At 41.2% G+C, this 117,963-nt stretch overlaps 1 protein-coding gene, 1 non-coding gene and 1 pseudogene across 2 annotated transcripts; 1 reads left to right on the top strand and 2 right to left on the bottom strand.

Annotated features, from left to right (window-relative positions):
- Positions 1 to 10,390: 10,390 nt before the first annotated feature.
- LOC129397338 (POTE ankyrin domain family member E) lies at positions 10,391 to 69,024 on the bottom strand. The gene is made up of 15 exons (XM_055109398.3): positions 60,278 to 69,024; positions 55,500 to 55,614; positions 55,167 to 55,340; positions 52,312 to 52,418; positions 50,862 to 50,999; positions 48,349 to 48,419; positions 42,454 to 42,524; positions 41,025 to 41,069; positions 39,822 to 39,988; positions 33,825 to 33,895; positions 28,464 to 28,534; positions 26,714 to 26,758; positions 26,183 to 26,367; positions 17,449 to 17,569; positions 10,391 to 15,941 (listed from the first exon to the last, which is right to left on the bottom strand). Exons 1-15 carry the CDS (start codon positions 60,907 to 60,909, stop codon positions 14,613 to 14,615), a joined length of 3,342 nt encoding a protein of 1,113 aa, XP_054965373.1. The 5' UTR covers positions 60,910 to 69,024; the 3' UTR covers positions 10,391 to 14,612.
- Positions 49,527 to 49,633, bottom strand: LOC129397364 (U6 spliceosomal RNA). Its single transcript, XR_008624660.1, has one exon. It is a non-coding gene; the product is annotated as a U6 spliceosomal RNA (small nuclear RNA).
- A 30,924-nt stretch (positions 69,025 to 99,948) lies between the features above and the next one.
- On the top strand, positions 99,949 to 101,305 carry LOC129397337 (serine/threonine-protein kinase Nek2-like; annotated as a pseudogene).
- Positions 101,306 to 117,963: the final 16,658 nt, after the last annotated feature.

Here is a 117,963-nt window from a genome sequence, read left to right as displayed (position 1 = left end):
CAGTTATTGCACTGAGGCTTGTGCACGCCGGGCAAGGCCAAGCTGGCTCAAAGAGCAACCAGCCACCTCTGCAAGGGTGTGCCAGGAGCAGGTGCACCAGTCACCAACTAGTGGCCGGACATGGTACATTAGTTCTTCTACCCTGAAGGTGGGCCACAGTGCCATCTGCTTTTCCTAAGGCCTCTGCTCCATCAGCAATTAGGTGGCAGCCAAGGCAGGACAGGCTCACTCTGAGCAGCGTGTTAGTACCTGGGGCCTGTGCATGCAAGGGAGGTGAAGTTGGCTCAAAGAGCAACCAGCCACCTCTGCAAGGTCTGGCCGCGGCCACAGAAGGCTGAGTCCCCTGGATGGTAATCCTGGCTGCTTTCTGCACTTGAACATAAAGTCCTCCTCAAGATGGCCTGTTTTCTGCCTCTGGTCAACCAAGAGGCCTGCAGTGCTATACGACTCGAGGCTTGGACTGGAGCCCCAAAGGCAGCGCACAGCCTGCTCCTGAGCCTGCTGCTCGTTTCCTCTCTGTGGCTCCATATGTAGCAGAGAGGTTGCACTGAGGCTTGTTCACGCCGGGCAAGGCCAAGCTGGCTCAAGGAGCAACCAGTCACCTCTGCGAGGGTGTGCCAGGAGCCGCTGCACCAGCCACCAACCTCACTTGCTGCCGCACATGGCACATCAGTACTTCTACCCTAAAGGTAGGGCCACAGGGCCATCTGCTTTTCCTAAGGCCTCTGCTCCATCAGCCATCAGGAGGCAGCCACTCATGCTGTTAGAAACTGGCCATCCCAGCTTCCTTGAGTAGCTGAGGTTGCTGGCTGGTCCACCTGCTCCTGGCACACCCTTGCAGAGGTGGCTGGTTGCTCTTTGAGCCAGCTTGGCCTTCTCTGGCATGCATAGGTCCCAGCTACTGACATGCTGCTCCGAGTGAGCTTGTCCTGCCTTGGCACAAATTCTGAGTGTGGCCAGGGTCACAGAAGGCTGAATCCCCTGGATGGTAATCCTGGCTGCTTTCTGCACTTGAACATGAAGTCCTCCTCGAGACAGCCTGTTGTGTGCCTCCTGGTAACCAAGAAGCCCGCAGTGTCATACGACCCCTGAGGCATGGACTGGAGTCCCAAAGGCAGCACACACCCTGCTGCTGAGCCTGCTGCTCATTCCCTCTCTGTGGCTCCATTTGTAGCAGAGTAGTTGCACTGAGGCTTGTGCATGCTGGGCAAGGCCAAGCTGGCTCAAACAGCAACCAGCCACCTCTGCAAGGGTGTGCCAGGAGCAGCCAGACCAGCCACCAACCTCACTCGCTGCCGGACATGGTACATCGGTTCTTCTACCCTAAAAGTAGGGCCAAGAGGCAGACCACAGGCCGTCTTGAGGAGGACTTTATGTTCAAGTGCAGAAAGCAGCCAGGATTACCACCCAGGGGACTCGCCCTTCTGTGCTCCGCAGTGCCATACAAGCTCTGAGGCATGGACTGGTGACATCTGCTTTATAGAAAAATTAACTTAAGATCCATTAAAGAGTTAAATGTGCCATCTGATTTTCCTCAGGCCTCTGCTCCATCAGCCCCCAGGTGGCAGCCACTCAGGCTGTTGTAACCTGGCCATCCCTGCTTCCTTCAGTGGGTGAGGTTGGTGGCTGTTCCAATTGGTTCAGGCGCACCCTTGCAGAGGTGGCTGGTTGCTCTTTGAGCCAGCTTGGCCTTGCCTGGCATGCACAGGCCCCAGGTACTAACACGCTGCTCCGAGTGAGCTTCTCCTGCCTTGACACAAATTCTAAGTCTGGACAGGGCCACAGAAGGCCAAGTCCCCTGGGTGGTAATCATGGCTGCTTTCTGCACTTGAACATAAAGTCCTCCTCAAGATGGCCTGTGGTCTGCCTCTAGGCAACCAAGAAGCCCACAGTGCTATATAACCCGAGGCATGGACTGGAGCCCCAAAGGCAGCGCACACCCTGCTCCTAAGTCTGCCGCTCATTTCCTCTCTGTGGCTCCATTTGTAGCACAGTTGTTACACTGAGGTTTCTGCATGCCGGGGAAGGCCAAGCTGGCTCAAAGAGGAACCAGCCATCTCTGCAAGGGTGTGCAGGAGCAGGTGTACCACACACCCGCTAGCGGCCGGACATGGTATATCAGTTCTTCTATCCTAAAGGTGGGCCACAGTGCCATCTGCTTTTCCTAAGGCCTCTGCTCCATCAGCAATTAGGTGGCAGCCAAGGCAAGACAAGCTCACTCGGAGCAACGTGTTACTACCTGGGGCCTGTGCATGCCAGGGAGGCCAAGCTGGCTCAAAGAGCAACCAGCCACCTCTGCAAGCTCTGGCCAGGGCTACAGAAGCCCGAGTCCCCTGTATGGTAATCCTGGCTGCTTTCTGCACTTGAACATAAAGTCCTCCTCAAGATGGCCTGTGATCTGCCTCTAGGCAAGCAAGAAGCCCGCAGTGCTATATTACCCGAGGCATGGAGTGCAGCCCGAAAGGCAGTGCACATGCTGATCCTGAGCCTGCTGCTCCTTTCCTGTGGCTCCATTTGCAGCACAGTTGTTGCACTGAGGCTTGTGCATGCCGGGCAAGGCCAAGCTGGCTCAAAGAGCAACCAGTCACCTCTGCGAGGGTGTGCCAGGAGCCGCTGCACCGGCCACCAACCTCACTTGCTGCTGCACATGGCACATCAGTACTTCTACCCTAAAGGTAAAGCCACAGTGCCATCTGCTTTTCCTAAGGCCTCTGCTCCATCGGCCATCAGGAGGCAGCCACTCACGCTGTAGGAAACTGGCCATCCCAGCTTCCTTGAGTAGCTGAGGTTGCTGGCTGGTCCACCTGCTCTTGGCACCCCCTTGCAGAGGTGGCTGGTTGCTCTTTGAGTCAGCTTGGCCCTGCCTGGCATGCATAGGCCCCAGCTACTGACACGCTGCTCCGAGTGAGCTTGTCCTGCATTGGCACAAATTCTGAGTCTGGCCAGGGTCACAGAAGGCTAAGTCCCCTGGATGGTAATCCTGGCTGCTTTCTGCACTTGAACATAAAGTCCTCCTCAAGACGGCCTGTGGTCTGCCTCTTGGCAACCAAGAAGCCTGCAATGCCATACGAGCCCTGAGGCATGGACTGGAGCCCCAAAGACAGCGCACACCCTGCTGCTGAGCCTGCTGCTCATTTCCTCTCTGTGGCTCCGTTTGTAGCACAGTAGTTGCACTGAGGCTTGTGCATGCTGGGCAAGGCCAAGCTGGCTCAAACAGCAACCAGCCACGTCTGCAAGGGTGTGCCAGGAGCAACCAGACCAGCCACCAACCTCACTTGCTGCCGAACATGGTACATTGGTTCTTCTACCCTAAAGGTAGGGCCAAGAGGCAGACCACAGGCCGTCTTGAGGAGGACTTTATGTTCAAGTGCAGAAAGCAGCCAGGATTGCCACCCAGGGGACTCGGCCTTCTATGGTCTGCAGTGCCATACGAGCTCTGAGACATGGACTGTTGACATCTGCTTTATAGAAAAATTAACTTAAGATCAATTAAAGAGTTAAATGTGCCATCTGATTTTCCTCAGGCCTCTGCTCCATCAGCCCTCAGGTGGCAGCTACTCAGGGTCTCATAACCTGGCCATCCCTGCTTCCTTCTGTGGGTGAGGTTGGTGGCTAGGCCACCTGGTCCAGGCGCACCCTTGCAGAGGTGGCTGGTTGCTCTTTGAGCCAGCCTGGCCTTGCCTGGCATGCACAAGCCTCAGTGCAACAACTGTGCTACAAATGGAGCCACAGAGAGGAAAGGAGCAGCAGGCTCAGGATCAGCATGTGCACTGCCTTTGGGGCTGCACTCCATGTCTCGGGTAATATAGCACTGCGGGCTTCTTGCTTGCCTAGAGGCCGACCACAGGCCATCTTGAGGAGGACTTTATGTTCAAGTGCAGAAAGCAGCCAGGATTACCACCCAGGGGACTCCCCCTTCTGTGCTCCGCAGTGCCATACAAGCTCTGAGGCATGGACTGGTGACATCTGCTTTATAGAAAAATTAACCTAAGATCCATTAAAGAGTTAAATGTGCCATCTGATTTTCCTCAGGCCTCTGCTCCATCAGCCCCCAGGTGGCAGCCACTCAGGCTGTTGTAACCTGGCCATCCCTGCTTCCTTCAGTGGGTGAGGTTGGTGGCTGGTCCAATTGGTCCAGGCGCACCCTTGCAGAGATGGCTGGTTGCTCTTTGAGCCAGCTTGGCCTTGCCTGGCATGCACAGGCCCCAGGTACTAACACGCTGCTCCGAGTGAGCTTCTCCTGCCTTGACACAAATTCTAAGTCTGGACAGGGCCACAGAAGGCCAAGTCCCCTGGGTGGTAATCATGGCTGCTTTCTGCACTTGAACATAAAGTCCTCCTCAAGACGGCCTGTGGTCTGCCTCTAGGCAAGCAAGAAGCCCGCAGTGCTATACGACCCGAGGCATGGACTGGAGCCCCAAAGGCAGCACACACTCTGCTCCTGAGCCTGCTGCTCGTTTCCTCTCTGTGGCTCCATTTGTAGCACAGTTGTTGCACTGAGGCTTGTGCATGCTGGGCAAGGCCAAGCTGGCTCAAAGAGCAACCAGCCATCTCTGCAAGGGTGTGCCAGGAGCAGGTGTACCACACACCCACTAGCGGCCGGACATGGTATATCAGTTCTTCTACCCTAAAGTTGGGCCACAGTGCCATCTGCTTTTCCTAAGGCCTCTGCTCCATCAGCAATTAGGTGGCAGCCAAGGCAGGACAAGCTCACTTGGAGCAGCGTCTTACTACCTGGGGCCTGTGCATGCCAGGGAGGCCAAGCTGGCTCAAAGAGCAACCAGCCACCTCTGCAAGGTCTAGCCAGGGCCACAGAAGGCCGAGTCCCCTGGATGGTAATCCTGGCTGCTTTCTGCACTTGAACATAAAGTCCTCCTCAAGATGGCCTGTGGTCTGCCTCTAGGCAAGCAAGAGGCCCGCAGTGCTATATGACCCGAGGCATGGAGTGCAGCCCCAAAGGCAGTGCACATGCTGCTCCTGAGCCTGCTGCTCCTTTCCTCTCTGTGGCTCCATTTGTAACACAGTTGTTGCACTGAGGCTTGTGCATGCCAGGCAAGGCCAAGCTGGCTCAAAGAGCAACCAGTCACCTCTGCGAGGGTGTGCCAGGAGCCGCTGCACCAGCCACCAACCTCACTTGCTGCCACACATGGCACATCAGTACTTCTACCCTAAAGGTAGGCCACAAGGCCATCTGCTTTTCCTAAGGCCTCTGCTCCATCAGCCATCAGGAGACAGCCACTCAGGCTGTTGGAACCTGGCCATCCCGGCTTCCTTCAGTGGGTGAGGTTGGTGGCTGGTCCAACTGGTCCAGGCGCACCCTTGTAGAGGTGGCTGGTTCCGCTTTGAGCCAGCTTGGCCTTGCCTGGCATGCACAGGCCCCAGGTACTAACACGCTGCACCGAGTGAGCTTGTCCTGCCTTGGCACAAATTCTAACTCTGGCCAGGGCCACAGAAGGCCGAGTCCCCTGAGTGGTAATCCCGGCTGCTTTCTGCACTTCAACATGAAGTCCTCCTCAAGATGGCCTGTGGTCTGCCTCTTGGCAACCAAGAAGCCTGCAGTGCCATATGACCCGAGGCATGGACTGGAGCCCCAAATGCAGCGCACACCCTGCTCCTAAGTCTGCCGCTCATTTCCTCTCTGTGGCTCAATTTGTAGCACAGTTGTTGCACTGAGACTTGTGCATGCTGGGCAAGGCCAAGCTGGCTCAAACAGCAACCAGCCACCTCTGCAAGTGTGTGCCAGCAGCAGCCAGACCAGCCACCAACCTCACTCGCTGCGGGACATGGTACATTGGTTCTTCTACCCTAAAGGTAGGGCCAAGAGGCAGACCACAGGCCGTCTTGAGGAGGACTTTATGTTCAAGTGCAGAAAGCAGCCAGGATTGCCACCAAGGGGACTCAGCCTTCTGTGGTCTGCACTGCCATACAAGCTCTGAGACATGGACTGGTGACATCTGCTTTATAGAAAAATTAACCTAAGATCTATTAAAGAGTTAAATGTACCATCTGATTTTACTCAGGCCTCTGCTCCATCAGCCCTCAGGTGGCAGCCACTCAGGCTGTGGGAACCTGGCCATCCCTGCTTCCTTCAGTCGGTGAGGTTGGTGGCCTGTCCAACTGGTCCAGGCGCACCCTTGTAGAGGTGGCTGGTTGCTCTTTGAGCCAGCTTGGCCTTCCCTGGCATGCACAGGCCCCAGGTACTAACACACTGCTCTGAGTGAGCTTCTCCTGCCTTGACACAAATTCTAAGTCTCGCCAGGGCCACAAAAGGCCGAGTCCCCTGCGTAGTAATCATGGCTGCTTTCTGCACTTGAACATAAAGTCCTCCGCAAGATGGCCTGTGGTCTGCCTCTTGGCAACCAAGAAGCCCACAGTGCCATACAACCCGAGGCATGGACTGGAGCCCCAAAGGCAGCGCACACACTGCTCCTGAGCCTGCTGCTCGTTTCCTCTCTGTGGCTCCATTTGTAGCACAGTTGTTGCACTGAGGCTTGTGCATGCCGGGGAAGGCCAAGCTGGCTCAAAGAGCAACCAGCCACCTCTGCAAGGGTGTGCCAGGAGCAGTTGTACCACTCACCCACTAGCAGACGGACATGGTACATCAGTTCTTCTACCCTAAAGGTGGGCCACAGTGCCATCTGCTTTTCCTAACATCTCTGCTCCATCAGCAATTAGGTGGCAGCCAAGGCAGGACAAGCTCACTCAGAGCAGCGTGTTACTACCTGGGGCCTGTGCATGCCAGGGAGGCCAAGCTGGCTCAAAGAGCAACCAGCCACCTCTGCAAGGTCTGGCCAGGGCTACAGAAGGCCGAGTCCCCTGGATGGTAACCCTGGCTGCTTTCTCAACTTGAACATAAAGTCCTCCTCCAGACAGCCTGTGGTCCACCTCTAGGCAACCAAGAAGCCCAAGTGCTATATGACCCAAGGCATGGACTGGAGCCCCAAAGGCAGCACACACCCTGCTCCTGAACCTGCTGCTCCTTTCTTCTCTGTGGCTCCATTTGCAGCACAGTTGTTGCACTGAGACTTGTGCATGCCGGGCAAGGCCAAGCTGGCTCAAAGAGCAACCAGCCACCGCTGCAAGGGTGTGCCAGGAGCAGTTGTACCACTCACCCACTAGCGGCCGGACATGGTACATTAGTTCTTCTACCCTGAAGGTGGGCCACAGTGCCATCTGCTTTTCCTAAGTTCTCTGCTCCATCACCAATTAGGTGGCAGCCAAGGCAGGACAGGCTCACTCAGAGCAGTGTGTTAGTACCTGGGGCCTGCGCATGCAAGGGAGGCGAAGCTGGCTCAAAGAGCAACCAGCCACCTCTGCAAGGTCTGGGCAGGGCCACAGAAGGCCGAGTCCCCTGGATGGTAATCCTGGCTGCTTTCTGCACTTGAACATAAAGTCCTCCTCAAGATGGCCTGTTTTCTGCCTCTAGTCAACCAAGAGGCCCACAGTGCTATACGACTCGAGGCTTGGACTGGAGCCCCAAAGGCAGCACACAGCCTGCTCCTGAACCTGCTGCTCATTTCCTCTCTGTGGCTCCATATGTAGCAGAGAGGTTGCACTGAGGCTTGTTCACGCCGGGCCAGGCCAAGCTGGCTCAAAGAGCAACCAGTCACCTCTGCGAGGGTGTGCCAGGAGCCGCTGCACCAGCCACCAACCTCCCTTGCTGCCACACATGGCACATCAGTACTTCTACCCTAAAGGCACGGCCACAGGGCCATCTGCTTTTCCTAAGGCCTCTGCTCCATCAGCCATCAGGAGGCAGCCACTCACGATGTTAGAAACTGGCCATCCCAGCTTCCTTGAGTAGCTCAGGTTGCTGGCTGGTCCACCTGCTCCTGGCACACCCTTGCAGAGGTGGCTGGTTGCTCTTTGAGCCAGCTTGGCCTTCTCTGGCATGCATAGGTCCCAGCTACTGACATGCTGCTCCGAGTGAGCTTGTCCTGCCTTGGCACAAATTCTGAGTGTGGCCAGGGTCACAGAAGGCTGAGTCCCCTGGATGGTAATCCTGGCTGCTTTCTGCACTTGAACATGAAGTCCTCCTCGAGACGGCCTGTTGTGTGCCTCCTGGAAACCAAGAAGCCCGCAGTGTCATACGAGCCCTGAGGCATGGACTGGAGTCCCAAAGGCAGCACACACCCTGCTGCTGAGCCTGCTGCTCATTTCCTCTCTGTGGCTCCGTTTGTAGCACAGTAGTTGCACTGAGGCTTGTGCATGCTGGGCAAGGCCAAGCTGGCTCAAACAGCAACCAGCCACCTCTGCAAGGGTGTGTCAGGAGGAACCGGACCAGCCACCAACCTCACTTGCTGCCGAACATGGTACATTGGTTCTTCTACTCTAAAGGTAGGGCCAAGAGGCAGACCACAGGCCGTCTTGAGGAGGACTTTATGTTCAAGTGCAGAAAGCAGCCAGAATTGCCACCCAGGGGACTCGGCCTTCTGTGGTCTGCAGTGCCATACGAGCTCTGAGGCATGGACTGGTGACATCTGCTTTATAGAAAAATTAAGATCCATTAAACAGTTAAACGTGCCATCTGATTTTCCTCAGGCCTCTGCTCCATCAGCCCTCAGGAGGCAGCTACTCAGGCTCTCGTAACCTGGCCATCCCTGCTTCCTTCTGTGGGTGAGGTTGGTGGCTAGGCCACCTGGTCCAGGCGCACCCTTGCAGAGGTGGCTGGTTGCTCTCTGAGCCAGCCTGGCCTTGCCTGGCATGCACAGGCCCCAGGTACCAACACGCTGCTCCGAGTGAGCTTGCCCTGCCTTGACACAAATTCTAAGTCTGGCCACGGCCACAGAAGGCCAAGTCCCCTGGGTGGTAATCCTGGCTGTTTTCTGCACTTGAACATAAAGTCCTCCTCAAGATGGCCTGTGGTCTGCCTCTTGGCAACCAAGAAGCTCACAGTGCCATACCATCCCTGAGGCACGGACTGGAGCCCTAAAGGCAGTGCACAACCTGGTCTTGAGCCTGCTGCTCATTTCCTCTATGTGGCTCCATTTATATCATAGTTATTCACTGATGCTTGTGCATGCCGGGCAAGGCCAAGCTGGCTCAAAGAGCAACCAGCCACATCTGTAAGGGTCCACTTGGAGCAGATGGACCAGCCACCAACCTCACCCACTCAAGGAAGTAGGGAATGCGTGTTTTTACCATGCATTTCAATACAAGTACATTTCCCCTGAGGTTGGTGGCCTACATTTTCTTCTAGGTTTTTTGCTTTTAGGTCTTATGTTTAATTCTTTTATCCTTCTTAAGTTAATTTTTGTATAAAGTGTAAGGAAGTGGCCCAGTTTCAGTTTGCTGCATGTGGCTAGACAGTTTTCCTAACACCATTTATTAAATAGGCAATCCTTTCCCCAGTGCTTACCTTTGTCAGTTTTGTCAAAGATCTGGTCGTTTTACATGTGTGGTGCCATTTCTGTAGCCTCTGTTCTATTCCATTGGTCTATATACCTGGTTTGGTACCAGTACCATGCTGTTTCTGTTACTGTGACCTTGTAGAATAGTTTCAAGTCAGGTACTGTGATGCCTCCAGCTTTGTTCTTTTTGCTTAGGATTGTCTTGGCTATGTCTTTTTGGTTCCATATGAAATTTCAAGTAGTTTTTCTAATTTTGTGAAGAAAGTCAATGGTAGCTTGATGGGGATAGCACTGAATCTGTAAATCACTTTGGGTGGTATGGCACTCAGGCACAGAAATGTCCTTGTGTTAGGCAATACCATTCAGGACATAGGCATGGGCAGAGACTTCATCACTACAACACCAAAAGCAATGGCAACAAAAGCCAAAATTGACAAATGGGATCTAATTAAGCTAAAGTGTGTCTGCAGAGCAAAAGAAACTATCATCAGAGTGAACAGGCAACCCACAGAATGGGAGAAAATTTTTGCAATCTATCCATCTGACAAAGGGCTAATATGCAGAATCTACAAAGAACTTAAACAAATTTACAAGAAAAAAAAACAACCCCATCAAAAAATGGGCAAAACATATGAACAGACACTTCCCAAATAAGACATTTATGCAGCTAAAGAACATGTGAAGCAAACCACATCATCACCGGTCATTAGAGAAATGGAAATCAAAACCACAATGAGATACAATCTCACACCACTTAGAATGGCCAACATTAAAAGATAAGGAAACAACAGATGTTGGAGAGAACGTGGAGAAACAGGAATGCTTTTACACTCTTGGTGGTAGTATAAATTAGTTCATCCATTGTGGAAGACAGTGTGACAATTCCTCAAGGATCTACAACTAGAAATACATTTAAACTAGCAATCCCATTACTGGGTATATTCTGAAAAAATAATAAATCATTCTAATATAAAGACACATGCACACGTATGTTTAATGCGGCACAGTTCACAACAGCAAACACTTGGAACCAACCCAAATGCCCATCAATGATAGACTGGATAATGTGGCATATATACACTATGGAATGCTATGCACCCATAAAAAAGGATGAGTTCATGTCCTTTGCAGGGACATGGATGAAGCTGGAAATCATCATTCTCAGCAAACTAACACAAGAACAGAAAACCAAACACCTCATGTTCTCACTCGTAGGTGGGAACTGAACAATAACACATGGACACAGGAAGGAGAACATAACACACTGTTGTGGGGTGGGGGAGGAGGGAGAGATAGCATTAGGAGATATACCTAATGTTAAATGACGAGTTAATGTGTGCAGCACACCAACATGGCACATGTATACATATGTAACAATCCTGCACGTTGTGCACATGTACCCTAAAACTTAAAGTATAATAATAAAATTTAAAAGTTAAAAAAAAGTTTTTAAAAATTTCCAACTGGATTTTTTTTTTTGGTTTTTTGTTTTTTGTGGGTTTTTTTTTGGGTTTTTTTTGTTTTTTGTTTTTTGTTTTGTTTTTTGTTTTTGTTTTTTTTGCAGCCACAGGGGTTTTAGCCAATTCAGATGACTTGCTCCCCACAATTTGGAACATTCCTTTGGATTTGACGAAGTCAGGAAGAGATGGGAGAAAAATGAAACAACAATAAAACTCCAAACATAAACAAAAAGAGTTAGGCAAAACAAACAAACACACAATTCATATGATTAACTGAGTGTTCTAATGGTAAGGAGGAATTAAAAGCAGCTGGTGGGTAATCTTAAATTTTAGTCATTAAGGAAAAATTTTAAGACAAAACTCTAATTCAGCTACTTACCTGGAAATAAGGCTCAGACTGGGTGATCATTCTCTGCCATCTTAGAAGCTGGAAAAACTTACACTCACCTTCCCTGTCAGAAGCAAGCTGAAACTCAGGAAAGGAGGTGCCTGATCTCCTTTGTCATGGAAGCAGGAAAACTTGCCTTCCTTGATGGAAATGAGTAAAATGTTCAAAAAAGGAGTTGTACAGCAAAATCAACCTTACATCTCAACCAAATTTTGGGAGATCAGGGACTCTCTGAAGGGGAGAAGCTCCACAACCTCAGCAAATTATCCTATTGCTTTGGGCAATAAAAATAGCCCAGGTTGGTATCAAGCAATAATGAGATTTATCAAAGGTCAGGACCACCTTTGTAATGTCCTTCTCTTTTTTTATCTTTATTGGTATAGTCTGTTTTGTCAGAAACTGGGAGTGCAACACCTTTTTTCTGTTTTCCATTTGCTTGAAATATTTTTCTCCATTCCTTTATTTTGAGCCAATGTATGGCACTGCACATGAGATGGGTTGCTTGAAGATGGCATATTACAGTGGGTCTTGGTTCTTTACCCAGCTTGCCCCGTGTCTTTCAATGGGAGCATTTAGCCCATTTACATTTAAGGTTAGTAATGGTATGTGTGGATTTGATCCTGTCGTCATGCTGTCAGCTGGTTATTTTGCAGACTTACATATGTGGTTGGTTTTTAGCATCATTGGACTGTGTACTTCAGTGTGTTTTTGTAGTGGCAGGTGATGATCTTTTCTTTCCATATTTAGTGCTTCCTTCAGGAGCTCTCGTAAGGTAGATCTGGTGATACCAAATTCCCTCAGCATTTGCTTGTCTGAAAAGGATCTTATTTCTCCTTCACTTATGATGCTTAATTTTGCTGGACATGAAATTCTAGGCTGAAATTTCTTTTCTTTAATGGCAGTTGATGTGGGTTGGGGTGTGTGCTGCACTCCCGTGTGCTCTCAGGGCAAGTAAAGCAAAACCCACCCGTGTAAACACACACAGCAAAGTGATTTAGGATGTTTCCAAATAAAGGGCTGCCGTACGGAGAGGCAATGTGCAGGCTGCTGCGTGGCTGTAGGGGCCACCTTGCTGCAGCTCTCCACTGATATGGTACAGTCCACTAGCATGGAAGCTATGGTGTGGGCATCTAAGAGTGCCCCATAAGCAGGTGTGGCCAGGCTGGGGCCATGGGAGAGGCGAGCAGACTAAGGAGTGCTGAGATCAGACCAGCCCCATCTCAAGTGCAAGACTGCCCAGCCTCCAGAGATCAGGTCTCAGAGGAGAACTCTCTCAAAAGTGAACCCCCAGCACAGCACAGCTGCTCTACACAAACGTGGCTAGACTTCTTTTTTTAAGCAAGTCTCCTTTTTTTAAAAAGGGAACTCTCGGACCTGATCTCTGCTGGGCAATCTTGCACATGAGATGTGGCTGGTATGACCTCAGCATTCCTAAAGTGCTGGGATAAAGTGTCTCACAAGGGCAAGTGGACCCTAGAGAGATAGCCATCCCTGACCTCTGGGCTCCACATCACCTGACTTGCTGCTCCACCACTTTGCTTGTTTCCTGGGTGCTCCATCCCAGAGACATGTGAGTTAGCAATCACTTAGTGTAATCAGCCCAGGATGGAGGGTCTGTGCTGTGGGCCCAAGCCAGGGTTCCCTGTCTGGTGGTGAGTAGTGGAGGGTGTGTGGTACCCGTGGGAGATGGACTGGCTTGTTCTTTGGGTCAACTGCAGCTTATTGGAGGTGTTGATAGGGCACTTAGGGTCTTTGCTCCGTTGCATCTTCTGAGGGTAGCAAGGGCAGTTCCACTGCAGAGGCAGTGGCAGAAAGGATTTCATTTGCTCCTGGAAGCTCTGTCCCAGGAACTGCAGAGTTGCTACTGGCTTGATAGCTCCAGTGGTGGGCTGGCTAGAGACCCAGGCCAGGAGGATCTGCCCATCAAGTAGAGAGTCTGGCCACTTTTCTGTAGGGCTGCTGTAGTCCAGAGAACAGCAGTCAAGGTAGCCAGAGAACCGGGTTGAAAGACTTCACCCGCTGACTAGAAATGTGGTCAGGGACTGACGTAAACAAGAGTCTGGCCACGTTTTTGTAGCGTGGCTGTGCTGTGCTGAGGTACCTCTTCCACCCCTTGTCAGCTTGGGCTCTCCAAAGCCTGCAGGCCAGAATGGCTAGTCACCGAAAGAGCAAAGGTGGGGGCCTGCCCCTCTCCGGGAGCTCTGTCCCAGGAACATTTCACATTTCCATTGGCCAAGGAATGCTGGTTGGGGTAGCTGGAGGCCCCAGTTGGGAGGTCCTGTCCAGTGAGGTGGAACAGGATGAGGGGCCTGCTTACAGAAGCAGTCTGGCCATGATTTGGTAAAGCAGCTATGCTGTGCTGTGGGATCTCTTCTGTCCCTCGTCGGTTTGTACTCTCCAAAGCCCGCAGGCTGGAATGACTAAGTTGCCTGAACGGGAAAGATGGCGGCCTGCCCCGTCTTTTCTCTCAGAGTTTTATCTTGTTTCATGGAGCTTAATTTTTAGCCTGTTGATTTTACTGTCTACATTAGACTTGTTGAGAAAGAATCTGTTCTCTTTTAGGTGAGATAAATGAGAATTCATTGTCTTCCGTAAATAAACCTGTTCATGTCTTGTTCTCTGGAAAGAAGTCTCTTTCAGCTATCTGACTTTGGTCACAATCATGTAGAGCAGTAGCCAGTCTACAATGACGTAATTGAATTTCCATTTCCAGTGTTTCCTCGTTATGTCTTACATTGTCCAGTTCAGAACTGAGCATTTTATTCTCAGTTGTCAACATGCTAAGCTGTCCACTGTACTGAAATACTGTGCTTCCTCAATTTTTTTTAAGGTGTGCACTTTTATCCAACTCTCCTCAAGTCAGAGTACAGGTAAGCCCTGGCTGCCTCCAGCCACTCTCAGGGAGACCGAAAGCCTTCATACACCCCAAGTTGGGGTACAAAAGAGGGGGGCCACGAAGGCTGATCATTCAAAATAAAACAAAATTAAAAAGTATTAAGGCGAAGATTCAAAATATTTTGCATTATGTAATTTGCACAAAAGCAATGCTATCACCACCCCTGTGTGAAATAGGGAGAAGACTGGGTCATTCTCCTTAGAGAGAAGTGGGGTGGCTTTTAGCAGGGCAAGGGGCTTCGTGAAACAATGCGTCTCACAATATTTGGAATGACTATTGAAAAGAAGAACAATGTACAATCAAAGTCCTCGGCCACATTGCAGAACTTTGGAGGAAGCTCCCTCCAACCGACTGCTGTCACCTTCACCATTCCGGTTTTTAAATCCTGAGTCAAGCCAATAAAAAACAAAACAAAAAATGAAACAAGGAAACAAATAAAGCCATGCCAATCTCATGTTGTTTTCTGAGAAGTTTGGTTTTGTCAAGAAAGGGTGTAACGCAACTAAGTCAGAGTCCACCTAGAAGCATTTGCGGTGGACAATGGAGGGGCCTGACTCATCATACTCCTGCTTGCTGATCCACATCTGCTGGAAGGTGGACAGCGAGGCCAGGATGGAGCCACCGACCCACACGGAGTACTTGCGCTTGGGAGGAGCAATGATCTTGATCTTCATCATGCTAGGCGCCAGGGCAGCGATCTCCTTCTGCATTCTGTGGGCCATGCCAGGGTACATGGTGGTGCCGCCAGACAGCACTGTGTTGGTGTACAGGTCTTTGCGGATGTCCACATCAGACTTCATGATGGAGTTGAAGGTAGTTTCATGGATGCCACAGGATTCCATGCCCAGGAAGCAAGGCTGGAAGAGCGCCTCGGGGCAGCGGAACCGCTCGTTGCCGATGGTGATGACCTGGCCATCGGGCAGCTCGTAGCTCTTCTCTAGGGAGGAGCTGGAGGCCGCCGTGGCCATCTCCTGCTCGAAGTCCAGGGCAACATAGCACAGCTTCTCTTTGATGTCACGCACGATTTCCCGCTCGGCCATGGTGGTAAACCTATAGCCACGCTCGGTGAGGATCTTCATGAGGTAGTCAGTCAGTTCCCGCCCAGCCAGGTCTAGGCGCAGGGTGGCATGGGGGAGGGCATTCCCCTCATAGATGGGCACAGTGTGGGTGACCCCGTCACCAGAGTCCATCACGATGCCAGTAGTACGGCCAGAGGTGTACAGGGACAGCACGGCCTGGATGGCCACGTACATGGCTGGGGTGTTGAAGGTCTCAAACATGATCTGGGTCATCTTCTCGCGGTTGGCCTTGGGGTTCAGGGGGGCCTCGGTCAGCAGGATGGGGTGCTCCTCGGGAGCCACACGCAGCTCGTTGTAGAAGGTGTGGTGCCAGATCTTCTCCATGTCATCCCAGTTGGTGATGATGCCGTGTTCCATGGGGTACTTCAGGGTCAGGATGCCTCTCTTGCTCTGGGCCTCCTTGCCCACATAGGACTCCTTCTGATGCATGCCCCCCATCATGCCCTGGTGCCTGGGGTGCCCCACGATGGAAGGGAAGACAGCCCGGGGGGCATCGTCGCCTGCAAAGCCGGCCTTGCACATGCCAGAGCCGTTGTCAATGACGAGCACGGCGGTATCATCATCCATGGTGAGCTCATTCAATTGTAGAGCCTTTAAAAGATTATCATTCTTTTTTTTCACACTTTCAACTTCCTCCAAATATTTCTTTTCTCTTAGCTGGCTCTGATGTTTCATTGTGTCTAGCTCCAGTCTTAGCATGGCAATTTCTTCCTGCAACGTACTATTTTCATGCAAGAGGTCTTTTTCTTTCTTACAACTAAGAGAAAGCTAAGTAAACAAAGAGAACTTTTAGTTAGCACTCAATAGATTGACATATCATGATTTCTTCTGAAATTAAAAAATAACATGTATCTGTATAATGAAAGAATCCCCATAGTGGATATTTAACTGGAAAAAAATTGGACAAAACTTCAAACCTAATAAGAGTGTAAATTCCTCCAGTGATTTATTTTTCATCATCTTTAAATAAATATTTAAACTTTTAGGAATCTGCTCCTAAATTCCTAAAAGTTTAAATATTTATTTAAAGACGATGAAAAATAAACCACTAGAGGATTTTTAAGAATCTCAGAATTTAAAAAGCCTTTTTCTGAGTTACAAAAAAACCCAGAGGCATAAAATATAAGATTAATAATTTGACTATATTTTTAAGATTAGGTTTACACTCTGATATCTAACCTATCAACCACACCATCCTAAGAGCCTTAGCTATGCATATATTTGGACAGAAGCAATTTCTCAAAGTTCTTTAAGTTTCTTTTACTGAAGAACGTTTTACCGATATTCTACATTTCTAATATTTCTATACTCAGTTATAAGAATTACATTTATTTATAACTGTCAAATCTAAGCACTGTACCCTTCCACACTGTACACATCTGTATCTAGGCATTGCACTTCTACATACAATACTGAACTCATTTAAGATCGCGATTCTTAAAAGGAGAGGTCAAAAAACATACACAGATGCAGGATTTTCCCCAGGTCTGCTGATGCTACTTCTAGTGATCCTCCACAAAACCACAGTTACTTCTGTGGTGTAAATATATAAATACAAAAGAAACCTTTTGTTTCAAAATATGAATGGTAAATAAGATACAACTTATAGAGATTTTCTTAGAAATCATGAGATTATTTGCCATTGCGGTAACTTTTATTTCCTCTTTATAATGTTTGAAACAGTAGTAATGGTGAAATAGGGGAAATATACTGAACTATTTCTCCAGAAACAAAATACTTATCAATAAATTATTACTAAATGTGTATCATGGCATGTCATTGTTTTCAAACCTCTTTACATTGAAATGAGAAACTACTTGGAGCAAACTGTTCCTCTCTGCAAAAGTAAAGATAATGGTATCCACAACGTGGCCTCTGACCCAGCTATACATTTCCTACTTTCTTATCAGTGAAAATAATCAATTGACTTCTCTATTAACATTTTTTAAAAAACTAATGTCCAAAAACAAGAAAATCTGTTTTCAGTAGCAAAACTTATTTCTGATGTGGAAAGATCATCAATTCTTATGAAAAACATCAAATACTTCTCCTTTGGATTGAGGCCATTGTGCAGGTCACTACTCAACTGTTGCAGGCAAATGAAGGTGAATTAAGAACATGGCTTTATCCTATACGTATGTATATAGATATATGACAAAGGATATATAGAATATATACACACATATATGACTTAAAAATCCTTTATATTTCCAAAATACAGTTCTTTAAAATATACACACATATAAAAACATTTGAAAATAACTAAAGAAAATACCTCAGAATTCATTTTTTCAACCACTTCTATCTGCTTTTCTTCATGAATCAGAATCTCATCGTGTAATATTCCAGTGTTCTGTTCTTCACAAAATTGCTTCTGAGTATCATTTTGTTCGTCACTAGAAGAAATTTTAATTTTCATGAAATACTGGAGCTGTCCCTAAAATGATGTACAGGGCAAGATGGCGCCATCAGATGTCATTCACACAATGCATATCTGCACATTATTCCAAGACAAGGCAAAGGGGTCTCACATCTGTTAACCAGGTGTCCCCAACCATGCTGGCACCAGGGACTGGTTTTGTTGAAGATAATTTTTCCAGGAACCTGAGGTGGGGGATGGTTCCAGGATGATTCAAGTATATTACATTCATTGTGCACTTTATTTCTATTATTATTAATATATAATGAAATAATTATATCTCACCAAAATGCAGAATCAGTGGGAGCCCTGAGCTTGTTTTCCTGCAACTAGATGGTCCCATTTGGGGGTGACGGAAGATGGTGACAGATCAGAAAGGCATTCGATTCTCATAAGGAGTGAACAACCTATATCCCCCTGCAAGAGCAGCTTACAACAGGGTTCAGGTCACACTCAGGACAATCTAATGCCACCGCTGATCTGACAGGAGGAGGAGCTCGGGCGGTAATGTGAGCGACAGAGAGTGACTGTAAACAGATGAAGCTTCACTTGCTCACCTGCCTCTAACCTCCTGCTGTGTGGCCCAGGTCCTAACAGGCCAGGGACTGCTAATGGTCTGTGTCCTATAACCCATACTTTTTATGTTTATTTTTTGGAAACACTTTCTACTTATATTCTTGATTCCTATGTATTTTGTAAACAACTTAGAAATTCCTTTTAGAACAAGACAGGGTCTAATATTATGTTTTTAACATAGGACTTTGAAATAATTTTATCTGTGTATGAGAGAGAGATGTGAAAAAAACTCATCGTTAAGCACTTTCCATTTTACTTTTATTTCATGCATATTAAGAATAAAACTGGGAAGTCCTAGGCAGAGCAATTGGGCAAGAGAAATAAAGGGCATCCAAATTGGAAAAGAGGAAGTCAAACTATCTCTTCACCAATGATATTATCCTATACCTAGAAAACCCTAAAGACTCCTACAAAACACTCCTAGATTTGATACATGAATTCAGTAAAGTCTCGGAGGTTACAAAATAAATGAATACCAATCAGTAGCACCACTATACACCAACTACAACCAAGCTGAGAGTTCATATCAACAATCCAATCCCTTTTACAGTGGCTGCAAAAAAGTGTGAAGTACCTAGGAATATACTTAATGAAAAAAGTGAGTGATCTATATAAAGATAACTGGAAAACACCACCAAAGAAAATAACAGATGACACAAACAAATGAAAATACATCCTATGTTCATGGACTGAAAGAACTGATATACTGAAAATGACCATAGTGCCCAAAGCAGTCCACACATTCTATACAATACCTACCAAAGTACCAATGTCATTCTTCACAGAATTATTTTAAAATGCTGACATTCATGTAGAACCACAAAAGAGCCTGAACAGCAACAGAAATACCAAGCAAAAGGAACAAATATGTTGGCATCACATTACCTGACTTCAAATGATACTCTAAGGCCACAATAACAGAAACAGCGTGGTACTCGTATAAAAACAGATACATAGATCAACAGAACAGAACAGACAACTCAGAAATAAAGCCACTACAACCAAGTGAACTCTGAGCAAGGATACAAAAACATACACTGGAGGAAGTACAGGTTATTCAATAAATGGTGCTGGGAAAAAAAGATAGCCACATGTTGAAGAATGAAACTGGATCTCTATCTCTCACCATATACAAAAATTAATTCAAGATGGATGAAAGGCCTAAACCTAAGACCTGAAAACACTGGCCTAAGCAAAGGATTTATGAGGAAGACCCTAAAAGCAAATCCAACAAAAATGAAAATAAATAAATCAGACCTGATTAAACTAAAAAGCTTCAGCACAGCAAAAGAAATAATCATCAGAGTAAAACAACAACTTATACAATGGGAAAATTTTGAAAATTATGACGCTAACAAAGGACTAATATCTATAACCTACAAGAAAAACAAATCAACAGGAAAAACGCAAATAATTCCATTGGAAAGTGGCCAAATTACATGAATAGACATTTCTCAAAAGAAGATGTACAAACGGTAAACAAGCATATAAAAACATGCTAAATATCTCTAATCATCAGGGAAATGTACAATAAAACCACAGTGAGATATCACCTCACTGCAGCCAGAATGGCCACTATTAGAAATCAAAAAAACAACAAATGTTGGCGTAGATGCGGTGAAAAGACAACAGTGATACACTGCTGGTGGGAATGCAAATTCATACAAATCTATGGAAAACAGTATGGAGAGTTCTCAAAGAACTAAAAGTAGATCCTACCATTTTATCCAGCATTCTCATTTCCAGATATCTAGACAAAATAAAAGAAATCATACTCTCAAAAGGACACCCGCACACATATGTTTACTGCAGCACAATTCGCAATATGCAAAGATATGGAATCAACCAGTGTCCATCAACTGATGAGTGGAATAAAGAAAATGGACGTATATACATATATATATCTCACATCACATATATGTATCATATATATGTATGTGTGTATATACACTCACACATATACATATGTACATAGCTGAGACTGGGTAATTCACACACATACATACCTGAGACTAGGTAATTCATAAAGGAAAGAGGATTAATTGATTCACAGTTACGCATGGCTGGGGAGGCCTCAGGAAACTTAACAACCATGGTAGAAGGGGAAGGGGAAGCAGGCACCTTCTTCGTAAGGCGGCAGGAGAGAGAGAAGAGAGAAGTGAAGCGCAAAGAGCCCCTTATGAAACCGTCAGCTCTTGTGAGGACTCACTCACTATCACAAGAACAGCATGGAGGAAACCGACCCTATGAGCCAATCACCTCCCAGCTGGTCTTTCCTCAACACCTGGGAATTACAATTTGACATGAGATTTGCATAGAAACACAAAGCCAAACTATTGGGGGGGGGATCCTTATTTTTAAAATATCTAAATGTCATTATTTATAATTCAAAATAGCAATTTTTATTACTTATGATTTTGTTTGAAAATAAAATGATCTCGTAAATTTTCTTCACTTTTAACCTATTCAGTCAAAATATAGAAAAAGCTAGATTTGCCAGCAGAAAATTGTAACAACTTTTTAATGAGATAAAAATGTGTAACAATATCACTATTATTGTACAGAGAAAAAAGTGAACAAGAAAAGAAATTTAAAAAGACAGAATATGACTATCATATACATACATGAACTGACAAAGAGACTAAAATCTCCTACTGGAGATTATGTTAGGACTTGAGCAAAAGCTTCTAAAAATACCAAAAACAAAAACAAAACAATTATTTTTAAGAAATAAATTATACAGAGAACTCTTCTGGTTAAGATGATGTATCAAAAAAAAAAATCTTCCTGAGAGCTATTATTAACCAAGTCATCATAACCAAAACTTTAAATCCACAATTCTGGAATATTAAAAAGTTTCTTTTTGAACATAGCTAATGGAAGGCAACTTTTGAACAGAAAATTGCTGGTTAAAGTTGACTCAAACTTAGGAAAGAATTGACCTGTAGCCATGGTAACAAGAAGCCAGCCAGAGCCAGTTCAAAATCTAGTCAATCGATCAATGACCACTGGCCTTGCTCACCAACCAATATCAGTGTGAGCAGCTTGCTTCTGAAAGACAGCCAAGCAGCAACAGCTGCTCCATCAGAATAGACAGTGCCTGACCAGTATAGTCTTACTATCGGAAGCAAAAAATTCCAACTGTCTTTTTATTTCAAATACCGAAGGTCCATAATCCCTTGGAAAGAATTTGTGAGTCCATTACATTTACCACCCTAAAAAAAATAAAATACTAGTGGCTGGATGTGGTGGCTTACACCTGTAATCCACCCAGCACTTTCTGAGGATGAGGTGGGTGGACTGCCTGAGGTCAGGAGTTCAAGACCAGCCTGACAAACAGGATGAAACCCCGTCTCTACTAAAAATACAAAAATTAGCCGGGTGTCATGGCACGCACCTGTAATCCCAGCTCCTCAGGGGGCTGAGGCAGGAGAATCGCCTGAACCCAGGAGGCAGAGGTTGCAGTGAGCCGAGGTCACACCACTGCACTGCAGCCTGGGTGACAGAGTGAGACTCTGTCTCTAAATAAATAAGATACCAGTAAAGTTTGTAATTTCTCTAACTCATTTTACCATAATTGCAATTATCATGATTACCAGTAAAAGAATAGTGAATAACCACAATATTGGGCTTTTCTCCCTAAGTGAAAAAATATTAATATAAAGAATGTAGCTTATTATAAAAAGCTGAAAGAATTTTTAAAATACATATAATTACCAGGCAAAATTGTTAAAATGAACCTTGTCAAACATTTTTTAAGTGAGAATCAATCAAACAATATACCCGGGATAAACTCCATTCATTCATTTAATACCTATTTATTAGGTAGCTACGTCTGATAGGCTAGGCCTTTTTCTAGGAAGTGAGGATATGGTAATGAACAATAAAAACCCTATTCATGAGAGTGAGATAAACACACAATAACAACAGACAGATACGGCAAAATACACAGTACGTTAGAGGAGAAAAACTAAAGCAGGAAAATGAAATCTTTATGTGTTTGATGGGAAGGGTGGTGGGAAAGTTGGGATGGCCAGAAAAGTCCCTGCTGAGAAAGAGGATTTTTCTTTAATACAAAGAAACTTTTATTTGTACATCAAAGACTCTAAAAAATGATGATGTTAACAGAGTTGATGTCAAGACACAAATAGGTTTGAAGTTAGAGATGATAAATCACTTTGTTTCATTGAACCTTCCCTAAATTACGTGAGAGAGCATCCCTGGTATGTTCCCAATTGAATCTCAAGCCTGACGCATCCTGATGATACAATCCTAATTCCTTTCTGTTAGTCCTCATTATCTCTCTTTTTTTTCATTTTCTTCATTTTCTCTGGGCTACGAATTGTGCTGGTACATGGTTCTTCCTCAGGAAGTGGTTATTCCTTAATGGGTTTCTTTTTACCCTTTTTCTTCTTCTTAGAAAGGGGATTTTAAGTAAAGAGCTGAAGTAATGGAAACAGTAAGCTAGAAGAATATCTGGGGAAAAAGCATTCCAGACACAGGGAACTGCTAAGTGCAGAGGTGTGCCTGGAGTCTTTAAGCACTAGGGATAGGTCAGGAATAGCAACAAGTTCAGTGTGGCTGAAACACAGCAATAGAGATAAGAAACAGAAGTTTCAGCAGGAGAGGTAACATGCCAGATGGTTTACTGCCTTTCAGTTATTAGGAGGAACTCTGCCACATACTCAGAGTGAAATGGGAGGCAATCAGAAGGGCTGGGGCAGAGGAATGACAACATTTGACTTATGTTTTAAATACATCCACTGAGATAAGAATTGATGAAAGGGGAAGTTTTTAAAAACCAGGACTATCAATTCCCAGTCTATGACACTCATCTAAACTGCAGATGACGGTGGCTCAGATGTACAAGATAGACTGGCCTCTGGATATATTCTTCAGATAGACCTGACAAGATTTACTGAGAGATTTAGATGTGAAGTGTCAGGACAGAGAGAAAGATCAGTCAAGAATGACACTGAGGTTTTTGGCAGAGCAACTGGAAGAGTTGCTGTTAACCAAAGTAGGAAAGACTACATGAGGTGTAGATTTCAGGAAGGACATCAGTAGCCCAATTTTGGATCTGACAAGTGTGTGATACCCAACAGCTAATCAAACAGAGATGTCAAGTAGGTGGGATGATATAGAGATCTGGAATTAAGGAAAGAGATCTAAGTTGGAGACATACGTTTGGAAATCACTAGCATATACACAGTAGAAAAAGTCACGAGGGGCCAGGCACGGTGGCTCACGCCTGTAATCCCAACATGTCACGAGGCCAAGGCGGGCAGATCACCTGATGTCAGGAGTTTCAGACCAGCCTGGCCAACACGGGGAAAGCTGTCTCTACTAAAAATACAAAAATTAGCCAGGCATGGTGTCGCACACCTGTAATCCCAGCTACTCAGGAGGCTGAGGCAAGAGAAGTGCTGGAACTCATGAGGCAGAGGTTGCAATGAGCCAAGATCATGCCACTGAACTCCAGCCTGGGGGACAAAGCGAGACTCAGTCTTAAAAAAAAAAAAAAAAAAAAAAAAAAAAAAAACCTATGAGAAAGAAGATTGAGGACTGAGCCATGAGAAACAACAATGTCCAAAAGGAGAAAGATGAGGAGCAGCAAGCAAAACAGACCATGATAAATGGACTAGAAAGGCAGGAGGAAAAGCCTGAGGGAGTGAGGTCCTGAAAGCCAAGTGAAGATGCCATTAGGGAGGAGATGCCCTCCATTGGCTCAAATATTGCTGACAGATGAAATGAGGTGTAAGAAAAATGCCTAGATTTAGTACAGAAAAAAATTAGTGATAATCTTGAGGAAAAACAACTCTGGAGGAGTGCTGAAATTGAAGACTTACTGGCATTGAGATCAAGAGTGAATGGAAAGAAAATTTGAGTTCATGAGTGTAGACAGTTCTTTAAGGACAACATACTTAACACTCATGACTGAGAATGATGTAATTTTCATCCACAGTCATGGAAAAGTGATAGACAAGAAATAGTAGCTTCCAAATTTTACATACCAGGTGGAGTTTTCAAATTTTATGTAACAATTATATATTCTAAAGGTTATAAAAATTATACACATATGGCATTTAGAAATGTCAGACCAAGGTTTTAAAGGCCCTTTGAACATTTCTAGATTACATAAGCTGATTATCATTTTGTTCATGCTTATACATAAAGACCAAGAAATACTAAAACTCTCAAGGAGAATATTTCTTGCTGATAAAAATCAGCCAATTCTAGGACAGTTGACACTCATCAAATATACGAAGTAATTGATCACAGTAAAATACTGAGTTCTATTAACAGGAATAAAGTGGGAGAAATGCAGAAAATAATCTTATTTTATAAATGTAGTTTTCAAAATCATATGAGGTCACTGGAAAAATATGGTGAGGTGAATACTGAAATATATCCTTTTCTCAAAGGGAGGATAATGTCACACATGCAGGGCACTTTTACAAATAAAAGTCACTGCATTAGCAGCACCTTCCTTTTAGCACAAGGGTCAGCAAATAAGCACCTGTGGGCCAAATCCAGCCCACTGCCCGTTTTTGTAAGTCAAGTATCTTGGAACACAGACATGCTTATTCACTTTACAGTCCATAGTGTCAGTTAGCTGGGTGTGATGTTGCACAGCTGTGGTCTCAGCTGGTAGAGAGGCTGATGTGGGAGGATCACTAGAGCCCAGAAAGTCGAGGCTGCAGTGAGCCATGATCACACAACTGCACTCCAGCCTGGGAAACAGAGTGAGACCCTGTCTCAAGAAAATAAATATATGCAGTCCAAAAAGCCTAAAATATTTACTAACTAGCTCTTTGCAGAAAAAGCTGGCCAACTCCTGGTTTAGTAGATCAAAGATTCTTTGATATATTTTAATAAAAGTTTTACCAAATATACTGAAATGTTTATATTAAATATAGATCCCCATGTACAATCCCTTGGCAATATTCAGATTGAGGGTCCAATATTTCAGCACTCAGGCACTGACAACAAAAATTTAGTAACTAGCAATCTTGTTGCTAACAAGGTACAGTGTCAATGTAGCATGTAGCTTCCATTTGCAACACAGCAGATACTACAAGAATTTTAACAAGAATTCTTAAGATGTGTCATCAAACTAAATGTTTTAAATACATTTTAATTGTGAAATAATCAGTATACCCTAGATCTAACCTCATTTTTTAAAAATGGTTGCATAATACATTATTTTGGGGATATGGAAATTGAGCTATTTCCTATTGATAAGGAATTAGACTAGCTCCAAATTTTTTACATAATAATACTATAATAAATGTCCTTATACATAAGTATACATATAACATATCTATACAAATATCCTTTACATGTATTACATATGCTTACTCTGTTATATATGTGTGTGTGAATATGCTACTCAATTAATGTTCAAAATGTATTTACCAACAGCATATGAAATGTCTTTTTCAATGAAACCATTTCTCCTGCAGCAACACGGATGGAGCTGGAGGCCATTATCCTAAGCAAACTAATGCAGGAACAGAAAATCAAATGCCACATATTCTTACTCATTAGTGGGAACTAAACATGAGAACTCATGGACACAAAGAGGAGAATAACAGACACTGGGGCCTACTTGAGGGTGGAGCGTGGCAGGAGGGAGACGACCAAAAAACTACCTTTCGAGTATTTTGTTTATTATGTGGCTGGTGAAATAATCTGTACCCCAAACCTCCATGATACAGTTTACCTATATAATAAACCTGCACATGTACCCCGAAGCTAAAATAAAAGTTCACTGAAAAGAGAAGAAAATGCCTTTTCCCTCATATTTGCCAATACTGGTTATTTTTCAAATAAATTAATGACTGGAAAAAAACGGTAACTGATTGTTTGCTGATTTTCATTTTTCTGATTAACAGGCAAGGCTGAATATCCTAATAAAAGTATAAAATTTGTTCATCATGAATATTAGCCCAAATTAGGATTAGTTTGACAGCACAAAGTTACCTCCTGTTCAATGTTGCCATAGGCTTACCTGTGATACTCTTCATTCTCAGTGTCAGGAAATTGCTGGCTTTCAGGTGTTCTGCTCTTCCTTGGAGGAATTAATCCATCATCACCATTGCCAGCAGTGGCACCATTAGTCAGGTTTTCTGGGAATCCGACATGAGTACTTCCCTGCTTCTTCATTTCTTCTTTGATAGCCATAAAATTTTCTAGCTGGAAAATACACAGAATAAGAAATTATCTACTTTAGGCACATTATCTATTGATAATCAGACTAAAACCAAGAAAGATAAAATAATTGGTCTAAAGCTCCTAAAGTGGCATTACCTAGCATTTTATGGCACCATTCGGGATTATTCCATAATAATGAAATAATAGCTCTAGGGTTTGCACCTCTTTAAAATTCAATGTACAGAATTCTGAGTTAACTATTAAATTTTTCACTGATGATTTATGCTACTTACATGATAGATCATGTACGCCTACATTTACTACACTTTGTTAAACAACATAATGTAAAAATCTAATTCAACACAAACATTTGAATATAAAGGTATACCTCTCTATCACCATCCTTATTTACTTCTGGTTCTTGAGATCTTTTCTGCAGATGTAAAAACAGAAGGTTAATTTGCTTGTTGTATTTCTGTGACATTTCCTCTTTTGGAGTGCATGTTTTTAAAATAATTTTATTCTTAAGTAATCAAGTATGGACAATAAAAATTAGAAAGTAATTAAAATTAAACTGTTAAAAGAAATAAATAATAATTAAAATTAAGAATTAACTTTTTAATCTATGTTTAGCTACTGCCACATCACTGGCTTCTAACATGTGAAAAATAATTCACCTTAGACAAAGGGAGAAGAAAAACATGAACCAGCAAACTTAACTTTCTCACTATTTGTTTGGACTAAATTTAATTTGTTATGTGTTAAATCTACCAAAAATGAATCAGCAGATGATTTGTAGTGTTCCAAAATCTTCCTCACTTGAAAAGAGTTTACCTCATGAAACCCTAACTAGTGAGCACCTACAGTGCACTGAAGTGCTTTTTTAAAAGATTCCTAACTGGATTGTAGGCACCCTTTAAACTATTAGGAGCCGAAATCAACACCAAACAGAAAGAAATGCAAATTCTCACATTTTAATTGAAATTATATACTGTCATATGATAGTGTTATGTATCCAGATTATCTGCTTAAGTCCAGTTCTAATATATTCAAATGTGTACTAATGATAGCAGATAAAATTTTTTAATCTGTACTGATTTTCTGCAACTGAAATAAATTAGAATGTTATTGTGTTTGTGCACTAACACACCAAAGGTCCCATTCTGCAAGATATGGTTCTTGTAATAGGCAGTTAGGTTGCTTTTATGACCTGGTTCCCTCCCTGAACAGAAACACTGAGGTCAACGAGAGACCACAAGGCAGGATATGTCCTTAACCTTGGTATCAGTGACTGACAATATAAAACTGTGGATTTTCAATCACAGGCCATGATTACTCTTTAACCATGAATCCAGCTCAGGGAATCAGTGTTACATTGTTCATAATTCCTATTGCTTAATAATATGATTCAATCATTGATGTTACTTTCTTTATCATGTTAGGGTGTTGTAAAAATAAAAGAACAAACAAAGTTCTGAAATTTGTTTTTGCCTCTATTCCAAAAGGAGAGATTAGCTATAAGCTAATCAAGAAGGCAGATAAGAATATTTTAAAATAAGAGTATTTTAAATTTTATAGTGGGTTATGTTGAAGTTAAATATCAAATATTAAATTAGAATCTATTGATTCTTCTGTTAATAAGGTTGCTGATTTTATTACAATAAATTTTAAGAATCTATTGAAATATATATATATATATATATATATATATATATATATATTTTCAGATGGAGTCTCGCTCTGTCACCCAGGCTGGAGTGTAGTGGTGGATGTCGGCTCACTGCAAGCTCCCTCTCCTGGGTTCATGCCATTCTCCTGCCTCAGCCTCCCGAGTAGCTGGGACTACAGGCACCCGCCACCACGCCCAGCTAAGTTTTTGTATTTTTACTAGAGACGGGGTTTCACTATGTTAGCCAGGATGGTCTCGATCTCCAGACCTCGTGATCCACCTGCCTCAGCCTCTCAAAGTGCTGGGATTACAGGCGTGAGCCACCTTGCCTGGCCAAAAGATTCTTAAAAAAAAATCTACTGATTCTCAAAGCCTAGTCTGAAAGGTAATTTCATTTGGACTATCTAATATTATTAAGGCAAAAAAAACACAACATTAAACAAAAGTTTAAATTTAAAAGTTTCCATGCCTCTGGCTGGCCATTTTCACTGTCTTTAAGCCTTTGTGACTCTTCCTCTGATGTCAGCTTTAAGTCTTGTTCTGTTGAAAAATCCATATATTCAGTTAAAATCAACCACTTAGAACAGTTAAAAACTATTGCCTTTTAAAAACAGATTTGAGACATTTCATTTCATAAATTGAGTGTTTCATCTTTTGTGAAATTGTCATTTAAGAAATAATTCTCAAAAACTTCAAAAACCCACTTGGGGAGATACCAGATGTCACCAGATTGAAGACAAACAAACATGTCAAAAATTCCCTCACAAATTCATCCACCCAACATCCATGAACAAAACCACCAGAAACACAGCTTTAAAATACAGTAGAAACATATAAGGTGACACAGTGTACTGTTCTCCACTTCCTAATAGTACCTTATAAATGATTTCCAAAATCACTGCTGACACCTTTACTAGTGTACAACATCTTCCTAATATCTAAAATGTTTCCCTCCACTATTCTGACAAATTTATTTTCTTTTTTTCTTTTTTCTTTTTTTTTTTTTTTATGAGCCAGGGTCTTCCTCTGTCACCAGGCTGGAATGCAGTGGCGTGATCAGCTCACTGCAACCTCCGCCTCCCTGGTTCAAGTGATTCTCCTGCTTCAGTCTCCTGAGTAACTGTGATTACAGGCAACCACCACCACACCCAGCTGATTTTTGTATTTTTAGTAGAGATGGGGTTTCACCATTGGACAGGATGGTCTCGATCTCCTGACCTCGTGATCCCCTCTGAAAGTGCTGGGATTACAGGTGTGAGCCACCACACCTGGCCTTATTTTCATCTTTTGAAACAATGCTATGTGAAGTCTTCCTTGATTCTGCATGTCTTTCCCCAAATAAACAGGTACCTCCTTCCTTGAGGCTGCCTTAGTACTTTACTGATTTTTCTACTGCATCTTTACCACCTAAACTGTACATTATTCCTCCACATGTCTGTCCCCTCTGCTCCAAGACTGCAGGGGAGAGTCCTGCACATCATCTTTGTAAAAACAGTCTTTGTTTTACTCAGAAATATTTTATTGAGTCCTGCTAAATACATGCTAGGCATTAGGGTTTAAAAACAATTAAAATGAAGCATGTCAGGGATGGCTTTTCTAGAACACATGCCCAAGCAGAGACTTAAATATTGAGACTAGCCAGATTAAAAGTGGTAGAGGGCAGGAAAGGGTGACAGCATGCCACGCAGCAGCAAGAGCGGGAGCGAGGCCTGAAAGAGTGAAAGTATTTGCCTACAATAGAAGGATGAGTGAGTAGGGCATTGCCAGCAGCTCAGTAATGCCAGAGACAGGGCACACAGGGAAAAGGGCTAAAGATGGAGAGTGGGGCAGAAGTCAGATTATGAAAGCCTTATGTGTAATTTTAAGATGCTTGGACATTAATGTTCAAAAGTGGTCCCGGGTCCTATCTGCATTTAGATATAGATCATTTCAATGTCAAAACCAATATTCCTAGTGAACAATTATTCATTAAGACAAGGTGACAGATAGCTCATGTGGACACAGCTGAGATGATACAATGTAGCAAATCCTAAACAATTCTCATGAACACTTGGAAAGTCAGTTCTATAATAAAGTCATACAAATTATAATAAATCAGTAAATATTTGGTTTGGGAAGATGCTTTGTAAAGTTATAGTGCATATGAATACAATTAACAGTCGTGAATTCAGAGCTGTGAAAATAAATCAAAGAAACCACATTGTGTTTGAGTCAGCAATCTTTAGATTTCTATCCAGTCTTCCCATCCAGTCCATAAATTCTAAGTATAATCCTGGTACTCACTCTCAAGTTTACGTTAAATACTATCCCATACAAAAAAACACTCTTTCTCTTACTTCTTTTCATTATGTCCTGCTAAAAAATTCTGATTGGCTGCAGGCGACAAGAGGGAAAAACACAAAGCACATTTGGCAGAAAATGATTATTTAGAAGTCAGAACTATGACATGAAGTCAAGCAGGGCACTCTAGGACCGAATTTGCTGTGCTGCCTTCATACGCTCCTTCCTTTTTCTTTTCTGGCAGCTGTGACTCACACAGGTCATGGAGAGTATCATTCCCTAAGAGGAACAACTCTGATATTCATCTTTATCTATTAAGTTCATCTGTCCCAATTCTGTGTTCTGTGGATGCTGACTTTCTGTCACGGACGGTGATGCACATGGACATTTATTACTGACTTTCAGATTCTTGGATCTTTGACAAGTCTTATTAGTGAGAGTCAAACTAGTAGGATGTGAGTTATAAATGCTGATTATCCAATTACCTACTCAAAATATCCTACACGAATATTCCATTAAACATGCATAGAAAAAAATTAGTCATTCCTGCTGACCTGCTGCTCTTTGCTCTTCTGTATTCACCAGAAAATTTCCTACTCCTCCCTCATGTCCAGGTTAAATACTAGTGTACAATCTGGAAACCTGTACATCATCTGAGATTTCTCTCTGTCCCGCAAGCCTTTCTCATTCAATTATCACTAAATCATATTGACTATACCTCTCTTCTGCCTCTGTTTTATATTCCCACTGCCACTGGGAACACAAACACTTACAAAATGACTTCTATTTAAAAGAAAACTGCCAACTATTAATGTTATTTCTTACAGGAAAAAAAATTAAGCAAAACAAGTGAAAAAGGCATAACAAAGGCCAACATAGTAAAATGAGTAACTGAGATTTCTAACATTATTTATTTCACCATGGATGGGTGAAAACCTTATAATACATTGATGCTACTCCAAGGATGTGTGACATGGAAACTATAGCTGACTACTGCAAAAGCTTCCTTTGTCTCCTGGTTTCTTTGCATGATTATCTCCCATCAATCCCAGGAAACTATAGGCCACAGGCCAAATCCAATCTGCATTATGGTTTTGTAAATAAAGTTTTATAGGAGCTCAGTCATGCCTGTTTGCTTACATATAATCATGGTGGCTTTCACACTACAACAGCAGACAACAGCACGGTTAAGTAGATATGACAGAGACCACATAGTCTAAAATATTTCCCACCTGGTCCTTTAAAGAAAAAGCCTGCTAACCCATTTTACACCATAACCAGAATGCCTTAATACTCAAATTTAATCTTGTGACTCCCCTGCTCAAATTTCTCCAATGAGCCCCTCCAGCACACATTGTTGGCTCCCTATCAATAGCCATTCCTCATTCTTTCTGGCAGAAAAAACATAAGTCTATTGGGATATTTAATATCCCAATCCCCCTCCTCAGCCTCAGAAACAGAAATGTTTATTCTAAGCTAATCAGGTATTCACCTTCCCAGTGCCTGGTTTGGGAATGAGCATGTGGTGTGACCCAGCCAATGAAATGTTACAGGAAGCCCCTTGCATGCTTCTAAGTTTTCTCCCTGTTTAAAAGACACACGTGAAGAAAAGCAGCCCTTGCGATGTTGTGTTGTGAGAACAAGATGTTTGGAGCTGCTGCGGATTAGCCAACCACGAAAGGAGATGTGAATAAAACACTGTCAACAGCACAGCTGAAAGAGGGACAGGTGGGATCCTAGGATATCAATGAACAAAAAAACAACTCTGGTTCCTACTGTTTTAGCCACTGCTCATCTAGTATTTGCAGTCCAAAGCATTCTACCTGGTAAATTCCCATGGCCCACAGGATAAGAGCTACTCATTTCTATAGTATTAAAAAGTCTATCATAAACTTGCCTTAGCTAAGTATTCACCTCACTCCCAACCTCTGGTGTCTCACACTTTTGGTAATAGCAAAAGTGAACTGCTCAGAAACCCTGCCATGTTCACTCAAGCATCTTGTCTTCTGCACTTGCTGCTCTTCCTCCCAAACGGGCAATCTCATTAGATGTTCCTTCTGGCAAACACACAATCTCACTCCATGTTCCTTCTGCCAAATGTCATTCTTCTGCTTCTTTCCCTGAAAAATTCTTCTCACTCTGCATGCTTACATTAAATCCTGCCTCCTTTCTTTCTAAAGCTTTCACTCCTCATCACATATGTCTGGCACATAATCAATATCACATATAATAAATCATAATTATAAGATTCCAGTGGGCATCTAGCACACAGTAAGCACTGAATAAAGCAGCAAAATAATAAAAATGACAATGATAATAATAACAAGCTCCTGTCTGTGTTTTTGTGTTCTGTAGCCTTAGAAAAACTGCTTAGTATTTAAAAGACATTTGACAGTTATTTGTTAAGTGGACAAGTGAAAACATAAATAAAAATGTTTTCTTTGTAAATTCTGTTGAAAAACCACAGAAATGAAATACAAACACTTCTGTTGTGAGCACCTTAAAGATTAAAACTACATCTATTCCATCTTTGTCTCCTGCAACTTATAAAACCTAACTTACAGAAGCTCTTTGATAAATAGGTAGCTAAATTAAAGGTGTCCTCATACAGTTTGGATTGTACCATGTATTAGGTGTCCACATCCAGGTAGCATACTAGCATTTTTGTTACTGTGAAACATTTTTATATTTTTATTATAATCTGCGACCCTTGCATTGGGCAAATTGTACATTATGACAATCTTTTGGCAAATGGTAGCAGAGCACCTTCTTCTAACAAAATTACTGTTATCATGACAATTAACCAGCCGGTGCAAGAACACCTCTTGTTCCAACAAAGTAAATGCATCTCTTTCAACTTCAAAATAGGAGGAATGAAGTCAGTAATAGTGAGACCTTGTTGGCACAAGCATATGTAACATGACCTGTGCTTCACTGTTCTTTTGTGAACAAACATTCCTTACTTTTACTTTTTAAATCTATGGTAGGACCTCCCAGAGCAGGGCTCCACAACTCCCAGGCCACAGACTGGTACCAATCCATGGTCTGTTAGGAACCACGCCACACAGGAGGAGGTACGCAAGCCAGGGAAGCTTCATCTGTATTTACAGCCACTCCTTATGGCTCATATTACAGCCTCTACTCTGCCTCCAGTCAGATCAGTGATAGCATTAGATACTCATTGGAGCATGAACCCTGTTGTGAACTGCCCATCTGAGGGATCTAGGTTGTGTGCTTCCTATGAGAATCTAATGCCTGATGATCTGTCATTGTCTCACTTTGCCCCCAGAAGGGACCATCTAGTTGCAGAAAAATAAGCTCAGAGCTTCCACTGATTCTACATTATGGTAAGTTGTATAATTATTTTATTATATATTACAATGTAATAATAATATAAAGTAGCACAATAAGTGTAATGTGACTGAACAATCCTGAAACCATCCCCACCTTCCCCCAGCCCATGGAAAGATTGTCTTCCACAAAACCGGTCCCTGGTGCCAAAAAGATTGTGGACAACTGACCTAAAGTAATTCACTATCACAAGTCTTACCTGGGTTGCTGTTTTCAGAAGAGTATTTTGGCATCTGTTTTTCTTTGTAGTCAGAAAGTAATTCACAAATTCTATGTATAAAAATATAACAAATAAAATTACTATTTTAAAATACTGATCTGGAAACTTACCAAATGTAAAATTCTTAGAGTATTTCAAACAATATCAGAATATCAGAACTTAACAGTATTATCCCATCCACTTATGCGTACGTTCTACAAACTTCTCATGAAGCTTCTAATTAAAGAAGAAAAAAAAGTAAGATGAAATACTCATAAATTGAGGGCACTGTGACCCAGTAAATTAACTTGCATTAGCCTGACATAATAGAAAGTGTCCCAACTCTAAATAAGTCCTAGCTCCATAATGAACAGCTATTTGCTCTTGAACAAGCTGCTTCTCTTAGGTTCAATGTCTTCTTCTACAAAGTGAGGACTATGCTGCCTTATTTTACTAGGTTGTTATAATGATTTAACAAGATAACATTTTTTTAAATGCTCAAAGAAATAGTAAAACAATGGAATAATTTGTTCCTAAACTTTATGACTGAAATTATCTTGGAATCCCAAATAAAACCCAGTGCGAATTTTGTTCATAGGTTCTAATATGCAAATGTTGTAGTTTTCAGGAAATGTTATTAAGTCCTAATTTTGCTTCTTAGTTATCCTACTCTTTATGGCTTATAATTCAGGGCATCTCAACTATGTCATAGTTTGTAACTAAATTTTTTCATAAATATCTCGTTAAAGTAGATAATGTGATTGTCCACTATTACGGAGTTGATCAATCACGCCAAGGGCAGAAAAACCAACGGATGTTAAGACCTGACTTGGACCAACGATCCTTCTCTACAGACTCAAACTCTCAGCCAGATGTTTGTTACGATGATGCTTTATATACATGTTCATCTCCAGCTGACATGGGAGATGAAAACCCTACTTTTATTTTTGTTTAGGTTCCACGAAGAAGTTGTAAGTTGGCATTCTCTAATTTTTAACATACATACTAACAATATATTTTGTACACAACACCCCACACGTTATTTGGCTCTGGTGTCATCTCACAGACCACCTTACATGACTATTTTTATTGCGCAAATCACAATTTCAATGTTTTTGTGGCACCCATTCTGCTTTGATTCACACCATTTCCTTAAAGCTACTCAGCAAACAGTCAAATGACCTTCCAGTGACTGCGCAAAATATAGAATGCTTCAAAAATTTGTGTGGCCGCCTTATGCAAGGGCCAGCTCCTTGGGAGGCTGAGGCAGGAGAAATGCATGAACCCACATTGCAATGAACTGAGATCGCGCCACTGCACTCCAGCCTGGGCGATACAGCGAGACTCCATCTCAAAAAAATAAAATAAAATAGTAAAGTTTGCAATTCCTCTGACTCAGTTTACCATAATTACAATTATGATTACTATTAAAGAATAAATAGTGAATAACCACAATATTGGGCTTTTCTCCCTAAATAAAAAAATTAATATAAAGAATGTAGCTTATTACAAAGAGCCAAAACGATTTTAAAAATGCAGACAATTACCAGGCAAAACTGTTAGAAAGAACCATGTCAAACTTTTTTTTTTTTTGAGACGGAGTCTTGCTCTGTCACCCAGGCTGGAGTGCAGTGGCACGATCTCGGCTCACTGCAAGCTCCGCCTCCCGGGTTCATGCCATTCTCCTGCCTCAGCCTCCATAGCAGCTGGGACTACAGGCGCATGCTGCCACACCCGGTTAATTTTTTTGTATTTTTAGTAGAGACGGGGTTTCACTGTTCTCCATCTCCTGACCTCGTGATCCGCCTGCCTCGGCCTCCCAAAGTGCTGTGATTACAGGTGTGAGACACCATGCCCGACCGACGTCAAACATTTTTAAAGTGAGAATCAATCAAACAATATACACAGGATAAACTCCATTCACTTATTTAATAAGTATTTATTAGGTAGCTACATCCAATATGCTAAGCCTTTTTCTAAGCAGTGAAGATATGGTAGTGAAAAATAAAAACCCTATTCATGACAGTGAGAAAAACACACAATAACAACAGACAGATAAGGCAAAATATACGGTATGTTAGAGGAGAAAAACTAAAGCAGGAAAATGAAATGTTTATGTGTTTGAGGGGGAGGGTGGTGGGAAAGTTGAGATGGCCAGAAGAGTCTCTGCTGAGAAAGGTTTTTCTAATACAAAAAACCTTTTAATTGTATATCAAAGACTCTAAGAAACGATGACATAAGGTTAACAGCGTTGATGTCAAGATACAAATAGGTTTGAAGTTAGAGATGATAAATCACTTTGTTTCATTGAACCTTGCCTTGATTACCTTAGAGAGCATTCCTTGTATGCTCCCAATTGCATCTTAAGCATGATGCGTCTGGGTAGTACACGGTTCTTCCTCAGAAAGTGGATGTTCCTTAACGTGTTTCTTTTTACCCTTTGTCTTCTTCTTCTTAGAAAGGCGGTTTTAAATAAAGAACTGAAGGAATGGAAAGAGTTAAGCTAGGAGGATATCTGGGGGAAAAGCATCCCAGACACAGGGAACTGCCAAGCACAGAGGTGTGTCTGGAGTCTTTAAGCACTAGGGGTAGATACGGGATGGCAAGAATTCAGTGTGGCTGAAGCAGAGCAAGGGAGATAACTTTGACCCATACTCAGAGTGAAAAGGAGGCAATCAGAAGTGCTGGGGCAGAGGAATGACACAATTTGACTTATGTTTTAAATTCATCCACTGAGTTAAGAATTGATGAAAAGGGAAGTTTTTAAAAGCCAGGATGATCAATTCCCAGTCTATGACACTCATCTAGACTGCAGATGACAGTGGCTCAGATGTACAAGATATGACTGGCTTCTGGACATATTCTTCAGGTAGACCTGACAAGATTTACTGAAAGATTAGATATGAGGTGTCAGAGGGACAGATGAGTCAAGAATGACACTGACATTTTTGGCACAGCAATTGGAAGAGTTGCCCTTAACCAAAGTAGGAAAGACTACATGAGGTGTAGATTTCAGGAAGGACATCAGTAGCCCAATTTTGGATCTGACAAGTGTGTGATACCCAATAACTAACCAAATAGAGACGTCAAGTAGGCAGGCTGATATAGAAATCTGGAATTAAGGAGAGAGATCTGAGCTGGAGACATACATCTGGAAATCACTAGTATATACACAATAGAAAAAGTCACGAGGGGCCGGGTGCAGTGGCTCACACCTGTAATCCCAACACTTTGTGAGGCCAAGGCAGACAGATCACCTGAGGTCAGGAGTTTGAGACCAGGCTGGCCAACATGGGGAAATGCTGTTTCTACTAAAAATACAAAAATTAGCCAGGCATGGTGGCACACACCTGTAATGCCAGCTACTCAGGAGGCTGAGGCAGGAGAATCACTTAAACCCAAGAGGCAGAAGTTGTAGTGAGCTGAGATCACACCACTGAACTCCAGCCTGGGGGACAGAGTCAAACTCCATCTCAAAAAAAGAAAAAGAAAAAGTCAGGAGAAAGAAGATTGAGGACTGAGCCCTGGGAAACAACAATGTCCAAAAGGAGAAAGATGAGGAGGAGCAAGCAAAACAGACCATGATGAATGGACTAGAAATGCAGGAGGAAAAGCTTGAGGGAGTGAGGTCCTGAAAGCCAACTGAAGACGCCATTAGGGAGGAGACGCCCTCCACTGGCTCAAATATTGCTGACAGATTAAATAAAATGAGGTGTAAGAAAAAATGCATAATTTACAGAAAAAAAATTGTGATAATCTTGAGGAAAAACAATGTTGGAGGACTGCTGAAATTGAAGACGCCGGTGTGAGATTAAGAGTGAATGAAAAGAAAATTTGAGTTCGTGAGTGTGGACAGTTCTTTTAAGGACATCATGCTTAGGAGTCATGACTGAGAATGTTGTAATTTTCTTCCACAGTCATGGAAAAGTAATAGACAAATAGTTTCAAGTTTTATATAACAGGTGTAGTTTTCAAATTTTATATAACAATTATATATTTTAAAGGTTATAAAAATTATACACATGTGGCATTAAAAATGCCAGACTGAGGTGTTAAATTCTTAAAACTATAGAACTAAAAGTCGCCTTGAACATTTCTAGATTACACATAAGCTGATTATCATTTTATTCATGCTTATACATAAAGACCAAGAAATACTAAAAGTTTCAAGGAGAGTATTTCTTGCTTGATAAAATCAGCCAATTCTAGGAAAACTGATACTCATCAAATATACAAAGTAATTGATCACAGCAAAATACTGGGTTCTATTAACAGGAATAAAGTGGGAGAAATGCAGAAAATAATCTTATTTTATAAATGAAATTTTTAAAATTATATGAAGTCACTGTGGAAAAATATGGTGAGGTGAATACTGAAATATATCCTTTTTTCAAAGGAAGGATAATTTCACACATGCAGGGCACTTTTACAAATAAGAGTCACTTCACTTGCAGCACCTTCCTTTTAGCACAAGGGTCAGCAAATTAGCACCTGGGGCCAAATCCAGCCCACTGCCTGTTTTTGTAAGTCAAGTATTTTGGAACACAGCCATGCTTATTCACTTTACAGTCCATAGTGTCAGTTAGCTGGGTGTGATGTTGCACACCTGTGGTCCCAACTAGTAGAGAGGCTGAGGTGGGAGGATCACTAGAGCTCAGAAAGTCAAGACTGCAGTGAGCCATGATCACACAACTGCACTCCAGCCTGGGAAACAGAGTGAGACCCTGTCTCAAAAAAATTAATTTATATAGTCCACAAAGCCTAAAATATTTACTAACTGGCTCTTTGCAGAAAAAGCTGGCCAACTCCTGGTTTAGCAGATGAAAGTTCCTTTGATATATTTTAATAAAAGTTTTACCCAATATACTGAAACGTTTATATTAAATACAGATCCCCATGTACAATCCCTTGGCAATATTCAGATTGAGGGTCCAATATTTCAGCACTCAGTCACTGACAATAAAAATTTAATAACTAGCAATCTTGTTGCTAACAAGGTACAGCGTCAATGTAGCATGTAGCTTCCATTTGCAACACAGGAAATATTACAAGAATTTTAACAAGAACTCTTAAGATGTCATCACTAATGCTTTAAATACACTTTAATTGTGAAATAATCAGTATACTCTAGATCTAACCTCACTTGTAAAAAATGGTTGCATACTACATTAATTTCTGGGTATGAAAATTGAGCTATTTCCTATTGGTAATGATTTACTTTTGATAATGATAATTTCCTATTGATAAGGATCCATCTTTTTGATATAATAATGCCGTAATAAATGTCCCTATACATAAGTATATATGTAACAAATCTACACAAATATCCTTTACATATATTATATATCCTTATTGTTATACATGTGTTTGTGAATATGCTACTAAATTAATGTTCAAAATGTATTTACCACCAGTGTATGAAATGTCTTTTACAATGAAACCATTTCTTTTGCAGCAACACAGATGGAGCTGGAGGCCATTATCCTAAGCAAACTAATGCAGGAACAGAAAACCAAATGCCACATGTTCTTACTCATTAGTGGGAACTAAATAATGAGAACTCATGGACACAAAGAGGAGACTAACAGGCACCAGGGTCTACTTGAAGGTGGAGCGTCGCAGGGGGGAGATGACCAAAAAACTAACTTTTGGTGTTTTGCTTATTATGTGGCTGATGAAATAATCTGCAGTCCAAATCTCCATGATACACTTTACCTATATAATAACCCTGCACATGTACCCCTGAAACTAAAAGAAAAGTTCACTAAAAAGAAAATGCCTTTTCCCTCACATTTGCCAATACTGGTTATTTTTCAAATAAATTAATGACTAGAAAAATGGTAACTCATTGTTCGCTGATTTTCATTTTTCTGATTAACGGGCAAGGCTGAATATCCTAGTAAAACTATAAAATTTGTTCATCATGAATATTAGCCCAAATTAGGGTTAGTTTGACAGCACATAGTTATCTCCTGTTCAATGTTGCCATAGGCTTACCTGTGATACTCTTCACTTTCGTTGTCAGGAAATTGCTGATTTTCAGGTGTTCTGCTCTTCCTTTGAGGAATTAATCCATCATCACCATTGCCAGCAGTGACACCATTAGTCAGGTTTTCTAGTAATCCCACATTATTACTTTCATGCTTCTTCATTTCTTCTTCAACCTTGAGTGGGATATTAAGGATAGTTATCACTTTATTGAATAAAAAGAACCTTTTTAATTGATTCTATCAATTGACTCAGTTTGTCATTATTTTAGTCATTAAAAATATTTCACACTTAAATTTGATCATATATATAGAAATATTATCATATAACTTTAAGATGTAATTATCATATCATTAATATATCACAGAAATTTTTGTAAAGTCTGCTTCATTTCTGTTTCAATGAATGAAACAGAATTTTCCAAAATTCAAAAAGGGCCCTCCTTCGTTTTGTGCTTTTATTCTCAATCACTCTTCAGAATCTTATGTATGTATTTACCCCATTTGACTCATGGGAACACACAAATAAAAAGACAAAGATGCAAAATGTGTCTTCTGTCTTTACCACCTAGATTTTACATTAAACAGTCAGATTCAGAGGATGACACACTGTGTGGCTTCAGGAATAGAAAGGAAGTTTGCCCTTTTCTGCGCTAAGATATTCTTCTCCCCCACTGCCTTTGAGCATTCTTTTTTCATTTGGTTGCTGGGATATCAAAAACATGATGGTGCTCACTGAAAATGGGAGCCAAAGTTTGCCACAACACAAGAAGCAGAGTGAAACTGCTGACGTGCAAGCATGGAATTCCAGAAAATGAGATGCTCCCCAAATTTCACATTGAATAGCCATACAATTTTCTAGCTGGAAGATACACAGAATAAGAAGCTATCTTCTTTAGCCACATTATCTATTGATAATCAGACTAAAACCAAGAAAGATAAAATGATTGGTCCAAAGCTCCTAAAGTGGCATTACCTAGCATTTTATAGCACCATTCAGGATTGTTCCATAATAATCAAAGAATATCTCTAGGGTTTGTATCTCTTGAAAACTCAATGTACAGAATTCTTTCTGAGTTAAATATTAACTTTTTCACTGATGATTTATGCTACTTACATGATAGGATCATGTATGCCTACACTTACTACATTTTGTTAAACAACATAATGTAAAAATCTAATTCAACAGAAACATTTGAATATGAAGGTATACCTCTCTATCACCATCCTTATTTATTTCTGGTTCTTGAGACATTTTCTGCAGAGGCAAAAACAAAAGGTTAATTTGCTTGTTGTGTTTCTGTGATGTCTCCTCTTTTGGAGTGCATGTTTTAAAAAAATTTTATTCTTAACTAATCAAGTATGGACGATGAAAAATTAGAAAATAATTAAAATTAAAATTTAACTGTTAAATAAATAATTAAAATTAACAATTAACTTTTTAATCTATGTTTAGCTACTGCCACATTACTGGCTTCTGACTAACATGTGAAAAATAATTCACCTTAGCCCAAGGAAGAAAAAAAACGTGAACCAGCAAACTTAACTTGGTCACCATTTGTTTGGACTAAACTTAATTTGTTATGTGTTAAATCTACCAAAAATGAATCAGCAGATGATTTATAGTGTTCCAAAACCTTCCTCACTTGAAAAGAGTTTACCTCATGAAACCCTAACTAGTGAGCCCCTACAGTGCACTGAAGTGCTTTTCTAAAAGATTCCTAACTGGATTGTAGGCACCATTTAAATTATTAGGAGCTGAAATCAACACCAAACAGAAAGAGATGCAAATTCTCAAATTTTAATTGAGATTATATACTGTCATATGATAGTGTTATGTATCCAGATTATCTGCTTAAGTCCAGTTCTAATATATTCTAATGTGTACTAATTACAGTGGATAAAGATTGTTTAATAATATGTACTAATTTTCTGCAACTGAAATAAATTAGAATGTTATTGTGTTTGTGCACTAACACCAAAAGGTTCCATTCTGCAAGATATGATTCTTGTAATAGGCAGCTGTGTTGCTTTTACGACCTGGTTCCCTCCCTGAACAGAAACGCTGAGGTCAACGAGAGACCATAAGGCAGAATATATTTTTAACCTTGGTATCAGTGACTGACAATATAAAACTGCAGATTTTCAATCACTGGCCATGATTACTCCTTAACCATGAATCCAGCTCAGGGACCATCAGAGTTACATTGTTCATAATTCTATTGCTTAATAACATAATCCAATAATTAATGTACCTTCTTCATCATGTTCGGGTGTTGTAAAAATAAAAGAACAAAGTTCTGAAATTTGTTTTTGCCTCTATTCCAAAAGGAAAGATTAGCTATAAGCTAATCAAAAAGGCAGATGAGAGTATTTTAAATAAAAATATTATAAGAGTATTTTAAATTTTATAGTGGTTATGTTTTTTAAGTTAAATATCAAATGTTAAATTAGAATCCATTCTTCTGTTGAGATTACTGAATTTATTAAAATAAATTTTAACAATCTATTTAAAAATTCTTTAAAAAATCTATTGATTCTCAAAACCTAGTCTGAAAGGTAATTTCATTTGGACTATCTAATATTATTAAAGCAAAGAAAACAACATTAAATCAAAAATTTAAATTTAAAATTTTCCATGCCTCTGGCTGGCTATTTTCACTGCCTTTGAACCTTTGTGACTCTTCCTCTGATGTCAGCTTTAAGTCTTGTTCTGTTGAGAAATCCATATATTCAGTTAAAATGAACCACTTAGAACAGTTAAAAACTATTGCCTTTATAAAAATAGATTTAAGACAACATTTTATTTCATAAATTGAGTGTTTAGTTTTTCATGAAATAGTTATTTAGGAAATAATTCTCCCAAACTTCAACAAACCACTTGGGGAGACACCTGATGTCATTCACTCACAAATTCATCCACCCAACATAAATGAACAAAACCACCAGAAACACAACTTTAAAATAGAGTAGAAGCATATAAGGTAACACAGTATGTTGTTCTCCACTTCCTAATAGTGAAGCAGTAAATGTAAAGAAAAGGAAATTTAGTTTTAAAGAGAAACAAGTTTTCCTGCACTTAGCTACTCTGACTCTAAGGATAGTAACAAGCAGGGCCCAGGAAAGGTCGTGGTGACCCTGCCTGAGAAGCCAGAGCCCACAGGTATGGGCTCCAGACATCCCAGAGCAAGGTTAAGAAAACAAAATCCTTTACTGTCTCCCCTTCCCCTCAGCATTCATTCAGAGCTGTTTTTACAAATGCATATTATTTGCAAGTTCCTGTTGTCCTTCAATGCAGCTGCAAGGTCATAAGCTATGCTGAGGTTGCAAAACTGTCACTATATGATTAACTGCCTTTGTTCTGCTTCTGTAAGCTTGCCTACATAAGCCAAGCCCTGTCTTTGTTCAGGGCTCAGCTTTCGGATGCAAATCCGCTGAGCTGGTGTGAACCAAAATGAAATCCTCCTGTTTCACCCACTTGGTCTCTCCTGCCTCCTGTTTTCTGCAACAATAGTACCTTACAAATGATTTCAAAAATTACTACTGACACCTTTATTAGTGTACAATGTCTTCCCAATATCTAAAATGTTTCCCTCCACTATTCTGACATATTTATTTTCATTTTCTTTCTTTCTTTTTTTTTTTTTTTTTTGAGCCAGGGTCTTGCTCTGTCACCAGGCTGGAGTGCAGTGGTGCAATCTCAGCTCACTGCAACCTCTGACACTCCCTGGTTCAAGTGATCCTCCTGTCTCAGTCTCCGGAGAAGCTGGGATTACAGGCATGTACCATCATGCCCAGCTAATTTTCGTGTTTTTAGTAGAGACGGGGTTTCACCATTGGCCATGATGGTCCTGATATTTTGACCTTGTGATCTGCCTGCTTCAGCCTCCCAAAATGCTGGGATTAGAGGTGTGAGCCACCACACTTGTCCTTATTTTTATCTTTTAAAACAATGCTATGAGAACGTCTTCCTTGATTCTGCATGTCTTTCCCCAGATAAACAGGTACCTCCTTCTTTGAGGCTGCCTTAGTACTTCACTGATTTTTCTACTGCATCTTTACCACCTGAACTGTACATTATTCCTCCACATGACTGTCCCGTCTGCTCCAAGACTGCAGAGGACAGTCTTGCGCATCATCTTACTCACATTTTACTCAGAAATTTCTTATTGAGTCCTGCTAAATACATGCTAGGCATTAGGGTTTAAAAAGAATTAAAATAAAGCATGTCAGGGATGACTTTTCTAGAAAACATGCCCAAGCAGAGACTTAAATATTGAGACTAGCCAGATTAAAAGGGGTAGAGGGCAGGAAAGGGTGACGGCATGCCACGCAGCAGCAAGAGCAGGAGCGAGGCCTGAAAGAGTGAAAGTATTTGCCTACAATAGAAGGATGAGTGAGTAGGGCATTGCCAGCAACTCAGTAATGCCAGAGAAAGGGCACACAGGGAAAAGGCCTAAAGATGGAGAGTGGGGCAGAAGTCAGATTATGAAAGCCTTATGTGTAATTTTAAGATGCCTGGACATTAATGTTCAAGAGTGGTCCCTGATCCTATCTGCATTTAGATATAGATCACTTTAAATGCCAAAACCAATATTCCTAGTGAACCATTATTCATTAAGACAAGGTGACAGATAGCTCATGTGGACACAGCTGAGATGATACTATGTAGCAAATTCTCAGTAATTCTCATGAACACTTGGAAAGTCAATTCTATAAGAAGTCAGAGAAATTATAATAAATCACTTAATACTTGGTTTGGGAAGGTGCTTTCTAAAGTTATAGTGCCTATGAATTTAACTAATAATTGTGAATTTAGAGCTGTGACAATAAAGCAAAGAAACCACATTGTGTTTGAGTCAGCAATCTTTAGATTTCTATCCAGTCTTCCTACCCAGTCCGTAAATTCTAACTATAATCCTGGTACTCACTCTGAAGTTTATGTTAAATACTAGCCTATACAAAAAACACTCTTTCTCTTTTTTCATTTTGTTATTTATATATTGCTTTGTTTAAAGAAAGAACACAAAAATGCCCTGCTAAAGGGATTCTGTTTGGTTGCAGGCTGCAAGCGGGGAAAAAATCAAAGTGTATTTTGCCGAAAATGATTATTTAGAAGTCAGAACTATGACATGAAGTCAAGCAGGGCACTCTAGGACTGAATTTGCTGTGCTGCCTTCATATGCTCCTTGCTCGCTCTTTTCTGGCAGCTGTGACTCACACAGGTCATGGAGAGTATCATTCCCTAAAAGGAACAACTCCGATATTCATCTTTATCCATTAAGTTCATCTGTCCCATTCTATGTCTGTGGATGCTAACTTCTGATCATTGATGGTGATACACATGGACATTTATCATCAACTTCCAGATTCTTGGATCTTTGACAAGTCTTATTAGTGAGAGTCAAACTAGTAGGATGTGAGTTATAAATGCTGGTTATCCAATTACCTACTCAAAATATCCTACATGAATTTTCCATTAAACGTGCATAGAAAAACATTAGTCATTCCTGCTGACCTGCTGCTCTTTGCTCTTCGGTATTCACCAGAAAATTTCCTCCTTCGTCCTCACATCCAGGTTAAATACTACTGTACAACCTGGAAACCTGTAAATTATCTGACATTTCTCTCTGTCCCCCAAGCCTTTCTCATTCAATTATCACTAAATCATATTGACGATACCTCTCTTCTGCCTCTGCTTTATATTCCCACGGCCACTGGGAACACAAACATTTACAAAATGGCTTTTATTTTTAAAAAAGCCTGCCAACTATTAATGTTATTTCTTACATGAAAAAAAATTAAGCAAAACAAATGAAAAAAGCATAACACCAAAAAAACAAAGGCCAACATATTAAAACAAGTAGTTGAGATTCCTAACTTTATGTATTTCACTAAGGACGGGTGAAAACCTTGTAATACATTCATGCTACTCCAAGGATGTATGACAAGGAAACTATAGCTGACTACTGCAAAAACTTCCTTTGTCTCCTGGTTTCTTTACATGGTAAAGAACCTTCCATCAATCCCAGCAAACTATAGGCAACAGGCCAAATCCAATCTGCATTATGGTTTTGTAAATAAAGTTTTATAGGAGCTCAGTCATGCCTGTTTGCTTACATACAATCATGGTGGCTTTCACACTATAACAGCAGACAACAGCAGGGTTAAGTAGATATGACAGAGACCACATAGTCTAAAATATTTCCCACCTGGCCATTTACAGAAAAAGCTTGCTAACCCGTTTTACACCATAACCAGAATGCCTTAATACTCAAATTTAATCTTGTGACTCCCCTGCTCAAATTTCTCCAATGAGCCCCTCCAGCACACATTGTTGGCTCCCTATCAATAGCCATTCCTTATTCTTTCTTGAAGAAGAAATCCAAGTCTATTGGGATATTTATGATCCCAATCCCCCTCCTCAGCCTCAGAAACAGAAATGTTTATTCTAAGCTAATCAGGTATTTACCTTCCCAGTGCCTGGTTTGGGAATAAGCATGTGGTGTGACCCAGCCAGTGAAATGTTACAGGAAGCCCCTTGCATGCTTCTAAGTTTTCTCCCTGTTTAAAAGACACATGTGAAGAAAAGCAGCCCTTGCGATGTTGTGTTGTGAGAACAAGATGTTTGGAGCTGCTGCGGATTAGCCAACCATGAAAGGAGACGTGAATAAAACACTGTCAACAGCACAGCTGAAAGAGGGAAAAGTGGGATCCTAGGATATCAATGAACAACCAAAACAACTCTAGTTCCTACTGTTTTAGCCACTGCTCATCTAGTATTTGCAGTCCAAAGCATTCTACCCAGTAAATTTCCCATGGCACACAGGATAAGACCTACTCATCTCTATAGTATTAAAAAGTCTATCATAAACTTGCCTTAGCTAAGTATTCACCTCATTCCCAACCTCTCGTATCACACACTTTTGGTACTAGCAAAAGTGAACTGCTCAGAAACCCTGCCATGTTCACTCAAGCATCTTGTCTTTTGCACTTGCTGCTCTTCCTCCCCAACAGGCAATCTCATTAGATGTTCCTTCTGGCAAACACACGACCTCGCTGCATGTTCCTTCTGCCAAACATTCTTCTTCTGCTTCTTTACCTAGAAAAATTCTTCTCTCTCTGCATGCTTACCTTAAATCACACCTACTTTTTTCCAAAACTTTCATTCCTCATATGTCTGGCACATAATCAATATATAATAAATCATAATTATAAGCTTCCAGTGGGCATCTAGCACACAGTAAGCACTGAATAAAGTAGTAAAATAATGAAAATGACAATGATAACAAAAAGCTCCTGTCTGTATTTTTAATTGTTTGTGGTCTATAGCATTAGAAAAATGGTTACTATCTAAAAGACATTTGATAGTTATATGTTAAGTGGACAAGTGAAAACATAAATAGAAATGTTTTCTTTGTAAATTCTGTTGAAAAAGCACAGAAATGAAATGGAGACAGCTCTATTATGAGCACCTTAAAGATCAAAACTACCTCTATTCCATCTTTGTCTCCTGCAACTTATAAAACCTAACTTACAAAAGCTCTTTGATAAATAGATGGCTAAATTAAAGGTGTCCTCATACAGTTTGGACTATATAATGTATTAGGTGTCCACAACCAGGTAGCATACTAGCATTTTTGTTAGTGTGAAACGTTTTTCTGCTTTTATTATAATCTGCTGAGCCTAGAGTTGGGCAATTTGTATATTTATTATGACAATCTTTTGGCAAATGGTAGCAGAGCATCTTGTCCTAACAAAATTACTGTTATGATGACAATTAACCAGCAGGTAGAAGAACACATCTTGTTCCAACAAAGTAAATATATCTCTTTCCAACTTCAAATGAGGAGGAATGAAGTCAATAATAGTGAGACCTTATTGGGACAAGCATATGTAACATGACTTGTGCTTCAGTGTTCTTTTGTGATCAAAAATTCCTTACTTTTACTTTTTTATCTATGGTAGGACCACGCAGAGCAGGGGTCCTCAACTCCCAGGCCACACACTCATACCAGTCCATGGACTATTATGAACCACACCACACAGGAGGAGGTGAGCAGCAGGCAAGCCAGGGAAGCTTCATCTGTATTTACAGCCACTCCCTATGGCTCATATTACCGCCTGTACTCTGCCTCCAGTCAGATCAGTGATAGCATTAGATACTCATTGGAGCATGAACCCTGTTGTGAACTGCCCATCTGAGGGATCTAGGTTGTGTGCTTCGTATGAGAATCTAATGCCTGATGATCTGTCACTGTCTCACTCTGCCCCCAGATGAGACCATCCAGTTGCAGAAAAATAAGTTCAGAGCTTCCACGTATTCTACATTACGGTAAGTTGTGTAATTATTTCATTATATATTACAATGTGATAATAATATAAAGTAGCACAATAAATGTAACATGATTGAATAATCCTGAAACCATTCCCACCTTCCCCCAGCCCATGGAAAAATTGTCTTCCACAAAACCGGTCCCTGGTGTCAAAAAGGTTGGGGACAACTGACTAAAGTAATTCACTATCACAAGTCTTACCTGGATTGCTGTTTTCAGAAGAGATTTTTAGCATCTGTTTTTCTTTGTAGTCAGAAAGTAACTGGCAAATTCTATGTATAAAAATGTAATAAACCAAATTACTATTTTAATACTGATATAAAAAAATACTTACCAAATGTAGAATTATTAAGAGTATTTCAAACAATATCAGAATATCAGAACTTAATAGTATTATCCCATCCACTTATGAGTACATTCTACAAACTTCTCTTTAAGCTTCTAATTAAAGAAGAAAAAAATGTAAGGTGAAATACTCATAAATCGAGGGCACTGTGACCCAGTAAATTAGCTAGCATTAGCATGACATACTAGAAAGTGTCCCAACTCTGCATAAGTCCTAGCTCCATAATGAACAGCTATTTGTTCTTGGACAACTTGCTTCTCTTAGGCTCAATGTCTTCTTCAACAAAGTGAGGACTTTGCTGCCTTATTTCACTAGGTTGTTATAAAGATTTAACGAGATAACATTTTTTAAATGCTCAGAGAAATAGTAAAGCAATGGAATAATCTGTTCCTAAACTTTATGACTGAAATTATCTTAGAATCCCAAATAAAACCCAATGCGTATTTTGTTCATAGGTTCTAATATGCAAACGTTGTAGTTTTCAGAAAATGTTATTAAGTCCTAATTTTGCTTCTCAGTTGTCCTACTCTTTATGGCTTATAATTCAGGGCATCTCAACTATGTCATAGTTTATAACTAAATTTATTCATAAATATCTCATTAAAGTAGATAATGTGATTGTCCACTATTACGGAGTTGATCAATCATGCCAAGGGCAGAAAAACCAATGGATGTTAAGACCTGACTTGGACCAACGATCCTTCTCTACAGACTCAAACTCTCAGCCAGTAGATGTCTGTTAGGATAATGCTTTATATTGATGTTCAATTCCAGCTGACATGGGAGACCAAAAGTCTACTTTTATTTTTTTTTAGTTTCCACGGAGAAGTAGCAAGCTGACATTCTGTCATTTTCGACATACATACTAACAATATATTTTGCACCGAACATGTTATTCAGGTCTAAGTCATCTCATAGACCATCTTACATGACTATTTTTGCAGCACAAATCACAATTTCAATATTTTGGTGGCACCCATTTTGCTTTGATTCACACTATTTCCTTAGAGCTAGTCAGCAAATAGTCAAATGACCTTCCAGTGACTGCTTCAAAGATTTGTGCTGCCTACTTATGCAGAAGCCATGCTAACTTTCCCCGTATTGTTCCAATTTTAGGATATGTGCCGCCGAAGCAAGCACAAAGCCCTACTTTTACACATGATTAGTGATGAGTCATGGACAAGGCTTGGCTCTGTTAAGTCCAACTAACCTACTTGAGATTCTGAGAATTCTCTTCAATGGCTTCCTGTGAGCTAGAATTTGAAAATATTTTAAAATCTTGAGCTAGAGATGGAAGTAGCTTGGACAATTTTCATTATCATGTAAATCCGATCACTCAAGGGGCCAACGACAGCTGGGAGCCACTGCTCAGGGCAAGGTTCATATGGGACTTTCTACTGCCCAACGTTCTATACAGGCTATAAAGGTGCCTCACAGTACAGATCTGGTAGCAAAGAGGAAACAAACACTGATCTCTTTCTGCCACATTATTTGAACCCCTCTCACCCTTTAGAACAAGCCCACCTAACATCTGCCAGAGAAAAGACCAACAGCCTCAAAGGATCTCTTACCATGAAGGTCTCAGCTAATTCCTGGCTAAGATGTGGGTTCCACATTAGGTTCTGAATATGTGGGGAAGGGTCAATTTGCTCACTTTGTGTGCGGATAAAGTCAGGATGCCCAGCGGCCAGAGCAGGGGGCTGGTGCTCTGGGAACAATGGCTGAGCATATAAGCATAAGTATGGGAATTAAAAAACATCAAAGTCACTGTATGAATCGCCATGAAGACTTGAGGGATCTGAATCTACTAATTCATCTTAAGGCAGCAGGACCAGTTTGAGTGGCCACAAAGCAGCTACAGAATCAACGGAAACAACAGAATGATTGCAATGTCTTTTTTTCTCCTCCTTCTGACTTGATAAAAGGGACTGTCTTCCTTGGATTTAGTGAACCCCTTCGGTTCTTGAAAAATTCAAGGAGTATGTAGGACATAGTCCCCAGAAGACAGTACAAGACTTTCCGCTAAACTGGACATTTCAAGACCCAAATAACTAATCAGAAAAATTAAAGATGTGACACTATTTTTTATCCCATGCATAGGTGTTACACTTGGATCAAATGAACAATGCTGGGATCTCTAAGGATAAAGATCTTAAAAGTCCTGAGATAAAGAATCCCGCACCCATTGGTACTTCTAACTTGTCTTGCTTTTTGTCTGATTTCTGGCTGATGCAGGGGACTAACTCACTGCCACGCGAAAACTACCTGAACCAAACTATGACATCTCACCTGATATGTAAGATGCAACTGTTATAATTATTTTAAACCTCAATTCAGCATTAACTAGCCTTTTAATGTAAGCACTTACACATGATGATGACTAGAAACAGCATACTCTCTGGCCGTCTGTCCAGATAGATCTTGAGAAGATACATCAATATTTTGCTCAAGTAGAAGGCTGACTATACTTGCTGATCCACAACATACAGCAAGTATGAGAGCAGTTCTAAAATGACAGAGATAGGAACTGTAATAAAGTTATTTTTAAAGCTAATTTGATACACTTTACCAATGTAACATCTTGCCTGTCTGTGCAGAATCAAACATTTACATGCACTAAAAGACATAAGCATCTTGAGTGCTCAAGTGTTCATCTTTGTAAAATACCACAAAGGTTAAAAGGAAGGGACAAAAAAAAACCCTCTTATCTCAGTGGGGTATTGCATAGCAGAAGCTACTAATTTAACATCCTTTGATGGGCAAGAAACAATGTTAGGGCCACTTATCTGAAGTGGACAAAGATTTAAGTGAAGAGTTCGTCACAGCTTCCCTAGACTGATATGCTGTAATACAAAATCAGCTAGGGGGTAAGAGAAATAAGAGCTCTCTGCATGCTGAAAGCAGTAATAATAACAATGGTAAGAATAGTAGTCATAGGAGTTTCAGTTAATGGTGCCAATAACCATGTGTTAGGCACTGAATTAAATCCTACATTTATCTTTCTTACTTATGCACAGCCAACTTTGAAGGATATATTCTCCTACTTTTCATATATGACAACACATTTGGTGGTAAATAACATCCCCAAGGTCACACACCTAGCAAGTAAGAAAGTTAGGAATTAACCCAGTCTTGTGTGAATCCAAAGCCTAGCTCTTTTCTCTTTATCACCCACCTACATCTTGCCTTCATTAAAGGAAAAGTGTATCCACTTAAAACTATCTTCACTCCCTCTCTCCATACCAATTAAAACTAAAAACACCAAAATACACTGGAAATAAAAAAGGAAAAAAGCTGTTGAACCCACAGTATGTGGGAACAGCAATTAATTGTCATGTAGGGATAAGCTAACATTAATATTCTTCAAAGAAAGCAACTTAAAGCAGAGTCATAGAAAAGACAAAAGGATTTTCAACCCCTATTTATGTTTAATACAGCATATTTAGTGGAAAAGCATGAAGACACAGAGGTTAAAAACTATTAGAAAGGGTTAAGAAGTTCAATACTGAGTCATAAAGTAAACTAAAAGTTAAAGTTCAAACTTCATAAAATTAATATGAAATGCCTTTAGCTAACATAAGATCATATAACCAAAAATGTCACATAACAAATAACATCAGTCAATATAATGAGAAGACGAATCCTACTAAAACTGTTCTTTATGTTGCCCAGTCCAAGTAATTGTTTTTCTGCCTAACTGATTTGTGTTGATACTGATCACTACATCCCAGTAAGTATACATTAATCTTTTAATTTAATATTTATGACTTGAGTGACTGCTATCCATCTAGAACACAGATTAAAAGAAAGAACTATACCTTCCATATCTATCCAGCGCATTTAAATTCGCTTTTTTCTTGATTAAAAATTTCACCACTTGCTGTTTTTGCTCATGTACACCAAGTAGCAGGGGTGTGAGGCCATGCTGTAAAACAATATAAAGCAAAAACCTATGTAATTCAAAAAAGTACATATTCCTCAACCCAAGTGGAAACTTTATATAAGATCTTATGGACTTACACGCATAGAAAGTAAATAAAATGCAGTCGCTTCCTTCTCACCCTTCTGTGCTTTCCCACATGCTGCTCCTTCCCTTGGAAACACCCCTTCTCTGCCTCACCACAGTAACTCTAATCATCTCAAAAACTCACTTGAAACATTTACTGCTTCCAAGGCTCTTTGCTTCTAACTCAGCATTTGGCATGGTGTTATTGGATGGTAATATTTTTCCCATCTAAACAAAGAGCTCCTTGAGGGCAGGGGCTGTATCTTTTGTCTCTATATCCTCAACCCTAAGATAAATTGTGTATAAAGCAAGAATCTGCATGTAAAGTATTTCTTTAGTTTCATGTTTTACCAAAAGTTCAACCTCCAACATACAACAAAAATTGCTATTAAAACTCATACTGCCCATTTGAAAAAATTTTCCAACATTTATTTAAAATCTATTTGTATTTAATTTTCCCAGATTAACTAAATCATCAGTTCATAGGACTACTGAAACTAAATTAACAGAATTCCTATCTGTATTCTTAATAACTCCATGGTTTTTAGTGTTTAAAACTGCCATTCTGATTATGCCAAAGCTCTACATACTAAAGAGACACACTGGATAGTCCATAATACAGCATCAATTGACAAAAACCGGTTTAGAATTTGCTACAATTCTAATTGAGAAAACTCTGCTCTAACGACTTACTGACCTAAGCACTTGAATGACTGAACAAAGAGACACAAAATCCTGAGAGGGCCACTCACAGCAAATTTCTAAAGACCTTCTGAATGGCAGTGAATAACTGATGGTAGGAAGGAAAAGGTATTATTTTGTAAGCTGATACATACTACCAATAATATTCATTTTAATGTCTCAGTCACAGAGATAAAAGTCAGACTAGGCCAGGAATGGTGGCTCACACCTGTAATCCTAGCATTTTGGGAGGCTGAGGTGGGTGAATCGCTTGAGCCCAGGAGTTCAAGATCAGCCTGAGAAACATAGCAAAAACCTCATCTCTACTGAAAAATAAAAAAACAAAAAACTGAGGTTGGAGGACCATCTGAGCTTGGGGAGGTCGAGGCTGCAGGGAGCTGTGATCACACCACTGCACTCCAGCCTGGGAAACAGAGTGAGACCCCATCTCAAAAAAAAAAAAAAAAAAAAAAGTCAGATTAATGTTATTGGAAAGGAAAGATTTAAAGAAATAAGCACATATCCAACTCCAACTCTTGTAGAGATACCTTAAGTTTCTGAGACATAAGAATTTACATATTACATTTATGTATTCAGTGGTTCTTAAGCAGGAGTGTTTCCAGATTTTGAGAAAACTGTTGTTGTTGTTGTTGTTAGAGACAGGGTCTCATTATGTTGACCAGGCTAGACTCAAACTCCTGAGCTCAAGCAATCCTCCCACCTCAGCCTCCCTAGCAGCTGGGACTACAGCCACGTACCACCATGCCTGGCTTCAACGAAACATTTTCATATATACATATTCAGGCTTTATTAGACTTACTGTATCAAAATATTCAGAAAAAGCCTAGACTTGTTGATTATTTAAAAATTTTCCTCAGGTTACTGGGATGCACAATTCTAGCTGAAAGCTAGTACAACAGACAATTACTTCAGTCTCATTTCTCACCCATATGACCAATTCCCTTTCTCATTTGAAGATTTGGCCAAAAAGAGTAAGGAGTAGGAGAGAGACCCATTTGCTGAAAATACCACATGATTTTCCCCGGTAAGAGAACAGGGTCTAGTAAACTCAAAATCCAACTTGATCTTGTTACTTATTTATCTTCCACCTTCCCATCCAGACACTCTAGACTTGAAAGCAGAGCTGAGACTCTAATTGGCCATTTCTACCAGAATAGGATACTAAGTCAGTTAATTACTTGATATTCCCTCTGCTCAAGGGTTTCCCCTTACATTACCACCTATTCACTGCCAATCTGGTTCCTCAGAGGCCTCCTAAAATTGATCTCTATTCAGTTTACAACCCACTAACTCCCTCTCCCAAACTGAAAACTGTCATTCTCTAAAATTGAAGAGAACCTTGTCTCACCATACAAAGGTAACAAATCAATCAACAACAACAACACACACACACACACAACCTCTTCATGGTCTTTTCCCTCTATTACCTAATTTCCAAATTGGCCTTGATATTTCTGATTGCTCTCTTTTTCGCTTTCCACTTCTGCCACATGAGCAATCAGAAATATCTTAAGCGTTGCCACTGACAGGCGCATCACCTCGTATCTATTACTGTTTTTTAGGAACTTGCCAAAGGAGCAGGATCTCTATTCACTGAAACACGTTTAAGTTTTCTTGGAGTTTTCATGTAAAACCTATTTCGGAGCAAATTTTGCCATTTTACATTCATTAGGGGGAAAAAATCCTAGGAGGGAAAAATTTAAAAATAGTATTATCTTTTACAAATTCAGTGTTTTCAAAAAAAAGTATTTACCACGAGTGCATTGAAAAAAAAAACTGTACCCTCTAATGCTTCTTTGAAAGTAACAATATTTAAAATGAAGTCTTAGATAATTAGGTCATTTCAAAATATTTTCATTCAGGTTATGCTTGAGCTTCCAAATATGGAAGACTGGCCCTTACACAGGTCAGTGTTAAAAATGAATGCTTTTCAGTATTTTGAAGATAAAATTGGTAGATCTATACCTTGTTTTTTGATTCGATATCAGCACCGTATAAGAGCAGTGCTTTGGCCATTAATTTATCTTCATTGTAGATAGCGTAGTGTAGAGTGGTATTTCCATACTCATCTGGAATATTTGGATCAGTGCCATGTTCCAGCAACATTAACGCACATTCATCTTCCTGGCATTGTACGGCCTGTCAGTATTAGACCAAAAACAAATTACAAATCCTAGGAATTCAAAATAACATTCCACAGCTTTCACCACCTAGTTATATTTAAAGGAGAAAACTCATTTTTATGCTATGTATTGAAATCAAACCCACCTCACACTGATATAGTTGGCTACTGCGTACCTTTATCAGAGCTGTCCTCTTTTTGTTGTCAAGGACATTAAGTTGACATCGTCTGTCCAGCAGGAGTTTTACTACTTCTGAATTCCCATTGGCAGAGGCCAGATGTAGAGCAGTCCTATGAGAGTAAGAAGACTTTTTAGGAAATTGTAGTGCACTAGCTACAGCCATAGCAATGACTCATGTAATTGCAAACACTGAATAGCCTGCTATTACTCTGCCTTCAAAACAAACATTTAACTTTCCCATGAAAAAAGCACACTATTTATTATCTCTCATTGCTCGCTGTATTAATGAAAGGGCAGCCTATATGAATACAAAGAGCATAGCCCTTGGATGACATTCAACGTGGGCTGGAATCCTACTTGAAGCTCTGTCACTTCCTGGCTGTTGCTTAGCCTTTTGGCGTCTCAGTTTCCTCATCAATAAAATAGGAATGAAAATAGTAGCTTTCTCACAGGAAACCACTCTAATGCTTAAATGAGACTCTGCACAAAAGATATAGAATAGTTCCTAACACAAATAACAGCTCAATAATTGTTAGATATTATAATTTTTACTGATACCACTAAAGACAACATTTGAATTAACTGAGATGATACAATTATACCTACACTTTGAGGTGTGTTTTAAATATTACAGCTAACATTGTATTTTAGTGATTCTAAGATGATCATTGTCTCCATGTTGTCTCCACTGAAATACCACTTACAATTCATGATTTACTATAATTGGCGGCATTTAAATAATTCTCTTATTGAGGCATAAAATAATGGGGCATCACACAATCCCTGGTGCCTTACATGAAGTAGAATATGTTACAACAGGTCCGGGGCGGTTCCAGTCAGATGACCAGCATTTAGATAAATTTTAGTTCTTAAAAGAACTATGGAATAAGAAAGCTGAGGCGAAAACAAAAATAAATTTCTAAAATAAACCAATTCTTACTTTGGTTTTCAATAAACTTTAAGCCAAAGAAAACTTGGAATTCAAATGAATAGCATGGGCTCATTTTTTTCAATACTTAGATTTATACAATATATCTACATCAGGTATTTCCAATCATTCATATTAGGATTTAAGACTGTTATAAATTTTCTCTTTTTAAAACAGAATTATGAAACGATTTGTGGAGCTTTTTTCAACTTTTACATTCAGGGGTACATGTGCCAGATGTGCAGGTTTGTTACATAGGTAAACGTGCGCCAAAGGGGTTGGTTGTACAGATTATTACCCAGGTGTTAAGCCCAGTACCCATTCATTCTATTTCCTGCTTCTTTCCCTCCTCTCACCCTCCACCCTCTGATAGGCCCCAGTGTGTGTTGCTTCCCTCTAGGTATCTGTGTGTTCTCACCATTTAGCTCCCACCTATAAGTAAGAACATGCAGTATTTGGTTTTCTCTTCCTATGTTAGTGTGCTAAGGATAATGGCTTTCAACACCATCCATGTCCCTGCAAAGGACATGCTCTCGTTCCTTCTTTTATGGCTGCATAGTATTCCATGCTGTTTATGTACCACATTTTAGTTCTTAAAACAACTAAAACAGTCTTTATCCAAGACCTCTAAATTTTCAAAAGGGCAGTTAAGGGTTGTCTTTTACTATTTTCTACCTTCAGAAATGCTTCTGTTTGAAAGGAGGGAGGAAAAGCTCCAATTGAGATTAAGTCCTAATGCCACAATTTTAAATCTCTCAGCTTGCTCACGCCCAGCAGATAAACATGAAGTTTTCAAAGATGGAAGGATCTTGAGAGATAGTAGAATACGCCTGCCACATAATAGGTGTCTGGCTTATGTCTGATGACTAAATGGATTGAAAGAATGGATGAACACAGCTTGGGAGTTCAATATTTTTAAAGAAAACTCCTATAGAGTAGTGCAATACATTTCCAATAGTAATAATCATTTATATTTGCTATTTTAATTTTCATAAATATATAACAACTAAAATGATTAATTCATACTTTTTACATGTTTATATATAGTGAAAAGATAATTATGTAATAAAATGTATATACAATAAAATCTACAGGAACAGGTAAACACAATCCCTCTACTTCTGAAGAGGGTAAAAGTTCACGGAAGATAGCCAACAACAGACAGAAAAATAAATAATAGAATGTGAGAAATTATTTGCATCTATGCAAGAAGCATATTCCTTCTCTTCCCAAGGATTATTGCATTACTAATGAACCTTAACTAAAACTTCAGATGTTCATTGCAGAAATCACAGGTAAGAGAAAGGGAAAAACTTCACTTACAAATCCCCAGAAACAAGTTTGATTATATTTTCTACATATTTTCAGCTAACACGAGCAGATTCTGTTCATGTATATGTGTAACCAACTGATTTTTTTCTCACTTGTTATAGCAAAGTACATCTTTGCATGTCGACATATCTCTGTATCTACTGACAACCTCAATTGTTACATATTATTCCATCCTATGGATGCACTGAAATTTGTCCATGAAATCTTTACGTGGGTTCTTCTAAATACACTGCTATTTTAATCAATACTAAGAAAAACAGACCTCTATTTGGTAAAGATATTTCAGTATAATGGAATTGATGAGTAAAAAGCATAACATTTTTTAAATGTGCTTCTTACCACTAAAGTGTCTGTTTGAAAAGCTGTAGCAATTTAAACTTTAAACAACTACATAAGTACCACTGTTCTTCATCCTCACAAACTTTGTGGATAGAAAACAGTATTTCATTCCTTTTTTTTTTTTTTCTTTTTTTTTTTGAGACGGAGTCTCACTCTATCACCCAGGCTGGAATGTAGTGGCACGATCTCGGCTCACTGCAACCTCCACCTCCCTGGTTCAAGCAATTCTCTTGCTTCAGCCTCCTGAGTAGCTGGGATTACAGGTGTGCGCCACCATGCCCAGCTAATTTTTTGTATTTTTAGTAGAGATGGGATTTCACCACACTGGCCAGGCTGGTCTCAAACTCCTGACTTCATGATCCACCTGCCTCAGCCTCCTAAAGTGCTGGGGTAACAGGCGTAAGCCACTGTACCCGGCCTTTCATTCCTCTTCTAACTTAAATAGAAAACAGTATTTCATTCCTCTTCTAACTTAAATTCCTTCTTCTACCAGGAACGCTATCTTTTCCTATGTGCATAGGTCACTGGTAGATATGCAAAAAAAGTACTTTGCCCAATTTTAAAATGAGCTTATTTTATTATGTCTGCAAATACAGGCCAGGCACAGTGGCTCACGCCTGTAACCCCAGCACTTGGGGAGGCCAAGGTGGGTGGATCATGAGGACAGGAGTTCAAGACCTACCTGGCCAAGATGGTGAAACCCCATCTCTACTAAAAATACAAAGCAATTAGCCAGGCGTGGTGGCAGGCGCCTGTAATCCCAGCTACTCAGTAGGCTGAAGCAGAGAATTGCTTGAACCTAGGAGGCAGAGGTTGCAGTGAGCCGAGATCGCACCACTGCACTCCAGCTGGGACAGCAGAGTCAGACTCCATCAAAAAAAAAGTATATATATAAATATATATCTGCATATATAAATAGGCATTTGTATGTTTCTCTTCTGGTATGTTTCTCTTTTTGTATATTTAAAATTTTTAATCTATACTCTTATTTTTGTGACATAAAAATCTAGCTAGTTTTCTCCAAACATGAATTGTGAACAATCCATCTTTTTCAAATAATAAAAAACACCACCATTATCAAGCGCTAAATTCTTACATATATTTGGGTATTTCTAAATTTCCTATTCTGTTGTATTCATTGATGTCTTTTCAGCTGTTAGTAAACAATTTGTGGAAATAAATAACATGCACATTTTGATATCTGGAAAAGCAGCCTTTTTCCATTCTGTTACAAAAAATTAATTTATCACAATAATAAAAGACAACATGTGTAATTTAAAAACGCTAAAACTTTGCTATTTTTATTTGGCTTAGGTAAAAGTGATAAATAGAAAAAGCTCCCATCTTTTTTTTTTTTTTTTGAAACGGAGTCTCGCTCTGTCGCCCAGGCTGGAGTGCAGTGGCACTATCTTGGCTCACTGCAAGCTCCACCTCCCGGGTTCACGCCATTCTCCTGCCTCAGCCTCCTGAGTAGCTGGGACTACAGGCGTCTACCACTGCGCCCAGCTAATTTTTTCTATATTTTTTAGTAGAGACGGGGTTTCACCGTGTTAGCCAGGATGGTCTCAATCTCCTGACCTCGTGATCCGCCCGCCTCCCAAAGTGCTGGCATTACAGGCGTGAGCCACCGCGCCCAGCCAAAAAGCTCACATCTTAAGAAAATTCAATCTTCCTATTCAAGCACAGGAACCATCTTCCCATTTCAGTTTCCTTCTAAGGTTCCTCAGTAAAGAACATATTTACATACTGTACATTGATATAAAATCCATACTGGATTTTATTTGAAGAATATTTAGCCCTGAAGTTGATGTGTTATGGGGCTTCGTTCTTAGTTCTCAATATACACTTTTCTGTAATGTATAGAACATTGTTTTAAAATCTGTAGATTAAAAATAATCTGCTGCATTGACTTAATTAATTTTGCAAGTTAAATCACTTTAAAACAGTCTATTAGTGTTCTATGAGGGAAATTATGATTGGAAATCAGCTAAAGTTTTGTTTTTGTGTTGCTGTTCATAAAGGGCCCTGTACCCTGACCTCTCTGAGGTTTCCACATCCAGGGTGGTGTGAGGCCTGCGGAGGCGAGAAAGCCAGGTCCCCCTCCTCCCCCGCCAGGAGGGTATGTCCCCATCATCCCCCCACGTCCCACCTCCTCCCAGCCCAGGCCTGGTTACCTCTTTTGCTTGTCCTTCTTGTTCACGTCAGTGTCCCTGAGCATGACGATCAGATCCTTTCTGGGGACTTTACCCCACCAGGCAGCTCTGTGGAGCTTGTCCAGATCTTCTCCATGGACGTGGTACCTGGGCTCCATGAAGGCGCTGTCATCATAGTCTCCCCAAGCGCCCACCTTGCTCTTGCCGCTCCCCCTGCAGCAGGGGAAGCAGTGGCAGCACCACTTGCCCATCTTGTTCCTGAGTGTCTTCATAGCAGAGTCGTCGTGGTCTCCAGAAGCGCCCACGTTGCTCTTGCCGCTCCCCCTGCAGCAGGGGAAGCAGTGGTGGCACCACTTGCCCATCTGGCTCCTGAGTGTCTTCATAGCAGAGTCGTCGTGGTCTCCAGAAGCGCCCACGTTGCTCTTGCCGCTCCCCCTGCAGCAGGGGAAGCAGTGGCGGCACCACTTGCCCATCTTGCTTCTGAGTGTCTTCATAGCAGAGTCGTCGTGGTCTCCAGAAGTGCCCACGTTGCTCTTGCCGCTCTCCCTGCAGCAGGGGAAGCAATGGCAGCACCACTTGCCCATCTTGCTCCTGAGACCAAATGGCTTCTTCACAGAAGAGGCAGCCGGCATGGAATCAACCTCAGCCACCATCTGCTTTTAACAGCCAGAAGCCAGTAGTAGCCAACAGATCGCGTCTACCAACCAGTTTCACCAACTAGCAGGTAACTCTGGGTTTCCAATCTGTTTGAAGAGAAAAGTCAATCCCAGCCAAAACCTGCCAACCCCAGCAGGGGATTCCAGCCCAGCCCACCCCACCCAGGGAAAACCCACACCCACCCGAGGAAAGCCCACGCCCCCCCTGGGCGACCCCACGCCCACCCCAGAAAGGGCCAACCCCCGCCCCCAAGAAAACACCCAGCCCACCCAAGGGAATGCCAAACCCAGCAGAGAAAAGGTCAAGCCCAGCAAAGGAACACGAGAGAGAAAACGTCAATCCAAGGAGGAAACGTCAATCCAAGCGACCAACGCCAAGCCAAGCCAAGAACGCAAAACCAAGCCAAGCCGCTACAGGCCAGCCAAGCCGTTAACGCGCGTGCAGCATGCGCGTGCAAGCCGTTACAGGCCGGCCAAACCGTTATGCGCGTGCGGCGTGCGCGTGCAAGCCGTTACAAGCCAGCCAAGCTGCTGCCGCGCGTGCGGCGTGCGCGTGCGCGTGCGGCGTGCGCGTGCGGCGTGCGCGTGCGGCGTGCGCGTGCGGCGTGCGCATCTCAGGTGGCGTCAGTGCACGTGGCACAGACACTGGCCGATGCATGCAACCCGCCTGCTTAAGTCTTGGCGCCACGAATGTCACTGACAGCCTTGAGTTCCGGCAAACTTCGTGGGAGTCAGCTGAGCTTTCAAGCCACTGAGAAGCCTCTGGTGAAAAAAAAAAAAAGCCTCTTAAAGGAGGACTGGGGCTAAGCGTCTGGAACTTGAGGATGCTGACAGCCTCCTCTGAAGAAAGCCCCCAGGACACTCCTGGCGGTGCTGTTGTGCATGGCAGCAGCTGCAGCTGGGAGCTCGGGCTGATGGAGCTGGCTGCAAATGGCCTCAAAATCGCGGAGCACAAGACGCCCACCGAGCCCAGGGCCTGCCTGAGGTGCCTTCGACACCTGCTCCTCTTTGCTCCGCACCCAGAACACGAGGCCATCAGCAAGGGGGCATTTGGGGCCACAGGATTGCAGCCAGCTCCTGCCCCGGTGCAGTGTATACAGTGTATACTGCACAGGTGTTGGGTGCACCAAAATCTCCTGAATCACCTCTAAAGAACTTACTCATACAATCAAACACCACCTTTTCCCCAAAACCCTAGGAAATAAAATGAAGAACTTTTTGTTTACACATACCACATATTTTTTAACTTTTTTCACAGGTTCATTGAGATATAATTTATATATTATTTAATTCACTCATTTAAAGTATAAAATTCAGTTTTTTTAAGTGTATTAACTAGTTAAACAATCACCACGATTTTAGAACATTTTTATGCTCCTTAAAAGAAACTTTGCACCCATTAGCAATCTTTCCCTATTTTCCCCATTCTTCCTTTAAACCCCTCCCAGCCCTAGGCAATCATCCATCTACTTCCTAAGAATTTGCCTATTCTGGAAGGATTTGCCTATTCTGGACATTTCATGTAAGCGGAATCATAATAATATAGTTACGTGTGACTTACTACTTTCATTTATCATGTTTTCAATGTTCATCCTTTTTGGAGCATGTATTGTTTTTCTTTTTCATTGCCAAGTAATATTTTATTTTATGGACAGACCACATTTTATTAATCCACTCCAAAATTCATGGACATTTCTGTTGTTTCCTACTTTTTGTTGCTATAAATACTTTTATGTGTAAGGCATTTGTTTTCATTTATTTTTGGTGTATACATAGGAGTGAATTTACTGAGTCATGTGGTAATTCTGTATTTAACCTTTGAAGAACGGCTTCATTTTCCTGCATGTGGCTTGCCAATTATGCCAGCACCATATGTTGAATAGGGTGTCCTTTCCCATTTTCTTGTTTGCTTTGTCAAAGATTAGGTAGTCTGATGCCTCCAGGTTTGTTCTTTTTGCTAAAGATTGCTTTGGTTTTTCAGCATCTTTTGTGGTTCCATTCAGATTTTAGGACTAATTTTTCTATTTCTGTGAAGAATGACATTGGAATTTGATAGCGGTTGCATTTAATCTGTAGAATGCTTTGAGTAGCATTGAAATTTTGACAATATTAATTTTTTCAATTGATAAATATAGGACTTTTTCTATTTGTCACTTTCAATTTTTTTCATCAATGTGCTATAATTTTCAGTATACAAATCATTCACATCCTTCATTAAAATTACTCCTTGCTCTTTGATTTACTTATATATTTATTTTGTTGCTATTATAAATGGAATTACCTTATTTTTCAGATAATAGTTTGTCATTAGTGTATAGAAACCAATGTTAATTTTGTAACTCTCAACTTTATTGAATATAGTGTTTATCAGCTGTAATGGGTTTTTTGTGGAGTCTAAAACACAGACAATCTCACCCCTTCCCTTCCTATTTAGATGCCTTTCCTTTCTTTGCCTTGTATAATTACTCTGGCAAGTCAGTTACATATAACGCTCTCAGCATTTGTAATTTGACATCAAATCCATCTGTTGTAATATACTGATTGTTACTTTTCAACTCGAAAACATGGACATTTATCACTACTCTCCCTTTCTCTTGGTCTAGTTGTTATTTAAAAAAAAACCTATCAATGCAAACCAGGATATTTTTCTACAAAACAATTTCAAACACACTAAAAGGTTTTAATCTAACAATTTTTAAACTTTGTCAATGACTTTGAACTGTGGTCTCTCGGAACAAATCCAACACCTTTAGTAGAAAAATTATGTTAATTCCTACATTATCACTGGGTCTAGCCAAGAGTTGACCAAAGGTGATATTAACAGATATGCTTATTTATTACCTTGTTCTCAAAGTTCTAGCATAAGTCTTGAAAAATCTAGTAAAAATTTGTAAAGACTATAATTGCACAAACTCCCTCATGAGTCACACAGTTAATCCAGAATATTATTTCTAAGTTATTGTAAAGCCAACAAGTAAATATGATGTAGTGTATAAAAATAATCCTAACTTCATTGTATATTCTGTAAGTGACATATGCAATTGATACTATTCACTAAATATCTCATAATTATATTTATTTACATAGAAAAAAAGGAATCAAAAACATATCTATTATCTAACGTTTAAATGATTAAAAATACTTGAGAGCATTGCTACATAAATGCTACGTAAATGCTGACGAAAGTAAAAATGTCATTCCCTACATTTGCTAAATACATTGTGACACATTATAAGCATTTTTAAAATATATCACTAATGGTTGGGTCAAGTCAGCAAAAATGATTCTAAGTATTTAATTGTGGAAAAATTTAGTACAGGGGATAGTATTCATGTGATGGAAGGATTTTAAATGGAACCCAGAGATTAGCAGCAGCAGTAAGTTTTAATTGCATACCAGGTGCAGAGTCTAGGATACAAGACAGAACTGCAGATAAAATCTGACTCCTTCCAGCATAGCTAGGAGACATGGCTAACTCCACCTGTCCGGAGACCTTACCTAGAAATCTAACGGCTCCAAACCAGGTAAACAAAACTATTTTCCAAAGTCAAAGCATCAATTTATGACATTAAAGCACTTCTAAAACTTAACCTCTGACTTAAATTAGACCAAATGGATAAATTTTGAAGATATTTTTATTTTACCACTGATTTTAACACCATCTTTATTTCCCAAAGATTACTGAAGTCACATGAAATAAAAGGCATTAGAGCTTCTATTTTTCCTACAAAATATTTAAGAGCTTTCATTTTCTTTTAAGCTGAGCCATTATATATACATCACATACACAACACTTCTAGACAAGAAAAGATCTAGCAGTTGTTCAGTTTTTCTTTCCCACTTTATGAACCATAACACAACTTCCACAGACTATCTATGACATGATTAAATTTATCTGACCAGACCTGTATTTCCCTCTTTCGTAATTAGTCATTCTACTTTAGGACAACAATTTGCCATATAAGATCCTCTCTCATATAACATTTCTTTCCTTCATAACATTTCTTACAATAAATACATCTTCATATCCACAATTTTCTTTAGATCTCTCTCCCCTACTAATTTCTGATGCCCATCCAAACCAAAAAGATCAGACAACGCAAGGCAAAACAGAGGAGAGCCTTAGATTTTTGAGAGGGACCTGTCTGCTTAAAGTTCTTGGGGTTCCATGAGGAAAACAGAGGTTTCTTCCTAAAATGGGGTTTGTGGAACCTTCTGTTTTTCCTTAAGGAGTCCCAGGTTGTCAGAAATTACCTTAGATCCTCTCATGTGGGCATCAAGAGTGGCAACAAGAGAGACTGGGGTAATAATTCAGACAACTGAGCAGAAAAAGAAAAACTTACTACTGTCCCCACTGTAATGATGGATAAACTGAGGCACCATGCAGTTCAAAAATTCATGTTCACATAATTAGGATCCACAGCTCACTCTCTTACATAATTTTGCCAACTCTATGCCCAGTCACTGATGCACCTGTATGGTAGCTCATGGCCCCCTTGGAACTTAGAACCTGGGTTTCATTCCTGCTCTACGGCTATATAATTTAACAATTTTCCTTTGAATTTGTTGGACTCTAACCCTGTATATCTCAAGTTTTATTAGTATTACTGAATCTTAAAGGGAGCTGGGACGTCTTTAGTCTTTAGAAATATTAAACCTATAAACAAGGACTATATGAGGTTAAACAGTATTCAAATTTCTATATGCTTTAAAACATGGACACAATGTATTGAGAAACACACCTACAAATTCACCCCATCAACTCTGGACAAAAATTTATATATTATCTCTTCAATATAACCTATCTAGTGGTATTTATACATATTCTTCCATGTATCAACGGTATATTACATGCTTATAACCTTAAAAATAACAAGTGTTCAAATTATAGGCCTTACACATTTCTATGGGCTTGAAAAATGATACAATATAGATTGTCTTTAAAGCAGTCAAGAAAATGCATAAACTTCTAGAGGAATCAGTAAAATAAAAATAAAAAGTTCACACCAAAAGTAGTAATACTAGGAATAAAAGAGGGCTCAACACTGCAGGTTCTTAGATACAAAAGTTAATAAAGCCTTGTTTTTGGTTGTGAATCTTTGCCTTAAAATACACACAGCCGACCGAGGTGGGTGGATCACCTGAGGTCAGGTGTTCTAGGCCAGCCTGGCCAACATGGTGAAACCCCATCTCTACTAAAAATACAAAAATTAGCCGGGCATGGTGGTAGGCACCTATAATCCCAGCTACTCAGGGGGCCAAGGCAGGAGAACTGCTTTCACCCAGGAGGCAGGGGTTGCAGTGAGCCAAGATCGGGCCATCGTACTACAGCCTGGGGGACAAGAGCGAGACTTCATCTCAAAAAAAAAAAAAAAATTACACACAATTCTCCCCACTTCCTTTTTCTCTTGCAAAGAGGTGGTGATGAACCAGGTTTGCTCAGGCAGATGACAATACTCTTGAAAATGGTGGCAGAGAGCCAGGCGTGGTGGCTCACACCTCCAATCCCAGCACTTTGGGAAGCTGAGACAGGTGGATCACTTGAAGTCGGGAGTTCAAGACCAGCCTGACCAACATAGAGAAAACCCATCTCTATTAAAAACACAAAGTTAGCTGGGCATGGTGGCACATGCCTGCAATTCCAGTTACTCGGGAGTCTGAGGCACGAGACTTGCTTGAACCCAGGAAGCGGAGGTTGCAGTGAGCCGAGATTGCCCCATTGCACTCCAGCCTGGGCAACAAGAGCAAAACTCCATCTCAAAAAAAAAAAAAAAAAAAAGAAAACAAAGGAAATGGTGGCAGAGAAAATGAAGGCAATACAGTTCACTTAATAACCTCATAAATTAGAACTTACCCCGTGACTCTTGCATAGCTCCAAATATGTGAGAGAGATGAAATGGCTGTTTGCCACCAATATTTTTATGTGATGCTTCATTTTTTGATTCTCTGAATAACTACTTATAACGCATTAGCCCATTTATGCCAGAGGCTGCAATTTTTTGAATTTTTGCACGAGTGAAAAATCAAACCTTCTAATGACCTTGAGCAGTAGGATGTAATTAACTCCCTCAGGCTTACCATTCCAATAATGCAACACTAGGCATAAGTGGTTTAACACAATCATGAAAGCATAGCTATTCAAGTAACTAATTATACAACTGATTTTTTTCCTCATCCCTAAAACATAGTAAAGGACCAGTTATTTTAAAAATACAACACAGTGACAATTTTGGCTTGTTGTTTGTTAAGGCCATTGCTTGGCATAAAGAAAACAAAAAGAGGAGGAGAAACAAGAATAGAAACATGAAATAGAAGCAGCAGCAAAAGAACATGAAGAGGAACAAGAAGATGAGAAGAATACACAGACTAGAAAAAGCAAAAAGAACAGGTGCAGGAATTAGAAGGCCTATTATGACACCTTTTATCCCCTCCCCAATTCACAGAATTTGAAAAAGTCCAAGACCATCACAACAAAAAAGAAGGAAAAAATGGCTGGGAGTGGTGGCTCACGCCTATAATCCTAGCACTTTGGGAGGCCAAGGTGGGCGGATCATGAGGTCAGGTGATCTAGACCATCCTGGCTAACACTGTGAAACCCCATCTCTACTAAAAATACAAAAATAAAATTGGCTGGGCATGGTGGCAGGCGCCTGTAGCCCCAGCTACTAGGGAGGCTGAGGCAGGAGGATGGTGTGAACCCAGGGAGCAGAGCTTGCAGTGAGCCGAGATCGCACCACTGCACTCCAGCCTGGGCGAAAGAGCGAGACTCTGCCTCAAAAAAAAAAAAAAAAAAAAAAAAGCCACACACACACACACACACACACACAGTCACCCCCTAAATTTTGTCAAGAATGAGACAATGCTGCCACTCATGCCTGGCTCAGAAGGAGGGCACCCTCCAGAGATTGCAAGAGAAGGGGGAGGACTCCTTTCCCTAAGTGCACCTCCACCACTGCCACCGAGGCCCATGGTACAGCACCCGCAGGTTCCTCCCCACCCCAGGTCGGACTGGGCCCTGCAGTGCTCCTACTCCCCCTTCCCAGTCCCCAGACTTTCTGCCACTACCACCACTAGCACCAATGCCAATACAATTGCTGTCGCCGTCAATGCAGCAGCCCACCCTACAAGGTTCCTACCACCTTGCCCCCGCGGGCACCCTCCTACCACTCCTGTCGAGCTGCAGTCTCGGTGGTTGCCATCAATCACACGAGGCGAGCTGCAGAGTCATGCCACATGCAGGCTCCAGCGTACCACAGGTGATTCCTTCTCCTCCTCCTCCAGCCTGGCTTGGAGCAGCTAGACGGGCAAAGCCAGAAAAGCCTAGAATGGGATGCAGGGAGTGGTAACGTTAGAGCCTCACCTTGTCACACTGGCCACTGGGTGGCAGGGACCAGCTTCAGCTAAGGCACTCACACCCACCCGCCAAAGTCCAGCCTCTCTTTCTGGCAAAAGCTGGCCAGGAACTGGAGTGTGTGTGAGTGCCTATGCTGAAACCACCCCCATCCAGGTGCAACTGGCCAGAAATTGCTGGGCCCACCAGGGCTGCACTCCTCGGGGAGCAGGAGTAGGAGAAACTCAGACCCAGCCAGCCCTCCCCACTCAACTGCTGGTTCCCGTTCCTGACACCTCCACCCACAGTGCCCTGTTCCCACAGTCCCCCGCGATGCCCACTAATCCCCACCCGGTAGTCCCAGGTGGTCTCCCCAACACAGAGTATGGGGTGTGGGCGGGAGGTGCAGGCCAGAGAACCGCAGTGGGTGTGGGGGCCCTGCCCTGCTCAAGATTGCACGAGCAGGAACTCTAGAGTCTGGAAAAGAGAAGAGTCACCCGAAGGAGCAAGGAGACCATGGCTGTTGCTGTCCCCACCACCTCTGCAGCCGACCAACACCACTGGCAGTATAGCCCCCGTAGCAACCCTAACCTGACCCCTGCCGCCGGCAGTGTAGCCCCCGGACAGCACACCCAACACACCCTGTGCCAGTTGCAGGCAGTGTAACCCCAATACCCCCCCCAACCACCCCCTCCACAGGCAGTGTAGCACCCGATAGTGCCCACAACCTGACCCAGCCACAGGTGTTGCTGCACAAGACAGTGCCTCAAAATCGCCGCCCCCACCCCACCACAGGTAGCGCAGCTCCTGATAGCGCACCCTGAGTAAGGGCAGTGCAGCACCCGACAACACTCCTAAACCACCCCCCACTGCCAGCATTGTAGCTCCAAATAACCACCCAAACCACTCCCCGCCCCGGGCAGTGCAGCAGAAAATAGCGCCCCTAACCCCTCCCCCGCCACCGGCAGTACACGTTAGTGCACACAACCTGCCTCCCCTGCACCACCCCCGCCACCACGGGCAGTGTAGCCCCGGATAGCCAGCCAAAACCGCCCCCCTCCACCGCCAGCAATGCAACCTCAGAGAGTGCCCCCAACCAGCCCCCTGACACAGGCAGTGGAGCCTCGGGCAGTGAGCCCCAATAGGACACCCAACCCCTGCCCCCACAGGCGGGCAGTACATCCCCGGATAACTCACCTACACCAGGACATTTCTACCACTTTGGCCGAGCTGCAGTGTCCCACGTCACCACCAACCACAGCAAGGCGAGCCCCAGGGGCTCAGGCTCCAGCCTCCAGCATGCCTCGGTGCCGCTCCCTTCTACTCGTCTTCCTGCCCGGCAGGAGAAGCTCCCGCTACTGGCTGCCCTCCTACCGCTCTGTCGACACCACCAACTGCAGTGAGCCAGTGTCCGAGGCTCCAGCCAGAAACAGGTAGCAGCCATGCCGGATACCAAACGCCCACACTGAAGAGCCTGAAATGACCTGATGCCACCTCCGCATGCTTTACGTACTGAGGTTAGGCACATGTGGTTCCCAGACTACATGTTCTGATTGGATGAGAGAAAAACCTCTAGGCCTACTCTGATTGGACTTTATTTTCATGCTGTGATTGGTTGTCTTAAGACTGGCTCTCATCCAATCAGAACATGATAATAAAGTCCAATCCAAGTAACCCTGGAGGGTTTTTCTCATCCAATCAGAACATGCAGTCAGGAATCCTCCTGTATATAACCGCGGTATACGCCTGCTGCTGAAGGGAAGTCAGGCTCTTCCACGTTCCCGTATTTTCCTGTGGAGCTGCTCAGTGCCCGGCTTAGAGGACCAGGAATGGGTAATCACCAGCCGTACGCTGGAGGCTGGAGCCGCTACACCGTGGCTCGCCTCGCTGCGACTGGTGGTAACCGCGACCGAGACGGCAGTGCGGCGGAAGCGGTAAGAGGAGGAAAAGAGTTTGGGGATAGATGGAGGGGGTAAAGAGGGTGGTTAGTGCCAAAGGGAAAAGAGGATAGTGAGCAGGAGAGCGCGTTGCAAAAAGGCGGTGGGGAAAAGATAGTGGGAAAAAAAGTTTTTGGGTAGATGGAGGGAGAAAAACGGGGTGGGGAGCGGGAGGGAGGGAAGGTTTTGCAGAAAGATGGTGGGTAAAATGTTTATGGGTAGATGGAGGAGGAAAAGAGGGTGGCAAGGGGAGGAAGAAAGAGAGGGTGGTGGCGGGGAGAAACAGCGTTGAGCAGTAGAGAGAGAAGGTTTTGTGAAAAGACAGTGGGGAGAAAAGGTTTTGGGTAGATAGAGGGGGAAAAGAGGGTAACAGGTGGGGGAAGGGAAAAGAGTAGCCAGCGGGAGGAAGACAAGGTTTTGCAAAAAGATAGTGGGCAGGAAAGAAAGACGGTGGAGAAAGAAAAGACAGTGGGTAAAAAGGTTTGGGTAGATGGTGGGGGGAAGAGGGTAACGAGGAGGAGGAAAGAGGGTGACGAGAGGGAGCAGGGAAAGAGAGTTGGGGAAAAAATGGGAAAATAGTTTGGGGTAGATGGAAGGCAAAAAAGAGAGTAGCAAGCAGGATAGGGCAAAGAAGAGGACGAGTGGGAAGGGGGGAAGACTGTGAAAAGACCGTAGGGAATATTCTGGGGGGTAGATGGAGGGGGAAAAGGGGGAGGTGAGCAGGAGTGGGGAGAAGGCTTTGCGAAAAGACTATGGTGAAATGTTTTTGGGTAGAGAAGGGAAAGAGGGTGGCAAGGAGGAGCGGGGGAAAAGACGATGAGGAAAACAGTTTTCTGGTAGATGAAGGGCGAAAAAGTGGTGAGCAGCAGGAGTGGGGAGAAGGGTTTGGGAAAAGACGGGAGAAAATGTTTTTGCTTAGATGAAGGAGCAAAAGAGGGTGATGAGAGTGGGATGGGGGGAAAGAAGGTGGCCAGGGAGAAAGGGAAAAGACGGTGGGAAAAAACAGTGGGGAAAGTGGGTAAGTGGATGGGGAAAAGGGTGGTGAGTGAGAGAGTAGAGAAGGCTTTGCGAAATGACGGTGGGGAAAAATGGTGGGGAAAAAGTTTTGGGGTAGATGGAGGAAGAAAACAGGTGGCGAGGGGGAGGAGGCCAAAGGCGGTCGGGAAAAGAAGGTGGGAAAATAATGGTGGGAGACAAAGATTTGGGGTAGATTTTTTTAAATCAAATTATTTGTATTTTTGCTTTTGAGTATTTATATATTTTGTGTATTAACCCCTTGGCTGATGCATAGTTTGCAAATACTGTCTTCCATTCTCTGGGTTGTTTCTTCGTTCTACTGATTTCTTCCTGTGCTTTGCAGAAGCTTTTAAGTTTTATGTAATTACATCTTTGCTTTTGTTGCTTGTGCTTTTGACAAGTTTAATGTAATTACATCTTTGCTTTTGTTGCTTGTGCTTTTGATGTCTATTTGAAAATTCCTTGTCCTAACCAGTTTCATGAAGGATTTATCCTATGTTTTCTTCTCTAGTAGTTTTATAGTTTCAGGTCCTACATTTAAATCTTTATTTTGAGTAGATTTTTGTATATGGTAAGATAACGGCCTAGATGTATTCCTGTACATGTGGGTGTTGAGTTATCCTAGCAGTTTATTGAAGAGATTGTCCTTCCCGAATGTGTGTTCTTGGTGCCTTTGTTAAAAATGAGTACACCATAAATGTGTGAATTTATTTCTGATTTCTCTATTCTGTTTCACTTGTCTATGTCTGTCATTCCTTCGTTTCTCTGTTTCTCCCCCGCCCCTTTTTTTGATAGTATTAAGCTGTTTTGGTATTACCATGCTTACTACAGATTTGTAGTATGTTTTGAAGTCAGATGTGATGCCTCCAGCTTTTTTTTATTCCGGATTCTTTTGTCTATCTGAGGTATTTTGCGTTTCCATGTGAATTTTAGGATTTTTTTTTCTATTTCTATGAAGAATGTCTTTTGTAATTTCACATGGATTGCATTGACTCTGTAGATCACATTGGGTGATATAGATATTTTAACAATATTCTTCTAGTGCATGGACATGGGATATCTTTCCATTTACTTGTGTCTGCTTTAATAGCTTTCATCTGTGTTTTAGAGTTTTCATTGTGGGATCTTTTGTCTTTTTGGTTAAGTTTATCCCTAGATATAATTTTTTTGGTAATGAAATAGCTTTCTTGATTTCTTTCTTAGGTATTTCACTATTGGTGCATGGGTGTGCTACTGATTTTTATATGTTGATATTGTATCTTGCAACTTGACTAAATTATTTCTAGTAGGTGATTTTGTGTAATCTTTAGGGTTCTCTCTTTCTCTATGTATATATATATGATCATGTCACCTGCAAACAGAGACAGTTTGACTTCCTTTTTTCCAATTTGGATGCCTTTTATTGCATTCTCTTGTCTAATTGCGCTACCTAGGACTTCCAGTACTATGATGAATAAAAGTGGTGTAAAAGTAGCCACACTCGTTCCAGGCCTTAGAGGAAGAGTTTTAACCTTTCCCCATTGATTATGATGTTAGCTGTGGGTTTATCATATATGGCCTTTATTGCGCTATGTTCCTTCTGTACTCATGTTGTTCAGTTTTTGCCATGAAGGAATGTTGATTTTTATTTTTTTCAGCATCTACTGAAATGATTATATGGTTTTTGTTCCTGATTCGCTGAATGTGATGTCGTACATTTATTTATTTGTGTTTTATTAAATCATCCTCATATTCCTGGGATGAATCCCACTTGATCATGGCACATCATCTTTTTATTGTGTTGTCAAGTGCAATTTTCAAGTATTTTGCTGAAAATTTTTTTGCATCTGTGTTCATGAGGGATATTTAAAATGCCCGTGGTTTTCTTTTTGTGTTGTTTCCTGGTCTGGTTTTTGTACCAGGGTCATGCTGTCCTCATAGAACAAGTTTCAAAGACTTCCTTTCTCTTCATTTTTTGGGGAATATTTTGAGTAAAATTGGTATTAGCTCTTTTAAAAATGTTTGGTAGAATTCAGCAGTAAAACCATGATTCTTGTGTTTTTGTTTGACGGAAGACTTTTTATTACTGCTTTAATTATATTACTCATTATTGATCTGTTCCGGTTTTTTGTTTATCATTCTATCTTGGGAATTTGTTATGTGTCCAGAAATTTATCAATTCTCCTAGATTTTCCAACTTGTTTTTATATAGGTGTTTTTAGTAATCTCTTACAATCCTTCATATTTCTGTGTTATCACTTGTAATGTCTTTTTTCATCTATGATTTTTTCTTTTTCTTTTCCTTAGTCTAGTTAAAGCTTGTCAGTTTTGATTTTTTTCTAAAAAATCCAGCTCTTTGTTCCATTGATTTTTTGTATTTTTTGTTTCTATTTTTTAAATTTCTTCTCTAATCTTTATGATATTTTTGGTACTAATTTTAGCATTTTATTTTTCTCATTTTTCTCATTACTTCAGGTGTACTGTCAGGTTGGCTATTTGAGATCTTTCTACTTCTCTGATGTAGGTGTTTATAGCTATGCCCTTTTGCTCTTACAACTGCTTTTGCTGCATCCCACAGGATTTGTTATGTTGTGTTTCTATTATTTTTTCAATAAATTTTTAATTTTCTTTTTTTCATTTATTGGTTGTTCATGAGCATGTATTTTAATTTCCATATATTTGTACAGTTTTTCCTCCGGTTATTGATTTCTAGTACTATTCCACTGTGGTCAGAAAAGATACTTGATATGATTTCAGGTTTTGTTTTGTTTTTTTTTTTTTTGAGACAGAGCCTTGCTCTGTCGCCCAGGCTGGAGTGCAGTGGCGCGATCTTGGCTCACTGCAAGCTCCACCTCCCGGGTTCACGGCATTCTACTGCCTCAGCCTCCCCAGCAGCTAGGACTACAGGCGCACGCCGCCACGCCCAGCTAATTTTTGTATTTTTAGTAGAGACGGGGTTTCACTGTGTTAGCCAGGATGATCTCTGTGATCTCTGTCTCCTGACCTTGTGATCCGCCCCCCGCCGGCCTCTCAAAGTGCTGGGATTACAGGCATGAGCCACCGCGCCCGGCCATGATTTCGGTTTTTAAAAATGTGTTGTGACTTGTTTTTTGGCCTAACGCATAGTCTGTTGTGGAGGATAATCCATATGCTATTCAGTGGAATGTGCATTGTGCAGTTGTGGAATGGAAAGCTGTGTAAATGTTAGGTCTATTCGGTATAGAGTACAGTTTAACTGATGATGTTTTGTTGTCTGGATGATCTGTCCGTTGAAGATAGTGGGGTGTTGATTATAGCGGAGCATTGAGGCATTCTGTTACTGTATTGCAGTCTATGCTTTAAGATCTGTTAATATTTGCTACTGTATTTAGTTGCTTGAGTGCTGGTTGCATATGCACTTGTAATTGTTATGCTGCTGTTTACTTCTTTCTCATTATATAATTATCTTCATATTTTTCTTTTTTTGACTGAAAGTCTATATAATCTAAGTAGAGCTACTCCTGCTTTTTTTGTTTCCACTGGTATGGGATATCATTTATCATGTCTTCACTTTCAGTCTATGTATGTCTATAGGTGAACTGAGTTTCTTGTAGGCAGTATATAATTGGGTCTTGTCTTTTAATCCATTCAGCCACTCTGTCTTAATTGGAGAATTTTATTCATTTATATTCAAGGTTATTATTAACGGTTAAAAACATACTACTGCCATTTGTTACTTGTTTTCTGGTTGTTTTGCTATTCTCTCTTTTTTCTTTTGTTCTTTCTCCCTTCCTTCCTCTTTCTCTTCTCTCTGATCTCTCTCTTTCTTTCTTTTCTTTCCTCCTTCCCTTCCTTCCTGTCTATTTGTAGTGAGGTAATTTTTTCTGGTAGTGTGTTTTAATTGCTTGCTTTTCATTTTTAGGGTGTCTATTATTGATTTTTGTTTTCCAGTTACCATGAGGCTAAACAACATAATTATAACAAGTTATTTTAAACTGAAGAAAACTTAACTTTGATTTGTCCCAGCTACTCCGGAGGCTCAGGTGGGAGGATTGCTTGACCCTGGGAGGCTGAGGTTACAGTGAGTTGAGATCACACCACTGTGAATATAAATAAATAAATAAACAAACAATAGCTTATAATGAATTCTGATTGTAAATTTTGAGATGATGATTGATAAGGTATAAAGAAGAAAGTGCAAATCATTCATAATCTCATTACTCAACTACTCCTAATGTTTTGGTACATATGCTTCCTAATTCATAACTCTCTCTCTCTCTGTCTCTGTCTCTCTCTCTCTCACATACACACACACACACACACAGGTACACGTAAAATAGATATATTTTACACACAGATACAATTTTATTGTAACATTTTAAGAAAAACAGCTTTGTAATTTTTTATTTAAAAATATTGGCTGGGCGCAGTGGCTCATGCCTGTAATCCTAGCACGATGGGAGGCCGAGGCGGGCGGATCACGAGGTCAGGAGATCGAGACCATCCTGGCTAACACAGTGAAACCCCGTCTCTACTAAAAATACAAAAAAAAAAAAAAAAATTAGCCGGGCGTGGTGGCGGGTGCCTGTAGTCCCAGCTACTTCGGAGGCTGAGGTAGGAGAATGGCGTGAACCCGGGAGGTGGAGCTTGCAGTGAGCTGAGATGGCACCATTGCACTCCAGCCTGGGTGACAGAGTGAGACTCCATCTCAAAAAAAAAAAAAAAAAAAACTCAAAACTGACATGGCAGTGGTGAGTGTGGGATCCTGGGCATCCCTGGGAGAATTGGGGCTCCCCCAAGAGCTCCTGGGAGCACTGCTGGGAGGGGCCTTCAAGGTTAGGGTGGCCGGGTAGGGGCTGGGCCTGACCTGAGACCCTGCCCACCAGGCCTTTTCCAGGCCAGGTTTGCTGTGCTGGGTGGGAACGTGGGAGAAGTCACTCTCTGTCTGCGGCCCCCATCGGTGCCTCTGCCACCCGGCCCAGAGGGAGCAGGGACTCCGGGGCGGACAAGGCTGTGGGGGTGGGGATTATACCCAGGATCGGCCAACATTGTCTGCACAAGGGTGGAGGCTGAGAGAGAGGCCTCGGGAATCTGGCTGTGAGGACGGGCCTGGGGTGGCATAGCCCCCTACATGGGGAACCCTCAGGTTCCGGGCTGCTGACCATGCCCATCCTGCTCCAGCCCACTCCCCCACTGCCCCCGGTGCCACCGACCAAACAGCGGTACCTATGCCAGCTGCTCCTGGATGCCATCCTGGCCAACATCCGCTCACCCTCTTCAACCATTCCCTGTACCGCACAATCATTCCAACCATGACTGCCATCCACAGCCCACCCATCACGTACATCCAGCTGGGCTGGGCTTCGCGGAGGGTGGCTGCCTGGCCCTGGGCCATGTGTGCCCAGTGTGGTCACCATGGTGCCTCCCCAAGGCCCCAGTGGTATGCACCCGGAAGCACAGGCTTGAGGACGATGAGCAGCAGAGCATCCCCAGCGTGCTCCAGGGCTTGGTGGCCAGGCTGGAGCCCAGGTGCATGATAAACCTGGACCCTTCTCACTGCAGCAACAATGGCACCGTCCGCCTGATCTGCAAGCTGGGTGAGTGTCCAGGAGGGCCAGGCTGGTGCAGGAAAGCAACCCCCAACCGCAGCCCCAGGTCTCTGCTGTCCAAGCCAGAGGGCACAGTGCCCAGACCCCATCCTGTGTTCACGTGCCGGCAGGCTGTCTGCTCTGTCTTCACATACACTGGGCCCAGGACAGACTGGCCATGCCTCTGCCCCCACCCCCGGAGCCCACTCACCCTCACCTCCCCAACACAGATGCGGCTCTGCTTGCCTGGGGCCTTAGGGAGGTGGCAGGCAGGACCTCTGGGCACCCTTCTATGCAGGTCACTCTGGCTTCAGGTTTGGAAATCCGAGAGTCAGAGAGACATCCAGGCTTTGCCGCAAGCCTCACCAGAACCTCCCGGGGTGTGAAGAGTCCTGTTCGGGAGCAGGGCTGTGAGCCAGGGCAGGCCAGGGCTTGTCCAGGTCACAGGTACAGCCTTGTGTGTTGCAAATGACAAGGACCTCCCAAGTGTGCCACCATGTGCCCACCCACTACCCTACCCAGAGTCCACTGTGGATGGACCAGCAGTGGCTATACAGTGGGCAGACCCAGAGGAGCTGTCTGGGGGCCCAGGGCAGGCAGGGGTCATTCTGGAACACCAGGCTTCCAGTGCTGCAGGGACAGCCTCTGTGCACTCCAGCCCCTCCCAGCTCAGGCCCCTCCCTCCCCTCTTCTGACTCCCCCTGCGCGGGCAGCAGTGGGTTTTCCAGTGGTCACCTGAGAGATAGGGGTCTCTGCTCTTCTTCTGTGTCCCTTTGCCCCTTCATCTTGTGTCAGGTCAGTTGTCCAGGGTGGCTGTGTTCAGTGGCTGAGGGGTGAGAAAGCCTACGGCTCAAGGACAGACCCTACTTCTCCCAGAGGCCACTAGGGAGCTCAGCGGGGCTGACAGGTCCTACCAGTCGCTTGGGCACACAAGACCCCATCTGGGTGATGTGGCTCCAAAGAGAGTCATGTTGACAGGGGTCAGTGTCCCTGAGCCCAGAGCTGGCACACAGCAGAGACAGGGCTGGGTCCCCAAGGTTGTCAGAGGCAAAGCCCTGGGCTCCAAATCCCGTTCAGATTCAGTTCTTCACTGACGAGGCTCTGGGAGGAGAGCCCGATGGCCAGGCAGGCAGCGTGCAGGGCTCCTCCTGGTGCTTCAGCCAGTCCTGGGTCTGCCACTTCCCAGAGCACTGTCAGGTGTGCAGGGCGTGGGTGCAGCGCCGGCTGCCTCAGGCTCATGCCCACTGTTCTGTTGCAGGCACCAACCCCTTCCTCAGGTCAGTGCACCGCTGTGTGACCTCCAAGCGGCCGCAGCTCCCAGACAAGCACTCGGTTACCACCTTGCTCAACACCTGTGCCCGGAGCATCCACAAGGCCTGCCTCTCAGCTGCATAGCCAGGACTGCAGGGATGGCCCGCAGCCTCATCGGGGCCAAGGACGCATGCCTCCTGTCAGACACTTCTAGGTGTTGGTGTCCATGGAGAGCCTGGAGTTAGGTTAGCTTTCCTTCTTTTCTCTCCTGCCTTGGGGATCTGCCAAATGAAATCCCGCACTTGTACAGACTGATACGGGCGCAGTGGAGCGGGCTGCCTGCAGGGCGTTGGCCGTCTTCTTGGAGAAGGCACTCCATGTGACTTCCTCCACGAAGCCAGACATGGTCCCCAGCCACGATCCTTGGGCTGCTCTCACCACGGCCTGTCCAGGGTCCGGGTGCGTCTCAGCAGCATGAGGGTGTGCTCAGGGTGTTGTTAGAGCGTCTTGTGTGTGCTCGACACACCCCTGCTGCTTTCTATAGGAGAACACAGAGGACATAGGAAACCCTTCAAACACACATGGGATTCTCTGCTCACAGTTTTGGGTTCAGGCTGCGCTGCTTTGGGCAAGTGGGGCACCCCCTAGGGAAGCCCCTGAGTCCAGGGCACAGGCTGCCTCTTTTAATACTTGTTTTTTTCTCATACTCAGGATCTATACTGTAGACTTTATAAACACTGTACCCTTAAGCTACACCAAATTTATAGAAAATATTTTTTCTTCGATAATTAACTTTTCTGTAGCTTTTAAAATTTATGAACTTTTAAATTTTTTAACTTTTTGACTCTTGTAATAACAGCTTAAAACACATTGTACAGCTAGCTGTATAAAAATATTTTTTTTATAGCCTGTAAGTTTTTTTTATTTCAGAAATGTTCTATTTTAATTTTCATTTTGAAAACTCTGTTAAAAACTGACACAAACATATACATTAGCCTAGGCCTACATGGGGTCAAGATCATCAGTGTTACTGTCTTCCACCTCCACATCTGCTCCCATTGGAAGGTTTTTAGGGGAAATAACGTGTGGATCCAGCTGTCATCTCTTGTGGTAACAATGCCTTTTTCTGGAGTACCTCCTGAAGGACCTTCTGAGGCTGTGTTTCATAGTTAACTTTTTATCTTTAAGTAGGAGTATACTCTAAAATAACAATAAAATGTATACCATAGTAGACTGGGCCTGGTGGCTGACGCCTGTAGTCTCAGCACTTTGGGAGGCCAAGGCGAGTGGATCACCTGAGGTCAGGAGTTGAGACCAGCCTGGCCAACATGGCAAAAGCCCTTCTCTACTAAAAATACAAAAAAATAAGTCAGGCGTGGTGGCTTGCAGCTGTAGTCCCAGCTACTCGGGAGGCTGAGGCAGGAGAATTGCTTGAACCCAGGAGGCGGAGGTTGCAGTGAGCCAAGATCACGCCACTGCACTCCAGCCTGGGCAACAAAGTGAGACTCCATCTTAGAAAAAAAGTGTATTATAGTAAATACATAAACCAGTAACAGTTATTTATTCTCATTATCAAGTACTGTATATTATACATAATTGAATGTGCTATACTTGTTTTATATGACTAGAAGTGAAAGTTTGTTTACACCAGCATCGCTGCAAACAAAAAGTAATGCATTGTGCTTGGACATCATGATGGCTATGTCACTAGGTGATAGGAATTTTTCAGCTGTGTTACATATTGTCTATCATTGACTGAAATGTTGTTATGTGGCATAAGACTCTATTTACTTTTTTTGGAAATTATTCTTAAATAAGGAAAAATTCTGCCATCTACTACTTGTTCCCTGATCTTGTGTTCCTGTGCAATGGCTGCATCAGAGAAGAGTCGTTTGATAGTTACACTTAGTTACGTCAAAGTAAATACATTTGTTTAACCAAAGTTTCAGCTTGATCTAAGGTGAAACACCTCAACTTAGAGTGAGGAAAAAATACAGTTGAAAGAGAGCAAACAGTAAAACCAGAATTTGTTAAATCGTTTAGTAAAACATTTGCCTAGGGGTTAAGGGGCAGTTATAAATATAAAAGCAAACTATTTGTAAGTTTTGCTATTTCTCTTCTGTAGTGACATTCTTGAGTATAAGTGTGTGCATTTAAATAGCTATTCTTCCCTTCTGAGAACTACAGCCCTTCAAGTATTCTTGGGTATAATAACAAATGCATGTTTCACTTAAACACTGAAGACGGTTCATTTGTGTTGTAGATATGCATGTCCGCTTTTTAACTTTGAAAGGCAGCCTGTTTACTTGGACATTTGTATTATGGGTCCAGAGTTGGTACACAGTCTACTATTTCTATGTTATATATATGTTTACATAAAGGCATTCATGTCAAAATCAGATAGTTTTGTGTTCTTTTAAAGAAGAAAAGGAAAATATGTTATAATAATAGGTGATACTAGATCTAGAATATAATTGTTGGATTTTTGGTTGAAAAACATCTATGATTATTTTAATTCATACTATGTCTCTGTAATGAAAACATGTTTTCCATAAGTTTACCTTTCTCAGAATTCTTTCTGTTTTATGAATGTTCTTCAGGCAAAATGCGTGCATTCTGTAACTTGAAAGAGATGGAGTGCCATCGAAGGAAAAAGCAAATTTTACAATTAAACTAGTAAATACAGAGATTGCCTAGATAATATATTTCATTAATTCTAAGAAGCACTTATTTTTACTCTTCTCTGAAATTGGGAGTGTATCTTATTTTAGATGGTGTCTTAAAATTGACAGCGGGTTTTCATTCCTTTTGGGACATCAAATAATGCTGCATCTTACAACGGACAATACTGTAGAGTCTGTGAAATACTTGTGTGTATGTGTGTGGGGAATGTTTGTTAATGAGTTACCCAGTGTGGAGATTTGTGAGAACTAGAGACCAAATGTCTTTTCCCTTATATTTTTACATTTTGGAAAATCGTTTTTTACATAGCAGGTTTTTTACAACCTGATATTAAGCTTTTAGTATTGTAATAGATTTTCATTGTTTTATTAGATTGATTAAAAAGTAATATAAATGATGCAAAAACAATTTCCATTTTTTTAAGCTTAATAATACTGACCTTATGCTTACTATTGAGTGTTTCTACTTATACCACACATTTGGTAGTATAAGAATAGCTTTTTTCAAAGTTTTTTCATAATAAATTTCTTTTAAAAGGTTGGATAGCTATTATCCTGAGTCTTATGTCTGATACCATGTTTTTGTTTGGTTTTTAGACTCTTACATTTAAAGAAAAAGTAACAAGCCTTAAATTTAAAGAAAAACCTACAGACCTGGAGACCAGGAGCTGTAAGTATCTTCTCTTGTCCATGGTGAAACTAATTCATGCAGATCCAAAGCTCTTGCTTTGTGTAAGTGTTTTTTAATGAAATGTCTCAAAATTACCACACTAAGTTCATTTGGTTTAACTGAAACGCCAAGACCTTGAGGGTAATTTTTAGCTCAAGAGCACTTACTGATCCTTTCTGATCATAACTGAAAACTAAGACGTCTCTAAGAAACCTAATGTATAATGAATACTGATATAATTAGATCAGATTCTTAATTGCCCTTACCATTTCTTAACATTTCTCTTTCTTCTTAATTTTCCTATCATTCAACTGACATGCTTAACATAACTAAGCTTCTCCAAACTTGTATTCATTATGGGAGAATGCCATTCTTATGTCTGGTTATATCTGCATTAGGTTATTATTGATGCTAGTAACAATGAACTTTATGTTACTGCAGCTCACAAATGTATTTTTACATCTGCAAGAAATTAACTAGTCATCAAATGCTTAGTAGCACAGAAATTCTCGAGTGGTTGCAGGAAATTTTGACCTGCAGGAATAAATTTCTTCTTTAAAATAAGGTAAGCAAAATGACATCTTTAAAAAATGGGAGAATATTTGGAATGGTGATGGGGAGAGATTAAGAAAGTGTTTTATAGCCAAATTAGTTTCTATTTCAGCTCCTCCTTCCCCCCAAGGTTCTCAAAAGGATACATATATGCAGAGGACAAGGGCTGGCAAATTAGCACTTTAAAAATTATTCTGAAACTTTGGCCTTAAAACCACACTGTTGATGAATTGTAGTTCTAGTTGAGTTAAATAGGTCTCCATGGGACAGGCCTAGGAAAAGTGGTGACTGCTGTAACCAAAGTAGCTTGAGGAGCATATTCTATCTTTACTCTCAAGTTCACACATAGATATAATTCATACATAAAATTTATTTTAACATATAGCTTCTATAATTAATCTAAGAATTCTATTATGGCATAGATTTGGGAGTACTTGATTTAATGAGATTTTTGTCCAGTTCTAGAATCATAGCTCTGAGAAATCGTAAAGGCCTAAATGTTGTGGCTAGACTAGTCCAGAGAATTATCTATCAAGAAGCAAAAGGGAAAAGGTTGAGGGTCCTCAATCTAGGTTTATTTCTATTCCTCCAATAAGAGTTTCACATCTTGAAAATTTCACGACACTTCTTGGGGTGGAGTGAAATTTTTTGATTCTGAACTATTGAAACATGGTGAGGTTGTGGAGGATAGAGAAGAGTCTTACATTTCTTTTAACGTATAGTTTCTATAGTTAAACAATTTAGGAATTCTATTATGGCCTAGTTTTAGGAGTACTTGATTTAATGAGTTTTTATCTGGTACTAGAAGCATAGCTGTGAAAAACCTTAAATGTATGAAACTCATATCCTTTTCAGTATTATACAGCTTGTTATTAATAAATTGTCTCTGTTTAGAAATAGACTAATGGTGAAGTGGATTTATTCACATCTGGCTTATTTGATGTGTTAATATAGCAGAATTTGGCATTATTCCAAACATATGGAAAGAGATTAGACTTCAGACTTTCATGCCCTTGCCTATGGTATAATCTCCAGAATACGAGTATGAGGAATCCAGTAATGAATTCGTAGTGCCCTGGTCAGCACAGTCACACTTGTGACATACTTGGTGTATATACCAGGGTTAATTACTGGTCCAGAAGAACTTAATCTCAGAGTCAATTTCTAGTTATGCCAACATGGCACAAGATAAAATCTTGTGGAAAAAAATCTTTGTCATTGAGATCAAATTATAGTTTTCATACAGTGGATTTACATTGTTGATGTTTTAGTTATGTTTATGTTAGACTTCATTTATATTTGTAGAATCTACTGTTTCTGATTATTTATAGAATGAGAAACTGAAAGAAATTTTAAAGACATTAAGTGAACATTATTTGTTCTAATGGGTTTCTAGTGAATTTCCTTCAAGATGGGGCATAGAGATTGAGAGGAGAGGTTTTCTAGGAGAGTCTCAAACAGGAAGACCACCCATATAAGTGTTTATTCCTCTTGGTTGTCAGTGCATCAGTAAAGCTTCTTTCTTTCTTTTTTCTAGCAGGCAGATAGAAGTTCCTGTCACTTTCTCCTTTTTTATGGAGTGGGATGTGATACTCCTTCTAGTGGAAATACCAGTCAAATGTCCATGGGTCTTGAAGTGTCACTACATACTCCTGAGCCTCTCTCCAGAAGGAAAAAGGGAACTCCTCTATGGTCAGCTTCTTTTGTAATTTTCCTGTATCATCTCATGTGCTCTATTTGTTTTCTGAATGAACTTTGGTAAATTTCATCCAGGTAATATAGTGTAATAGTGAAAAACTGCTTAGACTCTAGTTCTATCACTGCTCTTTATGGAACTTTGGGCAAGTTCTTAACACCCTTGTTCCTCAATTCCTCAGTTTTAAAATGGGGACAATAATAATTCCTGCTCCAGAGTTGTTGTAAGGGTTAAATTAAAAAATGTGTAATTAGCCGGGCGCGGTGGCAGGCGCCCATAGTCCCAGCTACTCAGGAGGCTGAGGCAGGAGAATGGAGTGAACCCGGGAGGCAGAGCTTGCAGTGAGCCGACATAGTGCCACTGCACTCCAGCCTGGGTGAAAGAGCGAGACTCCCTCTCAAAAAAAAAAAAAAAAGGTATAAATAGCACTTGACACTTAAAAGCTGTATCTGATAACCTCCACCTCATGAAAAACCATTCATACCATAGAAGTATAGAATTTGTACCAGCTAACAAAGGTACAGATGTAAACGGATAAAAACAAAGTATTTTGCTTCATGTTAAAGGTAAGTGTTTCTGTGATTTGCGTTAGTGTGTATTATTTCCTTTAAATATAAATCATATTTCAAGTGAAAATATCAGATCATTAGAGAAGAGTTTATTTTCCAAACCAAAATGTTTTTCATCCCTAAAACATTTGTCCAGAAAATCTCATTTCTCATTTGGACAAGATATTTTGGGGTTTGAAAAATTCCTATAATGATTAAAGGAGAAAGCTCTTGTGAGTTATTGTATGCTGAGATATATATGGACACACACACGCACACACACGCACACACAGTTTATTGCGTCATTGGGTTTTTTACATAAAATTACCCAAGTTGCAAATATATGTCTACCACCCTTGACTCTCAGGATAGTGCAGCAGGATGCAGCGGAACCCCCCGACTTGCCGACAAGCGCAGACCAGTCTAGAAGTGGCCCTGTACATGTTTCTGCAGAACCCTGACACTGAAGCTGTTCTGGTTGCCATGTCCTGTTTCTGCCACCTCTGTGAGGAAGCAGATACCCAGTGTGGGGTGGATGAAGTGTCAGTGCATAACCTCTTGCCCAACTCTAACACATTCATGGAGTTTGCCTGTCAGCAATGTGATGTCAACAGGTAAATGGGAATAGTGGTTTTTTTACTCAACCTGCCTAAAGCACATGGCATCTGATTGTGAGAATGTATTTAAGGTTACTATTCTGTAAGTTTACAGGGGAAATTCAAGTAGCTTACTTGAAATCCTTTTCTGAACAAAGTAGGATGAAAATAAAAAGCATTTGAAATAAATTGTTAGTCTCCCACTGAGTTTTTAATATGCTATACATTTTAAAACTAACTGGCAGTATATGTTACTATCAGTTATGACTATGTAATTTACATATGGAGTTATGGATAACTCCATGAGTAAATTATAGGTGGGAATGGCTATTTTGTGCTGTGGACATTGTAGAGTCTAAGACAAGTACCTTTCCTGTGAGGTTAGTGAACGAAAGTTTTTGGCTTTATCACTTGAGGCATTTGCTCTGCTCCTCCTACTCTGCCTTTTGGGTGGGGCTTATCAGGTTCTCCATTGGCAGGCAGGGCTCTAACTGCAGTGACTTGTTTGGCTGTTGTAGTTGCTTAGGAACAGCAGCACTTCAGAAAGAGTGATGGCACTGCTGAGGCGCACTGAGCATCCCACTGCAGGAAACACTGAGGTGTGCCCTTAGCAACAGAAACACCCCCCTCAGGCGCCCACCCTCAATTTTGGAAGCCTCTTGTTACATATGTGTGATGAGGAATAGCTTTTGAAGTAAATCCAAGATATGTGCATATTACAAGTATAATATCTGAGTACTTAATATATATCAAGTTTCAAGCTTGGCTGTTGCTGATTGATGTTTAGCTCTAGACTTAAAGTTGCTTTCAAGTGATAACTGTCTTCATTTTAGGCTTGGGAAGATACACATGCAAAATGGGAACAAGCAACAAAACTAATCCTTAGCTATCCAAAAGCCCAAGTGGAAGATGGCCAGGTAAGTTTGTAAAGTTGCCTTTTGTCTATTAACTGATCTGCTAAATATATGTACTTCACTTTGGTAATCTTTCACAAGTCACTCAGTAAAGTAAGCATATAGTTGTCTGAAGACTGTTATTTAGTTGTGGTTTATCTAGACCTGTACTTTGTAATATGATAGCCACTAGCTACGTGTGACTATTTAACTTAAATTTTAACATAATTAAAATTAAATACAATTTAGTTCCTCAGTCATATAGTAGCCACATTGCAAGTACCCGGTAGCCACATATGACAATTACTTACTCTGTTAGACAGCAGAGAGAGAAAGTGTTTCCATCATCACAGAAATACTGGGCAGCACTGCTAGAGACTGTTTGTTGCAGAGACCATTTCTTTATCTTTTCTTGCTCTTTCTCCCTTCATCAGGGTGTTTCACAGAATTTTCAGAAAAGGAGCAACAGAGATAGAGAAAAATTAACATGGGAACAATTCATTTTGCTATTTTGTTAGGTATTCTAATTAAGGAATGTCTTGGGCAGAAGATTGAGCCCATAGATTAAATGAAATTTTAAAATGTGGACAGTTCATTCAACTATTACTATTGACTGTATTATCTGTTACTTTGGAAATTGATGAGTTGGTGTTTGTGTGTATATGATTTATAATGCTCATATTGCTCTCATTATTAGGAGATTTATAAAAACTGGCTCTTCCCCCATGTTATTTTTCTGTCATGCTTAATTACAATAAGAAAAAAGTTATATTTTAGTGAAGCAAAATTGTGTACCTAATACCTTTATTTGGAGGGGACATGTAGCTTTAGAATGAAAGCTTTTGGGGGATAACTGTTACTATAATATATAATTACATACCATACAATTCACCCATTTAAAGTGTCCAATTCAGTGACTGTTGTTAGCATATTCACAGTTGTGCAACCATCACCACCATCAGTTTCAGAACAATTTCATCAATTGAGAAAAAAAAACTCTGTATCCTTTAGCTATCTCTGCCTCTAACAACTCCCCCACTTTCTTGTCTCTCTTCCCCCCGCCTCTCCAACCCTAGGCAACCAGGAGTCTACTTTGTCTCTGTAGATTTGCCTATTCTGGATATTTTCTGTAAATGGAGTTTTAGAATATGTGGGCTTTTATGATTAGCTTCTTTCACTTAGCATAATGTTCCCAAGGTTCATCCATGTGAAATCAAAGCTTTTTAAAAGAAATTTGATACTTGGGCAATTATATTACTGTATGACAAAAATAAATCAGTGGCTCTTTAAAAATGTATATGGTAATTTAGGGGGTTGATTTTAATGTGTTTTTTACATTTTTTTGTACTTTTGTCACGGAAGAAATGTTGGATAACGAGTAATTTGTCAAGTCTCAACTAATTTAGGTTTAATTCATGCTTTGCACAAAAATTTTGTGCTTAGGCTGTTGAAAGCTTCACAAGACCATTGTTAAGAGGCGAATGTCCCATGTGAGTGGAGGAGGACCCATAGATTTGTCTGACACAGACTCCCTACAGGCATGGATCAACATGACTGGCTTCCTTTGTGCCCTTGGGGGAGTGTGCCTCCAGCAGAGAAGTAATTCTGGCCTGGCAACCTCTAGCCCACCCGTGGGTCCGGTCAGTGAACATAAGGGTTCCATGATTTCAGTGATGTCCTCAGAGGGAAACGCAGATACACCTGTCAGCAAATATATGGATCAGCTGTTGTCGTTAATGGTGTGTAACCTTGAGAAAGTGGGACTTCAAACACCGACCAATGATAAGGACCTAGTGGGTCTAGAATTGAGTCCTGCTCTTTATCTGATGCTATTTAACAAATTGAAGAAGACCCATCACCAAGTTTTTTGACTCCTAAGGACAGGTAAAGTGTGCTCTTTTTTATTTTTCACCTTTCCCTATGAATAGAGTAACTTGTTTGAAATAATGAAGCCTTTTTCTTTCAGATTATTTAAATTAGGTACTCACAGTTTTTAAAAATTGTCAAAAAATTGTAGAAAGAAGAATCATCTCAATGAATGGTCAGCTTGCTTCTAGGAACTCTGATGTGTATGTGTGCCTGAGGGTATACGTGCCTTGTACATGGGTATGAGTGTCTGTGTATATCTGTGTGCCTGTTTGGCTGCGTGCCTGTGGGTGCATGTCTCTATTTGTGTGTCTAGATCAGTCAGTTTCATCTCTCTAGGGATCTGTCTTCTGGGCATTGATGGCAAATCATTAATATATTTGTTCTCTCTATAGGTTTTATTGACTGATACCAATACTCAATTTGTAGAGCAAACCCTAGATATAATGAAGAACTTGCTAGATAATCATACTGAAGGCAGCTCTGAACATCTAGAGCAAGCTAGCATTGAAACAATGATGTTAAATCTGGTCAGGTAAGCCTTCTACTGAAATGTAGCAGAAACATACTTTAAGATTTAAGAGACAAGAAAAACCTCTTACACATTGATATGATAGTAATTGATAAAATAATTTGCCATTCTTTACTGCACACAAACTAGGGTGTGAAAATAAGGTAACCAGAAATTGTGTATGCTCTCATATAAATAAATATCTTACTGTTTTCAAACTTACGTTTAGTTCGTTTTATTTGATGATTAAAGTATTTTGAATGCCTTATCTTATGTCTGTATCTGATAATTTTTTTATTGTCTCTATGTCTGTATAGGTACGTTTGTGTGCTTGGGAATATGGTCCATGCAATTCAAATAAAAACGAAACTGTGTCAGTTGGTTGAAGTAACGATGGCAAGGAGAGATGACCTCTCATTTTGCCGAGAGATGACCTCTCATTTTGCCAAGAGATGAAATTTAGGTGAGTTCTCAAAAGAGCAATGTAGGGTCTTGTAAATCTTAATATGTTGAATGAAGTACAGAAATAGAGTAGATATCTGGTTACTGGTAGAAAGGAAGACATAAAAAGAGAGCAGTTTACATGTTTGTTTTTCTCTATGTCTCTCCTCAAATTTCCCTAAGCTTTGTGCCTGTGGCAAGCCTCCCTTTTTCTAAAACTCTGCTGTACTTGAGCTAAGAATTTGATTCTGTTTCCAATCTGATAGCATAACTAAGGGCCATAATGGAGGATAAATATCCACGTTGCTTGTTCCTTCTGGCTTTTACATCTATGATAGCAGTATCTCTTTTATAAAGTCGTCATGTCACCTGGGTTATCTGCCAAATTATTTGCACTATAAGTAATCTTACATGACTAAAGGTGTGTGTGTGGGGGGTGAGGTGTGACTTCAAAAAAATTGTTTGCTGTTTCTCTTTTCTCCACCATTCTATAGGAATAAGATGGTAGAATACCTGACATACTGGGTTATGGGAACATCAAACCAAGCAGCAGATGATGATGTAAAATGTCTTACAAGGTAAAAAAAAACGACTTTCAAATATTAGTGGGTTTTACTGTGAGAATTATAACTACTTCATTACAGCTTTATACTTGTATTTTATGTGTATTTAAACTTTTTAGATGTAAAACTTCTGTGTTCAAAATATGTAAAGACACTAATCTTTATTACTACTTTTTCTTGACCGATAGACTTTCAGGAAAAATAAATGTGCGAGAGCGGTATGTTTGGGAAGTTATTGTTGTCAGTTTATGAAGAATAGTCTACAGTTATTGGGAAATAAGATACATAAAGCCTCAGATTGCATTTATGTTATGATTAGATAGATAAAGGTATTATTTGAGAAACTCATTGTGTTGAGTCTAAGAAACAATTGATTTCCTGATTCAAACACCAGAGATAGACAAAAAAAGGAAGTAATTAAGTCTACTTTAATGATAAATACTTATTGACACATATCAGAAAGTGATTAAACACTATGGACTGTATAATAAGCATTTACATATGTTTCTTTGACAAAGCCGAGCTTTATAATACGGTCGTCTCTCAGTATCTGTCAGGGATTGGTTCCAGGAACCACCCCCCAAACTCCTGCCCACATCTCACTCCCATGAACACTAAAATCCACAGACTCAAGTCCCTGATACAAAATGTCATAGTATACCTGATACAAAATGTGTCCCTGATACAAAATGTCAAAATGTCATATAAACTATGCACATCCTCCCATATATTTTAAATATTTTTAGATTACTTATAATATCTAATACAATATAAATGTTATATAAATAGTTGTTATACCATATTGTTTAAGGAATAACAACAAAGAAAAATCTGTACATGTTGAGTATTTGAAATCAAGGAGATTAGGTTGGACTTTCAATAAATGGTGTTGATAAAACTGAGTAATGATCTGGAAAAATATCTTCATACCATTTATGAGGATAAACTCCCATAAATCAAAACAGCATGGCAAAGCAAGGCCTTTTTCATCCATTCAAAATCCATAAGCTAGAAAGGAAAAGATTGATAAAATGAATTCATTCAAAAATCATAAACTTCTGTCTGGGACAAAAATGTCATGAGTAAAAACAATCCTATGGTTAATATCCTCATCCAATAGTTCTCTTAGAATAGTCGTAGAAGTGCTTTTGTGGCTCAAAGTGCAATACCTTGAAATTTTTGGTGCATGTTGTCAGATTACCCTTTAGAATGCCTGTTGCTTTTAAAATATTTTTTTATTTTAGTATTTTATTGTTTATCCAATTATAGACTATTTTACATACTCAGTAGACAACATAAAGCCTCAGAGGTACTCTGTTCTTTTTCTTTTAGGCATCAGGTACATGAAAAAGAAGAGATCAAGGCTTTGAAAACGTTAAGTATTTTCTACCAAGCTGGGGCTTCCAAAGCTGGGAATCCTATTTTTTATTATGCTGCATGGGGTGAGAAATACTATGTTTGGTGTCTCCTCTCAACAGAATTTTTTCAATGATAGCAATTATAGAGACGGCAAGTTTGGTTTTTCATATTTGACTTAACAAGAATTGAAGACAAGTTTACCTGGGAGCATACAGTGGCTTTAAATAGCCTGCCTTTCCTAAAATGATGGTCAGTATCTAGTAACTGCTTTTCAGACTACCCATTTCATATTGGTTTCCCTGTCCTACATCATTTTTTAAAATACTGCCTACAATGGATTAATTACCAAGAGTTAAAAAACCACAAAGCATCTTTTGTTTTCAAGTATATTCTGATTAAATAGTACAACATGATAAGCGGGAACTTTTTTTAAAAGAAGAAATAAAACTGTAAGAGCCTGTTTCTGAGAACTTTTAAAAATATGCTGTGTAAGACAGCATCAGGGTGATTTAGAAAATAATTCAAAGGGGTGGTGGGAAATCATGAAGATGGTGCAAGGGGTGGCCTGGAAAATGGTGCTCGTTCGTGCTGCCCTCAGTCGAGGCTGGTTCCTAGAAAGCCTTTCTGGAAATGTTGTGAGCTCTTCCTTAATAATAGATATAATGCTTGCATTGCCTTCCCTATCATTGTCTTTTTTTCTTGCCTCATTTTACCTTCCTTTTGAAAACTCTTCTGTGACATTATTTGGTCCCATTTACCATAACATACATTCGTGGTCATTGAGCCTTAGAGACAACATGATACGTATAGAGACCACTGATTTTGGAATCTCAAGGATCATGTTTAGACTTAGTTCTGCCACTCATTAGCTATAGACTTAATCTTTACCAGTTTCCTGGATTTAACAGTGTTTAACATCCATGACCATTAAGTTAGTAGACATACATTGTTAGTCAATTTGCTGGCCACAGGTGGCAGTGTGTAGGAAACAAATTGAGGTTGAGAAATAGTGGAGAGGCGGTGAAGAATCAGTGGAAGATGGGAAACTTGTCTAATTAGGTCATTCATATAGCCTTAAGACCAAGAAGTCCAAAGGACTGGAGCATTAGGGAATCAAGAAAATAAGAAAATTGTGTCGAACCTCCCCCTGCCCCCGCCCTTTAACAATTCTAAGTAACCCCTTCTCACCTTCCCATGAAAGGCCTCTGTCCAGCTCTCATCTCAGTTGCTGTTTCCAAATTGCCTAAGATAATTTTAATTTTCTTTTTTTTTTTGGATTTTAGCATTCTAATTTTTTTTATTATTATACTTTAAGTTTTAGGGTACATGTGCACAACGTGCAGGTTTGTTACATATGTATACATGTGCCATGTTGGTGTGCTGCGTCCATTAACTCGTCATTTAACATTAGGTGTATCTCCTAATGCTATCCCTACCCCCTGCCTCCACCCCACAACAGGCCCCGGTGTGTGATGTTCCCCTTCCTGTGTCCATGTGTTCTCATTGTTCAATTCCCACCTATGAGTGAGAACATGCAGTGTTTGGTTTTTTTGTTCTTGTGATAGTTTGCTGAGAATGATGGTTTCCAGATTCATCCATGTCCTTACAAAGGACATGAACTCATCATTTTGTATGGCTGCATAGTATTCCATGGTGTATATGTGCCACATTTTCTTAATCCAGTCTGTCATTGTTGGACATTTGGGTTGGTTCCAAGTCTCTGCTATTGTGAATAGTGCCGCAATAAATATACGTGTGCATGTGTCTTTATAGCAACATGTTTTATAATCCTTTGGGTATATACCCAGTAATGGGATGGCTGGGTCAAATGGTATTTCTAGTTCTAGATCCCTGAGGAATCGCCACACTGACTTCCACAATGGTTGAACTAGTTTACAGTCCCACTAACAGTGTAAAAGTGTTCCTATTTCTCCACATCCTCTCCAGCACCTGTTCTTTCCTGACTTTTTAATGCTCACCATTCTAACTGGTGTGAGATGCTACCTCATTGTGGTTGTGATTTGCATTTCTCTGATGGCCAGTGATGATGAGCATTTTTTCATGTGTCTTCTGGCTGCATAAATGTCTTCTTTTGAGAAGTGTCTGTTCATATCCTTCGCCCACTTGTCGATGGAGTTGTTTGTTTTTTTTCTTGGAAATTTGTTTGAGTTCATTGTAGATTCTGGATATTAGCCCTTTGTCAGATGAGTAGATTGCAAAAATTTTCTTCCATTCTGTAGGTTGCCTGTTCACTCTGATAGTAGTTTCTTTTGCTGAGCAGAAGCTCTTTAGTTTAATTAGATCCCATTTGTCAATTTTGGCTTTTGTTGCCGTTGCTTTTGGTGTTTTAGACATGAAGTCCTTGCCCATGCCTATGTTCTAAATGGTATTGCCTAGGTTTTCTTCTAGGGTTTTTACAGTTATAAGTCTAACATTTAAGTCTTTAATCCATCTTGAATTAATTTTTGTATTAGGTGTAAGGAAGGGATCCAGTTTCAGCTTTCTACATATGGCTAGCCAGTTTTCCCAGCACCATTTATTAAATAGGGAATCCTTTCCCCATTTCTTGATTTTGTCAGGTTTGTCAAAGATCAGATAGTTGTAGATATGTGGCATTATTTCTGAGGGCTCTGTTCTGTTCTATTGGTCTATATTTCTGTTTTGGTACCAGTACCATGCTGTTTTGGTTACTGTTGCCTTGTAGTATAGTTTGAAGTCAGGTAGTGTGATGCCTCCAGCTTTGTTCTTTTGGCTCAGGATTGACTTGGCAATGCAGGCTCTTTTTTGGTTCCATATGAACTTTAAAGTAGTTTTTTCCAATTCTGTGAAGAAAGTCATTGGTAGCTTGATGGGGATGGCACTGAATTTATAAATGACCTTGGGCAGTATGGCCATTTTCACGATATTGATTCTTCCTACCCATGAGCATGGAATGTTCTTCTATTTGTCTGTATCCTCTTTTATTTCATTGAGCAGTGGTTTGTAGTTCTCCTTGAAGAGGTCCTTCACGTCCCTTCTAAGTTGGATTCCTAGGTATTTTATTCTCTTTGAAGCAATTGTGAATGGGAGTTCACTCATGATTTGGCTCTCTGTTTGTCTGTTATTGGTGTATAAGAATGCTTGTGATTTTTGCACATTGATTTTATATCCTGAGACTTTGCTGAAGTTGCTTATCAGCTTAAGGAGATTTTGGGCTGAGACGATGGGGTTTTCTAGATATACAATCATGTCATCTGTAAACAGGGACAACTTGACTTCCTCTTTTCCTAATTGAATACCCTTTATTTCCTTCTCCTGCCTGATTGCCCTGGCCAGAACTTCCAACACTATGTTGAATAGGAGTGGTGAGAGAGGGCATCCCTGTCTTGTGCCAGTTTTCAAAGGGAATGCTTCCAGTTTTTGCCCATTCAGTATGATATCGGCTGTGGGTTTGTCATAGATAGCTCTTATTATTTTGAGATACATCCCATCAATACCTAATTTATTGAGAGTTTTTAGCATGAAGTGTTGTTGAATTTTGTCAAAGGCCTTTTCTGCGTCTATTGAGATAATCATGTGGTTTTTGTCTTTGGTTCTGTTTATATGCTGGATTACGTTTATTGATTTGCATATGTTGAACCAGCCTTGCATCCCAGGGATGAAGCCCACTTGATCATGGTGGATAAGCTTTTTGATGTGCTGCTGGATTCAGTTTGCCAGTATTTTATTGAGGATTTTTGCATCAATGTTCATCAGGGATATTGGTCTAAAATTCTCTTTTTTTGTTGTGTCTCTGCCAGGCTTTGGTATCAGGATGATGCTGGCCTCATAAAATGAGTTAGGGAGGATTCCCTCTTTTTGGAATAGTTTCAGAAGGAATGGTACCAGCTCCTCCTTGTACCTCTGGTAGAATTCGGCTGTGAATCCATCTGGTCCTGGGCTTTTTTTGGTTGGTAAGCTATTGATTATTGCCTCAATTTCGGAGCCTGTTATTTGTCTATTCAGAGATTCAAATTCTTCCTGGTTTAGTCTTGGGAGGGTGTATGTGTCGAGGAATTTATCCATTTCTTCTAGATTTTCTAGTTTATCTGCATAAAGGTGTTTATAGTATTCTCTGATGGTAGTTTGTATTTTTTAATTTTCTTTTGTACTTGAGATGAACCATATTTGCATTCTAACCCCAACCTTTAATACAACCAGGATGTTTTTACTTCCCCTTTTTTGTGTAAGTAAAAAGCAAACATTGGTGAGGAAGGTAGAAGATGTGTGTCCCCTCCTCTTTAAATTTTTTTTTTTTTTGAGACAGTCTCGCTCTATCGCCCAGGCTGGAGTGCAGTGGCTCAATCTTGGCTAACTACAAGCTCCGCCTCCCGGGTTCATGCCATTCTCCTGCCTCAGCCTCCCTAGCAGCTGGGACTACAGGCGCACACTACCATACCCAGCTAATTTTTTGTATTTTTAATAGAGACAGGGTTTCACTGTGTTTGCCAGGTTGGTCTCATCTCCTGACCTCGTGATCCACCTGCCTCGGCCTCCCAAAGTGCTGGGATTACAGGCATGAGCCACCATGCCCAGTCTAAAATCTGACTAGTTTACAAATAGCAAAGATTTCTGGAAAACAAAGTTGGGTTGGTTTTTTTTTCAGGATCAGAAACTGTTATATTTGTATTCTTCTCTGTGGTGATCTAGAAAAAGCTAAAGGAAAGCAGATTGGACCTGCTGTAGATACTTCAGTGAGATTCAATCAGTTTGGTTTCCATGAAACCTGTTGAGTCTTGTGGCTTGAGAGTGCTAAGGATTCTCAGCTCTGCTGCTTATTAGCTGCATATTCTTTTTTTTTTTTTTTTTTTGAGATGGAATTTCACTCTTGTCGCCCAGGCTGGAGTGCAGTGGCATGATCTTGGCTCACTGCAACCTCCACCTCCTGGGTTCAAGTGATTCTCCTGCCTCAGCCTCCTGAGTAGCTGGGATTACAGGCATGCACCACCACATCCAGCTAATTTTACATTATTAGTAGAGACAGGGTTTCACCATGTTGGCCAGGCTGGTCTCGAACTCCTGACCTCAGGTGATCTGCCTGCCTCAGCTTCTCAAAGTGCTGGGATTACAGGTGTGAGCCACGACACCTGGCTTTAGCTGCATAATCTTAGATAAGTTTATTTTTCCAAATCTGTTGCTTCATATGTTAAAGCTGGGGTGTGTGCTTATGAAAACTGTCTACCTCTCCTATAAAATGTTTTGTGACCTATAAAGTTGTGTAAGGAGTAAATCTGAGATTTTCTTTTTTTCTTTTGTTCTCTTTCTGGGGGATATGGCACTGTCAGTTTCAGATTTTCAATCCTTTTAGTTTCTTACTTAGACCTACTGGAGTTCTTCGTGGCCTTCATTTTCGCCTGGTGGGAAGCCTAGCTCCAGGACAGATGAGTACACAGTACATCAGGGCAGAGCGTCCATTTACTCCATTATGAAGGTCTTGTCTGTCTATATGCCATCAGCTTTGTCAAAGAGCACTTGGGTTTGACTTGTCTTTTGATACTCCTGTGTTTCTGCGGCTTAGACTACCATGTATTAAGTGATGCTTTTTGAATTGCGGATTTTCCAATCTCCTCATAGATAGTACGCAGACGTTTCAGACTTGAAATGTCCAAAACTTAATTCAGTATCTCTTCAAATCAACCTCCTCTTCACACCATATTTCTCTTCCTCAGTAGCATCATCATCTCTTCTAGTTCCCCATCTAGAAACCCTAATCATTTTAAATTCTTTCCTCTTATTTCTTTTTTTTTTTTTCCTGGTGTCCCCTGGGGTTTGTAAAGCTCTCCAGACATTGAGACTGTGCAGGCATGTCTCACTCCAAATTGGGCGAAATCAGTCATTGATTTTAATAGATTTTCACCAGGTACCTTTTCTGTGTCAAGCAGTGGGTTAGAGGCTAGACTCAGAGATGAGTAAAACCAGACCCCACCCCCTGACCTAGCCCTTCTTGCTCAAGAAGCCAACACTTAGTGAGAGCATCGGAAAGCCTGGTGGGCTTCTGAGCCCTGGGACTGGAGAAGTGGGGGTCCCAAAAGCCATTACAAGATCAAAGAGAATAACAACAGGAAACTGCCAGAAATACCCAGTCATGGGCAAAGGAGCCTGTCCACATACCACTTGATGCACAAGAACCCGTGTCCTTACTTGAGAGTACATGTGTGTTCACAAGCACGTGGAGCCCAAGGGCCTGTGCAGCTGTCCATGTGGGGATGGGTATCAGGCTTCTGATTGGGGTGCACAAGTAGTGTGGGAGTCTCTTTTTTTTAATTTTATTATTATTATACTTTAAGTTTTAGCGTACATGTGCACAACGTGCAGATTTGTTACATATGTATACATGTGCCATGTTGGTGTGCTGCACCCATTAACTCATCATTTAGCATTAGGTATATCTCCTAATGCTATCCCTCCCTCCTCCCGCCTCCTCTTATTTCTTTTATCTTCCTCATTGTTAGTCACCAAATCTTGGTTTTACCTGTGAGAGCCTGGGCAATCAATTTAAGTTGTTTTAGTTAGGCTTTTATTGCAAAGCAGTCATTTGTATTTTCTCAAGGACCTTAGGAAAAGCATGAATTAGAGCAGAGCCTACCCAGATATAGAGAGAACTAGATGGCTGTGGGTTCTGGAACTGGCTACGCTCTTTGACTGTCTCTTGGTTTTGTGTTCAGCTCTTCCTCATGATTTTCATCTTTCTGTATCCTTTCAGCTTTTGCCCCAGATAGTAACCCCTTCATTATCTCAGTACTTGCATGTCTAAAATTCCGGAAAGAAAATATGATTCAGCTAAAAAATATCTCTGCTTGGCAGGACCTTTAATGTTAGGTGCTGGCCAGCCAGTTGATTTCTGGTGTCCCTATGTCCAGTATGTGCCTCAGCCTGCCAAGTAGCTGGGATTACAGCCACCACCACACCCAGCTAATTTTTTGTAATTTTTAGCAGAGACGGGGTTTCACCATGTTGGCCAGAATGGTCTTGAACTCCTGACCTCAGGTGATCCGCTCACCTCAGCCTACCAAAGTGCTCGGATTATAGGTGTGAGCCACAGTGCCCAGCCCACCTGAGGCTTCTTTTTCCTTCCCAAGCCGCATCACCATCCTGGTGGAACTCTCCTGTGAGGACAGCCAAGGCCTGAACTACCTGCGGTGGGGAGCACCTCAGGGTTTGCCCAGGCAACCAGCCAGCCCTGGTCCAAGGCATTCTGGAGCGTTGTGGATGGCCCCGTGCCCCACCAGACAGTGCGCCTGGAGTACCTGGACGAGAGCGGTGAGCCCCAGGCTGGGGAGCCAGTGCTGCCTGGCATCCTCCGGCCACCCTACCTGCCTGAGGGGCTGGGCCTGGGCCTGCCGGTGACAGCCATCCCTGTCCTTCCTGCTGAGGGGGCAGGCTGTCAAAGCTTATGTGAAAGCAGCTGAAGAAACAGTCACAGCCCATAAGGCAATGCTCCCTGGCCTTCGTTTCCCCAGTGATAACGACACTGCCAGAATATCCCCCTCAGTGCAGTGGCCAAAGTCAGAAAGTGGGATCAGCCAGGCATGGTGGCTCCCAGCACTTTGGGAGGCCAAAGCGGGTGGATCACTTGAGGTCAGGAGTTCGAGACCAGCCTGGAACATGGCAAAACCCCATCTCTACTAAAAATACAAAATAGTAGGGCGTGGGGGCGCACATCTATAATCTCAGCCACTCAAAGAAGCTGAGGCATGGGATTACGGCTGCCAGAAAAAATGTTGCCCAAGCTAGAGTGCAGTGGTGCAATCTTGGGTCACTGCAACCTCCACCTGCCAGGTTCAATAGATTCTCCTGTCTCAGCCTCCCAAGTAACTGAGATTACAGGCATGTGCCACCACGCCTGGCTAATTTTTTGTATTTTTAGTAGAAATGGGGTTTCACCACGTTAGCCAGGTGAATCCCAAAGTCCTGGGATTACAGGCAAGAGCCACCACACCCAGCCGATATTTTGAATTTTTAAGGTTCATCAGCTTGGTCATTTGTGTGATCCAAAGTTGTAGGCATTTTAAAAACATTAAAAATGTTTTCATTTTTTATTTCTTCTATAATTTTAGACACATATTCATTTTTATTTCTTCTGCAGTTTTAGCTACATATCCCTAAGGTCATACAGCTAGTAAAAGCTAGGATTCAAGCCCAGGTCTTCTCATTGTGTTGCTTCTCCAGTATTGCACTACCTCTCCAAGATGCTTTTGATGGTATCTACAGGATTGCTAAGACCATATATGGGAAAGAGCTTTGTAAACTGTGAGGCTTTTTTATGTAAAGCAGAACATGATGTGAGATTAAGAAAAGTAAATACTAAAGGAGAAAAGGATGATAAACCCATTTACATAGTCTGTCAATTTAACTTTTTTTAATTTTTTTTTTTTTTTTTTTGAGACAGAGTCTCGTTCTGTCACCAGGCTGGAGTGCAGTGGCACGATCTCGGCTCACTGCAACCTCTGCCTCCTGGGTTAAAGCGATTCTCCTGCCTCAGCCTCCCAAGTAGCTGGGACTACAGGCACGTACCACCACTTCCAGCTAATTCTTTGTATTTTTAGTAGAGACAGGGTTTCACCGTGTTAGCCAGGATGGTCTCGATCTCCTGACCTCGTGATCCACCCGCCTCAGCTTCCCAAAGTGCTGTGATTATAGGCGTGAGCCACCCACGCCCGGCCAAGTTTAAATTTTTATTTTAATGTTTGTGCAATAACGTCCAGTTTTACCAAGCAGAATGATCTGCATAGGAGCTTTTATGCAGAACTCACTGTTCTTCAGTTAGAGCTTATTACTCTTAATAGTGAAATCAAATCCATCTTCAGTTGCTACATGGCTTTGTTAAACAGTTAAACTTGAGTTGGAGATGCTCTGTCGTAGGGAGGAATTTTCGCTCCACAGATGTGTTCATATAATGTATTTTCCCCTTTCCCCTATGGAAACTTTGTGGAAAGATTATTTCAGTGTTAACCCTGATTGATATTTTAGTAATTAAACAAGTGTCTGTTACTCCTTTATCAAGCATTTAATGAGTGTCTTTGGTGTGCTAGGCACTGCACTAGACTCTGGGGAGTCAAGGATGAATCACACTTAGTTTCTACCCCCTGGGAATTCATTCTGGTTGGAGAAATTGTTAACAAAAAATTATCATCCTATGGGATATTTTTTTAAAGTATGAAATGAGATAATGTGTGTGAGAAAACTTTGGAAGTTTTACACATTTAGGATTTTTTTCTCCAGTGCATAGCCTGATGCCTGACATATTTTAAATGCTCATTACACCCTTGAATGAATTGGTGAAGAGCCAAGAGTTATGAGAGCATAATGCTAGAGTGTAGATGGATTAGTTCTGCCTGGATGGACAGGTGGGATGCGGAGGCTTCCAAGAATACAACTTTTGAACTGGACTTGGAATTATAAGTTAAGAATCGAGAGAGAAATGGGGCCGAAGGCAGGGGTGGCAGGTCAGTGCTGCTCGGGGGCTTCTCCGTCCAGGTCCCTGGAGCTCCCGGTCCCTGGAGCTCTGCACTTGGGGGCACAACTTGCGTGAGGCAGCACGACTCTGGCGACTGGCTGGCCATGCCGTCCCAGGCTGAGAACTATGAAATGTTGTACGCCATTGGCACAGGCTCCTATGGCCGCTGCCAGAAGATCCAGAGGAAGAGTGACAGCAAGATACTAGTTTGGAAAGAACTTCATTATGGCTCCATGACAGAAGCTGAGAAACAGATGCTTGTTTCTGAAGTGAATTTGCTTTGTGAACTGAAAAATCCAAACATCGTTCATTACTATGATCTTATTATTGACCGGACCAACACAACACTGTATATTGTAATGGAATATTGTGAAGAAGGAGACCTGGCTAGTGTAATTACAAAGGGAACCAAGGAAAGGCAATACTTAGATGAAGAGTTTGTTCTTCGAGTGACGACTCAGTTGACTCTGGCCCTGAAGTAATGCCACAGACGAAGTGATGGTGATCATACTGTAGTGCGTCGGGATCTGAAACCAGCCAGTGTTTTCCTGGATGGCAAGCAAAACGTCAAGCTTGGAAATTTGGGGCTAGCCAGAATATTAAACCACGACACGAGTTTTGCAAAAACATTTGTTGGCACACCTTATCACATGTCTCCTGAACAAACGAATCACATGTCCTACAATGAGAAACCAGATATCTGGTCATTGGGCTGTTTGCTGTATGAGTTAGGTGCATTAATGCCTCCATTTACAGCTTTTAGCCAGAAAGAACTCGCTGGGAAAATCAGAGAAGGCAAATTCAGGCAAATTCTATACCGTGACTCTGACGAATTGAATGAAATTATTATGAGGATGTTAAAGGATTACCATCGACCTTCTGTTGAAGAAATTCTCGAGAACCCTTTAATAGCAGATTTGGTTGCAGAAGAACAAAGAAGAAATCTTGAGAGAAGAGGGCGACAATTAGGAGAGCCAGAAAAATTGCAGGATTCCAGCCCTGTATTGAGTGAGCTGAAACTAAAGGAAATTCAGTTAGAGGAGCGAGAGCGAGCTCTCAAAGCAAGAGAAGAAAGATTGGAGCAGAAAGAACAGGAGCTTTGTGTCCGTGAGAGACTAGCAGAGGACAGACTGGCTAGAGCAGAAAATCTGTTGAAGAATTACAGCTTGCTAAAGAAGTTCCTGTCTCTGGCAAGTAGTCCAGAACTTCTTAATCTTCCATCCTCAGTAATTAAGAAGAAAGGTCATTTCAGTGGGGAAAGTAAAGAGAATGTCATGAGGAGTGAGAATTCTAAGAGTCAGCTCACATCTAAGTCCAAGTGCAAGGACCTTCAGGTCCTTGCTTCATGCTTCATGCTGCCCAGCTGTGGGCTCAAGCCCTGTCAGATATTGAGAAAAATTATCAACTAAAAAGCAGCCAGATCCTGGGCATGCGCTAGCCGGGTAGAGAGACACAGAGCTGTGTACAGGATGTAATATCACCAACTTTTAGTGACTGATGTTCAAATGCTGTAGCGTTATATACTTGGTTCCGTGAGCCATGCCTTTTTGTATAGTCCACATGATATTTCAGAATTGGTGTTGCTCTTCTTCAGCAACTGTTGTACAAAATGTTCACATTTAATTTTTCTTTCTTCTTTTAAGAACACATTATAAAAAGAATACTTTCTTGGTTGGTTGGGCTTTTAATCTTGTGTGCGATTACTAGTAGGAACATGAGATGTGACATTCTAAATCTTGGGAGAAAAAAAATGAGAAGAAAAAGATATTTACGCAAGAGTAGCACTCACTGAATAGTTTTAAATGACTGAGTGGTGTGCTTACAATTGTCGTGTCTAGATTTAAATTTTAAGTCTGAGATTTTAAATGTTTTTGAGCTTAGAAAACCTAGTTGGATGCCATTTGGTCATTAATACCATGACATCTTGCTTATAAATATTCCATTGCTCTGTAGTTCAAATCTATTAGCTTTGTGAAAGTTCATCACTGTGATGTCTGTATTCTTTTTTCCTTTTTATTCTGTTTAACAGAATAAAAGAATTCTTTAGTTTCCCTGTAAAAAAAAAAAAATCGAGAGAAGCGGTTCTGCCGGGGCAGCTGTCAGTCGTTAAAGTGCCTGGATTTACATGAACCACATATCTACAGGCTAATACAGTTTTCAAGATGCTTTTGTTTACGCTATCTCTTTTGAGTCTTACGACAGTTCCATGAGGTGAGGTCATACAACCAAGAGAAGCCCTGACCAGAACCTGGGTTCTAGGGTGTAAGAGAGAGCATCTGGCCAGTTTGTTCTTTATAGTTTCACGAATGTTATGATTGCTAATATTATCGTATTTCTATTATTATATTTGTGAAAGCATGGTTTTCTGAGTTACAAGTATGTGAAAGACACATGTACACATGTAATGAAATGTATAGTTTTCCTTTTATTTCTGTAAAGCAAGTTAGCTTGTATTGATACATGATTAGTTTTTTTCAGAGGTTTCAGAAACAGGTTAGAAAATGCTTCCATAGTATTTCATAGATTCTTTATAATTTGAGCAGTTTTTCAGGATTTTCAGTTCATTTAAACCATTTATCTAACGAACAGTAAATAGAAACTCTGAGCTCTACATTCTCTTGTAAGCTTTCTTTTTCTGTTATAGTTGAGCAAATTTGTTGACATTCTTATATTTCTGCATTTTGATTTTTTGCAAGATGTTTGGTTAAAATACTTTGGGGGAAAAATACAAGAACTTTGTCTCATTTGTAGTTGACTTCCTACTTTGTATATGTTGTCTTCTGTATGTATTAAGACAGTGAAGTATTGGCAAAAGAATAGGTAAATAGATCAATGGAACAGAATAAGCCCCCAGAAATAGACCCATACAAATAGAGTCCGCTCATCTTTGACAGAGGAGCAAACGCAATTTAATGGAGAAAAGATTGTCTTTACAACAAATGGTGCTGGAAACAACTAGACATCCACATGTGGAATAATGAATATAGACACTGACCTTACACCTTTCCCAACAATTAACACAATACAGATCATAGACCTAAATGTAACACAAAACTAGCAAACTTCTGTAAGTTTAATAACATAGGAGAAAATCTAGGTGACCTTGGGTTTGGCAATGAGTTTCTAGATGCAACACAAAAACACCATCTACAAAAGAAAAAATGGACAAGATGGACTTCATTAAAGTGAAACATGTCTGCTGTGCCAGAGACACTGTTAAGAATGAAAAGACAGGCTGGGCGCAGTGTGGTGGCCCATGCTGTGATTCCAGTTACTTGGGAGGCTGAGGCAGGAGGATCCCTTGAAGACCAGGAGTTGAAAGATGCAGTGAGCTGTGATGGTGCCACTGCATTCCAGCCTGGATGACAGAGAGACCCCATCTTTACAAAGAAAAAAAAGAAATAATGCAGAGAAGTCTCATGTACGGGCCCACTAAGTTTTATAGTGTTTTTGCTTTATTGCACTTTGCAGATATTGTTTTTTACCTATTGAATGTTTGCGGCAACCCTGTGTCAAGCAAGTCTTGCGGTGCCGTGTTTCTAACAGCATATGCTCACTTTCTGTATCTGTGTTACGTTTCGCTGATTCTCACAATATTTCAGATGTTTTCATTATCATGTTTGTTATGGTGATCGGTGATCTTTAATGTTGCTATTGTAATTGTTTACAAACTCATTGATATGAGAGGGTGAACTTAATCAATGTTGTGTATGTGTCGTTTTGTTTTGTTTTGAGACAGAGTCTTTCTCTGTCACCCAGGCTGGAGTGCGGTGGCATGATCTCAGCTCACTGCAAACTTCACCTTCTGGGCTCAAGCGATCCTCCCACCTCAGCCTCCCAAATAACTACAGCAGGCATGTGCCACCACACTCAGCTAATTTGTAAATTTTTTGTAGAGATGAGGTCTCATTATATTGTCCAAGCTAGTCTCCAACTCCTGGACTCAAGCAATCCTCCCACCTCGGCCTCCCAAAGTGCTGGATTATAGGCATGAGCCACCGCACCCTGCCAGTTACATGTGTTCTGACTGCTCTGTCCACCATCCATTCCCAGCTCGCTCCTTCTTCTCAGGCCTCTCTATTACCTGATACACAACAGTATTGAAATTAGGCTAATTAATAACCGTGCAGTGCCCTGTACATGTTCAAGTGGAAAGAAGAACTGCATGAATGTCACTTTCAATCAAAAGGCAGAAGCGACTACCTTTAGTGCAGAAAGCATACCGAAAGCCGACCTAAGCGGAAAGCTAGGCCTCTTGTGCCCATTAGCCAAGTTGTGAAAGCAAAGGAAAAGTTCTTGAAGGAAATTAAAAGTGCTTCTCCAGTGAATACACAAATGATAAGAATGCAAAACAGCCTTGTTGCTGATATGGAAAAAGTTTTAGTGCTGGTTAGAACATCAAATCACCCACAACATCCCCTTAAGGCAAAGCCTAATCCAGGGCAAGCCCCTAGCTTGCTTCAGTTCTGTGAAAGCTGAGGGAAGTGAGGAAGCTGCTGAAGAAAAGTTTGAAGCTAACAGAGATTAGTTCATGGGGTTTAAGGAAAGAAATCATCTCTATAATATGAAAATGCAAGGTTGGCCGGGCGCAGTGGCTCACGCCTGTAATCCCAGCACTTTAGGAGGCCGAGGCGGGTGGATCACAAAGTTGAGAGCTCAAGACCAGCCTGGCCAACATGGTGAAACCCCATCCCTACTAAAAATACAAAAATTGGGCCAGGCACGGTGGCTCACGCCTGTAATCCCAGCACTTTGGGAGGCTGAGGCAGGTGGATCACTTTGGGAGGCTGAGGTCAGGAGTTCAAGACCAGCCTGGGCACCATGGTGAAACCCTGTCTCTACTAAAAATACAAAAATTAGCTGGGCACAGTGGCACGTGCATATAATCCCAGCTACTCAGGAGGCCAAGACAGTTGAATCGCTTGAACTTGGGAAGCAGAGGTTGCAGTGAGCTGAGATTGTACCATTGCACTCCAGCCTGGGCAACAGAGCAAGACTCTGTCTCAAAAAATAATAATAATTAATTAATTAATTAATTAAACTGGGCGTAGTGGCATGCCTGTAATCCTAGCTACTCGGGAGGCTGAGGCAGGAGAATCACCGGAATCTAGGAGGCGGAGGTGCAGTGATTTGAGATCACACCACTGCACTCCAGCTTGGGCGACAGAGTGAGACTTCGTCTCAAAACAAACAAACAAACAAACAAAAAAGTGCAAGGTGAAGCAGCAAGTGCTGATGTAGAAGTTGCAACAAGTTATCCAGAAGATCTAGCTAAGATCATTGATAAAGATGGCTCCACTAAGCAACAGACGTTCAATGTAGAAGAAACAGCTTTTTGGTGGAAGAAGATGCCATTTAGGACGTTCCTCCTAGAGAGAAGTCACTGCCTGGCTTCAAAGCTTCAAAGGACAACTGACTCTCTTCTTAGGGGCTAACACAGCTGGTGACTTTAAATTGAAGCTGTTGTTTGTTTATCATCCCAGAAATGCTAGAGCCCTTAAGAATTACGTTCAGTCTACTCTGCCTGTGCTCTGTCAATTTAACAACAAAGCCTGGAAGACATCTGTTTACAGTGTGTTTTGCTGAATATTTTAAGCCCACTGTGGAGACACACTGCTCAGAAAAAAAAAGAATTCTTTCAAAATTATTATTTATTTTTGACAACGCACCTGGTTCCTCAAGAGCTCTAATGGAGGTGTACAAGCAGAGGAATATTGTTTTCATGCCTGCCAATACAATATCCGTTCTGAAGCCCGCGGTTCAAGGAGTGATTTTGACTTTCAAGTCTTATTAGTTAAGAAATACATTTTATAAGGCTAAAGTTGCCATAGATAGTGATTCTTCTGATGGACCTGTGCAAAGTAAATGGAAAGAAAGCCTTGTGGAAAGGAGTCACCATTCTAGATTCCATTAAGAATATTCATGAGTGCCAGGCGCGGTGGCTCACGCCTGTAATCCCAGCACTTTGGGAGGCCGAGGCGGGCAGATCACCTGAGGTCGGGAGTTCGAGACCAGCCTGACCAACATGGAGAAAATGCCATCTCTACTAAAAATACAAAGTTAGCCTGGTGTGGTGGCGCATGCCTGTAATCCCAGCTACTTGGGAGGCTGAGGCAGGAGAATAGCTTGAACCTGGGAGGCGGAGGTTGCAGTGAGCCGAGATGGCGTCATTGCACTCCAGCCTAGGCAACAAAAGCGAAACTCTGTCTCAAAAAAAAAAAAATACATATATGGAAGCAAACTGTCTACAGATGGATGAATAAAATGTGGTATATATATATGCAATGGAATACTATTCAACTTTCAAAAGAAGGAAATCCTGCCATTTATGACAATGTGGATGAACCTGGAGGACATTTGCTAAGTGAAATAAATCAGACACAGAAAGACAAATATCATGTGATCTCACTTCTCTGTGAAATCTGAAAAAGTAGAATTCATAGAAACAGAGTGGAAGGGTGGTTACCAGAGGGCAGGGAGTGGGGGAAGTGGGAAGTTGTTAGTCTAAGGGTAGAAACTTTCAGCTATAAGTTCTAGAGATCTAAGGTAGAGCAAATGACTATAGTTAATAAAAATATATCGTATACATCCCACCACTTTGGGAGGCTGAGGTGGGCGGATCACGAGGTCAGGAGATCGAGACCATGCTGGCTAACACAGTAAAATCCCGTCTCTACTAAAAATACAAAAAAAAAAAAGCTGGGCGTGGTGGCAGGTGTCTGTAATCCCAGCTACTCGGGAGGCTGAGGCAGGAGAATGGCGTGAACCTGGGGGCAGAGCTTGCAGTGAGCCAAGATTGCACTGCTGCACTCCAGCCTGGGCAACACAGCCAGACATCCTCTCAAAAAAAAAAAAGGGGGGCCGGGTGCGGTGGCTCACGCCTGTAATCCCAGCACTTTGGGAGGCCGAGGCGGGGCGGATCATGAGGTCAGGAGATCGAGACCATCCTGGCTAATGCGGTGAAACCCCATCTCTACTAGAAAAAATACAAAAAATTAGCCCGGCATGGTGGCGGGCGCCTGTATGTATATATAGTATATACATACTATATATATGTGTGTGTATATATATATACATACTATATATGTGTGTATATATATATACATACTATATATGTGTGTGTATATATACATACTATATATATGTGTGTGTATATATATACATATATATATATATCGTATACTTGAGATTTGTTAAGAGAGTACATCTTAAGTATTCTCACCACACACACACACCAAAAATAAAGGTAAGTGTGTGAGGTGATGGATATGATAATTAGCTTGATTGTGGTAATCAATGGTGCCTTAAATACAGGCATACCTTGCAGATATTGCAGGTTCTATTCTACCACTACAATCAAGCTAGAATTGCAATAAAGAGAGTCACAAAAATTGTTTGGTTTCCTAATGCATATAAAAGTTATGTATACATGGTGGGACATGGTGGCATGTACCTATAATCCCAGCATTTAGGGAGGCCAAGGTGGAGGGAGCACTTGAGGCCAAGAATTTGAGGCTAAAGAGAACTATAATTGTTCTATTGTACTCCAGCCTGGGCAACAGAGTGAGATGATGTCCCTAAAAAAATTTTAAAAAGAAAGTGTATGTATACACTATACTATAGACTATAAGTATGAAAGAGCATGTTATCTAAAAGCACAATGTATATAGCTTAATTTTTAAAAAATACTTTATTTCTAAAAATACTGGGCCAGGCGCGTTGGCTCACGCCTGTAATCCCAGCACTTTCAGAGGCCGAGGTGGGCAGATCACGAGGTCAGGAGATCAAGACCATCCTGGCTTACACGGTGAAACCCCAACTCCACTAAAAATACAAAAAAAATTCGCCGGGCATGGTGGCGGGTGCCTGTAGTCCCAGCTACTCAGAAGGCTGAGGCAGGAGAATGGCATGAACCCGGGAGGTGGAGCTTGCAGTGAGCTGAGATTGTGCCACTGCACTCCAGCCTGGGCGACAGAGTGAGACTCTGTCTCAAAAAAATAAATAAATAAATAAATAAAAATAAAAAATGCTAACATATAAATGGCCAACAGGTGTATGAAAAGATGCTCAGGCTGGGCACAGTGGCTCACACCTGTAATCCTAGCACTTTGGGAAGTCAAGTCAGGCAGATCACCTGAGGCTGGCCAGCCACTGGCCAACATGGTGAAACCCCGTCTCTACTAAAATACAAAAATTAGCTGGGCATGATAGTGGGTGCCTGTAATCCCAGCTACTCAGGAGGCTGAGACAGGAGAATCACTTGAACCCGGGAGACACTGGTCGCAGTGAGCTGAGATCACACCACTGCACTCCATTCTGAGCAGCTGAGCAAGACTCTGTCTCAAAAAAGAAAGAAAGGAAGAAAGGAAGGAGGGAGAGAGGGAGGGAAGGAAAGAAAAGAAAAGGTGATCAACATTATAATCATCAGGGAAATGCAAATCAAAACCACAATGAGATATCACCTCACACCTGTTGGAATGGCAGTTGTCAAAAAGATGAAAGGTAAGTGTTGGGGAGAATGTGGAGAAAAGGAAACCCTTACACACTGCTGGTAGGAATGTAAGTTTCCATTCTGGAAAACAGGATGGAGTATCTGAGCCCTCAGAGAGTTGTAATCTTTCTGCTGGTAAAGGATCTTGCCTGGATGTTGATGGCTGCTGGCTGATCAGGGTGGTGGTGCTGAAGGTTGGGGTGGCTATGGTAATTTCTTAAAATGAGACAACAATGAAGTTTGCCCCATCGAGTGACTCTGCCTTTCTTGAAAGATTTCTCCATGGCAATACAATGTTGTTTAATAGCATTTTGCCCACAGTAGAACTTGTAAAATTGGAGTCAATCTTGTCAAACCCTGCCATGATTTATCAACTAAGTTTATGAAATAGTCTAAATACTTTGTTATCATCTCAACAGCGTTCATAGCATCTTCACCAGGAGTAGGGTCCATCTCAAAAAACCACTTTATTTGCTCATCCATGAGAAGCAACATCTCATCCGTTCAGGTTCATCATGAAATTACAGCAATTCAGTCTCATCTTCAGGCTCCACTTCTAATTCTAGTCCTCTTGCTGTTTCCACCACACTTGCAGGTACTTCCTTTACTGAAGTCTTTAATCCCTCAAAGTCTTCTGTGAGCGTTGGAATCAACTTCCTCCAACCTCCAGTTACTGTTGATATTTTTACCACCTCCCATGAATCACAGATGTTCTTAATGACATCTAGAATGGCGAATGCTTTCCAGAAGGTTTTCAACTTACTTTGCCCAGATCCATCAAAAGAATCACTATCTATGGAAGCTATAGTTTCATGAAATGTATTTCTTAAATAATAAGACTTGAAATTCAAAATTACTCTTTGATCCATGGGCTGCAGAATGGAAGTTGTGTTAGTAAGCACAAAAACAACAGTAACTTCCTCGTACATCTCCACCAGAGCACTTGGGTGAGCAGGTGCATTGTCAATAAGCAGCAATATTTTGAAAGAAATCTTATCTGTGCAGTAGGTCTTAACAGTGGGTTTTAGATATTCCATAATCCATGCTATAAACACATGTGCTGTCATCCAGGCTTTGTTGTTCCATTTATACAGCACAGGCAGAGTACATTTCGCGTAATTCCTAAGGGCCCTAGGATTTTTGGAATGGCAAATGAACATTGGCTTCAACTTAAAGTTACCAGTTGCTTTAACCCCTAATAAGAGTCAGCCTGTCCTTTGAAGCTTTGGAGCCAGGGATTGACTTCTCTCCATAAGTCCTAGATGGCATTTTCTTCCAATATAAAACTATTTTATCTACATTACAAATCTGTTGTTCAGGCCGGGCACAGTGGCTCATGCCTGTAATCCCGGCACTTTGGAATGCCAAGGCAGGCGGATCATGAGGTCAGGAGATCGAGACCTTCCTGGACAACATGGTGAAACCCCGTCTCTACTAAAAATACAAAAACTAGCTGCATGTGGTGGTGCATGCCTGTAATCCCAGCTACCTGGGAGGCTGAGGTATGAGAATCGCTTGAACCCAGGAGTCAGAGGTTGCAGTGAGCTGAGATCGCGTCACTGTACTACAGCCTGGTAACAGCCAGACTCTGTCCCAAAAAAAAAAAAAAATGTTGTTCAGTGTAGCCTCCTGCATCAATTATCTTAGCTAGATCTTCTAAACAAATTACTGCAGCTTCTCCTTGCCCTCTTATGTTATAGAGATGACTTCTTTCATTAAACTTCATGAACTAACCTCCGCTGACTAACCTCTGCTGGCTTCAGACTTTTCTTCTGCAGCTTCCTCACCTCGCTCAGCCTTCATAGAATTAAAGAGTTACGTAGGACCTCACACTGGATTAATCTTTGACTTAAGGGAATGCTATAGCTGGTTTGATCTTTTATCCAGGCCACTAAAACTTACTCCATATCAGCAATAAGGCTGTTTCACTTTCTTATCGTTTCTGTGTTTACTGGAGTAGCACCTTAGTTTCCTTCAAGAAGTTTTCCTTTGGGCCAGATGAGATGGCACGCGCCTGTAATCCTAGCACTTTAGGAGGCTGAGGCAGAAGGATCGCTTGTGTCCAGGAGTTTGAAACCAGCATGGGCAACATAGCAAGATTCTGTCTCTACAAAAAATAAAAAGTTAACTGGGCATGGTGGTGTGTGCCTGTAGTCCCAGCTACTTGGAAGGCTGAGGTGGGAGGATCACTTGAGTCTGAGAGGTTGAGGCTACAGTAAGTCATGACCACGCCACTGCAATCCAGCCTGGGTGACAGACTAAGACCCTGTCAAAAAACAAAAAAGAGGGAAGGGCAGGGGGAGGGAAGGAGGGAGGGAAAGAAAGAAAAGAAAAGAACTTTTCCTTTGCATTCACAACTTGGCCATTTGGAATAAAATGTCTAGTTTTCGGCCAAGCTTGGCTTTTGAAATGCTTTGCTCACTAAGCTTAATTATTTCTACCTTTTTATTTAAAGTGAGAGAGGTGAAACTCTTCCTTTCACTTGAACACTGAGAGCCACTGTAGGGTTACTAACTGACTTACTTTCCACATCGCTGTGTCTCAGGGAAAGAGAGATGGGGAAATAGCTGGTGGGTAGAGCAGTCAGAACAGACACACTTACTGTGTTCACTGTCTTATATGGGTGTGGTTTGTGGCACCCCAAAGCAATTCCAGTAGTAACATCACTGATCACAGATACCACAACAGACATGATGATACTGAAAAAGTTTGAAATATTGTGAGAATTACCAAAATGTGACACAAAGTGAGTATGTGCTGTTAAAAATATGGCACCAAGAAGCACTGTTTACAATAGCAAAGACTTGGAACCAACCCAAATGCCCATCAGTGATAGACTGGATAAAGAAAATGTGGCACTGGCTGGGCGCAGTGGCTCACGACTGTAATCCCAACACTTTGGGAGACCAGATCACTCGAGGTCAGGAGTTCAAGACCAGCCTGGCCAACATGGTGAAACCCCATCTCTACTAAAAATACAAAAATTAGCCAGCCATGGTGGCAGGCGCCTGTAATCCCAGCTACTCAGGAGGCTAAGGCAGGAGAATCACTTGAACCCAGGAGGTGGAGGTTGCAGTGAGCCCAGATCGCATCACTGCACTCCAGCCTGGGCAACAGAGCGAGACTCCGTCTCAAAAAAAAATTTTGGGCACATATACACCATGGAATACTATGCTGCCATAAAAAAGAATGATTTTATGTCCTTTGCAGGGACATGGATGAAGCTGGAAGCCGTCATTCTCAGCAGACTAACACAAAAGCAGAAAACCAAACACCGCATGCTCTCACTCATAAGTGGGAGTTGAACAGTGAGAACACATGGACACGGAGGGAACATCCCATACCGGGGCCTGTCGGGGTGGGGGGCAAGTGGAGGGAGAGCATTAGGACAAATATCTAATGCACGCGGGGCTTAAAACCTAGATGACAGGTTGATGGGTGCAGCAAACCACCATGGCACATGTATACCTATGTAACAAACCTGCACATTCTGCACATGTATCCCAGAACTTAAGGTAAAATAAAAAATACATAAATAAAAATAAATAATTAAATTGCAGTGAGACCAAAAAAAGTAAAATGCATACTGAATTCCAAAGACACTATAAAAATGTTTAAAAAGAAGCTCCTTAATAATTTCTTATGTTGACTACATGTTGAAATGATAATATTTTAGATATTCTATGTCAAAATATGTTCAGATAATTTTATCTAATAAATGTGGCTGCCAAAAATTTTTTAAAAAGAAAATGGCACCAAGAGACTTGTTGGATGTAGGATTCCCATAAACCTTCGATTTGTTTAAAAAAAAAAAAAAAAAAAGCTGTAAAGTGCAGTAATGTGAAGTAGAATAAAATGAAGTGTGTTTGTATGGAAAATGTTTATCTGTCAGTGATACCTCAATAAAGCTGGAGTGGGGGATGAAAGAGAAATTACAATATTTCCAGGTAAGCAAAAGCTGAAGGAGTTGATTACCAGCAGACCTGCCCACAAAAATTGCTAAGGCAGGCTTTCAGGCTGAAGTGAAAAGCCACTGGGTAGCAACTCCAAGGCATGGGAAGAAATACACAACTCTGGCAAAGGTAAGCATGCTGGTGAATATAAAAGTCAGTATTATTGTACTTCAGGTTTGTAACTTTGCTTTCTTTCCTATGATTTAAAAGGAAATTGCGTAAAGCAATAATTCTAAATGTGTATCTGTGGGGAAACAAGGTATAAGAATGCATCCGTGACAATAACAACACAAAGGGTGAGGGATGGAAACTACACAGCAGTGTTTGTATGATCAACACTACGTTGGTATTATTCACATACAAGGTGTAAGTGTAAGATGCTAATTGCAATTTCCAAAGTAACCACTGGAAAAAATAACTGAAAAAAAATATTATGAAACTAAACTCGGCCGGGCACGGTGGCTCACGCCTGTAATCCCAGCACTTTGGGAGTCTGAGGCGGGCAGATCACAAGGTCAGGATATTGAGACCATCCTGGCTAACGCGGTGAAATCTCGTCTCTACTAAAAATACAAAAAAAAAAAAAAAAATTAGCTGGGCGTGGTGGCAGGCGCCTGTAGTCCCAGCACTTTGGGAGGCTGAGGCAGGCAGATCCCAAAGTCAGGAGTTCAAGACCAGCCTGGCCAACATGGTGAAACCCCGTCTCTACTAAAACCACGAAACATTAGCCAGGTGTGGTGGCAGATGCCTGTAATCCCAGCTACTCGGGAGGCTGAGGCAGGAGAATCGCTTGAGCCCGGGAGGTGGAGGTTGCAGTGAGCCGAGATGGTGCCATTGCACTCCAGTCTGGGTGACAGAGTGAGACTCTGTCTCAAAATAAATAAATAAATAAATAAATAAATAAATAAATAAATAACAAAAAAAGCAGTAATGGAAGAACTGAGAAACAAAAAATATATAAGACATACTGAAAACACATAGCTAAATGAAAGAAGATTAAATAATTAAGTGTAGGTAGATTAAACTCTCCTATTAGAAGACAAAAATTGACAGATTAGATTTTTTATTTTTTTTGGACAGACTCTAGTTCTGTCACCCAGGCTGGAGTGCAGTGGTGCAATCGTAGCTCACTGCAACCTCCACCTCCCTGGTTCAAGCGATTCTTCTGCTTCAGCCTCCTTAGTAGCTGGGATTACAGGCGCCCGCCACTGCGCCCAGCTAATTTTTGTTTTTTTAGTAGAGATGGGGTTTCACTGTGTTGGCCAGGCTGCTCTCGAACTCCTGACCTCATGATCGGCCCGCCCCAGCCTCCCAAAGTGCTGGTATTACAAACGTAAGCCACTGCACCCAGCCCAGATTCGATTTTTTTAAAAAAACATGATGCAGACGGTGGGTCATGCCTGTAATCCCAGCACTTTGGGAAATCGTTGCAGGCAGATCACTTGAGGTCATGAGTTCAAGACTGGCCTTGCCAACATGGTGAAACCCCACCTCTACTAAAACTATAGAAAAAATTAGCCAGGAGTAGTGGTGGGCACCTGTAATCCCAGCTACTCGGGAGGCTGAGGCAGGAGAATTGCTTGAACCCAGAAGGCAGAAGTTGCATTGAGCCAAGATTGTGCCACTGCACTCCAGCCTGGGCAACAGAGCAAGACTCCACCTCAAAATAAATAAATAAAAACATGATCCATCTATATGCTGCCTATAAAACATTTAGATACAAAGACATTCAAAGTAAAATGATGGAAAAAGATAATACATTACAAAGGTAAACAATGGAAAAAGATAGCTGATAGAAAAAGCTGAGTAGGCCGGGCGCGGTGGCTCATTCCTGTAATCCCAGCACTTTGGGAGGCTGAGGCGGCCGGATCACCTGAGGTCAGGAGTTCAAGACCAGCCTGGCCAACATGAAGAAACCCCATCTCTACTAAAAATACAAAACTTAGCAGGGCACGGTGGCACACACTTGTAATCCCAGCTACTCAGGAGGCTGAGGCAGGGGAATTGCTTGAATCCGGGAGGCGGAGGTTGCAGTGAGCTGAGATCATGCCACTGCTCTCCAACCTGGGTGACAGAGCGAGACTCAGTCTCAAAAAAGAAAGAAAAAGCTGCGTGGCCATACTGTAATCAGAAAAAATAGATTTTAAATCAAAAAGGTTACAAGACACAAAGACTCATTTGATAACAGTTTCAACCCACCAAAAAGATATAGTTATAAAATATAAACACCTAGCAGCAGAGCCCCAAAATATATGAACCAAAAATTAACAGAATTGAAGGAAAAAAACAGACAATGCTATAATAGTTGGAGACTTCAATACCTCTTTTAAAATAATGGATAGCACAACTAGAGAGAAGATCAATACAGAAACAGAGGCCTGACAACATTCTAATCGATTAGACAGAACACTCCACTCAACAATAGCAGAATATACATTTTTTCTCATGTGAATTCTACAGAACAAGCCACAAAAAGATAATAAATTTTAAAACATTGAAATCATAAAGTATTTACTCTGATCACAGTGGAATGAAACTAGAACTCATTCTTAGAAGGAAAACTCACAAATATGTGGAAATTAAACAACATATTCTTAAACAACCAATGGGTCAAAGAAAAAGTCACTACAGAAATTAGAAAACCCCTCAATACTAATGAAAAAGAAAACACAAAGTACCAAAACTTCTGGGATGTAATGAAAGCAGGGCTAAGAGGGAAATGTACAGCTGTAAATGCCTACATTACGAAAGAAGAAAGATTACAAATCGGTAATCTAATTATATACTTTAAGAAATTTAAAAAAAGAAAGAAAACAAACTAAACCCAAGCAGAAGGAAGGAAATAAAGAAGATTAGAGTGGGCCGGGCGCGGTGGCTCACGCCTGTAATCCCAGCACTTTGGGAGGCCGAGGCGGGTGGATCACAAGGTCAGGAGATCGAGACCATCCTGGCGAACATGGTGAAACCCCGTCTCCACTAAAAATACAAAAAATTAGCCAGGCTTGGTGGCGGGCACCTGTAGTCCCAGCTACTCAGGAGGCAGAGGCAGGAGAATGGCATGAACCCGGGAGGCGGAGCTTGCAGTGAGCCGAGATGGTGCCACTGCATTCCAGCCTGGGCAACAGAGTGAGACTCTGTCTCAAAAAAACAAAGATTAGAGTGAAGATTAATGAAATAGTGAATAGGAAAACAATAGAAAAAAATCAATGAAGCCAAAAGTTGGTTATTTGAAAAGATCAACAAAATTGGCAAATCTGTAGCTATATTTACTAAGAAAAAAATAGGATAAATTACTGAAATCATAAACGAAAGAAGAGACGTTGTTACTGATTATACAGAAATTGATAGATTATAAGAGAATATAATGAACAACTGCATGCCTACACACTGGATAACCCAGTGAAATAGGCAAATTCCTAGAAATGTACAAATCTACCAAAACCAATGTGAAAAGAGTTAGAAAACGTGAATAGACCTATAACAAGTAAGGAGGTTGAATCAGTAAGTCAAAAACCTCCCAACAAAGAGAAGCCCAGGAGAAATGGCTTTACTTTTAAATTATACCAAACATTTATGTGAGAATCAACACCAGTCCTTCTCACAATCTTTCAAAACAATGAAAAGGAGGGAACATTTCCAAACTCATCTTATGAAGCCAGCATTATCCTAATACCACAGTCAGACAGAGACACTATACTGTCTGACTGTGGAGACATGAATGAAATGAAAACTACAGACCAATGTCTTTTAGGAACTTTGATGCAAAAATCCTCAACAAAATGCTAGCAAATTCAGCAGCATAATAAAAGGATTAAACACCATGACAAAATGGAATTTATCCCTGGAATGAAAAGGCGGCCCAGTATGTGAAAATCAAGCAATCACTCCCATATTAACAGGATAAAGCAGAGGACCATGAACAGAATGCAGAAAAAAAGCATTTGAAAAAAAATCCAACTCCCTTTCGTGATTAAAAAAACATTAAATTAGGAACAGAAAGGAATGTCCGCAACGTAAAGTCCACATACAAAAAACAGTTAACATCATACTTAATGGTGAAAGACCAAAAAATTTCCCTGTACAATCAGGATGAGGACAATGAAACCCACTTTCACCACTTCTATTCAACATAGTCCTGAAAGTTACGGCTAGAGCAATTAGGGGAAAAAGGGAAATAAAAGATAACCAATTTGTCAGGGAAGAAGTAAAAGTATCTCTCTTCACAGATGACATATGTAGAAAACCGTAGAATTACTTTCACATGAGCGCACACACACACACAGGGCTAAGTAAACTAAATCAGCAAAACCAACACCCATAAATGAGTTGTATTTCTACACACTAGCAATAAGCAATCTGAAAAGGAAATTTAAAAAACAATTTCATTTACAGTAACACCACAAAAGTTAAAATAGGAATAAATTAAACCAAGGAGGCAGAAGACTGGTACTCTGAAAAGTACAAAAGAGTGCTGAAAGAAACGAGAGAAGCCTTGAATGAATGGAAAGATATTCTGTGTTCACGGATGGGAAAACTTGATATAGTTAAATGACAATAGTACCCAAAGTGATCTAAAAATTCTGTGTAATCTCTATCTAAATCTTAATGGCATTTCTTTGCAGCTTAGAAAAATCCATTCTAGGCCGGGCGTGGTGGCTCATGCCTGTAATCCCAGCATTTGGGAGGCTGAGGCGTGTGGATCATGAGGTCAGGAGATCAAGACCATCCTGGCTAATACAGTGAAACCCTGTCTCTACTAAAAATACAAAAAATTAGCCGGGCGTGGTGGCGGGTGCCTGTAGTCCCAGCTACTCAGGAGGCTGAGGGAGGAGAATGGCGTGAACCCAGGGGGCAGAACTTGCAGTGAGCCAAGATCCTGCCACTGCACTCCAGCCTGGGCGACAGAGCAAGACTCCTCCGTCTCAAAAAAAAAAAAAAGAAAGAAAGAAAGAAATCCATTCTGAAATTCATTTGGAATTTCAAAGGACCCTGATTAGCTAAAACAATCTTGGAAAACTTGGAGGATCCACATTTCTTGATTTCAAAACTTACTACAAAACTACAGTAATCAAAAATGTGGTACTGGCATAAGGACAGAAATATAGACCAATGAAATAGAATACAAAGCCCAGCAATAAACCCTCACATTGATTTTCAATTGATTTTCTACTATACTGTCAAGACCATTCAATGGGAACAGTCTTACTAACAAATGGTACTGAGAAAACTAGATATCCATATGCAAAAAAATGAAATTGGACCCTTACCTTACCTCACATACAAATATCAACTCAAAATGTATCAAAGACCTAAACGTAAAAGCTAAAACTACAAAATTCTTAGGAAAAAATAGGAAAGAATCCTCATGACTTGAATTTGGCAATAATTGCTTAAACATGACCACAAAAGCATGGCAGCAAAAGAAAAAATAGATAAATCAGATTCCATCAAAATTAAAACATTAGTGCATAAAAGGAAACTACAGTATCAACAGAGTAAAAAGATAATTCACAGAATGGCAGAAAGTTTCAAATCATGTATCTGATAAGTGATTAATATCTGGAATATACAAAAATTCCTACAGCTGAACAAAAAAATTCAACCAAATTAACACTGGGCAAGGGATTTGCAAAGAAGATACACAAATAGACAACAAGCACATGAAAAGATGCCCA

Source organism: Pan paniscus, chromosome 13 (genome assembly GCF_029289425.2).
Source record: "Pan paniscus chromosome 13, NHGRI_mPanPan1-v2.0_pri, whole genome shotgun sequence".
NCBI lineage: Eukaryota > Metazoa > Chordata > Mammalia > Primates > Hominidae > Pan > Pan paniscus.
Note: the sequence above shows the minus strand (reverse complement) of the source record. Positions and strands in the feature narration are given on the sequence as shown.

What these genes read in the sequence shown, in the direction of transcription:
- LOC129397338 (XM_055109398.3), bottom strand. Translation starts at nt 60,909, where the DNA reads ATGGTGGCTGAGGTTGATTCCATGCCGGCTGCCTCTTCTGTGAAGAAG. An exon ending in GCGCTGGATAGATATGGAAG is followed by an intron (nt 51,000 to 52,311) that starts GTATAGTTCTTT and finishes CTGTCATTTTAG; the next exon opens with AACTGCTCTCATACTTGCTG. An exon ending in GTGAAAATGGCCAGCCAGAG is followed by an intron (nt 26,759 to 28,463) that starts GCATGGAAACTT and finishes TTACATCTGCAG; the next exon opens with AAAAGATCTCAAGAACCAGA.